Source organism: Pseudophryne corroboree, chromosome 9, assembly GCF_028390025.1.
Source record: "Pseudophryne corroboree isolate aPseCor3 chromosome 9, aPseCor3.hap2, whole genome shotgun sequence".
NCBI classification, from domain to species: Eukaryota; Metazoa; Chordata; class Amphibia; order Anura; family Myobatrachidae; genus Pseudophryne; species Pseudophryne corroboree.
Genome location: NC_086452.1, coordinates 197799056 through 197943234, shown reverse-complemented (window position 1 = coordinate 197943234; position 144179 = coordinate 197799056). Strand labels below are relative to the sequence as shown.

Genomic DNA, 144179 nt, shown 5'->3' with positions numbered 1-144179 from the left:
GCCCAGTGGGGCAGACCGAGTGCTGGCGATTGGTGTGGATAGATATATATATATATACACAGAAGGGAGTCTGGCACTCCAAATAACAAGCGTAGCTTCGGCCGGTGCCCTCACACATGCAGTGAGATATAATGGAAAGACGTGCGGCACTCAGCACAATGAAATCATCGAGGAGTCAGAAATGTGTAGCAACGTTTCAGTGCATCCGCACTGTCGTCAGGTAAACCTGACGACAGTGCGGATGCACTGAAACGTTGCTACACATTTCTGACTCCTCGATGATTTAATTGTGCTGAGTGCCACACGTCTTTCCATTATATATATATATATATATATACCCATCCACAGTATGCCGGCACTCAATGTAAAAGATCCCAACTGCTCATGTGCCCTTCCAAACAAATGAATAACCAGCAATAGAGATGGCACTCAGAGACTTGTAGCAGTAAAAAAAGACATCTGTATTGGATGTTGATACATCCAATACAGATGTCTTTTTTCACTGCTACAAGTCTCTGAGTGCCATCTCTATTGCTGGTTTTATATATATATAGTACCAGTCAAAAGTTTGGACACACCTTCTCATTTAACGGTTTTTATTTATTTTAATTATTTTCTATATTGTAGATTAATACTGAATACATCAAAACTATGAAAGAGCACATATGGATTTATGTTGTAAATGAAAAAGTGTTAAACAGATCAAAATATGTTTTATGTTTTAGATTTCACAAAGTAGCCCCTTTTTGCTTTGATGACAGCTTTGCACACTCTTGACATTCTTTCAATTTTTTTTTTCATTTAACTATGTGTGTTGTGGACAAGCTTACCGGAGTCTCAGTCTCAAGAGGTTTTAGCGGCTGGCGGCTTCCTCTTCTCCGGCGGCATCCAGCGGCTTCTCCATCCAGGGGGTCAGATGAATTACTGCTTCCGGCGCAGCAGCAGCAGAAGCGTTAACTCAGTTAAAAATAATAATCGCCGTTATTGTCTTATGGAGTTAACGCGTTAATAACGAGTTAACTTGCCCAGCACTAATATATATATATATATATATATATGTGTATATATATATATATATATATATATATAAAATGGGGAATAAGGGTCCAAACGACCAACGGTGTGTGATTAAATATATACATCTCATAGAAAACAATATCTTATGGTATAAATAAGGCTGGGATAATAGGTTTTAAAAAGTACTTACAATAAATGTATTAGTAAAGGATACAGACAAAATTCACATAAAAAAGTTGTTATAAAAAGTTTTTATTTAAAATATAGTTTAAAAAATCAAAAGTTAGAAAAAATAAGAATTTACTCACCGGTAATTCTATTTCTCGTAGTCCGTAGTGGATGCTGGGAACTCCGTAAGGACCATGGGGAATAGCGGGCTCCGAAGGAGGCTGGGCACTCTAGAAAGATTTATGACTACCTGGTGTGCACTGGCTCCTCCCACTATGACCCTCCTCCAAGCCTCAGTTAGGACACTGTGCCCGGACGAGCAGACATAATAAGGAAGGATTTAGAATCCCGGGTAAGACTCTTACCAGCCACACCAATCACATCGTACAACTCGTGATACTATATCCAGTTTGACAGTATGAAAACAACTGAGCCTCTCAACAGATGGCTCAACAATAACCCTTTAGTTAACAATAACTATTTACAAGTATTGCAGACAATCCGCACTTGGGATGGGCGCCCAGCATCCACTACGGACTACGAGAAATAGAATTACCGGTGAGTAAATTCTTATTTTCTCTAACGTCCTAGTGGATGCTGGGAACTCCGTAAGGACCATGGGGATTATACCAAAGCTCCCAAACGGGCGGGAGAGTGCGGATGACTCTGTAGCACCGAATGAGAGAACTCCAGGTCCTCCTCAGCCAGGGTATCAAATTTGTAGAATTTTGCAAACGTGTTTGCCCCTGACCAAGTAGCTGCTCGGCAAAGTTGTAAAGCCGAGACCCCTCGGGCAGCCGCCCAAGATGAGCCCACCTTCCTTGTGGAATGGGCATTTACAGATTTTGGCTGTGGTATGCCTGCCACAGAATGTGCAAGCTGAATTGTACTACAAATCCAGCGAGCAATAGACTGCTTAGAAGCAGGAGCACCCAGCTTGTTGGGTACATACAGGATAAACAGCGAGTCAGGGATTCTGACTCCAGCCGTCCTGGAAACATATATTTTCAGGGCCCTGACAACGTCTAGCAACTTGGAGTCCTCCAATTCACTAGTAGCCGCCGGCACCACAATAGGCTGGTTCAGGTGAAACGCTGACACCACCTTAGGAAGAAATTGGGGACGAGTCCTCAATTCTGCCCTATCCATATGGAAAATCAGATAAGGGCTTTTACATGATAAAACCGCCAATTCTGACACTCGCCTGGCTGAAGCCAAGGCCAATAACATGACCACTTTCCACGTGAGATATTTTAGATCCACGGTTTTTAGTGGCTCAAACCAATGTGATTTTAAGAAAACTCAACACCACGTTGAGATCCCAAGGTGCCACAGGGGGCACAAACGGGGGCTGAATATGCAGCACTCCTTTCACAATGTCTGAACTTCAGGTACTGAAGCTAATTCTTTTTGAAAGAAAATCGACAGAGCCGAGATCTGTACTTTAATGGAGCCTAGACTTAGGCCCATATTCACTCCTGCTTGCAGGAAATGTAGAAATCGACCTAGTGGAAATTCCTCTGTTGGGGCCTTTTTGGCCTCGCACCATGCAACATATTTCCGCCACATGCGGTGATAATGCTTTGCCGTAACATCTTTCCTGGCTTTAATAAGCGCAGGAATGACTTCTTCTGGAATACCCTTTTCCTTCAGGATCCGGCGCTCAATCGCCATGCCGTCAAACGCAGCCGCGGTAAGTCTTGGAACAGACAGGGCCCCTGCTGAAGCAGGTCCTGTCTGGGCGGCAGAGGCCATGGGTCCTCTGATATCATTTCCTGAAGTTCCGGGTACCAAGCCCTTCTTGGCCAATCCGGAACCACGAGTATCGTTCTTACTCCTCGCCATCTTATTATTCTCAGTACCTTTGGTATGAGAGGCAGAGTAGGGAACACATAAACCGACTGGTACACTCACGGTGTCACTAGAGCGTCCACAGCTATCGCCTGAGGGTCCCTTGACCTGGCGCAATATCTCTTTAGCTTTTTGTTGAGGCGGGACGCCATCATGTCCACCTGTGGCCTTTCCCAACGGTTTACCAACAGCAGGAAGACTTCTGGATGAAGTCCCCACTCTCCCGGGTGTAGGTCGTGTCTGCTGAGGAAGTCTGCTTCCCAGTTGTCCACTCCCGGAATGAACACTGCTGACAGTGCTAGTACGTGATTTTCCGCCCATCGGAGAATCCTTGTGGCTTCTGCCATTGCCATCCTGCTTCTTGTGCCGCCCTGTCGGGTCACATGGGCGACAGCCGTGATGTTGACTGACTGTATCAGTACCGGCTGGTTTTGAAGCAGGGGTCTTGCCTGACTTAGGGCATTGTAAATGGCCCTCAGTTCCAGAATTTATATGTAGGGAAGTCTCCTGACTTGACCATAGGCCCTGGAAGTTTCTTCCCTGTGTGACTGCTCCCCAGCCTTGAAGGCTGGCATCCGTGGTCACCAGGACCCAGTCCTGTATGCCGAAACTGCGGCCCTCTAGAAGATGAGCATCCTGCATCCACCACAGTAGAGACACCCTGGTCCTTGGAGACAGGGTTATCATTTGATGCATTTGAAGATGCGATCCCGACCACTTATCTAAGAGGTCTCACTGGAAGGTCCTCGCATGGAACCTGCCGAATGGAATTGCTTCGTATGAAGCCACCGTTTTTCCCAGGACTCGTGTGCAACGATGCACCGATACCCTTTTAGGTTTTAGGAGGTCTCTGACTAGAGATGACAGCTCCTTGGCTTTCTCCTGCGGGAGAAACACTTTTTTCTGTTCTGTGTCCAAAATCATCCCCAGGAACAGTAAGCGAGTGGAAGGAACCAGCTGTGACTTTGGAATGTTCAGAATCCAGCCATGCTGTTGTAGCACCTCCTGAGATAGTGCTACTCCGACCAGTAACTGCTCCCTGGACCTTGCCTTTATAAGGAGATCGTCCAAGTATGGGATAAATAAAAACTCCCTTTTTTTTTCTTTTTTTTTTTTGAAGGAGTATCATCATTTCTGCCATTACCTTGGTAAACACCCTCGGTGCCGTGGACAGTCCAAACGGTAGTGTCTGGAATTGGTAATGGCAATCCTGTACCACAATCTGAGGTACTCCTGGTGAGGAAGGTAAATAGGGACATGCAGGTAAGCATCCTTGCTGTCCAGGGATACCATGTAATCCCCCTCGTCCAGGCTTGCAATAACCGCCCTGAGCGATTCCATCTTGAACTTTGTTATGTAAGTGTTCAAGGATTTCCATTTTAAAATGGGTCTCACCGAACCGGCTGGTTTCGGTACCACAAACAGTGTGGAATAGTAACCCCGTCCTTGTTGAAGTAGGGGCACCTTGACTATCACCTGCTGGGAATACAGCTTGTGAATTGCCTCTAGCACAGCCTCCCTGCCTGAGGGAGTTGTCGGCAAGGCAGATTTGAGTAAACGGCGGGGGGGAGACGCCTCGACTTCCAGCTTGTACCCCTGAGATACTACTTGAAGGATCCAGGGATCCACCTGTGAGCGAGCCCACTGATCGCTGAAATTTTTGAGGCGGCCCCCCACCGTACCTGGCTACGCCTGTGGAGCCCCCGCGTCATGCGGTGGACTCAGAGGAAGCAGGGGAAGAATTTTGATTCTGGGAACTGGCTGCTGGTGCAGCTTTTTCCCTCTTCCCTCGTTTGACCCGCCTGCTTTTTTGAAGCCGAAAGGACTGTACCTGATAATACAGTGCGTTTCTTAGGCTGTGAGGAAACCTGAGGTAAAATATTTTCATCCCAGCTGTTGCTGTGGATACGAGGTCCCAGAGACCATCCCCAACCAATTCCTCACCCTTATAAGGCTCTATGTGCCTTTTAAAGTCAGCATCACCTGTCCAGTGTCGGGTCTCCAATACCCTCCTGACAGAATGGACATTGCAATAATTCAGGATGCCAGCCGGCAAAATATTCCTCTGTGCATCCCTCATATATAAGACGACGTCTTATGTTCGCAAAATAGTATCCCTGTTTGAAAGGGGTACAGACCACGCTGCAGCAGTCTGCAGGTCTCAGTCTAGTACCTGAGTGTGTAATTACAGACTTCAGGATAGCCTCCTGCTATTTATCAGCAGGTACCTTCAAAGTGGCCGTATCCTAAGACGGCAGTGCCACCTTGACAAACGTGTGAGCGCCTTATCCACCCTAGGGGATATCTCCCAGCGTAACTTATCCTCTGGCGGGAAAGGGTACGCCATCAGTAACTTGTTAGAAATTACCAGTTTCTTATCGGGGAAACCCACGCTTTTTCACACTTCATTCACTCATTTGATGGGGGAACAAAACACTGCCTGCTTTTTCTCCCCACACATAAAACCCTTTGTTTTTAGTGGTACTTGGGTTAATGTCAGAAATGTGTAACACATTTTATATTGCCGGGATCATGTAACGGATGTTCCTAGTGGATTGTGTATATGTCTCAACCTCGTCGACACTGGAGTCAGACTCCGTGTCGACATCTGTCTGCCATCTGAGGGAGCGTTGATGGCCTTTGAGACGTCTGGGCAGGCGCGGGCTGAGAAGCCGGCTGTCCCATAGCTGTTACGTCATCCAGCCTTTTATGTAAGGAGTTGACACTGTTGGTTAATACCTTCCACCTATCCATCCACTCTGGTGTCGGCCCACAGGGGCGACATCTCATTTATCGGCATCTGCTCCGCCTCCACATAAGTCTCCTCATCAAACATGTCGACACAGCCGTACCGACACACCGCACACACACAAGGAATGCTCCAATGAGGACAGGACCCACAAAAGCCCTTTGGGGAGACAGAGTGAGAGTATGCCAGCCCACACCAGAGCGCTATATAATGCAGGGACTAACTGAGTTATGTCCCCTATAGCTGCTTTTATATAATTTATACTGCGCCTAAATTTAGTGCCCCCCCTCTCTGTTTTAACCCTGTTCTGTAGCTGTAGACTGCAGGGGAGAGCCAGGGAGCTTCCCTCCAACGGAGCTGTGAGGAAAAAATGGCGCCAGTGTGCTGAGGAGATAGGCTCCGCCGCTTTTTCGCAGACTTTTCTCCCGCATTTTTATGGAATCTGGCAGGGGTTAATATACATCCATATAGCCCTGGGGGTTATATGTGATGTATTTTTGCCAGCCAAGGTGTTTATATTGCTGCTCAGGGCGCCCCCCCCCCCCCAGCGCCCTGCACCCTCAGTGACCGGAGTGTGTGGTGTGCATGAGGAGCAATGGCGCACAGCTGCAGTGCTGTGCGCTACCTTGGTGAAGACTGATGTCTTCTGCCCCCGTTTTTCCGGACCTCTTCTTGCTTCTGGCTCTGTAAGGGGGACGGCGGCGCGGCTCCGGGACCGAACACCAAGGACTGGGCCTGCGGTCGATCCCTCTGGAGCTAATGGTGTCCAGTAGCCTAAGAAGCCCAATCCGGCTGCAAGCAGGCGAGTTCGCTTCTTCTCCCCTTAGTCCCTCGCTGCAGTGAGCCTGTTGCCAGCAGGTCTCACTGAAAATAAAAAACCTAAATCTATACTTTCTTTCTAAGGGCTCAGGAGAGCCCCTAGTGTGCATCCAACCTCGGCCGGGCACAAGATCTAACTGAGGCTTGGAGGAGGGTCATAGTGGGAGGAGCCAGTGCACACCAGGTAGTCATAAATCTTTCTAGAGTGCCCAGCCTCCTTCGGAGCCCGCTATTCCCCATGGTCCTTACGGAGTTCCCAGCATCCACTAGGACGTTAGAGAAAAGACAAGAGGTTTTTCTTAAAAGATTAAAAATACAAAGACTTTTGCCAAGATTTTTAGCATAAGAAAATGAGCTTATCTTAGTATGGAGAGTCAATGAGGGAATACCTCATTGGGTATTCTGATTGCGTCCCCCTCTGAATTTGCCCCTAGCTGAGGGGTACGATAGCGATACATCCCCCCCCCCATCAATTTTTATAAGGGGGTGTGGTCACACCCTCTGCTATTAAGCCACGCCCACAAAAAAGTACCTGGGCTCACCACAGCTACACCCCTGGTCCCACGGCATCTTTTGCTGCAGACAAAAATCGCTGGGAAAATGTTGCAGCATCCATTTTCACAGAGATATCTCCTCAAACATGGAATGGACGTCATGTTCCCAGGGAAATGCGCATATGCAGTAGACTCTGGCAAAAAGCTAGCACCTACTGCGAGGCAAGAAAGGAGGGGACAAGCAGTCTCCTCTCTTAAAACACCTCTGACCATCAGTGGATCTGGACTGCAGCTTCACCTGCCAGCCAGAAGCAGTTAAAAAATATTTGACATATTATATTTTATAATAACATCACCCAGAGGCGTCACCGGGTGTGGTGACACCTGGTTCACACTCTGGATCCCCTGCACGCCAGAAGTGTGCTCGCAGGAAAAAGGGAGCTTGACCACACATCAAGGGGACATATCTGTATAAAGAGGGGGCATGGCATTGCGGGGAACTTGCAATCATCACTCTGGGGGCATGCCCAGCATCTACAGAGATTTTGGGCTGGAGATGCTTGGTTGCCCCTGGAGACAGTTTTCCTGTACTGTCGGCTCCTCATCTATGACAGAAGCCGAGTGCTGCAGGAGACTGTCACACTGCAGCACCCGGCTCCTGTCACTGCTGAGGAGCCATCATTTTGGTGTTACCCCTTCCAAGGGTGACAATCGTGTGCGGGCTGTATCCCCCGCAACCCCCTTATGACACCACTGACATCACCAGTATAATTTATACAATTTTATTGGTGGGGTCCCTCACAAATTAGTTGCCTTGGGGCCCTAAAAACTTTGGCCATACCGATAGAAGCCTTTCATAAAGTAATAAGCTTTTTCCCTGCTTTAGAAATATACCGCTTTAAGTGCATTGACATGGGATATCACTACAAATGATAATACTGTACATTAAATACTGCTGGTGTAAATCAGTGTTGTGGATTTATTCTGCCCACCTACTGCCCACCTACAGTACAGTAAGTTTCTATGACCCTAGGGAGACCTGTCTGCAAGCATAGGAAAGTACACAGTAGCTATGGGAACTCTTAAATTACCTTTAGCGGAATTTGGGAAACAATATGTTTAACAGTAATTCATATGTGTGTGGGGGAAGACTTCAAACTGGGCTTTGGAAATGTAACTAATACTGATTATTACAATTTTAGTATCCCATTTCTTATAAACTCCTCCATTTCTCCTATCAGCAATTGTTCATCTAATTAAATAGAGGGACTTCACCCCCAACCCAATTCCTCTGCAATGTTTATATTGGCAACTGCCCATTGCTTGGACTTCCCCTTATTAATCTGCAGAACACTACATTTCCTCTGTTGTTCTTTAGCCTGAGCCAGAGACTGAGTTTCTGTTTATAGCAAATGATTTAACATTAACTGAAAGCAAACTGACGGCTGATATAGAGTTAGTATAAACGCATTTTTATCTGGAGTAAAGTTATTTTTTTGTGCTGTGCATGTGACCAAATACTCTTACGCCTTTATGCCTAAATAGATTTGGATGCTTTTTGCGCTTAAGCCTCGTTATGATTGAGAGGTGGAAAGAACGATGGATGGCTGATGTAATCATTGGCCAAGTGCAGCCAGGGCATAGTCACACAAATGCATGTCATGGACACCACAAGACAGACACATATACACCTGTCAGGAAGCATGTCACTTAGGGTTATGCACTGAGGAGGGTGACAGTTGGAAGCTGCTTCTGATAACAGATTCACATTTGTTTTCTGTAAAGGGATAGATAATGAATATTTGTAATTACTTAAACTTTATTTTTACTGTAATGTTGTGTCCAAGTGATCACATATATCATTGGTCCCAGAAGCTCACCTTGGCCTTATCTCATCAACCCATCTCTTTTCAGATACAACACCTTTCATTTTATCATACTGTGTCACTTCAGAGCACTGATACTGTACATTTTGTTTAACTGCAATATTTGTTTAATAAATGTAAGATATGTGTTGTTTATAATTTCCTGTGATTCTGGATATGGGTGTCACTTCTCTTTAACACCTCTCCTCTGTCTCTCTTGCATAGTACAAATATAATGGGGTGCATATAATCACTAGGGATGTGATAGAACATACAGTATATCTGGGCTATTGAAGACAAGAGTCAGGTGCATTGAAAATCTGGTGGTATGCTTCTCTATGCCCTAATTCAGAGGTTCCCAAACTGTGTGCCATGGCTCCCTGGGGTGCCTTGGGACACTTGCAGGGGTGCCCTGGGTTGGTGGCCCAGGACCAATTCAAATTATCCATGGTCAATATAATAGGCAAAACCAGTGCTGGTGGCTGCCAGTCATAAAATATGTGACCAAACAGAAGCAAATCTTGTCCCTCACCACACAACTGACCCTAAGGATGACATATCAACGTGATCTACATAATGTAATATTTCTTTCTAAATTTCTCAATAAGAAATTTTTGGCCTAGGGGTGCCGTGAAAAAAATTCTGATATTCTAGGGCGCCGTGATTCAAAAAAGTTTGGAAACCACTGCCCTAATTAATTAAATGAAGATATTACTATTGCTGACATCCCAATCTTATCTGGGACCATAGTTCTGCAAATTCTGTAATGTAGAAAGTGGGTGGCATATTTATGCAAGACATTATAAATATCAGACATAGTGGCACCCAAGCACTGGGGAAGTTCCCTGGGAAAGTTCTCTCTAAAGAGAATAACAATCTAGCCTTACATGAAACAATTCTCACAAAAAGCGACATACAGTAATCCTCCAATCCAAAAGCATGTGTTTTGTAAATTTACCTTTGCTAGGGAATTCCCAAAATACTGCGTGCGGCATCAAATTATTAGATAGTTTTAAACAATAGAGAAGTTCAAATCTGTGTTTTTTGTAAAACTTGGTTAGTTCAGAAGCACTGATAAGAATATTCTTGTCTCTAATTACATCCAAACATAACAATGAGTCAGTGCTTAAGTCACAATATTCTAACTATAGATAAATATACTAAAAATATTACCACATCTTACAACAAAAAAGAAGGACATAGGGGGTAATTCCCAGCCCAAGGGCTATCCCGCCCCGCATGTCAGTAAGAACCCACCCCCCGCAGAAGTGCAAAAGCTTTAGCGTGCTGGCCGGGAGCTACTCGTCGCTCCCCGGCCCGTAGCGGCTGCATGTAACGTCACGCAGCTGCTGCCGCCCGCCCCCCACACGGTCCGGCCACGCCTGCGTTGGCCGGACCACACCCACCAAACGGCGGCCAAACACAGCCGTTCCGCACCCCCGCCCAGCGACCGGCTCTGCCTGTCAATCAGGCAGAGGCAATCGTAGCTCAGCGACGGCCTTCGGAAGTCTGGCATTCGCCGGCGCACTGTGGCATCGGTGCATGCGCAGTTCTGACCCGATAGCTGCGCTGCGATTAACTGCAGTGTGCGATCGGGTCAGAATGACCCCCATAATTCAAATAGATGAAAATTCACTAATGATAGTATTAAAATAAAATGTATCTTTTATTAATATTCACTAAAAATATAGTAAAATAAGCAGTAAAATAAGCTCTTTAAAGGTGTGTTCCCATACCATGAACAAATTGGTACCGGGAGAAAAGACATTTAAGGATAAATGTGTGGGGGGTGTCCCAAAACTGGATCAGGCAAAATATGTGCATCAGAAGATAAAGATGGGAAACACACAGTTTAAAAGCAACCACATTTTATTAGGTTTGATAATTGATAGGGCTAGTAATATTAGGCTACTGAGGCTATATATATAACTAGGTGATTCATCGCGCCCTACGGGCGCTCTTCATACCGTCGTAAGGGGCTATGCCCCCTTAACCCTTGCACACCCTTGTGGCGTGCAATATTTGTATTATATGGAGTATTACCTCCAATCATAATTGTGTGAGTGGTTAAATATTGCACGGACAAAGGGCGTGCGATGGTTAAGGGTCGTAGCCCCTTGCAATGGCATGAATACCGCACGCAGGGCCAGATGAATCACCTAGTAGGTGCTGTGGTTGGGGGAGTGGCGGGTGCCGGGGAGACGAGGATGGGGGAGGTGGTCTGGGGGTGCCACAGGTGGGGGAGGGGCTGGTGTGGTGGTGGGGGAGGGACTGGTGCCTTGTGTGGGGGTCCGGAGTCACCGCGGGTGGGGGAGTGGCAGGTGCGGTCGGTGGGGGCGGGGGTTCGGAGCCACAGTGGGTGGTGGAGGGGAGTGTGCAGGTGCCGCGGATGGGGCCCGGAGGTACTGCGAGTGGGGGAGGGGCGGGTAATGCTTCTCCTGCTTCTCCTGGAAGCAGCTAGGCTGCTGTCCTCCCTTTGGCAGTGGCTCTCCCAGACACTCACACAGTAGCTAAACTACAGCTCCCAGCAGGCCTTAGTACTGGAATGCTTCGGCGCTAAGGGCTGCTGGGAGCTGTAGTTTATTTAGTGCGTCTGCTTCCCTGTAATGCGGTGCGTTGAGACACCGGTGCTAACAATAGTGACTGGCTGGCAAAACTGATTGACTCGCTGAATCAGTATAAAAGGTGAGAGTGCTATGCAGTGTCAGTGACACTGTAGACCCACTGCACTGCACAGCACTGTCATCTTTTACATTGATTCAGCGTCCAGACATTACCCTCCGTGATATCACCCACTCTATCCGTTACATTAGCCATCTTGGGGCTTCCAGGCCGGCAGCCCAAGTGCTGTGTTGTGGAGTCAGGGACTCTGGGAATCTGTGAGCGGCTGTTGCGGTGAGGCACTTCTGTGACATCACGCGCAGAGGAGGCTCTGGGTCTACGAGAGTTTGCAGCGCAGGGAGTGCTATGAAAGCATTCTGCTGCGCCGCTTTCATACACATCTATGCCGGTGACCGAAACAGCTTTTGTTCCACCTGTGCCGCAGCTAGGGAGTGGGGATTGTTGATGCCGGAGGGGGCAGGCGGACTGGCAGCAGGACACAGAGGGTCATTCCAACCTGATCGTAGCTGTGCTAAATTTAGTACAGCTACGATCACTTACACTTACATGGGGGGATGCCCTGCACAGGGCTAGTCCGCCCCACATGTCAGGCCTCCCCCCCCCACACACACACAAGTACAAAAGCATCGCACAGCGGCAATGCTTTTGTACTTGAAGAGTAACGCCCAGCCAGCACAGCTCCTGCGGCTGGCCGGGAGTTACTCGTCGCTGCCATAGTCACAGCTGCTGCATGTGACATCACAGCCGCTGCGGGCCGTCCCCTCACGGTCTGGCCACGCCTGCGTTGGCTGGACCATGCTCACAAAATGGCGGCCAAATGCCGCCGTGCCGCCTCCTCCCGCCCAGCTTCTGTGCCCACAAAATGGCAGCCAAATGCCGCTGTGCCGCCCCCTGCCGCTCAGCGACCGCCTCTGCCTGTCAATCAGGCAGAGGCGATTGCTGGGCAATGATAGCCGTCGGCTGTCAGCCATGCGTCGGCGCACTGCAGTGCCAGTGCATGCGCAGTTCTGACCTAATCGCTGCACTGCGATTGAAGTGCAGCGAGCAATAAGGTCAGAATGACCCCCATAGTACGCTGCAGTAAAGGATTGTTTTTTCCCCCTATCTTCAGCACAGAGACTTGCTGCAGATGCAGTGGCATACCCTCCAGCTGCACCTTTTTGGAAGGTACAGGACCTTTTTTTTATGGTCTGTACTGATTTTTGGCTCCCCAAACTTCCATTGAAAGTATAGGGAAAGGGGCGTGGCCACGCTGCTGTACCTGTGGTCACGCCCCCTTTTTTTAATTTGAAGCAAATTTTTATGTGGAAATTGTTGGAGGGTATGCAGTGGGCCTATTTTGGGGTGTGGAGCTGGAGCTGCAGCTCCATCAGCCCCATTGTTAATCCTGCTCTGGGAATACACAGCAGCCATAGGGCAGAGCCTCCCACTGGGTGTAACCTGTGTGGGAGGGCGTTTCTCAGCCAATCAGCTGTGGACTGGGTGTGACAGATCTGCTGCTAACCCAATGAGAGCTCCTAGCCATTCCCAGCGTTATCCACACAGTCACAGAGTGACAGATCTGGGCAATTATATAGGAGATGTTTACACATAGGAAAACATGGTCTTCTGTAGGCAGATATAATTATATTTAAATACCTAATTATCCAACAATGTAGATTTTCAAATGAAACATATCAAATACATATGATTCTAAGCTACATGCCTTTAAATAAGATTTTACTTATCGGTAAATCTATTTCTCGTAGTCCGTAGTGGATGCTGGGGACTCCGTAAGGACCATGGGGATAGACGGGCTCCGCAGGAGACATGGGCACTTTAAGAAAGAATTTAGGTTCTGGTGTGCACTGGCTCCTCCCTCTATGTCCCTCCTCCAGACCTCAGTTAGAGAAACTGTGCCCAGAAGAGCTGACAGTACAAGGAAAGGATTTTGGTAATCCAGGGCAAGACTCATACCAGCCACACCAATCACACCGTATAACATGAGTTTATAACAACCAGTCAATAGTATGACAAACAACAGAGCATCAGGTCAAACCCTGATGCAACCATAACACAGTGCCGTAACTAGACATTTTAGCGTTGTGTGCAAGAAACGGCATCGGAGCCCCCCCTCTATAGAAAACAGAGGTGATGCGCGACGTAGTCGCGTGCAAAAAATATAGGGCCGTGGCTTCATGGGCAAGGGGTGTGGCCACAAAATAATACCAATTCATATAACGGTGCACAGTAGTCTCGATTATTCAAATTACGCCGCACAGATTCCCCTTTTTACACATTACGGCAGACAGCGTCCCCTTTTTACACATTACGGCAGACAGCGTCCCCTTTGTACACATTACGGCAGACAGCGTCCCATTTTTTACACATTACGGCAGACAGCGTCTCCCTTTTTTACACGTTACAGCAGACAGCGTCTCCCTTTTTTATACGTTATGGCAGACAGTGTCTCCCTTTTTTACACGTTACGGCAGACAGCGTCCATTTTTTACACGTTACGGCAGACAGCGTCTCCCTTTTTTACACGTTACGGCAGACAGCGTCCATTTTTTACACGTTACGGCAGACAGCGTCCATTTTTTACACGTTACGGCAGACAGCGTCCATTTTTTACACATTATGGCAGACAGCGTCCATTTTTTTACACATTATGGCAGACACTATACACACAAACATATACACTGTACATACATAGATCTACACTATACACACATACATATACACTGTACACACATTCATATAAAATGTACATACACAGACAATGTGCTTACATACACATAGATACAGTAGCACCATAGAGCTGCAGGCACTCAGATCATTTAACTACCTACTTTAGAGCACATATTTTCCTCAGGGCATGAACTCACTGTCTCCTCTCTGCCTCTTCCCCCGGAGCTCCGAGCAGTCCGACACCTAGCCCAGCAGGACAACAATAACCTTACCCTGGGCACCAATCAGAGGGGACTTCGGGAACTGCAGGCCAGTACAGGGACAACAATAACTATTCCTGAGAACACACAGGACCCGCAGCACAGCACATCACAGCACTCTCCCCAGCCACCTGATGCTGCCGGCTTGCAGACAACATAAAGACAGCTTACTGAAGCCGGGAGCAGTGCGCACCGCTTGGAACATTGATCTCAGCGGCGGGTGCTTGCAAAGAGATGGCAGCGGCTGCGCCCCCAGCGCATTTGCGCTGTGTGCGGCGCACACTTTGCCCATAGGTAGTTACGGCCCTGCCATAACATAACCCTTATTGAAGCAATAACTATATACAAGCATTGCAGAAGAAGTCCGCACTTGGGACGGGCGCCCAGCATCCACTACGGACTACGAGAAATAGATTTACCGGTAAGTAAGATCTTATTTTCTCTAACGTCCTAGTGGATGCTGGGGACTCCGTAAGGACCATGGGGATTATACCAAAGCTCCCAAACGGGCGGGAGAGTGCAGATGACTCTGCAGCACCGATTGAGCAAATAAGAGGTCCTCCTCAGCCAGGGTATCAAACTTGTAGAACTTTGCTAAAGTGTTTGAACCTGACCAAGTAGCCGCTCGGTAAAGTTGTAATGCCGAAACCCCTCGGGCAGCCGCCCAAGAAGAGCCCAGCATCCTAGTGGAATGGGCCTTAACTGATTTTGGCAGAGGCAATCCAGCCGCAGAATGAGCCTGCTGAATCGTGTTACAGATCCAGCAAGCAATAGTTTGCTTTGAAGCAGGAGCACCCAGCTTGTTGGATGCATACAGGATAAACAACGACTCTGTTTTCCTGACCCTAGCCGTTCTGGCTACATAAACCTTCAAAGCCCTGACCACATCAAGCATCTCGGAATCCTCCAAGTCACGAGTAGCCACAGGCACCACAATAGGTTGGTTTATATGAAAGGATGAAACCACTTTCGGCAGAAATTGTGGACGGTTCCGCAATTCTGCTCTATCCACATGGAAAACCAGATAGGGGCTTTTATGTGACAAAGCCGCCAACTCTGACACATGCCTAGCCGAAGCCAAGGCTAATAGCATGACCACCTTCCACGTGAGATATTTCAACTCCACCGGTTTGAGCGGTTCAAACCAGAGGGATTTCAGGAAACTCAACACCACGTTAAGATCCCAAGGTGCCCCTGGAGGCACAAAAGGGGGCTGAATATGCAGCACTCCCTTTACAAACGCCTGAACTCCAGGTAGAGAAGCCAACTCCTTTTGAAAGAAAATGGATAGGGACGAAATCTGGACCTTAATGGAACCCAATTTTAGGCCCAAATTCACTCCGGACTGTAGGAAGTGAAGGAAACGGCCCAGCTGGAATTCCTCCATAGGAGCATTCCTGGCCTCACACCAAGCAACATATTTTCGCCATATACGGTGATAATGTTGAGCTGTCACGTCCTTCCTAGCCTTTATCAGCGTAGGAATGACCTCATCCGGAATGCCTTTCTCTGCTAGGATCCGGCGTTCAACCGCCATGCCGTCAAACGCAGCCTCGGTAAGTCTTGGAATAGACAGGGCCCCTGTTGCAACAGGTCCTGTCTTAGAGGAAGAGGCCACGGGTCCTCTGTGAGCATTTCTTGCAGATTTGGATACCAAGTCCTTCGTGGCCAATCTGGAACAATGAGGATTGTTCTCACTCCTCTTTTTCTTATTATCCTCAGCACCTTGGGTATGAGAGGAAGAGGAGGAAATACATAGACCGACTGGAACACCCACTGTGTCACCAGGGCGCCCACAGCTACCGCCTGAGGGTCTCTTGACCTGGCGCAATACCTCTGTAGCTTTTTGTTTAGGTGGGATGCCATCATGTCCACCTGTGGCAGTTCCCACGACTTGTAATCTGTGCGAAGACTTCCTGATGAAGTCCCCACTCTCCCGGGTGGAGGTCGTGTCTGCTGAGGAAGTCTGCTTCCCAGTTGTCCACTCCCGAGACGAACACTGCTGACAGTGCGCTTACGTGATTCTCCGCCCAGCGAAGAAATCTGGTGGCTTCGCCATCGCCACCCTGCTCCTTGTGCCGCCTTGTCAGTTTACATGAGCCGATGCGGTGATGTTGTCTGACTGAATCAGAACCGGTTGGTCGCGAAGCAGGGTCTCCGCTTGACGTAGGGCGTTGTATATGGCCCTTAGTTCCAGGATGTTGATGTGAAGGCAAGTCTCCTGACTTGACCACAGACCTTGGAAATTTCTTCCCTGTGTGACTGCTCCCCAACCTCGGAGGCTTGCATCCATGGTCACCAGGACCCAGTCCTGAATGCCGAATCTGCGGCCCTCGAGAAGGTGAGCACTCTGCAGCCACCACAGGACTGACACCCTGGCCCTGGGGGATAGGGTGATTAACCGATGCATCTGAAGATGTGATCCGGATCACTTGTCCAGTAAGTTCCATTGAAAGGTCCTCGCATGGAACCTGCCGAAGGAAATGGCCTCGTATGATGCCACCATCTTTCCCAGGACTCGAGTGCAGTGATGCACTGACACCTGTTTTAGTTTTAGTAGGTTCCTGACCAGTGTCCTGAGTTCCTGAGCTTTCTCTATCGGGAGATAAACCCTTTTCTGGTCTGTGTCTAGAATCATGCCCAGGAAAGGCAGACGAGTCGTAGGAACCAACTGCGACTTTGGAATATTTAGAATCCAGCCCTGTTGCCGTTACACTTCCAGAGAAAGTGCTATGCTGATCAGCAACTGCTCTTTTGATCCCGCTTTTATGAGGAGATCGTCCAAGTATGGGATAATTGCGACCCCTTGCTTCCGCAGGAGTACCATCATTTCCGCCATTACCTTGGTAAATATTCTCGGTGCCGTGGAGAGACCAAACGGCAACGTCTGAAATTGGTAATGACAATCCTGTACCACAAATCTGAGGTACGCCTGATGAGGTGGATAAATGGGGACATGAAGGTATGCCTCCTTTATGTCCAGAGAGACCATAAAATCCCCCCCTTCCAGGCTTGCGACGACCGCTCTCAGCGATTCCATCTTGAACTTGAACCTTTTCAGGTATATGTTCAGGGATTTTAGATTCAATATGGGTCTGACCGAACCGTCCGGTTTCGGGACTACAACATGGTCGAATAATAACCCCCTCCTTGTTGAAGGAGGGGAACCTTGACCACCACCTGTTGAAGATACAATTTGTGAATTGCAGTTAACACTATTTCCCTCTTGTGGGAGGAAGCTGGCAGGGCCGATTTGAGGTATCGGTGAGGGGGCATCTCTTCGAATTCCAGCTTGTATCCCTGAGACACAATATCTATTGCCCAGGGATCCATCTGGGAGTGAACCCACTTGTGGCTGAAATTTCGAAGACGTGCCCCCACCGGGCCTAGCTCCGCCTGTGGAGCCCCAGCGTCATGCGGTGGATTTTGTAGAGGCCGGGGAGGACTTCTGTTCCTGGGAACTAGCTGTGTTGTGCAGCTTCTTTCCTCTGCCCCTGCCTCTGGCAAGAAAGGACGCACCTCGGACTTTCTTGTTTCTTTGTGATCGAAAGGACTGCATTTGATAATGTCGTGCTTTCTTAGGCTGTGCGGGAATATAAGGCAAAAGATCAGAATTACCAGCTATAGCTGTGGAGACCAGGTCCGAGATCCCTTCTCCACACAATTCCTCAGCCTTGCAAGGTAAACCTTCCATATGCCTCTTTAGTCGGCATCACCTGTCCATTGCATGTTCCACAGGACACGTCTAGCAGAAATCGACATAGCGTTGACTTTAGAACCCAGTAGACTAATGTCTCTTTGGGCATGTTTTATATATATATAAGACAGCATCTTTTATATATATATGTATATATATATATATATATATATATATATATATATATATATATATATACATACTAGGGTCTCAATCTCTGCTGAAAAGGTATCTGTCCACGCTGCTACAGCGCTATAAACCCATGCCGACACAATCGCCGGTCTGAGTAGTGTACCAGAATGTGTGTAAATGGACTTCAAAGTACTTTTACTGCATGCTATCTGCAGGATCCCTGAGGATAGCTGTTAAGTCAGCGCTACCTTTTGGGTAAACGTGACAAGCTTTGTCCACCCTAAGGGAAGATTCCCATCGTATCCTGGCCCTAGTAGGGAAAGGATACTCCCTGAGAATTCTTTGAGGGAAACTGCAGTCTCTTGTCTGGAGATTCCCGCTCTTTTTCTTCATGAGAGGAGGCAAATTTACCTCAGCTTTCTTCCCCTTAAACATGTGTACCCTCGTGTCAGGGACAGATGAGTCATCAGTGATATGCAAAACATCTTTTATTACAATAATCATATATTGAATACTTTCCTGCCATTTTGGCTGTAACTTTGCATTATCGTAGTCGACACTGGAGTCAGACTCCGTGTCGATATCAGTGTCTATTATTTTGGATGGTGAGCATTGTGAGACTCTGAAGGTCTCTGCGCCATAGGGACAGACATGGGTAGATTTCCTGTCTGTTCTCTAATCTTTTGTGCAATAAATTTACCTTAGCACTTAATTTCACATATCCAAACAGGTGTCGGCGTTGTCGACGGAGACACCACTCACACACACATTTGCTCCATCTCCTCCTTAGGGGAGCCTTTTACCTCAGACATGTCGACACACACGTACCGACACACCACACACTCAGGGAATGCTCATCTGAAGATAATTCCCCCACAAGGCCCTTTGGAGAGACAGAGAGAGAGTATGCCAGCACACACCCCAGCGCTATATGACCCAGGAAATAACACAGCAATTTAATGTTTACCCAGTAGCGCTGTTATTATCTGCGCCGAATTATGTCGTCCCCCCCCCTCTTCTTTAAAACCCTCTCGTCTACTGTGGTATAAGCAGGGGAGAGACCGGGGAGCTTCCTCTCAGCGGTGCTGTGGAGAAAAAACATGGCGCTGGTGAGTGCTGAGGGAGAAGCCCCGCCCCCTCGACGGCGGGCTTCTGTCCCGCTAAAAGTGTAAAATTGGCGGGGGCTCCTGCATATATACAGTGTCCAGCTGTATATATGATCCTTTTGCCAAATAAGAGGTTTATATTACTGCCCAGGGCGCCCCCCCTGCGCCCTGCACCCTTACAGTGACCGGAGTATGTGAGGTGTGTGGGAGCAATGGCGCACAGCTGCAGTGCTGTGCGTTACCTCAGTGAAGACCACGGAGTCTTGTGCCGCCTGTGAAGTCTTCTTTGCTTCTCATACTCACCCGGCTTCTGTCTTCCGGCTCTGCGAGGGGGACGGCGGCGCGGCTCTTGGATCGGACGGCGAGGGTGAGATCATGCGTACGATCCCTCTGGAGCTAATGGTGTCCAGTAGCCTAAGAAGCAGGACCTAGCTTCAGAGAGTAGGGCTGCTTCTCTCCCCTCAGTCCCACGATGCAGGGAGTCTGTTGCCAGCAGAGCTCCCTGAAAATAAAAAACCTAACAAAATACTTTCTCTCAGCAAACTCAGGAGAGCTCACTGAAAAGCACCCAGCTCGTCTGGGCACAGTATCAAACTGAGGTCTGGAGGAGGGGCATAGAGGGAGGAACCTAAATTCTTTCTTAAAGTGCCCATGTCTCCTGCAGAGCCCGTCTATCCCCATGGTCCTTACGGAGTCCCCAGCATCCACTAGGACGTTAGAGAAAAATAAAATACCATATGATGGAACAAATCTTCGGATTATGCCAAATTATACTGCTGTTTCCTAATTTCACTGATATTTTGATAGTTGTGTATTACCTTACAGTATTTATAATAAGCACTGGGGGATTTGCGCATCCTGAAGCATCTGCGTAGGGATGCGCAAGTACTGATTATCAGCAGTGCCAGATTAAGGCCCACATGGGCCTGGAGCTGAAATTCATGAAGGGCCTATCGTGTGCAGCTGCAGGGGGTGTGACTAGTGATGTAGGGGTGTGACCAGTGCTGTGTGGGTGTAGTCTGGACAGTGGGATGGCTTGTGCTGAGGGGTGTTTTTTGTTTTTTTTGGTGAACGTGTATGAACTTCAGTACTGTGCATAAGTTTTACACAGATGTGGAAAAAATACTGCAAAGTAAGAATGCTTTAAAAAATAGAAGTGTTGATAGTTTATCTTTATCAATTAGCAAAATGCAAAATGAATGAACCGAAGATACATCTAAATCAAATCAATATTTCTCTGACGTCCTAAGTGGATGCTGGGACTCCGTAAGGACCATGGGGATTAGCGGCTCCGCAGGAGACTGGGCACAACTAAAGAAAGCTTTAGGACTACCTGGTGTGCACTGGCTCCTCCCACTAAGACCCTCCTCCAGACCTCAGTTAGATTCTTGTGCCCGGCTGAGCTGGATGCACACTAGGGGCTCTCCTGAGCTCCTAGAAAGAAAGTATATTTAGGTTTTTTATTTTACAGTGAGATCTGCTGGCAACAGACTCACTGCAGCGAGGGACTAAGGGGAGAAGAAGCGAACCTACCTAACAGGTGGTAGTTTGGGCTTCTTAGGCTACTGGACACCATTAGCTCCAGACCGCAGGACCCCGACCTTGGTGTTCGTTCCCGGAGCCGCGCCGCCGTCCCCCTTACAGAGCCAGAAGCATGAAGAGTCCGGAAAATCGGCGGCAGAAGACTTCGGTCTTCACCAAGGTAGCGCACAGCACTGCAGCTGTGCGCCATTGCTCCTCATGTACACCTCACACTCCGGTCACTGATGGGTGCAGGGCGCTGGGGGGGGGCGCCCTGAGGGCAATATATGACACCTTGGCTGGCAAATCTACATCATATATAGTCCTAGAGGCTATATAGATGTAAAATTACCCCTGCCAGTATTCCAGAAAAAGCGGGAGAAAGTCAGCCGAAAAAGGGGCGGGGCTTCTCCCTCAGCACACTGGCGCCATTTTCTCTTCACAGTGCAGCTGGAAGACAGCTCCCCAGGCTCTCCCCTGTAGTTTTCAGGCTCAAGGGGTTAAAAAGAGAGGGGGGGCACTAAATTTAGGCGCAATATATGTATACAAGCAGCTATTTGGGGAAAAAATCACTCAGTTATAGTGTTAATCCCTGCATTATATAGCGCTCTGGTGTGTGCTGGCATACTCTCTCTCTGTCTCCCCAAAGGACTTTGTGGGGTCCTGTCCTCAGTCAGAGCATTCCCTGTGTGTGTGCGGTGTGTCGGTACGGCTGTGTCGACATGTTGGATGAGGAAGGTTACGTGGAGGCGGAGCAGAGGCCGATAAATGGGATGTCGCCCCCTGTGGGGCCGACACCAGAGTGGATGGATAGGTGGAAGGTATTAACCGACAGTGTCAACTCCTTACATAAAAGGCTGGATGACGTAACAGCTGTGGGACAGCCGGCTTCTCAGCCCGCGCCTGCCCAGGTGTCTCAAAGGCCATCAGGGGCTCAAAAAACGCCCGTTACCTCAGATGGCAGACACAGATGTCGACACGGAGTCTGACTCCAGTGTCGACGAGGTTGAGACATATACACAATCCACTAGGAACATCCGTTACATGATCTCGGCAATGAAAAATGTGTTACGCATTTTCTGACATGAACCCAAGTACCACATAAAAGGGGTTCTATTTTTGGGGAGAAAAAGCAGCCAGTGTTTTGTTCCCCCATCAGATGAATGAATGAAGTGTGTAAAGAAGCGTGGGTTCCCCCGATAAGAAACTGGTAATTTCTAAAAAGTTACTGATGGCGTACCCTTTCCCGCTAGAGGATAGGTCACGTTGGGAGATATCCCTTAGGGTGGATAAGGCGCTCACACGTTTGTCAAAAGGTGGCACTGCCGTCTTAGGATACGGCCACCTTGAAGGAACCTGCTGATAAAAAGCAGGAGGCGATCCTGAAGTCTGTATATACACACTCAGGTTATATACTGAGACCTGCAATTGCGTCAGCATAAATAGTGCTGCTGCAGCGTGGTCTGATATCCTGTCAGATAATATTAATACTCTAAGACAGGGATAATATTTTGCTAACATGGAGCATATTAAAGACGTTGTATTATATATAAAGGATGCACAGAGGGATATTTGCCGGCTGGCATCCAGAATTAATGCAATGTCCATTCTGCCAGGAGGGTATTAGATAGAAACCCAGCAGTGGACAGGTGATGCTGCCTGTAAAAGGCACATGGAGATTCTGCCTTATAAGGGTGAGGAATTGTTTGGGGATGGTCTCTGGGACCTCGTATCCACATCAACAGCTGGGAAGAAAAAATTTTACCTCAGGTTTCCTCACAGCCTAAGAAAGCACCGTATTTTCAGGTACAGTCCTTTCGGCTTCAGAAAAGCAAGCGGGTCAAAGGCGCTTCCTTTCTGCACAGAGACAAGGGAAGAAGGAAAAAGCTGCACCAGCAGCCAGTTCCCAGGATCAAAAATCTTCCCCCGCTTCCTCTGAGTCCATCGCATGACGCTGGGGCTCCACAGGTGGAGACAGGTGCGGTAGGGGCGCGTCTCAGGAACTTCAGGGACCAGTGGGCTTGCCCACAGGTGGATCTCTAGGTTCTGCAAATAGTATCACAGGGATACAGGCTGGAGTTCGAGGCGACTCCCCCTCGCCGTTACCTCACATCAGCCTTGCCTGCTGCCCTCGGAGAAAGGTAGTACGTATACAGGTGTCGGTGCATCAATGCGCGCGAGCCCTGGGAAAGATGGTAGCTTCTTACAAAGAAATTCCATTCGCCAGGTCCCATGCAAGGATTTTCCAGTGGGATCTGTTGGACAAGTGGTCCGGGTCGCATCTTCAGATGCATCGGCGGATAACCCTGTCTCCAAGGGTCAGGGTGTCGCTGTTGTGGTGGCTGCAGAGTGCTCATCTTCTAGGGGGCCGCAGATTCGGCATACAGGACTGGGTCCTGGTGACCACGGATGCCAGCCTTCGAGGCTGGGGGGCAGTCACACAGGGAAGGAACTTCCAAGGCTATGGAAAAGTCAGGAGACTTCCCTACACATAAATATTCTGGAACTGAGGGCCATTTACAATGCCCTAAGTCAGGCTAGACCCCTGCTTCACCACCGGCCGGTGCTGATCCAGTCAGACAACATCACGGCGGTCGCTCATGTAAACCGACAGGGCGGCACAAGAAGCAGGATGGCGATGGCAGAAGCCACAAGGATTCTCCGATGGGCGGAAAATCATGTGTTAGCACTGTCAGCAGTGTTCATTCCCGGAGTGGACAACTGAGAAGCAGACTTTTTCAGAAGACACGACCTCCACCCGGGAGAGTGGGACTTCATCCAGAAGTCTTCCAAATGATTGTACACCGTTGGGAAAGGCCACAGGTGGACATGATGGCGTCCCGCCTCAACTAAAAGTTACAAAGATATTGCGCCAGGTCAAGGACCCTCAGGCGATAGCTGTGGACGCTCTGGTAACACCGTGGGTGTACCAGTCGGTGTATGTGTTCCCTTCTCTGCCTCTCTTACCCAGGGTGGTGAGAATAATAAGAAGGAGAGGAGTAAGAACTATACTCATTGTTCCGGGTTGGCCAAGAAGAGCTTGGTAACCAGAACTCCAAGAAATGATCTCAGAGGACCCATGGCCTCTGCCGCTCAGACAGGACCTGCTGCAGCAGGGGGCCTGTCTGTTCCAAGACGTACCGCGGCTGCGTTGGCGGCATGGCGGTTGAACGCCGGATCCTGAAGGAAAAGGGAATTCCGGAGGAAGTTATCCCTACGCTATTTAAAGCTAGGAAAGAAGTGAACGCAAACCATTATCACTGCATATGGCGGAAATATGTTGCGTACTGTGAGGCCAGGAAGGCCCCAAAGGAGAAATTTCAGCTAGGTCGATTTCTGCACTTCCTGCAGTCAGAGGTGACTATGGGCCTAAAATTGGGTTCCATAAAGGTCCAGATTTCGGCTCTATCGATTTTCTTCCAAAATTGGACTGGCTTCACTGCCTGAAGTTCAGACTTTTGTTAAGGGAGTGCTGCATAGTCAGCCCCCGTTTGTGCCTCCAGTGGCACCGTGGGATCTCAACGTGGGTTGGATTTCCTGAAGTCGCATTGGGTTGAGCCACTTAAATCCGTGGAGCTATAATACCTCACGTGGAAAGTGGTCATTCTGTGGGCCTTGGCGTCGGCCAGGCGTGTATCAGAATTGGCGGCTTTGTCATACAAAAGCCATTATCTGTATTTTATATGGATAAGGCGGAATTGAGGACTCATTCCCAATTCCTTCCTACGGTGGTATCAGTTTGTCATGTGAACCAACCTATTGTGGTGCCTGCGGCTACTTGGGACTTGGAGGATTCCAAGTTGCTGGATGTAGTCAGGGCCCTGAAAAGTATGTTTCCAGGACAGCTGGAGTCAGGAAAACTGACTCGCTATTTCTCCTGTATGCACCCAACAAGCTGGGTGCTCCTGCTTCTAGGCAGACGATTGCTCGCTGGATCTGTAGCACGATTCAACTTGCACATTCTGCGGCTGGACGGCCGCACCCTAAATCTGTAAAAACCCATTCCACGAGGAAAGTGGGCTCTTCTTGGGCGGCTGCCCGAGGGGTCTCGGCTTTACAACTTTGCCGAGCTGTTACTTGGTCGGGTTAAAACATTTTTGTAAGAGTCTACAAGTTTGATACCCTGGCTGAGGAGGACCTAGAGTTTGCTCATTCGGTGCTGCAGAGTCATCCGCACTCTCCCGCCCGTTTGGGAGCTTTGGTATAATCCCCATGGTCCTTACGGAGTCCCAGCATCCACTTAGGACGTCAGAGAAAATAAGATTTTACTCACCGGTAAATCTATTTCTCGTAGTCCGTAGTGGATGCTTAGCGCCCATCCCAAGTGCGGATTGTCTGCAATACTTGTTTATAGTTATTGCCTAACTAAAGGGTTATTGTTGAGCCATCTGTTGAGAGGCTCAGTTATATTTCATACTGTTAACTGGGTATAGTATCACGAGTTATACGGTGTGATTGGTGTGGCTGGTATGAGTCTTACCCGGGATTCAAAATCCTTCCTTATTGTGTCAGCTCTTCCGGGCACAGTATCCTAACTGAGGTCTGGAGGAGGGTCTTAGTGGGAGGAGCCAGTGCACACCAGGTAGTCCTAAAGCTTTCTTTAGTTGTGCCCAGTCTCCTGCGGAGCCGCTAATCCCCATGGTCCTTACGGAGTCCCAGCATCCACTACGGACTACGAGAAATAGATTTACCGGTGAGTAAAATCTTATTTTCAATATGTAAATCAAATCAACCTTTGCCTTCAAAACAGCATCAATTCTTCTAGGTACCCTTGCACACAGTTTTTGAAGGATCTTGGCAGTGAGGTTGTTACAAACATCTTGGAGAACGTATCACAGATCTTCTGTGGATATAGACCTGCTCAAATCCTTCTGTATCTTCATGTAATCCCAGACAGACTTGATGATTTTAAGATCAGGGCTCTGTGGGGGCCATATCATCACTTCCAGGACTCCTTGTTCTTCTTTACGCAGAAGATAGTTCTTAATGACATTGGCTGCATGTTTGTGTAACCCTAATTAAGGGTTACAGAGCTATATGTGAGGTAAAAGTTGTCGTGATTGAGATCATGGCACTGTACTGAGAGAGACAGATGTGGAGTATATATTTGTAGGTGGTTAATTTAATGTATTTGTACCTCAGAGGATTATAAATGTCTGTCTATCTATCTATCTATCTATCTATCTATCTATCTATCTATCTATCTATCTATCCATCTTTATTAAACATGTCATTAATACTTTATTTACACTTAACTGATATGTACCATTAAAATGTTTGATATACACACTGGTGGCCAGTGACTGGGGGAACATTCTGGCAACTCCTCTCACTCCTAGCTGTCAATCACCTAGTGGAGTGATTGTCAGTGGGAGGGGCTTGAGATGGGGTGATTGCCAGTGGGAGGGGCCTAGCCCCAGGCCTATCACTCAGAGTGAGATGGGGTGATTGCCAGTGGGTGGGGCTTTACCTCACTGCAGGGTATAAAAGAGCTGTCAGTTACAGCTGCCAGCCAGACTGGTGTTCCCCCAGGGAAGTGCTTACCTCCAGCACCGCAGACTTACAAGGACTGAGCTGTAACTCACTGTGGCGGCAAGAGCTGGAGAGTTAACACCAACCCAGGGCAGGAGAAGGAGTCCATAGTGTGCAGCCATGGAGGCCGCTCTCTCTCCTGCGCTGCTGGAAAGAGCTGTGTTGTGAACATTGAGCGGACTGCAGGTGAGGGGAAGTGGCTGCTACTGCAGGCACACAGAGGACTGGACATTCTCTCCGCGGCTACTACAATAAGGAGCGCCAAGGCAGAGAAGCTGGCAGAGGACAAGGGAGCGGCCACCTCTGAAGTCCTGCCTTCAGAGCCGACTCCTCTCAGTACAGTACTGTATCCTTTTACCATAGCGCTGGGCACTCAGCTAGTTTACTGGCATCAGCTCACACTGTACTGAGGGGATATGTGGAGAAGGCCGGGTAGTTGTCAGTTCTCTCCAGCAGCAGCACACAGCAGAGAGAGGTGAATTCACTGACCACCAATGATAGTGAAGGTGGGAGTGGCATAAGCCGAACTAAAAGGGTGATTGTCCGGAGTCCATCACTAAAAACATCTGAGGTTGGTAATTAACACTTGCATGGCAACCATACAAAGAGACACCTCAGGGCACACTTAACTGTAAGTAAGACATAGACAGTTGCAGCGCTTTATAGTTAGATTATAACTATTAGAATCCCTGTCTATATCTACACCAAGAAAGGAGTGGTTAATATCACTATACTTTACATAAATCTCTGAAATGGTTAAGAGAGGTATCCATAGCTTACCATAACGGTGCTCATTGGAAGCTGCAATAATTGCTAACAAGGATAAAGGACCTAGAGTCAAAGGAGACATTAATAAGTATATTAAATAATCACTCTATTCTGCAGAATAGTATTACCTATACCACAAGTCAGTAGCATGCGGTGAGATCAGTGGTTGGTGAGGCATGCCCATTACAGCCACCGCCAGTTCCCGCTACTGTACTGCCACCCTAGCCAGCTGCCAATGCCTGCTAAAGTGTCCGCCAGCTACCTCCGCCACCACTAATTCCCAGTCTGATGCCAATGCCCGTGTAGAGTGGGGAGCAGCGGCAGCCAGGGTCTGGGCAGCAGAGGTGTCCAGGTTTAAGGAGAGCTGCAGAGAGTCTGCCTGGAGGCATGGAAGCAGAATTAGAGCTGCAGGCTGGTTGATCGAGACAGTGGCAGTAATTGCCCCCTCCCCTTATACCCCGTCACACACGCAGTAATAACTTCCCTCTCCTCCTCCTATACCCAGCACACATGCAATAACCCACCCCATACCCTGGCACACACGCAGTGATCAACCCCCCCTCCCCTTATACCCTGGCACACATACAGTAACCCGCCAATACCCTGACACACTCACAGTAATCACCACCACCCCACCCCCTTCCCTTATACTCCAGCACACACGCAGTAAAACCCCCACTCCCTCATACCCTGGTACACTCGCAGTAATCACCCCCCACCCCCTAGCACACACACAGTAATCAACCCCCCTCCCCTTATTCCCTAGCACACATGCAGTAACCCCCCCCAATACCCTGACACACTCACAGTAATCGCCACCACCCCACCCCCTCCCCTTATACTCCAGCACACACGCAGTAGCACCCCCCCATACCCCGGGACACAAGCAGCAATAAACCCCCCTCCCCTTATACCCTGGCAGACATGCAGTAATCAACCCCCCAACCCTTATACCCTGGCACACTTGCAGTAATCATCACCACCCCACCCCCACTCCCCATAGCCTGGCACGCACCCAGTAATCAACCCCCCCTCCCCTTATACCCTGGCACACATGCAGTAACCCCCCACCACCTATACCCTGGCATACTCACAGTAATTACCACCCTCCCTCCCCCCTCCCCTTATACTCCAGCACACATACGGTAATTGCCTCCTCCTCTTATACACTAGCACTGTGCGCACATCTTGCTGGCAGAGCCCATATGTCAGTCATGAAATACTGTACAGGGATCAGGGCAGCCCTTTGTCAGTACACAGCAGCGCTCAGCACAAACACCAGGATACGCTCTCTGCGCTGCTGACTACACTAGAGCGGCGGGGACCCTGACCTGGAGAGGCGGCGCACTTGATTCATGAGCCTGAGGACGCTGGAGAGAAGACACTGACAGTGCCGAGGCAGCTGGGAAACCAAGTGACTGCGGAAGTGTGATGCCTTATCTGAACGAATAGTAGGGCCAGCCGTGGGTGCAGCAGCCGAGGTGTAGTGCACGGGAAGAAGTGCAGGGCAGGACCTCTCTCGGGGTGGGCAATAAGGAAGGAGTCAGTCCCAGTGAAGGTGGACCCCAGGAATAGCTCCCAATCTAGTGCCCAATCATATCTGCCTCAGTGGCAGGGGCGTGCTTCATAAGGGATGAAAGCACGCCCCTGTCACTGAGGCACTTATACTAGTACCTCTTATACTGTTTTTTAATGGGCTTTTTACTGCCCATTGCTTGGCCCCGCCCCCCACATCGTGTCCTTTATTATTGGCCGCGGTGCCTCAGAAACTAATTGAAACTTTTTTTACAATGTAAAAATGATTACAATAATATAAAGCATATACTTATGACACACTTCTTGTCCTGTCTGCATCTATGTTCTTTCCTAGTGTGTTAACCCTTCCCTGGAGTTCCCATACTCAGCCTGCCAAAGGTTCCAACTGTGCTGTGCCTGCATGCCATCTGCACTGTGTATACCATCCACCACAAAGGGCCTGCATTCCATCTCACTGCACTTCTAATTGCACTGAGATCGTAGCCCATTCCCAACCCTCAGATATCCTACCCCATTCCCGACCCTCAATCATTTGTGCTCTCATTTTCCTGTACACTCCCAGTAAACTCCATCTTACATACCTGCAGTCTTCAGTTTATTGTGTGAGTCCCTACTGCTGGAGGTATAAGTTCAGGCGTCTGCCTAAGTACTGGTTTGCGTGTCGTGCACTAAGGGAACAAAGGGGGGCTGTTATTGGCAAAAGACCCTCTCACCGGCTCTAGGGGTCTCACACAAATAGTGCTGAAGTATCCTATGAGTAGTGCCGTATATATACACAATGCCCCCAGTATAGTGCCAGATTATGATACACAATGTTCCCAGTATAGTGCAAGATACACAATGCCCCTATTATAGTGGCAGATACACAATGCCCCCCAGAGTAGTCATGGCTGGAGAGGAGAGTGGCAGTAGGGACAAGGAGACAGGGACATAGAGATTGAGAGATAAAGCATGGAAAAAGAGATGGAGAGTGACAGCAGGGACAGAGAGAGTGACAGCAGGGACAGAGAGAGTGACAGCAGGGACAGAGAGAGTGACAGCCGGGACAGAGAGAGAGACAGCAGGTACAGAAAGAGGCAGCAGGGACAGAGAGAGATAGCAGGGACAGAGAGAGGCAGCAGGGACATAGAATGAGTGGCAGCAGGGAAAGAGAGAGACAGCAGGGACAGAGAGAGGCAGCAGGGACATACATAGAGTGATAGCAGGGACATAAAGAGACAGCAGGGACAGAGAAAGACAGCAGTCGGATAGAAACAGGCAGTAGGAACAATGTAAGATTACTGGTGTAGTGCTGCTCATTGAAAAAGCCCAGCATGGCAGACACCGTGGAGGAGGAGGGGGACCTGCAGAAACCTGCTTCCGCTGTACACTGTGAGGAGGAGCTAGCAGTGAGGAAGAAAGGGTTGTGCATTGTGGCCATACAGCCCCTGCTGCTGCTACTGCAATCACCCTATCGCCCAAGCTATGCAGGGACCCGGCAGTATGATCAGCTATGTGTGTCCAATGGACACACAAGCTGATCACTGTGCAGAAAAAAAATGATTGGTCCTCTGGTGCTTTCCTCCAGCACCGGTCTTCTAATCTCCAGCTACTGCACTGTGTCACCAATCATCTGCTGTACACCAGCATTTACGGCAATTTACAGCATCAGATGACCAGGTCACAGTGCAGGAGCCGGAGGTCACATGACCAGAGCCGGAGGAAAGCACTGGGGGACTGATCACCAGTAAGTATGCAGGGAAGGTAGGGGGGTGTAGAGGCACAGGGAAGTAATCGCAACAGGGCAGGGTGCTCAGCGGCTGTAGTGGCAGTGTCCGTGGCGCATACGCAGCCATTACGCACAAAAAAAACCCTGATAAGGCTACGGAGTGGCATCGCAGGGACAGAGCTTTCTCGTAAGTTCTGTCTCTGCTTGCAAAAATTGATACGTCCATGCGATGTAATCAATTATAGCATTGCAATATTATCACATCACATCCTCAGATATGGTTGGTGATAAATCTGCCCCTAAGACACAGATGATTGCCTACCAAGTTACCCTACCTGGTGCATTTAGTTCATGTGTTATTTTCTCTAACGTCCTAAGTGGATGCTGGGGACTCCGTAAGGACCATGGGGAATAGCGGCTCCGCAGGAGACTGGGCACATCTAAAGAAAGCTTTAGGACTATCTGGTGTGCACTGGCTCCTCCCCCTATGACCCTCCTCCAAGCCTCAGTTAGATCTCTGTGCCCGAACGAGAAGGGTGCACACTAGGGGCTCTCCTGAGCTTCTTAGTGAAAGTTTTAGATTAGGTTTTTTATTTTCAGTGAGACCTGCTGGCAACAGGCTCACTGCATCGAGGGACTAAGGGGAGAAGAAGCGAACTCACCTGCGTGCAGAGTGGATTGGGCTTCTTAGGCTACTGGACATTAGCTCCAGAGGGACGATCACAGGCCCAGCTTGGATGGGTCCCAGAGCCGCGCCGCCGGCCCCCTTACAGAGCCAGAAAGCAGAAGAGGTCCGGAAAATCGGCGGCAGAAGACGTCCTGTCTTCAACAAGGTAGCGCACAGTACTGCAGCTGTGCGCTATTGCTCTCAGCACACTTCACACTTCGGTCACTGAGGGTGCAGGGCGCTGGGGGGGGGGGCGCCCTGAGACGCAATAAAAACACCTTGGATGGCAAAAAAATGCATCACATATAGCTCCTGGGCTATATGGATGCATTTAACCCCTGCCAGAATCCATAAAAAAAGCAGGAGAAAAGTCCGCGAAAAAGGGGCGGAGCCTATCTCCTCAGCACACTGGCGCCATTTTCCCTCACAGCTCCGTTGGAGGGAAGCTCCCTGTCTCTCCCCTGCAGTCACTACACTACAGAAAGGGTTAAAAAAAGAGAGGGGGGCACTAATTGGGCGCAGTATTAACTATACAGCAGCTATAAGGGGAAAAACACTTATATAAGGTTATCCCTGTATATATATAGCGCTCTGGTGTGTGCTGGCAAACTCTCCCTCTGTCTCCCCAAAGGGCTAGTGGGGTCCTGTCCTCTATCAGAGCATTCCCTGTGTGTGTGCTGTATGTCGGTACTTTTGTGTCGACATGTATGAGGAAAAAAATGATGTGGAGACGGAGCAGATTGCCTGTAATAGTGATGTCACCCCCTAGGGGGTCGACACCTGAGTGGATGAACTGTTGGAAGGAATTACGTGACAGTGTCAGCTCTGTATAAAAGACAGTGGTTGACATGAGACAGCCGGCTACTCAGCTTGTGCCTGTCCAGACGTCTCATAGGCCGTCAGGGGCTCTAAAGCGCCCGTTATCTCAGATGGCAGATATAGACGCCGACACGGATACTGACTCCAGTGTCGACGGTGAAGAGACGAATGTGACTTCCAGTAGGGCCACACGTTACATGATTGAGGCAATGAAAAATGTTTTACACATTTCTGATAATACGAGTACCACCAAAAAAAGGAGTATTATGTTCGGTGAGGAAAAACTACCTGTAGTTTTCCTGAATCTGAGAAATTAAATGAGGTGTGTGATGATGCGTGGGTTTCCCCCGATAACAACGGATAATTTCTAAAATGTTATTGGCATTATATCCTTTCCCGCCAGAGGTTAGGGTGCGTTGGGAAACACCCCCTAGGGGGGATAAAGCGCTCACACGCTTGTAAGGGCTCTACCTTCGCCTGAGATGGCCGCCCCTAAGGATCCTGCTGATAGAAAGCAGGAGGGTATCCTAAAAGGTATTTACACACATACTGGTGTTATACTGCGACCAGCAATCGCCTCAGCCTGGATGTGCAGTGCTGGGTTGGCGTGGTCGGATTCCCTGACTGAAAATATTGATACCCTAGATAGAGACTATATTTTTGCCTATAGAGCATTTAAAAGATGCATTTTTATATATGCGTGATGCACAGCAGAATATTTGCCGACTGGCATCAAGTCTAAGCGAGTTGTCCATTTCTACCAGTAGAGGGTTATGGACACGTCAGTGGTCAGGTGATGCGTATTCCAAACGGCATTTGGAAGTATTGCTTTATTAAGGGAGGAGTTATTTGGGGTCGGTCTTTCAGACCTGGTGGCCACGGCAACAGCTGGGAATTCCACGTTTGTACCCCAGGTCGCCTCTCAACATGAGAAGACGCCGTATTATCAGGCGCAGTCTTTTCGTGGACAAGCGGGCAAAAGGTTCCTCATTTCTGCCCCGTGACAGAGGGAGAGGAAAAAGGCTGCAGAAATCAGCCAGTTCCCAGGAACAGAAACCCTCTCCCGCCTCTGCCAAGCCCTCAGTATACGCTGGGGCTTTACAAGCAGAATCAGGCACGGTGGGGGGCCCGTCTCAATGAATTTCAGCGCGCAGTGGGCTCACTCGCAAGTAGACCCCTGGATCCTTCAGGTGATATCTCAGGGGTACAAATTAGAATTCGAGACGTCTCCCCCTCGCCGTTTCCTAAAGTCGGCTTTACCGATGTCTCCTTCTGACAGGGAGACAGTTTTGGAAGCCATTCACAAGCTGTATTCCCAGCAGGTGATAATCAAGATACCCCTCCTGCAACAGGGAACGGGGTATTATTCCACACTGTGGTGGTACCGAAGCCGGACGGCTCGGTGAGACCGATTCTAAATCTTAAATCTTTGAACACTTACGTACAGAGGTTCAAATTCAAGATTGAGTCACTCAGAGCAGTGATTGCGAACCTGGAAGAAGGGGACTACATGATGTCTCGGGACATCAAGGATGCTTACCTTCATGTCAAAATTTACCCTTCTCACCAAGGGTACCTCAGGTTTATGGTACAGAACTGTCACTATCAGTTCAGACGCTGCCGTATGGATGGTACACGGCACCCCGGGTCTTTACCAACGTAATGGCCGAAATGATGATATTCCTTCGAAGGAAGTGAATTTTAGTTATCCCTTCCTTGGACAATTCCCTGATAAGGGTAAGATCCAGGGAACAGTTGGAGGTCGGTGTAGCACTATCTCAGGTAGTGTTGCGGCAGCACGATTGGATTCTCAATATTCCAAAATCGCACCTGGTTCCGACGACGTGTCTTCTGTTCCTAGGGATGATCCTGGACACAGTCCAGAAAAAGGTGTTTCTCCCGGAGGAGAAAGCCAGGGAGTTATCCGAGCTAGTCAGGAACCTCCTAAAACCGAGCCAAGTCTCAGTGCATCAATGCACAAGGGTTCTGGGTAAAATGGTGGCTTCCTACGAAGCAATCCCATTCGGCAGATTCCACGCAAGAACTTTCCAGTGGGACCTGCTGGACAAATGGTCCGGATCGCATCTTCAGATGCATCAGCGGATAACCCTGTCACCAAGGACAAGGGTGTCCCTCCTGTGGTGGTTGCAGAGTGCTCATCTTCTAGAGGGCCGCAGATTAGGCATTCAGGACTGGGTCCTGGTGACCACGGATGCCAGCCTGCGAGGCTGGGGAGCAGTCACACAGGGAAGGAATATCCAGGGCTTATGGTCAAGCCTGGAGACATCACTTCACATAAATATCCTGAAGCTAAGGGACATTTACAATGCTCTAAGCTTAGCAAGACCTCTGCTTCAAGGTCAGCCGGTGTTGATCCAGTCGGACAACATCACGGCAGTCACCCACGTAAACAGACAGGGTGGCACAAGAAGCAGGAGGGCAATGGCAGAAGCTGCAAGGATTCTTCGCTGGGCGGAAAATCATGTGATAGCACTGTCAGCAGTATTCATTCCGGGAGTGGACAACTGGGACGCAGACTTCCTCAGCACGACCTCCACCCGGGAGAGTGGGGACTTCACCCAGAAGTCTTCCACATGATTAAAAACTCGACAAGTATTGCGCCAGGTCCAGGGACCCTCAGGCAATAAGCTGTAGACGCTCTGGTAACACCGTGGGTGTACCAGTCAGGGTATGTGTTCCCTCCTCTGCCTCTCATACCCAAGGTACTGAGATTGATAAGATGGAGAGGAGTAAGCACTATATTCGTGGTTCCGGATTGGCCAAGAAGGACTTGGTAACCGGAACTTCAAGAGATGCTCACGGAGGATCCGTGGCCTCTACCTCTAAGAAGGGACCTGCTCCAGCAAGGACCCTGTCTGTTCCAAGACTTACCGCGGCTGCGTTTGACGGCATGGCGGTTGAACGCCGGATCCTGAAGGAAAAAAGGCATTCCGGATGAAGTCATCCCTATCCTGATCAAAGCCAGGAAGGATGTAACCGCAAAAACATTATCACCGCAATTGGCGAAAATAAGTTGCGTGGTGCGAGGCCATTAAGGCCCGACGGAGGAAATTCAACTGGGTCGATTCCTACATTTCCTGCAAACAGGAGTGTCTATGGGCCTGAAATTGGGGTCCATTAAGGTTCAAATTTCGGCCCTGTCAATTTTCTTCCAAAAAGAACTAGCTTCAGTCCCTGAAGTTCAGACGTTTGTAAAAGGGGTACTGCATATACAGCCTCCTTTTGTGCCTCCAGTGGCACTTTGGGATCTCAATGTAGTTTTGGGTTCCAAAAGTCACATTGGTTTGAACCACTTAAATCTGTGGAGTTAAAATATCTCACATGGAAAGTGGTCATGCTGTTGGCCCTGGCCTGGGCCAGGCGCGTGTCAGAATTGGCGGCTTTATCCTGAAAAAGCCCTTATCTGATTTTCCATTCGGACAGGGCGGAATTGAGGACTCGTCCTCAGTTTCTCCCCAAGGTGGTTTCAACGTCTCACCTGAACCAACCTATTGGTGGTGCCTGCGGCTACTAGGGACTTGGAGGCCTCCAAGTTGCTAGACGTTGTCAGTGCCCTGAAAATATATGTTTCCAGGACGGCTGGAGTCAGGAAATCTGACTCGCTGTTTATCCTGTGTGCACCCAACAAGCTGGGTGCTCCTGCTTCTAAGCAGACTATTGCTCGTTGGATTTGTAGTACAATTCAGCTTGCACATTCTGTGGCAGGCCTGCCACAGCCAAAAATCTGTAAATGCCCACTCCACAAGGAAGGTGGGCTCATCTTGGGCGGCTGCCCGAGGGGTCTCGGCTTTACAACTTTGCCGAGCAGCTACTTGGTCAGGAGCAAATACGTTTGTAAAATTCTACAAAATTGATATCCTGGCTGAGGAGGACCTTGAGTTCTCTCATTTGGTGCTGCAGAGTCATCCGCACTCTCCCGCCCGTTTGGGAGCTTTGGTATAATCCCCATGGTCCTTACGGAGTCCCCAGCATCCACTTAGGACGTTAGAGAAAATAAGAATTTACTTACCGATAATTCTATTTCTCATAGTCCGTAGTGGATGCTGGGCGCCCATCCCAAGTGCGGATTGTCTGCAATACTTGTACATAGTTATTGTTACAAAAATCGGGTTATTATTGTTGTGAGCCATCTTTCAGAGGCTCCTCTGTTATCATGCTGTTAACTGGGTTCAGATCACAGGTTATACGGTGTGATTGGTGTGGCTGGTATGAGTCTTACCCGGGATTCAAAATCCTTCCTTATTGTGTACGCTCGTCCGGGCACAGTATCCTAACTGAGGCTTGGAGGAGGGTCATAGGGGGAGGAGCCAGTGCACACCAGATAGTCCTAAAGCTTTCTTTAGATGTGCCCAGTCTCCTGCGGAGCCGCTATTCCCCATGGTCCTTACGGAGTCCCCAGCATCCACTACGGACTATGAGAAATAGAATTATCGGTAAGTAAATTCTTATTTTATACTCTAGGTGAAAGGATGTGTTCAAGGAAAAAGCACGGCCTCCAGGAAAGGTTGAAATGCCACTGGAGTTGGTCTGGGGAAGAGGAGACCATCTGTCACAGCTCAGGGATGCAGGTTCCGGGAGGTCCGGAACTTACCATCTTTATCACTGTGTCGGGGTCTCTCCAGCAGTGGGGCAGGCTGATGAGGAGTGCTGCAGCTGGGGGCAGGTCTGGGCTGGCTGCTGGAGATTAGGGGCACCGGCTTGTGGGTGCCGCCATCTTGGATATGACCATGTGACTGCAGGAGCCAAGCAGGCAGTACTGGAGCACTGTGCAGTATTGGGCCAATCAAGTCTGGCCAGCAGGCATTTAGCCTGAGTTTTTTAGTGTCCAGATTGTCTGTGCAACGTCTCACTTCATGCTGCAGCATTCTGGCTCATCTGTGCTCCGCAGTCTAGTCACTATAGCATTTTGAGTGCACTTAACAGCGTGACAGCAGGTGTCACTCTGCAGTTCCAGTCCACCTTGCTCATCCATTAGATCTAACATAGTAGTTACCATGACCCCCCGGAGGTGATTCATCTCAGTAGAGTCACGAAAGCGGTCTCCCAAGGATTACTTTTCCCCTTGTCCTCCTTCCTGGGCAATACCTGATGCACTGGTCTAATCTTGTGTGCTACGCATTAATACATTTATGAGAAAAACTTTAATCCATCCAGCCCAGCTCTTATCTAAGGAATCAGTCCCTCCAGTTTCACAAGAACCCGAACCGGATCCACAACAGATTTGACACCATCCCTAGAGAAAAGACCAACAAGGGAGTACCACTAACCTTCCACCTGGTCCAGTGATGTTGCAAAGATCCTTGTTCTTGGCATGTATGAATTTATGAAGATTCAAATTCAGTTAATGACAGGCTGCAATAATTAGCCTGTCAGAGCTCTCTGCAAGCTGGCCAATCTGATCTACACTGCTTTCTTGCTCTATCTTAAATTAGTCAGCATAAACAAAGATAAATAATTTTGACAGTATCAAAGAGGAGAGAACATCTCATGAAGAAAGATGATTACACCAAAGGGGGGAAAATGTGCCACTGGCAAGAGGAATATTGAAGATGTTGGGTAGAAGACAGAAGCTGACAAGTGAAAAAATTAAGTCACCAAATCCTGGTGTGCTGTAAATTAGTTGACCTTTGCCTCTCTTACTGTCCAGGCAAAGACAAGTGGAAGTAACAACCAAAATCTATTGAGATGCAAGATAAAGAAGAGAAGGAAGCCCTCTGCCATCTAGGTGAAGACACCAGGTACAAGTGGATTGGGACCTAGAGTGGAAGGGATAGCAGCCCAGCGTCAGGAACAGGACACAGTGTAGGACTTGTATTTTTTAAAGGCTCTGTTGGTTACTAATGAGCTGGTAACTCCAGCTGCCGTAATGTTCCCCCCACATTGGGCAGTAGGCTCCCCACCAGTACCCACATTATTGATCATTAAACCCATAACTCATTTCAGGCATTAGGCTTGTGCTTCCCCTAGTGCAGAGGTTCTCAAACTATTTTGCTCTGGGACCCCATAGACAATAACATTTATTACAGTACCCCAGCAAGTTACTGCAGAATGGCTGCCACACATTGCTCAGCTGACCACACATGCCCAGTAGTATTCGGAGTCCCTGCCCTGCATGCATTTTTTAATATATTCATGCAAAAGTTAAGTTTTCACCTGCTGTGAAGGCTTTGGGGGTGGCAGGGAGACAGTAGGTGACAGGGGAGGCAATGGGTGACGGGGAGGCAATGGGTGCCAGGGTGAGGCAACGGGAGACTGGTAAGGAACTGGGTGGAAGGGAGATAATAGGTGGCAGTGGCTGACAGGGAGATGCCGGGGGAGGTAGGTAGAGGCAGAGGGTGACTAGGGAGATGCAGTGGATGACACTGGAGGCAGACAGTGACAGGGATTGCAGAGGGTGACAAGGGGATGGCAGAGTGAGACAGAGGGTGACTAGTGGGTGATGGGGTGGGAGAGGGTGACAGGGGGATGACAGAATAAGACAGGGTGGCAGAGGGTGACTTGGGAAAGGCAGTGGGTGACTAGGAAGAGGCAAAGGGTAAAAGGGGATGGAAGAGGGAGGCAGTGGTCGACAGGGAAAAGCAGTGGGTGGCAGAAGTTGATGGGGAGTCAAAGGGTGTCAGGGAGAGGCAGTGTGAGAGAGGGAGAGGCAGTGGATGGCAGGGAGAGGCAGAGGGTGACAGAAGGTGACTAGGGAGATGTCATGGTGACTAGGGAGAGTAAGAGAGAGGCACAGGGTGATGGGGGAGGCAGAAGGTGGCAGTAGTAGGCAGGGGATGATGGTGGGTGACAGGGGATGGCAGAAGGAGGCAGTAGATGGCATAGAGTATCTAAGGAAAGGCAGTGGGTAACTAGGGAAAGGCAGAGGGAGGCATAGGGTAATGGGGAGGCAATGGATAGCAGGGGAAGGCAGAGGGTGATGAGGATGACAGCGGGACACAGGGGGTGGCAGAGGGTGACAGGGGGATGGCAGAAGGTGTTTAGAGAGAGGAAGTGTGTGTTTACAAGAGTTTTCCCCTGTTCCCCATCCACATCCTATACTACGTGCTCCCCTGTCCCATCCTCCTCATTCACAGAAACATCCCATAAAGTCTGTGCTTAGTGCTCCCCTCCTTCCATCTCATGCTCCCCTGCTGCTGCTTTCCAGAACCAACAATCCCTGGAGCTGGCTCCTCTGAGTCTGACAGCGGTCCGCTGCTGGCTGTCTGTTTCATCTGTAAATTTCCTACAGCTCAGAAGCCCAAGGGCCCGGGAGTACTCTTACTGCTATCCATGTGACCCCTGTGGATAGCTGCATGTAGATGAGGGAGTCAGGAGTGCAGGCTGCAGTGGCAGCAGCTGCTGGGTGGGACAAGCCAAGAGGGGCAGAGCCCTTGGGTGAGGCAGAGCTGACTGATGACTCATCAGATCTCTTAGCCTGTGATCTGAGGAGTTTGAAGTAAGAGACAATTCAATTGATTTTTCAGAACTCTCAGATTACTGACTGAGAGATCAGAAGAAACAAGAACATGGAGTTGCGACCCCATGCTGAGATGGTTAGAAAAAACGTTGGGGTTAGGACTCACAATTTGAGAACTAGGGCTGTCTCCAGGCACATTCCAATAGAGCGGCCGAACAGGGCGCCGCACTTTATGGGCGCCACTAGCTCTGGCCACCATATTGGAGCCTGAAGCTGTCCCTTCAGCAGCAGCACTGCAGTGTCCGCCTCCTAGCAGAGACGTGCACTGCATCCACAGCCCTGTGTAAACCCCCCTCCCCGCTAACCGTTGTCGGCCCATGAGCCAATCGGAGCTCGCGGTCCAGCAGCTGAGGCTCCTGATTGGCTGCCGGACCGCGAGTTTTGATTGGCTTGCAGACCGGTGCCTAGTTGGAGCTACACATTGCCACGGCCGCTGGAGACTGAGGGCCAAGAGAGGTGCACGCTGCCCTCTCCTCCCCGCCCTCAACTAAAGAGCAGCACCAACAGCAGCCTCAGTCTCAGCCTCCCCGTCCTTCAGAACAACAGACACACGGTGAGCAGCACGGGGAAAGGGGTGGGGGGGGTGGGGGGATATCTGGCACTGTGTAATGACATGTGTATCTGGCACTGGGGACATGTCTGGCACTGAGGGCAAATCTGGCACTATGGGGACATGTGTATCTGGCATTTGGGGCATATCTGGCACTGGGAGGACATGTATATCTGGCATTGGGGGCATATCTGGCACTATGGGGACATGTCTGGCACTAGGGGCATATCTGGCACTGGGGACATATCTGGCACTATGGGGACATGTCTGGCACTGGGGGCATATCTGGCACTATGGGGACATGTCTGGCACTGGGGGCATATCTGGCACTATGGGGACATGTGTATCTGGCATTGGGGGCATATCTGGCACTATCGGTACATGTGCATCCTGCACTGGGGGCATATCTGGCACTATGGGGACATGTGTATCTCGCACCTGGGGCATATCTGACACTTTGGGGACATGTGTATCTGGCACTGGGGGCATATCTGGCACTATGGGGGCATATCTGGCACTGAGGTGACATGTGTATCTGGCATTGGGGGCATATCTGTCACTATGGGGACATGTCTGGCACTGGGAGCATATCTGGCACTATGGGGACATGTCTGGCATTGGGGGCATATCTGGCACTGTGGGGACATGTGTATCTGGTATTGGGGTCACATCTGGCACTCTGGGGACATGTGTATCTTGCACTGGGGGCATATCTGGCACTATGGAGACATGTGTATCTGGCACTGGGGGCATATCTGGCACTATGGGTACATGTGTATCTCGCACTGGGGGCATATCTGGCACTAAGGGGACATGTGTATCTGGCATTGGGGGCATATCTGGCACTGGGGGGACATGTGTATGTGGCACTGTGTGGGGCATATATGTATCTGGCACTGTATGGGGTATATATGTATCTGACACTGTGGGGCATATATGTATCTGGCATTGTGGGGCATATATGTATCTGGCACTGTGGGGACATGTGTATCTGGGGGGCATATCATGTGTATCTGGGGGGCATATCATGTGTATTTGGCACTGCTGGGGGGCATATCATGTCTATCTAGCACTGCTGCGGGGCATATCATGTGTATCTGGCACTGCTGCAGGGCATATCATGTGTATCTGGCACTGCTGGGGGGCATATCATGTGTATCTGGCACTGCTGGGGGGCATATCATGTGTATCTGGCACTGCTGCCGGGCATATCTTGTGTATCTGGCACAGCTGGGGGGCATGTCATGTGTATCTGGCACTGCTGCGGGGCATATCATGTCTATCTGGCACTGCTGGGGGCATATGAGTATCTGGCACTGCTGTGGGGCATATCATGTCTATCTGGCAGTGCTGCGGGGCATATCATGTCTATTTGGCAGTGCTGGGGGGCATGTCGTGTCTATCTGGCAGTGCTGGGAGGCATGTTGTGTCTATCTGGCAGTGCTGGGGGGGCATGTCCTGTCTATCTGGCACTGCTGGGGGGCATGCCATGTCTATCTGGCACTGCACTCAGTGCAGTTTCTTGCGGCGGGCGAGCCGTGCAACCGCACGGGGCGCCCGCCGCGGCACTTTTCGTGTCCTTGTCTGCTCCTCCTTCCTCTTCCTGAGCACTCCTGCTCGGGGGGCGGAGTTTCGCGGAATGACGCGATTGCGTCATGACGTCACGACGCAATCGCGTAATTCCGCGAAACCACGCCCCCCAAGCAGGAGTACTCGGATGATGGAGGAGGAGCAGACTACCTGGAAGGAGGAGGCGGCGGGCGCGAGGGAGGTGAGGCGGCCCGACGTCGAAGAGCGGTATTGATCTATGGAATCATATTTATGAATATTAATATTTAATATATCATATATGGTATTTAATATATGGATATATTTCAATTAATATGCATTTATCATATATATCTGCAAATATATTATGTCAGGCTTACAAACTAATTGGCTGATACATATATGCAGTCCTTATACATATGACTTATGAAGTTATTAAGTTAAGATTCCTTAAAGAGAGTTCAAGCTTGAATATTACCGCTCTTTTTATATGATTCTTTATTTACAGGCAGATCAAATCGTACAGAATAAGATATACACAGTAGTGATATATATACTAATTATAATTATATTAAGCTATGCTATGTTTCCTTCGTTACATAACATAAAACAACATGACATAAGTTTCACAAACAGTTTCAATTATTATCATATTTATACTTGCAAGTTAAAGATTGCCATCCCAAGAATCATTCCTTCTGCATGTTCTCCGTGACTTCTCCTCCTGACTGACTTCCTTCCTTCTCCTTCTTCTTCTCCCTCTCCCTCTTCCTTCTAACTCCTAACTACAAGTCTGGTCCTTTTATCTCATATTTTACCAATTCAAACTATCATATTCTCATAGTTTCCAATGGAATAGGTAATTATAGGTTTGTCAGATTCCAAGGTGTAATAAAACAAACATTGAACTGGGCTGTCGTGTCCTGTTCACGGAGGCATGGTGTCATAAAAGTGTGGTGTCCACACTGCCTTAAGCAAGTATAGTATTGTAAAATCTGGAATGTCTTTTCATCCAAAGTTCTGTTGTATTGACAAGTTTTCCTGGGGTCGGTTACACAATGTTTTATCAATGGATGTGATCTCTTTTCATAGTAGTTAATTTATACTCCCTAGCTTTTAACCTTCACTGGACAATAGACAAACCAGTAGATTCTGATCTACTGTAAGCACACCTGTGAATTCCAATGACCAACAGAGCTCTGTCACATACCTATTATCATTTATGGCCTAATACCTTTTCTCTACAATGACTCTTGATCTTACTGTAACCTCTCTGGCCTTATTTATGACTAGAGCAGAATAAACCTGTTCCCTACACTATTTTTTACCATCTTGCTGTAAAACACAAATATACAGTATATCTATATAAACACATACACAAACCTAATTTCTTAAATCAGCTAAACATTACCTCATACATTCAAACTTATTTCATATCTATTCCTTACTATATATATCCACTATACTGTCCACTATGGTAACATCGCCTATTTATAATGAATTATATTTTGATTCAGACAACATCTATTGCCCTAATATTAGACGAAGTGCAGACAATTACCTATAAGGCAACAGCGGGAAGGTTCTGTATATGTAAGTAGTCTCTCTTTCTCCCCCCTTCCTCCCCCCCCCCCCCAAATTGACACCTGCCTGCCGCACTGTATTTAATGGGGACACCTGCCTGCCGCACTGTATTTAATGGGGACACCTGCCTGCCACACTGTATTTAATGGGGACACCTGCCTGCCGCACTGTATTTAATGGGGACACCTGCCTGCCGCACTGTATTTAATGGGGACACCTGCCTGCCGCACTGTATTTAATGGGGACATCTGCCTGCCGCACTGTATTTAATGGGGACATCTGCCTACCGCACTGTATTTAATGGGGACACCTGCCTGCCGCACTGTATTTAATGGGGACATCTGCTTGTGTACAGTGTAAAATGGGGACACCTGCCTTTCGTAGTGTATAAAATGGGGACACCTGCCTGCGTAGTGTAAAAAATGGGGACACCTGCCTGCCATACTGTGTAAAAAGGGGACACCTGCCTGCGTAATGTGTAAAATGGGGACACCTGCCTGCGTACTGTGTAAAAAGGGGACACTTGCCTGCCGTAATGTATAAAATGGGGACACCTGCCTGCGTAATGTGTAAAATGGGGACACCTGCCTGCCATACTGTGTAAAATGGGGACACTTGCCTGCCGTGATGTGTAAAATGGGGACACCTGCCTGCCGCACTGTATTTAATGGGGACACCTGCCTGCCGCACTGTATTTAATGAGGACATCTGCCTGCCGCACTGTATTTAATGGGGACATCTGCCTGCCGCACTGTATTTAATGGGGACATCTGCCTGCCGCACTGTATTTAATGGGGACACCTGCCTGCCGCACTGTATTTAATGGGGACATCTGCCTGCCGCACTGTATTTAATGGGGACACCTGCCTGCCGCACTGTATTTAATGGGGACATCTGCTTGTGTACTGTGTAAAATGGGGACACCTGCCTTTCGTAGTGTATAAAATGGGGACACCTGCCTGCGTAGTGTAAAAAATGGGGACACCTGCCTGCCATACTGTGTAAAAAGGGGACACCTGCCTGCGTAATGTGTAAAATGGGGACACTTGTCTGCGTACTGTGTAAAAAGGGGACACTTGCCTGCCGTAATGTATAAAATGGGGACACCTGCCTGCGTAATGTGTAAAATGGGGACACCTGCCTGCCATACTGTGTAAAATGGGGACACTTGCCTGCCGTGATGTGTAAAATGGGGACACCTGCCTGCCATACTGTGTAAAATGGGGACACCTGCCTGCCGTACTGTGAAAAATGGGGACTTTAGATTTTTTTATTTTTCCCTGTGGTGGCCGTGATGATATCAGATGAGGCCACGCCCACTTTAATAAGCCCACGCCCATTTTAATGAGGGGGGGGCGCATTTTGAAATCTCGCACTGGAGCCAAATTGGCTAGAAACAGCACTGACTGCACTAATGGGGTTATTATGTCTATCTGGCACTTTAATGGGGGGAATTCAAATGTTTGAAAAGTCAGTTGGGTGTCTGTTTTGGGTGTCGGTTGGGTGTCAGTTGGGTGTCGGTTGGATGCCTGTTTTTTCCTGTCTATTAGATAGGAAAAAACAGACACCCAACTGACTTTTCAAACATTTGAATTATCCCCCTATGTGTAAGGAACATTACTGTGGCTGTTATGTGTAAGGCTGCTAATTGTGAGTGTAGAGGGGGTGTGAAAAGATATTTATTTATAGTTTGATAATATGAAGTTGCGAGGCCACGTCTACTTTTCCAGGAGTGTGCGTTGATTGGGGGGGGGATTTGCTTTAAAATGTTCTTGCTCAAGGAGCTAGTAGGCCTGGAGCCGGCCCTGTTGTGTTGTGACTAGACAGTAAGTGTTACTTCAGCTGAGCTTACCAAAAGTCATTTATTCTGCATAAATTGTACTAAACACTAGGTTCCAGTGCACAACTAGCTACCAGTGAAATAGTTCCAGGCCAATAGAGGCTACGATTTCCTGCAAAAATACAGTAGGTGGCACAAAATAATCTCAGAAGATTTAAAGGGATAGCTAACATTTAGTGCTATATGTGATAGATTGGTCACTGAATCCTCCCTGTCACATTGCATGTAGACATCACCTGGTGAGGCCTCCACTGATGGTAGGCCAGGGTGATTGTATTGTATTGTTGGAGTATGTAGTCAGCATACCGATAGTCTGGATCCCGGATATCACAATACCGCCACTGGGATCCCGACAGGGCCACCACACCGCCGCCTGTATATCGACACCCATAGAGGGAGAATAGAACCTGTTCTCACCAACCTGCGCTCGCCTCCCTGCCGGCATTCCGTTCGGCATCTTGGCCAGCGTGCAGAGCTGGCCCTAGGCATAGGCATACAAGGCAAATGCCTAGGGGCACAAGCAGCATCTGTTGATCAAAATGATATGCAGCATGCCTAAATTCTGTGTGTGACTGCGGCTGTATCTGCATATGAAATGTTATGTTACAGTGTATTCCTGGAAATCACGGTTATGTAGCATTTCATATGCAGATACTGCCACAGTCACACACAGAATATAGGCATGCCGCATATCATTTTAATGAGCAGTAGCTGATTGTGCACCCTAGCCACATAGCAATGCAAATCAGATGCAATTTCTTTTAAAAAAAGTGACCGATGTTAGCAGATCTGCCAGCTGACTCTCTCCAGGCATCTCCTGCTGCATGGCATATTGAGGCTAGATGTATGAGAACACATCTGTATCCAAGCAGAGGCAGAGGTCACATTGGTAGCGGCCATGTGAGTGCTGTATGCGGGTGGGTTAGTTGTGCAGTAGTGTTCGGTATATGTGTAGGGGGCATTATGTGTGTCATGTGTATAAATACATTAATAATGTGCAGCAAATGTGTAAGGGGCACTATGTCATTATGTGTATAAGAGCATTACTAATGTGTGGCATATGTGTAAGGGGCACTATGCTTGTCATTATGTGTTTAAGTGCATTAATAATGTGCGGCATATGTGTAAGGGGCATTATGTGTATAAGGGCATTAACAAAGGTTGGCATAATATGTAAGGTGCATTATTGTTATAATAATAATGTGTGTCATTACTGTGTGATATTATGTGTATAAATGTATTACTCATGTGTGGCATTATGTGTATAAGGTGCTCTACTGTGTAACGTTTAGAAAGGGCACTACTGTGTGGTCTAATGTGAATAAAGAACAATATGGTGTGGTGTAATGTGAATAAGGAGCAATTCAATGTGATGTAATGTGAATAAGGAGCAATTCAGTGTGATGTAATGTGAACAAGGGGCACTACTGTAAGGAGTAACGTATATAAGGTAAAGTGGTACTACTGTGTAATGTAATGTGAATTAGGGATACCATTGCATGATAAAATGTGAATAAAGTTGCACTACTGTGTGGCCTAATTTGAATTGGGGGTACTATTGTGTGGGCTGTGCGCAGAATGTGCACACTGTTCCTATTTAAAATATAGGGAGTAGGAACACCAAAATGAGGACTGCTATGGGTGAGGGGTGATGGTGCTGGGAAAGGGGTGCAGGGAAGGAGGCGGAACTAGCGGCGGTGCTAGGGGGCAACAGCTAAAATCTTGCCTAGAGCATCATATTGGTTAGGGCTTATTGTTAGTGCCTGTCTTACTTATACCTTGACGGAGCTGTATTTTATTCCTGTGTTCAGTAGTTTATCTAGGGTAATGCATGACACCCATTGTGTGGATAAGCTGCAGCAGGTCACATACTTGTTAGTGCCAGTTTTGTTTGAATTATTGTTCCTGTAAATGTTGGACCTACAGTATGGGTTGGTACACACTAGACAATAGCTAACTAGGTAAATATGTAGGAGGACATGACTGTGTCCTTCAGGTGATCGTCCATCAAGAATGCAGACAGGAGGGTGCAACATGAAGACACTGTACAGGCTGGGGAGTACTGCCCTCCCACTTGTAGGTTTTGAGGTAAATTAGATGTGATACAATCCAATGCGTGTGGGCACTAGAGATAAATGAAAGTGACAGAGCACTTGCAGATAAAAAATAGTATCTTAGGCACTTGCACCTGTGTTGATGGTACACCCTCATGCTTTAGTTAGGAAAGGTGACATGTGCTTACAATGCCTCTTTTCTCCCACTGTCATCCCAAAGTGCATTCCAAGACATGCTTGTGTCCTACTTAAGCTGTGGTAATCATTTTCCACCCTTTTACATATGCACAGTGCATACCAACAATATGAATGCAGTCATTTTTATCAAGCTAAGTTTCTTTGTATACAGTAGATAAGTATTACAAAAAATATATTAAAGTATGTAATACATACATTTTGAGCATAACATCAAAACAGCCTGAAAGAAATCCCAGATTTGGAACAGAGCATGGATTGAGCCGGGAGAGGATCAGAGGAACTTGGTCCACCCCATTTTCTATGTATTTCAATGTGATTTGTTCAATGTTTCATTTGTTGTTGTTTTGTTCTACTCTCCAATGTATGCAACTGCAGACCTCTGCGGCACCTTATACATAAAACATAAGAAATAATAATAAAAATTGTTCACATCTTATGACCTCATTGCATTTTCCATTTGGTATTCCTATTCTGGTGTATAGCCTCCATAATTCTTTTTTTATCTTGATACATGCATTTTTGTTTCATTCTTATTTGTTGCTATTTTGCAGTACAAGTTGTTTGTGGTATTTTGGAATTAATATGTGTAATAACAAAGGCATATGCCGTTTAATAATAATTGAATTTCCCATTCATATTTCCACCGGGTGCAATTCAACATCCGTCTATTTATTTAACTTTATTAAATGTGTTTCTGTTTTGTTCCCAATGGTAGTAACAGGAATTTCACATCAAATATGATGCATTTAAAAGCTGAGCAAAAGTATAAAGAGTATCCAGGGAGTTAGCGCATTTAATAATAGCAGAAAGTTTATGTGGTTACAAACTGCTGAACCTTATCTGCTATGATCAGATTTTAGTATTGGTTATGATCAGTGATGCCAAGAGGGGGGAGGCTGTGGGTACTGTTTACCCATTGCTGAGGGGTACATTGTCCACCTTTCATAGGCGTGCGCACGGGGGGTGCCTGGTGCGCACAGGCACCCCCCAATGTCCGGCACCCCCCTCGCCTGTTGCAGCGATCGATAGTCATCCTGTGCCCCGGCCCTCCCGCCACAGCGCTCTGTCTGTACTATTGGCTGCCGGCCGCACTGGGTACATGGATGCTTCTTCCTGGCTCCGCCTCGCGATGTGACATTAAGATGTCACACCGCGTCCGCGCTCCTTTCCTCCCCACCTGCGCTCAGTCTTTTCTCTCACCGGCGCTCCAAACCTCAAGTGCCGCGGCCACCACGCCAGCACCACAGGCAGCATTCCTCTAATGAGGAGCGCGGCGGACACAGGAGAAGGTAAGAAGCGAGTCTCCGTATGCGGCGGGGGTCACTCAGTAAGCAACTCCGTAGAGCGCTATCTGAGATTCTCCCTTACCCTAGACAGGACTACTAGTTCGGCCCATCGGCTCTCAGGGGACGTCTGAGGCAGGGCGCACCACGAGTAGCTGAAGCCGGTTAGTAAGACCAGTCCGGAGCCTCCTTATCACACCCTGTGTTAATCTGCTAAACGCTCCACACCGTGCAGAAACAGAAGGACACATATATTTTGCCACTCTCAGACATTAAAGCGCTTAATGAGAGAAACCTATAGACTGTCTAGTGCACTGTAAATAGAGACTTTAAAACAATAAGTTGCGGGACGCTGCAACTCGTATTGATTTCCTAACCAAGAGAGACATTATTAATACCATTGTCATTCAACAACTCATTTATACCAGTGGCATTATCCTCAGTTAGTCTGATCTTAATAAATAGTGGTACATATAGTACCTGTTTACTCTACAATTGTCATTACTGTTCTGTTCAACAGAGAACCACACATTATTAGTTTGCTTTACCTATTGGTTAATGCGTTATCTACCACACCAATTAATTTGAATAAATTTAAGGGGTTATCATTTAAGATCACCAATTAATTAAGATACTAGCCCACTAGTCAGGATTGAGCGCAACACTATTTCCAATTATTCCTGTAGCTAAAATCAGGTTGGTCACCTGAAAGTGTAGCAGCTCGTCCGCACAAGAGATCCCGGTGCGCAGATAATTCCAATAATTCCTCTAATGAGGACTCGGAGCCGGAGGACACACATTTAGCAGAAGAAAACAGAGAGAGAGAAGGAGAGAGAGTTCACTGAGTTCTCGAAGTGTGTCACAAAGGCAGTAAGTGTGTGTGAAACGTTCAGTCCTGCAGCCTGCTCCTGCAGGGAAAAGAGAGGGGGCCAGGCCAGCCCAGCCAGGGGGAATAAAACAACATGTACTGTATAAATGGATGGTCTTCAGGTTGCCGACTGTCAGGATCCCGTCGCACAGTATACCGGCGCCGGAATCCCGACAGACGGCATACCGACAGTTTATCTCCCTCGTGGAGGTCCACGACCCCCCTGGAGGGAGAATAAATAGCGTGGCATGCGTAGCGAGTGCAGCGAGCCCGCAAGGGGCTCATTTGCGCTCGCCACGCTGTCGGTATGCCGGCGGTCGGGCTTCCGGCGCCGGTATGCTGGTCGCCGCGAGCCCGGCCGCCGGCATTCCATACCACACCCGTATAAATGTGGTGAAGTTACAATTAAAAAAAAAAAACTAAAAAAAACAAACATCTGTGGGTGCACTCTGGGAAAAAAATGAAAAGAAGAAAAGGGTTACATAAATATAGATCTCATTCTTTCCTTTTTTTGTAACTTATTGTATTTAGCCTGGCCAGCCAGAGGGAATAACAGCCTCATGCTTAGTGGTGTAATGTGAATATGGCTCATACTGTGTGACGTAATATGAATTCAACTCATACTATGTGGCGTAATGTGAATTCAGCTCATACTCTGTGGTGTAATGTAAATTTCGGCTCATACCGTGTGGCATAATGTGAATTTCGCCTCATACAATGTGGGGTAATGTGAATTTCACCTCATACTTTGTGGCATAATGTGATATTTGGCTCATTCTTTGTGCTATAATGTGAATTTTGGCTCATACTCTGTGGTATAATGTGAATTTCGGCTCAGACCATGTGATATAATGTGAATTTCAGCTCATACCATGTGGTATGTGTATTTCGGCTCATACTGTGTGGCGTAATGTGAATTTCGGTTCATACTGTGCGGCGTAATGTGAATAAGAGGCACTACTGTTAGTAGCTGGTGAGCATGGGTATATGTGTGACAAATACTCGTGTCCCGCATAGTTGAGGTCTGATGGCATAGAAAGAGGCAAATGTAACTCTGATGGCATTTGTGTAAATTTTAAACTTTACTTGTGTTATATCAAAACTTAAATGTTGGGCCCCCTAAATCTCCTGTACTTTTCAGAGTGGCCCACTCAAAATCAGGGTGTAGGTGTTGAGAGGTGCAAGTGGTGGGGTGTGTGAGTGGGGGAGAGGAATGTATATGCACTAGGCCCCCACTCTATAGTGCAGCTACTGGGTCAGGGTTAGGTTCGGGAAGTGTGAGCAGCAATAGGGTGCAGTGGCAGCTAGGACTCAGGGTTATGCCATAGCGGACAGTGGTCGCACCAATATGTTTAATTTTATTTCTCTGGTGTGTATTATATCTACTTTATTATTAGGAACTAGAAAGAAATTAGATTAAGCCATGTGATTTTACTGAGAGAATGTAAAATAGTGCTAGACATGTCCCTGGGCGGTGCTGGACACGCCCAAAAGGCGGTACTAGACACACCCCTCCGGCAGTGCACCCCCTAATAAAATTAGCTGCGCATGCCTATGCCACCTTTGTAGCACTACGGAGTCCTCCCCGCTGTGTGACAGTCGGCAGCCATCTGGATTAGTCATAGTCATAGAACTTTGGTAGAGCAGCGCTGTATAGTAATGCAGCAGGAGATGTCTATTGCCTTAATGAGAGGTAGAGCACATAACACCCAGCTATAGACAGACCTCTTTGGATATACTCACAGGCCCAGGGGCAAACGCAGGTTTTTCATGCGGGGGTTTCCGTACATGTGTGTATGTGTGTGTGCGATCAGTATGAGATCCCGGTGGTCAGGAGACCGACGCCGGGATCCCAGCAGCGATCGCAGCATGACCCCTTGAGCAGGCTTGGACTGGCCCACAGGGGTACAGGGGAAACCACCGGTGGGCCCCACTGTTCTAAGAATCAGGTTCCAGACTGTGCACTTGAATTATACATTATACATATGTTACCTTATGCTGGACTATGGTGTATTTTCTACAATGCATTGCTGTTATTAATCTGGTACATTATCATGCATGCAGAAGCTGAATTTACTGAATTTAATGAAGGGGCCCAGATGTTGCACTCCCTAATCGTTAGTCAAACCAATGTGGTGGCAGGCCACACCCCCTCTTCAGACTGGCCACACCCCTAAACATGGGCCCCTACCACTGCATTCCCCCGGTGGGCCCTACATGCCCCAGTCCGACACTGCCCTTGAGGGCTCGCTGCGCACGCCGCGCTTCGGACCCGGTGGCAACCTCTAGTCGCCACAGTGTTATATTGCCCCTCGGGTGGTCGATCACCACCCAAGTGGGGAAACCAGTCGGCGGTTGGGACTACAACTTCCGGTATTGCAGATGGTGTCGGGATTCCGGGATCAGTATATTGATCACAGGGATCACGTCCAGTGGTCAATTGACTGCTGTGTGTGTGTGTGTGTGTGTGTGTGTGTGTGTGTGTGTGTGTGTGTGTGTATTTATATTGTGATCTTACCGGAATTATTGAGAAAAAGATGCGGGCGCATGTGCAGCGACTGTCCTGTGCATGCGCCCGCATTTTCTGCAGGGGGACCACAGAAAATGCGATTGCCTCTGCCTGTCAATCAGGCAGAGGCGGTCGCGGTGCGGGGGGGCGGGAAACACTCCATTTCCAGGGAGGAGACGGAGTGTTTTGGGGGCGGAGCTGGACAAATGGGGGGGCAGGGCGGTGCAAACGGGGGCGTGCTGGTGGCGTGATCGCAGCAGCTGTGTGACATGACATGCAGCCACCGTGATCAGAAAGATGGCGGCGAGTATCCTGCGGGTGCAGCTTGGTGCAGGAGGCTTCCTCTATTTCTGCTAAAAGGCAGAAATGGCGATGCAATTTCAATTTTTGCTTGTTGAAGGGTGGGAGGTGGCTGGCAACATGCTGGGCGGTCTTGCCCTGTGATGGGCAGCCCCCAGCATACGATCCAGAGGATAGCAAATTCTGCTAATTAGCAGAATTTGCTATACTTACTGAAACAGGCCCTTAATCCTTCAAATTCTGCTCGGATCCCTCTTCGCATTCCCTGAACTCCTTACCACCTGAAGGAGGGGGACCCTGAGAACAAGAGCCATCTGAAGACGGAGTTTGTTTTCGCAGGCAAACTCCGCTATCAGGTGGTCCTAAATGACCTGTAATGATGAATGGACTGTTGCATAAACTATGCGGAAAATAGCGTTTTTGCATGTGTAACGGGCTATTTAGTGGTGATGAATAGGCTCCTAAATCTAAACTGAAGTCACCGTTCATTATAGACACTTAGAAAAACAAGAATGACTGCACCGATTAAATTGACTGTCTGTGTAAGTCTTTACATTCATAACTGGGCTGTAAGCATATTGGACCTGATTTAGATGTGGTTGGCGGATCCTAGCATCATCCCTCACCAAGAACAGCAGCAACACGCCTACATTTTGAGGCTGTTGTCGCCCCCTCCCCACCCGCATACGGCATCAGGCTGTCAATCAGTGACAGTCTGATGCTGTTCTGCGTCTGTAGTCATCAACTCATACTGCACATGTGCAGTACAGGTTCAGTGCATATGCAACGTACAGAATATTGTTACTTTGCTGCATGCAACGATACAGCATCAGGACCTGAATCAGACCCATTGGTCAAGGAACTCTACTTTATGATTTTATTTGTGCCTAAACTTCCTGTTACCAATTAATTTGTATTATGGGGGTAATTCCAAGTTGATCGCAGCAGGAATTTTGGTGGTCATTCCGAGTTGTTCGCTCGTTGCCGATTTTCGCAACGGAGCGATTAAGGCGAAAATGCGCATGCGCATGGTACGCAGTACGCATGCGCTAAGTATTTAAGCTCAAAACTTAGTAGATTTACTCACATCCGAACAAAGAATTTTCATCGTTGAAGTGATTGGAGTGTGATTGACAGGAAGTGGGTGTTTATGGGCGGAAACTGACCGTTTTCTGGGAGTGTGCGGAAAAACGCAGGCGTGCCAGGATAAAACGCGGGAGTGTCTGGAGAAACGGGGGAGTAAGTGGCCGAACGCAGGGCGTGTTTGTGACGTCAAACCAAGAATGAAACGGACTGAACTGATCGCAGTGTAGGAGTAAGTCTCGAGCTACTCAGAAACTGCTAAGAAATTTCTATTCGCAATTCTGCTAATCTTTCGTTCGCAATTCTGCTAAGTTAAGATACACTCCCAGAGGGCGGCGGCCTAGCGTGTGCAATGCTGCTAAAATCTGCTAGCGAGCGAACAACTCGGAATGACCCCCTATGTTAGCAGTTGGGCAAAACCATGTGCACTGCAGGGGGGCAGATATAACATGTGCAGAGAGAGATAGATTTGGGTGTGGTGAGTTAAATCTGCAATCTAAATTGCAGTGTAAAAATAAAGCAGCCAGTATTTACCCTGCACAGAAACAAAATAACCCACCCAAATCTAACTCTCTCTGCAAATGTTATATCTGCCCCCCTGCAGTGCACATGGTTTTGCCCAACTGCTAAAAAATGTCCTGCTGCGATCAACTTGGAACATACTTACCTACTCTCCCGGAAGCTGCGGGAGGCTCCCGTTTTTTGGGGTAGCCCCCCGCACCCCCTGAAGAGTGGGCAGGTCTCCCGCATCCTGCTCGCACCCTAGTGATGCGAGCAGGATGAGAGATAACCTCCAACATTCGCGGGTCCGTCGGGTGGAGAAGGAATTAAAATGACGCAAATCGCGTCATTTTAGCCCCGCCCCCTTCTTGCGGACCCGCGAATCGCGGCATTTCCCGATGCGGGGGCGGGGCTTAGTGATGTCACAGTCCGGCCCCGCCCCCCGAAGACACCTGCTGCGTCTCCTCTCCGGGCTTCTCCCGGAAAGGAGAATTAAAATGTAGGTAAGTATGACTTGGAATTACCCCCAATATGTCATAAGGTGCTGTGTTCATTACATGGAGCGTTATAAACCAAATGATTTATACATACATTCAAACCCTTGGTGATCTACTGCATGGTTGTATATTGTCACTGTTGTCAAGGAACAATTCTAAATAGTCCTTAGATAATTGTTCCCAGAATATCTCTGCCACTGTTGAAATCTCTAATTTTAAAATAAAAGAAAATACATCCCACTGAAGGGGAGTAGTCTTCTGTTTGAGGGAGTGTGATCATACACCAGGGGGGTAGAAGAAAAGAAGAATGACTCATTGGAGTGATTATTTTTTTCCTTCTGGCACAGTACTGCACAAGGGGCATCAGTATCATTTCTTATACGTCATAGAGGATGCTGGGGACGCTTCAAGAACCATGGGGTATAGACGGGATCCGCAGGAGACATAGGCACTTTAAGACTTTGAATGGGTGTGAACTGGCTCCTCCCTCTATGCCCCTCCTCCAGACTCCAGTTTAGATTCTGTGCCCAGTGAGACTGGTCACACACAGGGGAGCTTTACTGAGTTTCTCTGAAAAGACTTTATGTTAGGTTCAGAGGCGTATCTAGCACGGGGCGAGCAGGGCACGTGCCCTGGGCGCCATGGCAGCCCCAACAGAGGGGGGCGCCACCGGCACCTCCACGGCCCACTCGCCCCATGCGTCAGGGATTCCGCCGATGCTACCCGCGGCGCTTTCCCTGTCTCCCCGGCTGCTGTGCCTGTCACAATAGACAGGCAGCGGCAGCCAGGAGCCTCCCCCTACTCCCCCCCTGCAAAGTACGCGATTGCGCGTGCGCGATCGCGACCGCGGAGGTGCGCGCATGCGCGACCTCGGGGGGGTGCGCGGCCCCTGAACAGTGCAGCCTCAGGTGAGCGGGCCGGGGTAAACTTTATACTTTCTTGCAGTGTCGGGACAGGGGAGGGAAGGGGGTGCGGGACATTGTGTGTGTGTGTTAAGTGTGTGTATGTGGGACATTGTTCTTGTGGGACAGTGTGTGTGTGTGTGTTAATTGTGTGTGTGTGGGACAGTGTGCATGTGTGTTGTGTGTGGGACAGTGTGTGTGTGTTAATTGTGTGTGTGTGTGTGTGTGTGTGTGTGTGTGTGGGACAGTGTGAGTGTGTTAATTGTGTGTGTGGGACAGTTTAAGTGTGTGTTAATTGTGTGTGTGTGGGACAGTGTGCGTGTGTTAATTGTGTGAGTGTGTGACAGTGTGAGTGTGTTAATTGTGTGTGTGTGGGACAGTGTGAATGTGTGTTAATTGTGTGTGTGGGGGACAGTGTGAATGTGTGTTAATTGTGTGTGTGGGACAGTGTGAGTGTGTGTTAATTGTGTGTGTGGGACAGTGTGAGTGTGTTAATTGTGTGTGTGTGTGTGTGTGTGTGTGTGTGTGTGTGTGTGTGTGTGTGACAGTGTGAATGTGTGTTAATTGTGTGGGTGTGTTAATTGTGTGTGTGTGTGTGTGTGTGTGTGTGTGTGACAGTGTGAGTGTGTGTTAATTGTGTGTGTGTGTGTGTGTGTGTGTTATTTGTGTGTGTGGGACAGTGTGCGTGCGTGTGTGTTAATTGTGTGTGTGTGTGGGACAGTGTGCGTGTGTGTGTTAATTGTCCCGGAGGTTATTGGCGTCTGTAGTGTGCGCCCCGTCCTCCTCCGCTGCCGCTGACAGGAGCGGCGGTGTGCGGCTCTCCCCCTCCTCCGCCGGCTCCGTCCTCCCGTCGTGGCCCTGCAGTGTGTGCCGGTCTCCCCAGCAGCAGCAGCAGGTTAGTCTCTCTCTCCCCCCCCCCCTCCTCCTCCTCCCCCCCCCCCTCTCTCTCTCTCTCTCTCTCTCTCTCTCTCCTCCTGTGGATTGAATTTTGTAAGTATCATTTTCATTTTTACAGGTACCCCTATTGGATTCTACTGGACAAGTAGACGTGATCGGCGTGGGATGTAGGTAAGTAATCTGTCTCTCATTTTTACAGGTACCCCTATTGGATTCTACTGGACAAGTGGACGTGACCAGCGTGGGATGTAGGTAAGTAATCTGTCTCTCATTTTTACAGGTACCCCTATTGAATTCTACTGGACAAGTGGACGTGACCAGCGAGGGATGTAGGTAAGTAATCTGTCTCTCATTTTTACAGGTACCCCTATTGGATTCTACTGGACAAGTGGACGTGACCAGCGTGGGATGTAGGTAAGTAATCTGTCTCTCATTTTTACAGGTACCCCTACTGAATTCTACTGGACAAGTGGACGTGACCAGCGTGGGATGTAGGTAAGTAATCTGTCTCTCATTTTTACAGATTCCCCTACTGGATTCTACTGACAAGTGGACGTGATCGGCGTGGGATGTAGGTAAGTAATCTGTCTCTCATTTTTACAGCTACCCCTATTGAATTCTACTGGACAAGTGGACGTGATCGGCGTGGGATGTAGGTAAGTAATCTGTCTCTCATTTTTACAGATTCCCCTACTGGATTCTACTGACAAGTGGACGTGACCAGCGTGGGATGTAGGTAAGTAATCTGTCTCTCATTTTTACAGGTACCCCTATTGAATTCTACTGGACAAGTGGACGTGACCAGCGTGGGATGTAGGTAAGTAATCTGTCTCTCATTTTTACAGGTACCCCTATTGGATTCTACTGGACAAGTGGACGTGACCAGCGTGGGATGTAGGTAAGTAATCTGTCTCTCATTTTTACAGGTACCCCTATTGAATTCTACTGGACAAGTGGACGTGACCAGCGAGGGATGTAGGTAAGTAATCTGTCTCTCATTTTTACAGATTCCCCTACTGGATTCTACTGGACAAGTGGACGTGACCGGCGTGGGATGTAGGTAAGTAATCTGTCTCTCATTTTTACAGATTCCCCTACTGGATTCTACTGACAAGTGGACGTGATCGGCGTGGGATGTAGGTAAGTAATCTGTCTCTCATTTTTACAGCTACCCCTATTGAATTCTACTGGACAAGTGGACGTGATCGGCGTGGGATGTAGGTAAGTAATCTGTCTCTCATTTTTACAGATTCCCCTACTGGATTCTACTGGACAAGTGGACGTGACCAGCGTGGGATGTAGGTAAGTAATCTGTCTCTCATTTTTACAGGTACCCCTATTGAATTCTACTGGACAAGTGGACGTGACCAGCGTGGGATGTAGGTAAGTAATCTGTCTCTCATTTTTACAGATTCCCCTACTGGATTCTACTGACAAGTGGACGTGATCGGCGTGGGATGTAGGTAAGTAATCTGTCTCTCATTTTTACAGCTACCCCTATTGAATTCTACTGGACAAGTGGACGTGATCGGCGTGGGATGTAGGTAAGTAATCTGTCTCTCATTTTTACAGATTCCCCTACTGGATTCTACTGGACAAGTGGACGTGACCAGCGTGGGATGTAGGTAAGTAATCTGTCTCTCATTTTTACAGGTACCCCTATTGAATTCTACTGGACAAGTGGACGTGACCAGCGTGGGATGTAGGTAAGTAATCTGTCTCTCATTTTTACAGGTACCCCTATTGGATTCTACTGGACAAGTGGACGTGACCAGCGTGGGATGTAGGTAAGTAATCTGTCTCTCATTTTTACAGGTACCCCTATTGGATTCTACTGGACAAGTGGACGTGACCGGCGTGGGATGTAGGTAAGTAATCTGTCTCTCATTTTTACAGATTCCCCTACTGGATTCTACTGGACAAGTGGACGTGACTGGCGTGGGATGTAGGTAAGTAATCTGTCTCTCATTTTTACAGATTCCCCTACTGGATTCTACTGGACAAGTGGACGTGACCGGCGTGGGATATAGGTAAGTATGTGTGAGTGTGTCAGTGTGTTTTAATACATTTTTACTGTCACGGTGTGTGAGTTGTGTTTTTATTTGGGTATTTTTTCTGTTGTAGAACTACAGGTACCGGCGGGCCCGTTATTTCCCTGCATGTTGGTACTTGAGGTTCTCCAAGTACCAGCAAGCGGGGGAGGCTTTCTGGGCCTTGTAGTTCCAGAACAAAAAACAATATTCTTTTTTTACTTACATGGCTATCAGCCTCCCATCCACAGCCCACGGATGGGGGGGACAGCCTCGGGCTTCACCCCTGGCCCTTGGGTGCCTGGAGGGGGGGTGACCCCTTGATTTAAGTGGTCCCCACCCCTCCAGGGAACCCCGGCCAGTGGTGACTAGTTGGGGGGGTAATGCCACGGCCGCAGGGACCTACATAAATGTGTCCCCCGGCTGTGGCATTATGTCCCTGGCTAGTGGAGCCTGGTGCTGGTTTTAAAAATACGGGGGGGACCCCTACATCTTTTGTCCCCCGTATTTTTGGAACCAGGACCGGACTAAGAGCCCGATGCTGGTTGTCTAAATACGGGGAACCCCTGTCCAATTTTTCCCCAGTATTTAAACAACCAGGACCGGCTCAAAGAGCCCGAGGCTGGTTATACTTAGGAGGGGGGACCTCACTCAGTTTTTTTTTAAAATTTTTAACCCATTCAGACCCTTCTCCATTAAGTTAATGGAAGCCCTGGACAACAAAATTGCATTCATGTCCTCCTCCCACTCCCTTCCCAGTCCCAAACACAAATTATTATTTTTTTCTATAAAAATGTACAATATATCACAAGTATGATGAGCAGGCATGCAGCGGGCATTGGCGGCTTTGGACTGAGTTGCAAATTAGTGGCGGAGGGCTGGGTCAGTTGATGGTGGGCGAGTTTGTAAGCCATTGGTGGTGGCAGCGGGCATCGGCTCAGAGGCAGTGGCGGGCATTGGCTCGGTGGCGGTAGGGGTCATCGGCAGGATTCGGCAGACATTATGGCTGTAGTGCCTCACCGCACGCCACTGACCTCACCGCACGCCACTGGTGTGTGGGACAGTGTGCGTGTGTGTTAATTGTGTGTGTGGGACAGTGTGAGTGTGTGTTAATTGTGTGTGTGTGGAACAGTGTCAGTGTGTGTAAATTTTTACAGTCCAGTGTGTGTGTGGGGGAGAGGAAAGTAAGAGAATGTGTGTGTGTAGTCTGAGTGGGTGTGTGTAGGATTTGGGGGCGGCCAGTCTGTGTGTGTGTAATCAGTGTGTGTGGGATGTACTAATGGCCATTTACCGAAGAGAGATATGTATTAAACCACGGGCACTGAGATGCCCTTCTCACTCACCATCCAGCTGGGTGGGCGAGCCGGGCGGGTGGAAAGCCAGCAGCAGGGGCAGCATGCCGGATATCAGCAGCCGAGGGTAGGGGCTGTAATGCACGTGCGGAGCCCAAAGCCGCAGATCAGCAGCATGTTGCCTGGCAATAAGCAGCTTCTGCTTCCGCGTTCAACATGCTGCTGATCTCCGGCTTTGGGCTACGCAGGGTTCGGGGGATGGGTGTTCTCTGCCGGTGTACTGCAGCTCCGGGGGTGCGGGCTCCGGAGGCTTTCAGCACTGTTGAATATCCAGCTGCCTCAAGTATGTACAGCCCGCACCCTCTGCTGCTGATATCCGGCATGCTGCTGCTGGCTGTCCCCCCGCCCAGCTCGGCCACACAGCTGTATGGTGAGAAGGGCATCTCAGTTCCTGAGGTTTAACACATATGCCTCAGAAAATGGCCTCTGCGGTAAACGATACTAATGCTTACCGTGATAGTAACAGCGGGGAGGAAGGCGCACATCGGGATCCTGCAGCAGGAAACAAGAACCCCTTCGGAGCGCAGCAGACCACACTGAAAAGGGTGCATACCCGGTGCGGTGCTCTGCATCCTGGGTGGTGCCGAAGATGTGGAGTGTCGGAGGTGGCAGAAGCGCCGCAGCTTGGGGTGAGAAACCGCTGCAGCCCTTCCGCTGCTAAACTCTGCAATTAGTCTATTAAGGGGGTGGGCTCCCCTCATCATAGTGCCCCACAGGCCATGTTAATTCTGGGGGTAGGATCCCCTAACTCTATAATGGGAATTTTGGCTCATATCATGTGCTGTAACGTAAATTTTGGCTCATACCGTGTGCTATAATGTGAATTTCGGCTCATACTATGTGGGGTAATGTGAATTTTAGCTCATTCCGTGTGCTGTAATGTGAATTTCGGCTCATACCGTGTGCTGTAATGTGAATTTCGGCTCATACCATGTGGGGTAATGTGAATTTTGGCTCATACCATGTGGAGTAATGTGAATTTTGGCTCATACCGTGTGCTATAATGTGAATTTCGGCTCATACCGTGTGCTATAATGTGAATTTCGGCTCATGCCGTGTGGGGCAATGTGAATTTCGGCTCATACTGTGTGCTATAATGTGAATTTCGGCTCATACCGTGTGCTATAATGTGAAAGGGGCACCAGTACTAGATAGTATAAGGGGTCCTACTACACTGAAGGACACGCCCCTTTTGAGTGACCACGCCCCTTTTCCGGAGCGCGCGCGCATAATTGCTGTCTGCACTCTTTCATTCCACCTTCAAAAATTCAACTTCGACCACTGCACCTACATACACATACATACACACCCTGACATCTTTATATGCAGTGACACCGGTGGCGTCTGCACATACTTTCCTTTTGTATTTTTTTTTTTATTATTATCATTTTATTAATTTATTATTTTTATAATTTTTTTTTTTTTTTTTTTTTTTTTGGGGGGGGGGGGGGGAGGGGGGGGGCGCCATTATTGATCTTGCCCTGGGCTCCAAAAACCCTAGTTACGCCTCTGGTTAGGTTTATTATTTTCAGGGAGACCTGCTGGCAGCAGGCTCCCTGCATCGTGGGAGTGAGGGGAGAGAAGCAGACATACTTCTGTGAGTTTCAGGGCTCTGCTTCTTTGGCTACTGGACACCATTAGCTCCAGAGGGTCTGATCGCTAGGTACGCCAAGATGCTCGTTCCCAGAGCCCGCCGTCACACCCCTTGCAGAGCCAGAAGTCAGAAGACGGGTGAGTAGAAGAAGATCAGAAGACTTCAGTGACGGCTTTGAGGTACCGCACAGTGGCTGCGCTGTGCACCATGCTCCCACACACACAGGCACTGTAGGGTGCAGGGCGTGGGGGGGCGCCCTGAGCAGCATATAAATCCTCAACAGAGACTGGCAAACGAATGTATAAGTGCCCAGGCATTAGATTTAACCCCCGCCAGTATAAATATATGTAAGAAATAGCGGGCTGAAGCGCGCCATTAAGGGGGCAGGGCTTACCCCTCACAGCTCATTTCAGCGCAATTTTCTCCTCACAGAGACGCTGGTCCTTCCAAAACACTGCTGTACAGATCACAGTAAAAAACGAGGGGGGGGGGCACAGTTGTTTGGTGCATTATGAGTTAAAAATAAAAAAGCACATTATATAATGAGCGCTGTGGAAATGAGCTGGTAAACTCCTTCTGTGTTTCCCTGACAAGAGTGTACTGGGGTCTATCCCTTATAGCCAGTGCAATGTGTTTGGTACACGTGTGTCGGCATATCTGAAGCTGAGTGCTCTGCCACAAACGGCTGTGGGAATGACTCTGTCGGCACCGCCGACTCCTAATGGTACTTGGTACATGTGAATAAGTGTCAATATGTCAGTAGATGTATGTTCTTCCCAAGAGAAAACTATATGGGAGACACAGACGTGTGGTGGTGACCCTGTCGGCACCAACAATATCTGACTGGGTAAAAATGGGCATGATAATGTGATGCATATCAGAAAGGGCTATACCTATATGTACAGTATATATATGTATAGTAAGGTTGCATAGGTCTGTGGCACGAACACAGACTTAGTAATATTTATGGGGGGTGTCATATTCATAGAATAGATTTCCCTCAGACCCCTCGGGATCGCATAAATGTTATTTTGCCCAGTTACTACTCCCGGATATCGACACGAATACTGTTTCTTATGTCGACCATAATGTTTCCTGACTAGATCCACAAAATAGGCATTCAGTACATGTTTCATACTCATTAAGAACGTATTAACGTCACTAGGGACCCTGCTGTTCCTGCCAAAAGTATTTATATATGAGTTATATATATATAGATATTTGTGTGTATAGGTGTATTTAAAGGTATATATATATGTATATATAATTTTTTTTATAATGAATGCTGAGGTAAAGTTATTCCTTCTCATGTGCTGAGCGGCCGTGACAAGATGTTTTCAAATCCACAAGAGGATTCCGAGTGTTTATTCTTTTCCCGCCGTGGATAGAATAAAGTGAGAGTCACCCCCTGTTCTGCACGGGGCCCTGTCACAAAGGATAGTATGCAGGAAGATATGTGATACTCTAATTATGTGTCCGCGTGTACGTTGATTATACTTGCATTACGTGCTCATGGGGGAGTAGTTGTATGCAGGATACTCCTTAAGTTGGGTCATATCTATAACATTTGCAGCAGACTGCCGTGCGACCACAAGGGATATAGGACTCTTGGGTTCGCGGGCCAATTCCATGGCGGTCTCGACTAGGAGGGCGTTGTGGATTCACCAATGGAATGCTGAGGCTGACTCCGAGAAGAACTGGAGTCTCTTCCCTATGAAGGTGAAACCTGTTTTGGGGATGGCCTTGTTAAGTTGATCTCGGCAGATACCACCGGTAAGTCTACCTTCTTGCCCTATGTTCCCTCACAACGGTTGGTGACGCATTATTGTAGGATGCAGTCATTTTGACCGAATAGATACGGATTTCCCTTTCTTTGCAGGTAGAGGAAGGTGAAAAAGTAAGAGGTCAGCAGTCTTTTCAAGTTCGCAGACGCAGAAATCATCCTCTGTTTCTGCCACATCCACCACATGACGCGGGGGTCTATCTTGCGGGAGCCCACACCGGTGGGACCACGTATAATACTCTTCAGTCAGTCCTGGAACGGACATGGACCAGTGAGTTTAAGAATAGAGTCCCAAGGAGGACATACTGCAGTTTCCAGACATTTCCCCGGACCGATTTTTTCAAATAGACCTTACGGATTCTCCTCTGGACGGGGAGGAAGTATGCGACGCCATACAAGAGTTGTGTCAGGATCAGGTCATTGTCCTGCTGTCCAAGTCACACACAAAAAAAAAAAAGAAGAAGCTGTTATTCAAGCTTTTTCGTGCTCCCGAGGCCGGACGGCTCGGTCAGAAAAACACTATCTCTAAAATCCCCAAAATTTCTACTTAAGAAGTTGAAATGCAAGCTGGAATCTCTCAGCGCAGGGATCTCTAATCTGAAAAAGGAGAAAGGGGGTCTAATTACGGTTTCTTCCGCATTAGGCTTACCTGGGTTTGCTATTCAGGATTGTCATTACCAATTCAGTGATGGCGGTATGATGGTTTTCCTTCGATAGTAAAAGAGCCATTATTATTCTGTACTGGGACGCTCTCCTGATTACGGCGAGGTCAAGAAACCAAGTGGTGCAAAACGTTGCATTCTCCCTGACAGTTCTTCAACAAAGTGGCTGGCTCCTGAACTTGCCAGAATCACTGTTGATCCCAACGACGCGGTTGTCGGCGTTGGAAATACTGTTAGATACAGAACTGTTGAGAGTTTGTTTCTTCCAGTGGAAAAAGCTCTGAGGATCCAGAGTCGGGTCAGATCTACAACAGGGTCAATCCATCATTACATTCCGTTGATGAAAAAGATGGTTGCGGCCTACGAGGCCATTCAGAGAGCAGGTTAAATGCCAGAGTGTTTTTAGTGGGACCAGTTGGACAATTGGTCAGGTTCCACCTGGGATAATCCTGTTTTTTCAAGACCAGAGTTTCACTCCTGTGGTAGCGGCGCAGTTCTCAAAAGCGCAGGTTCGGGTTCCAGGACTGGATCCTAGGGACCACAGATGCATGCCTTACAGGCGGGGGAGCTGTCACACAGGAGGAATACTTCCAAGGAAGAGGGTCAAGTAAGGACACTAGTCACCACATTAACGGTCTAGAGTTAAGGGCCATTTATAACGGTTTTCTACAAACAAAAACCGAAGCAGCAATGGCAGGAGCCACAAAGATTTACCGCTGGGCGATGAAATCATATGCGCGCTCTGTCAGCGGTGTTCATTCCAGGGGTGGACAACTGGGAAGAAGGCTTCCTCGGCAGACACGTTCTTCATCGAGGAGAGTGGTGTCTTCATTCAGAGGTTTTCACAGATGTGACAAGTCATTGAGGGATTCCTATAATAGACAAGATGACGTCTTGCCTGAATAAGAAGCTTCAGAGATATTGTTACAGGTCAAGGAACCCTCAAGCAATAGCAGTGGACGCTCTACCGACTCCGTGGGTGTTTCAGTCGGTCTATGCGTCCCCTCCGCTTCCATTTTTTTCCAATAATGCTAAAGATCATAAGAAGAACAAAGATTCAGGTGATCCTCATTGTTCCAGACTGGCCTAAGAGGACCTGGTATCCGGATCTTCAGATGAACGCCGGATCCTAGCCGAGAGGATATAGTCATCCCTACTTTTCTTCAGACCAGTAGAGGAGTAACGTAAAAACATTACCACCGTATTTGGAGAAAGTATGTGTTTTGGTGCGAATCCAAGAAGGCTTCTACGGAAGATTCCAGTGGGATTTTTTCACAAGATGGTGTGGCTGCGGGTCTTAAGTTGGGCTCGATTAAGGTTCAGATTCAGCCTTATCGGTTTTATTCCAAAAACAATTGGCCTCCTTTACAAAAATTCAAACTTTTGTAAAAGGAGTGTTACACATCCAACCTCCCTTTGTACCCCCCTGGAGCTCCATGGGGTCTTAACGTGGTGTTGCAGTTCCGGCAATCTCATTGTTTTGAACCTTTACGTAAGGTAGAGTTGTAATTCGTCACTTGGAAAGTGGTCCGGCTGTTGGCCTTGGCATCCGCAAGGCGGGTGTCTGAATCGACGGCTTTGTCCCACAAGTGTCCCTATTTAATCTTCCATATGGATGGAGCGGAGTTGAGAACTCGTCAGCAATTTCTGCCAAAAGTGGTTTCATCGTTTCTCATGAACCAACCTATTGTGGTGCCAGTGGCTACTGCAGTCTTGACGGAATAGACGTCTCTCGATGTGGTCAGAGCATTGAAAATTAATGTCGCCAGAACGGCTCAGATTAGGACAACGGAGGCTCTGTTTGTCCTGTATGCTCCCAACAAGATTTGGGCTCCTGCTTCCAAGCAGACTATTGCATGCTGGATCTGTAATACAATTCAGCAGGCTCATTTTGCGGCTGAATTGCCGTTACCGAAATCGGTGAAGACCCATTCTACCAGAAAGGTGGGCGCATCCTGGGCGGCTGCCCGAGGAGTCTCGGCATTATGGCTTTGCTGAGCAGCTGTTTGGTCGGGTTCAAACACCTTTGCGAAGTTTTACAAGTTTGATATCCCTGGCTGGTGAGGACCTCTTGTTTGGTCAATCGGTGCTGCAGGGTCATCCGCACTCTCCCGCCCGTTCTAGAGCTTTGGTATAAACCCCATGGTTCTTGAAGTGTCCCCAGCATCCTCTAGGACGTATGAGAAAATAGGATTTTAATACCTACCGGTAAATCCTTTTCTCTTAGTCCGTAGAGGATGCTGGGTGCCCGTCCCAGTGCGTACTGTATCTGCAGTTATTGGGTATGGTTACACACATGGTGTGTTGCGTTTAAGTCAGCCTGTTGCTGACGTTATTCATGCCGTGGCATGCGTTATGCTGTTATTGGTTGTGTTTACACAAAGGTTGTGTTATACTTTATGTCAGCATATTGCTGCATATTCTTCATGCCGTCGGCTGGTGTTCTATTGGATGCCATATTCTGCGGCATACTGGAGGTGTGAGCTGGTAAAATGCTCACCGTGGTTTAACAATAAATTCTTTCCTCGAAATGTCCGTCTCCCTGGGCACAGTTACTTAAACTGGAGTCTGGAGGAGGGGCATAGAGGGAGGAGCCAGTTCACACCCATTCAAAGTCTTAAAGTGCCCATGTCTCCTGCGGATCCCGTCTATACCCCATGGTTCTTGAAGTGTCCCCAGCATCCTCTACGGACTAAGAGAAAAGGATTTACCGGTAGGTATTAAAATCCTATTTTTAGCCCTTCAACAGTTTTTCACCCCCTTCATCTGCCCTGTTATGCGCATACAGCTTTCCTTTTAGAGACAGAGCAGTGGCAAGTGGAACATACCGTGCCCCACTAGAATCAACACAAATGGCAGGCTGTCCTTGTCTTCTCTACCTATCCTTGCAGCTTTCACTACCTAATGCTGCTTGTCTGGAATCTTGAATGTTAAGGTCCTTTTTGAAATAAAGGGCATGTATATAAATGAAATACGGAAATTCTAGCAATGAGTGAATTAACCCTGTAGGCCAGCCTCCCGAAATCTATTAAATCATCAACACCCATATTTCTTAAATAGGCCTCCATACGTACAGTACAGTACTTACAACCAGCTCAAACACTAAATTATAGGTTGAGTCTCCCATGTCCAAAATGATTGGGCCCAGAAACATTTCGGATATGGAAGTTTTACAGATTTTAAAATATTTGTATAGAGATCCTTTTTAGATGCAGTGCTAGAAGGCAGAGCTGGATCCCGTTACCTGTCGGGAGGAGAGTCCCAGATAACTCACCTGGTGGTGGCGCCGTACAAGCAGGGGCCAGCCTGGAACAAGCACCAGACAACCTGGAGGGATCACTGAACAGCCTCGAGGGAGCTTGTCAGGGTCAGCAAGCATATTGTGAATGCTATCTAAACAGTCACCTGACGTTAGTGTTATTTGACATGTTGGGTCAAATGTAATAGGATACAAGTTTATTGTGTGGGACAAACTTGCATCTTCTGAATGTGCAAGTTTGTCCCACAACTCTGTAAATGTAATAGGATCTCCGTTTTCAGGTACAAACATAACTTGCATGCGACCTCTCACAAGAATTACATAGTTACATAGTTAGTGAGGTTGAAAAAAGGCAAAATGCACATCGACTTCAACCTGTAACCGTATTAAGCAGTGCACATTATAATGCACCAACCAAAATAATGGTTTTGTACCTATTGACAACTATAGTTTCGAATGAGAGTTGCAGTTTACTAGAAAGTCAACCGTTGCCACTCAAAAGTCTCCTGATTTATACCTCACACACCCTATATGATCCTCCATTTTATCCTTGATGGGTTTGAGTAAGTATTTTTGGGAGAAGAGAGTTATTGAGAGTGAGAGAGAGAGAGATTTGTGGCTTGTACTTTATGCTGACATGTCTTTCTGACTCATAACCAGTGGTGAGAAGAGCAAGAAGGAGTAAGAGGAGGTGATCTTCACCCAGGGTGACACTGAGGAAGAGGAGAAGAGTGAGGACAGCCAGGAGGAGTCAAGTCAGGAGGAGGAGTAAGAGGAGCCAGCTAGACATGCAATAGGGAAGACATGGACTGGGCTTAATGTTCGATTCACTTATGATGAGATCTGTGCCCTGGTCTATGCCATGGTGGCAGTTTAGCCATGTCTCCTCTGTGCCCAGGCACACAAGACACCAGCATCCTGCAAGAAGGCGATGTGTCAGTCGGTGTTGGATGCAGGGGCAGTGGAGGCTCAGAGTCTGGCCGTGCTGGCTGTAGGAGAGGAGGGGTGGGCCGCAGGCAGGAAAGTGCAGATGGTGCTCACTAGGCCTATTGTCCATGCACTAACAGAAAAGCAGGAGCTCAGCCTCAGCTCCTTGAAGGCTGCCTGATCGGGTGACTGAAATGCTACACTTATGTGGGTTAGCTGGATGTGAGTACAGCTCCGAATGTTATTAATAAGTTAATGTGTGTTATTTAACTTTGAATCTCTTCATGTACCAGTGATGATTGCTGCAATTTCTATAACTGTGTTGTTTCATTGTAAAGTCTAAATGATGAGTTCTGATGTCATAAATCAGTGTTTGTTAACAGGGGCAGATTGGCCCAGTGGGACACTGATATAGGTTGCTCGTAGGCCGGTCACCGTCCTCTCCTTAGTGGCCATGCTCTCGATTCATATATGGTAACTCAGCCGACTTGGAGATTCCCCAATCCTCCCTCCAGCCGGCGGGCACTAGAACCCATCAGTGGCCGGTGGGTACTAGGTGCACCAGTCCTCCCTCTCTGCATTGCCTCCATAAGGAAAGGAAACTAGTGCCGCAGCAGCCGGCGTGTATTAGGAAACAGCAGCAGCCTGACATGTCTTCTCTCCATCCCGGCATGAACAGGCTGTGACTTGCACTGTGTCCCTCTCCCATCTGGTGGCAGTGGGCCAGTGGCTTACAGCCTTACACTGTGCCCACCCTCGCTCTCGCACCCAGTAGCTGTGGCTTGCACTTTGCCCCATGCTCTCCTATCTGATGGCTGCATGCAGGGAGACAAGTGATACACATCATGGGAAGGTGAATCTGTCAGCGCCTGTGTGTCAGCGCCTGTCAATGTGTCAGTGTCTGTGAGTGTGTCAGCATCTGTGTGTCAGCGGCTGTCTGTCAGCTTCAGTGTGCCAGCGGCTGTCTGTGTCAGCGTCAGTGTGTCATAATTTTTCAGGAGCTAATGGTGTCCTGTCAGCAAGAAGCCTCCATGAAAATAAAAAACTTAACATAAAGTCTTTTCATGAAACTCAGTAGAGCTCCACTAGAGTGCGACCAGTCTGCCTGGGCACATTTTCTAAACTGAGGTCTGGAGGAGGGGCATAGAGGGAGAAGCCAGTTCACACTCTGAAAAAGTCTTAAAGTGCCCATGGCTCCTGCGGAACCGTCTATACCCCATGGTACTGAAGTGGACCCCAGCATCCTCTAGGACATATGAGAAAAGGGTTTTAGAATAACAGTAACCAATGACGATTACGGGTCATCTTTGCTGCATAAGATTTATGATGTCCCTACCATAAGGGGAAATATATATCTCAATTGTATGTATGTAAATGCTAGAAGCCTTACAGGTAAAAAGGGGGAACTAGAAATCCTCACAGCAAGCAAGGAATATGATATTATAGGCATTACTGAAACGTGGTGGGACAAATCTCACGATTGGACAGTCAATCTAGAGGGTTACACGCTGTACACCAGAGACAGACTAAATAAATGGGGTGGAGGGGTATGTCTTTACGTAAAGCCATTTCTCTATCGTCCTAGTGGATGCTGGGGTTCCTGAAAGGACCATGGGGAATAGCGGCTCCGCAGGAGACAGGGCACAAAAAGTAAAGCTTTTCCAGATCAGGTGGTGTGCACTGGCTCCTCCCCCTATGACCCTCCTCCAGACTCCAGTTAGATTTTTGTGCCCGGCCGAGAAGGGTGCAATCTAGGTGGCTCTCCTAAAGAGCTGCTTAGAAAAAGTTTAGCTAGGTTTTTTATTTTACAGTGATTCCTGCTGGCAACAGGATCACTGCAGCGAGGGACTGAGGGGAGAAGGAGTCAACTCACCTGCGTGCAGGATGGATTGGCTTCTTGGCTACTGGACATCAAGCTCCAGAGGGACGATCACAGGTACAGCCTGGATGGTCACCGGAGCCGCGCCGCCGGCCCCCTTGCAGATGCTGAAGTCAGAAGAGGTCCAGAATCGGCGGCTGAAGACTCCTGCAGTCTTCTAAAGGTAGCGCACAGCACTGCAGCTGTGCGCCATTTTCCTCTCAGCACACTTCACACGGCAGTCACTGAGGGTGCAGGGCGCTGGGAGGGGGGCGCCCTGGGAGGCAAATGTAACCTATATAAAGGCTAAAAATACCTCACATATAGCCCCCAGAGGCTATATGGAGATATTTAACCCCTGCCTGATTTCTCTAAATAGCGGGAGACGAGCCCGCCAGAAAAGGGGCGGGGTCTATCTCCTCAGCACACGGCGCCATTTCCTCTCACAGCTCCGCTGGTCAGGACGGCTCCCAAGTCTCTCCCCTGCACTGCACTACAGAAACAGGGTAAAACAGAGAGGGGGGGCAAATTTATGGCGATATTTTGATATAACAAAGCAGCTATAAGGGAGCACTTATTATAAGGCTATCCCTGATATATATATATAGCGCTTTTGGTGTGTGCTGGCAAACTCTCCCTCTGTCTCCCCAAAGGGCTAGTGGGTCCTGTCTTCGTTAGGAGCATTCCCTGTGTGTCTGCTGTGTGTCGGTACGTGTGTGTCGACATGTATGAGGACGATATTGGCGTGGAGGCAGAGCAATTGCCAAATATGAGGATGTCACCCCCTAGGGAGTCGACACCAGAATGGATGCCTTTATTTATGGAACTACGGGATAGTGTCAACACGCTAAAGCAGTCGTTTGACGACATGAGACGGCCGGACAATCAATTAGTGCCTGTCCAGGCGACTCAAACACCGTCAGGGGCTGTGAAACGCCCTTTGCCTCAGTCGGTCGACACAGACCCAGACACAGGCGATGACTCCAGTGGTGACGGTGACGAATCAACCGTATTTTCCAGTAGGGCCACACGTTATATGATTTTGGCAATGAAGGAGGCGTTACATTTAGCTGATACTACAGGTACCACTAAACAGGGTATTATGTGGGGTGTGAAAAAACTACCTATAGTTTTTCCTGAATCAGAAGAATTAAATGACGTGTGTAATGAAGCGTGGGTTGCCCCTGATAAAAAGCTGATAATTTCAAAGAAATTACTGGCATTATACCCTTTCCCGCCAGAGGTTAGGGAGCGCTGGGAAACACCTCCTAGGGTGGACAAGGCGCTAACACGCTTATCTGAACAAGTGGCGTTACCCTCTCCTGAGACGGCCGCACTTAAAGATCCATCAGATAGGAGGATGGAAAATATCCAAAAAAGTATATACACACATGCAGGTGTTATACTACGACCAGCTATAGCGACTGCCTGGATGTGCAGTGCTGGGGTAGTTTGGTCAGAGTCCCTGATTGAAAATATTGATACCCTGGACAGGGACAATATTTTACTGTCGTTAGAACAAATAAAGGATGCATTTCTTTATATGCGTGATGCACAGAGGGATATCTGCACACTGGCATCACGGGTAAGTGCTATGTCCATTTCGGCCAGAAGAGCTTTATGGACGCGACAGTGGACAGGCGATGCGGATTCAAAACGGCATATGGAAGTTTTGCAGTATAAAGGGGAGGAGTTATTTGGAGTCGGTCTATCAGATTTGGTGGCCACGGCTACAGCCGGGAAATCCACCTTTCTACCTCAAGTCACTCCCCAACAGAAAAAGGCACCGACCTTTCAACCGCAGCCCTTTCGTTCCTTTAAAAATAAGAGAGCAAAGGGCTATTCATATCTGCCACGAGGCAGAGGTCGAAGGAAGAGACAGCAACAGGCAGCTCCTTCCCAGGATCAGAAGCCCTCCCCGGCTTCTACAAAAGCCTCAGCATGACGCTGGGGCTTCTCAAGCGGACTCGGGGACGGTGGGGGGTCGTCTCAAAAATTACAGCGCGCAGTGGGCTCACTCGCAAGTAGATCCCTGGATCCTGCAGATAATATCTCAGGGGTACAGGTTGGAATTAGAGACAGATCCACCTCGCCGTTTCCTGAAGTCTGCTTTACCAACGTCCCCCTCCGAAAGGGAGACGGTTTTGGAAGCCATTCACAAGCTGTACTCTCAGCAGGTGATAGTCAAGGTACCTCTTCTGCAACAAGGGAAGGGGTATTATTCCACTCTATTTGTGGTACCGAAGCCGGATGGCTCGGTAAGACCTATTCTAAATCTGAAATCCTTGAACCTGTACATAAAGAAGTTCAAGTTCAAGATGGAGTCACTCAGAGCAGTGATAGCGAACCTGGAAGAAGGGGACTTTATGGTATCCTTGGACATCAAGGATGCGTATCTCCACGTTCCAATTTACCCCTCACACCAGGGGTACCTCAGGTTCGTTGTACAAAACTGTCACTATCAGTTTCAGACGCTGCCGTTCGGATTGTCCACGGCACCTCGGGTCTTTACAAAGGTAATGGCCGAGATGATGATTCTTCTTCGAAGAAAAGGCGTATTAATTATCCCATACTTGGACGATCTCCTAATAAGGGCAAGGTCCAGAGAACAGCTAGAGATGGGATTAGCACTGTCTCAAGAAGTGCTAAAACAGCACGGGTGGATTCTGAATATTCCAAAATCCCAGTTAATGCCGACAACTCGTCTGCTGTTCCTAGGGATGATTCTGGACACGGTTCAGAAAAAGGTTTTTCTCCCGGAGGAAAAAGCCAAGGAGTTATCCGAGCTTGTCAGGAACCTCCTAAAACCAGGAAAGGTGTCTGTACATCAATGCACAAGAGTCCTGGGAAAAATGGTGGCTTCTTACGAAGCAATTCCATTCGGCAGATTCCACGCAAGAATTTTCCAAAGGGATCTGTTGGACAAATGGTCAGGGTCGCATCTTCAGATGCACCTACGGATAACCCTGTCTCCAAGGACAAGGGTGTCTCTTCTGTGGTGGTTGCAGAGTCCTCATCTATTGGAGGGCCGCAGATTCGGCATACAGGATTGGATCCTGGTGACCACGGACGCCAGCCTGAGAGGCTGGGGAGCAGTCACACAAGGAAGAAACTTCCAGGGAGTATGGACGAGCCTGGAAACGTCTCTTCACATAAACATTCTGGAACTAAGAGCAATATACAATGCTCTACACCAGGCAGAACCTCTGCTTCAAGGAAAACCGGTGTTGATCCAGTCGGACAACATCACGGCAGTCGCCCATGTGAACAGACAGGGCGGCACAAGAAGCAGGAGTGCAATGGCAGAAGCTGCAAGGATTCTTCGCTGGGCAGAGAATCATGTGATAGCACTGTCAGCAGTGTTCATCCCGGGAGTGGACAACTGGGAAGCAGACTTCCTCGGCAGACACGATCTTCACCCGGGAGAGTGGGGACTTCATCCAGAAGTTTTCCACATGCTGGTAACCCGTTGGGAAAGACCAATGGTGGACATGATGGCGTCTCGCCTCAACAAAAAACTGGACAGGTATTGCGCCAGGTCAAGAGATCCGCAGGCAATAGCTGTGGACGCGCTGGTAACGCCTTGGGTGTACCAGTCGGTGTATGTGTTTCCTCCTCTGCCTCTCATACCAAAAGTATTGAGAATTATACGGCAAAGAGGCGTGAGAACGATACTAGTGGTTCCGGATTGGCCAAGAAGGACTTGGTACCCGGAACTTCAAGAGATGATCACGGAAGATCCGTGGCCTCTACCTCTAAGGAGGGACTTGTTGCAGCAGGGTCCCTGTCTGTTTCAAGACTTACCGCGGCTGCGTTTGACGGCATGGCGGTTGAACGCCGGATCCTAAAGGAAAAAGGCATGCCGGAAGAAGTCATTCCTACTTTGATTAAAGCAAGGAAGGAAGTAACCGTGCAACATTATCACCGAATTTGGCGAAAATATGTTGCGTGGTGCGAAGATCGGAGTGCTCCGGCGGAGGAATTTCAACTGGGTCGATTCCTACATTTCCTGCAATCAGGATTGTCTATGGGTCTCAAATTGGGATCTATTAAGGTTCAAATTTCGGCCCTGTCGATTTTCTTTCAAAAAGAATTGGCTTCAGTCCCTGAAGTCCAGACCTTTGTTAAGGGAGTGCTGCATATACAGCCTCCTGTGGTGCCTCCAGTGGCACCGTGGGATCTCAATGTGGTTTTGGACTTTCTAAAATCTCATTGGTTTGAACCACTAAAAAAGGTGGATTTGAAATATCTCACATGGAAAGTGACCATGCTTCTAGCCCTGGCTTCGGCCAGGAGAGTGTCAGAACTGGCAGCTTTATCTTACAAAAGCCCATATCTGATTTTCCATTCGGACAGGGCAGAACTGCGGACTCGTCCGCATTTTCTCCCTAAGGTGGTGTCAGCATTTCATCTGAACCAGCCTATTGTAGTGCCTGCGGCTACAAGTGACTTGGAGGACTCCAAGTTACTGGACGTTGTCAGAGCATTAAAAATATATATTGCAAGGACAGCTGGAGTCAGAAAATCTGACTCGTTGTTTATATTGTATGCACCCAACAAGATGGGTGCTCCTGCGTCTAAGCAGACGATTGCTCGTTGGATCTGTAGCACAATCCAACTTGCACATTCTGTGGCAGGCCTGCCACAGCCTAAATCTGTAAAGGCCCACTCCACAAGGAAGGTGGGCTCATCTTGGGCGGCTGCCCGAGGGGTCTCGGCATTACAACTCTGCCGAGCAGCTACGTGGTCAGGGGAGAACACGTTTGTAAAATTTTACAAATTTGATACTCTGGCTAAGGAGGACCTGGAGTTCTCTCATTCGGTGCTGCAGAGTCATCCGCACTCTCCCGCCCGTTTGGGAGCTTTGGTATAATCCCCATGGTCCTTTCAGGAACCCCAGCATCCACTAGGACGATAGAGAAAATAAGATTTTACTTACCGATAAATCTATTTCTCGGAGTCCGTAGTGGATGCTGGGCGCCCATCCCAAGTGCGGATTATCTGCAATAATTGTACATAGTTATTGTTAACTAATTCGGGTTATTGTTGAAGGAAGCCATCTTTCAGAGGCTCCGCTGTTATCATACTGTTAACTGGGTTTAGATCACAAGTTCTACGGTGTGATTGGTGTGGCTGGTATGAGTCTTACCCGGGATTCAAAATCCTCCCTTATTGTGTACGCTCGTCCGGGCACAGTACCTAACTGGAGTCTGGAGGAGGGTCATAGGGGGAGGAGCCAGTGCACACCACCTGATCTGGAAAAGCTTTACTTTTTGTGCCCTGTCTCCTGCGGAGCCGCTATTCCCCATGGTCCTTTCAGGAACCCCAGCATCCACTACGCACTCCGAGAAATAGATTTATCGGTAAGTAAAATCTTATTTTCTAAAACCTGTTATACGGGATGATATTCAAGAAGGGACTGTAAATACTATTGAGACGTTATGGGTAGAAATTGCATGCGGGGGTAAAGGAATAAAGTAGTTATTATTGGATTATGCTACAGGCCGCTTGGTATTAATGTGTCTGACGAGAAATTGTTACTGAATCAAATTGAAAGAGCAGCAGGAGTAGGAGACATGGGGGTATATGCAATTGCCGGCGAATCGCGGCAATTTTTCGCCCGTTTTTTAATTCGACACAATTCGACCGTCGAATTCCGGCAGGTGGGTGCCGGAATTCAACATATTCAATAAAAAACGGATTCGACAGTCCCGCTGTCGAAAAACGGCCGATTTGACGGATTTTGATTCGATTTTAAAAAATGTTAAAAAAACGGGAGAAACGGGAAAAAACCCGGAAAAAAATTGCGTGGGGTCCCTCCTCCTAAGCATAACCAGCCTCGGGCTCTTCGAGCCGGTCCTGGTTCTAAAAATCCGGGGGAAAAACTGACAGGGGATCCCCCGTATTTTTAAAACCAGCACCGGGCTCTGCGCCTGGTGCTGGTGCAAAAAATACGGGGGACAAAAAGAGTAGGGGTCCCCCGTATTTTTTACACCAGCATTGGGCTCCACTAGCTGGGTAGATAATGCCACAGCCTGGGGTCACTTTTATACAGCGCCCTGCGGCCGTAGCATTAAATACGCAACTAGTCACCCCTGGCCGGGGTACCCTTGAGGAGTGGGGACCCCTTCTATCAAGGGGTCCCCCCCTCCAGCCACCCAAGGGCCAGGGGTGAAGCCCGAGGCTGTCCCCCCCATCCAAGGGCTGCGGATGGGGGGCTGATAGCCTTTTCAAAAATGAAAGAATATTGTTTTTTCCAGTAGTACTACAAGTCCCAGCAAGCCTCCCCCGCAAGCTGGTACTTGGAGAACCACAAGTACCATCATGCGGGAGAAAAATGGGCCTGCTGGTACCTGTAGTTCTACTGGAAAAAAAATACCCAAATAAAAACAGGACACAGACACCGTGAAAGTAAAAGTTTATTTCATACATGCCGACACATACATACTTACCTATGTTGACCCGCCGACTGCCACGTCTCCAATGTCGCCGACGATCCGGGGTACCTGTGAATAAAATTATACTCACCTGATCCAGTGTCCTGGTCTTTTATTATAATCCACGTACTTGGCAAAAAAAAAAAACGAACACACGGACCAGGCGGACTGAAAGGGGTCCCATGTTTACACATGGGACCCCTTTCCCCGAATGCAGAGACCCCCCGTGACTCCTGTCACAGAAAGGTCCCTTCAGCCAATCAGGAAGCGCCACTTCGTGGCACTCACCTGATTGGCTCTGCGCGTCTGAGCTCAGACGCGCATTGCACAGCCCCCTCCATTACTTTCAATGGTGGGAACTTTGCGGTCAGCGGTGAGGTCACCCGCGGTCAGCGGCTGACCGCGGGTAACCCCACCGCTGACCGCAAAGTTCCCACCATTGAAACTAATGGAGGGAGCTGTGCGATGCGCTGTCTGCCAGCTCAGATGTGCATACAGCCAATCAGGAGAGTGCCACGAAGTGGCGCTTCCTGATTGGCTGAAGGGACCTTTCTGTGACAGGAGTCACGGGGGGTCTCTGCATTCGGGGAAAGGGGTCCCATGTGTAAACATGGGACCCCTTTCAGGCAGCCTGGTCCGGGTGTTCGTTTTTGTTTTTTTTTTGCCAAGTACGTGGATTATAATAAAAGACCAGGACACTGGATCAGGTGAGTATAATTTTATTCACAGGTACACCGTGGATTCTACTTGGACAAGAGGACAGAGGTCGGCGTGTGAACATAGGTAAGTATGTGTGTGTCGACATGTGTGAAATAAAGTTTTACTCTCACGGTGTGCGTGTCCTGTTTTTATTTGGGTATTTTTTTTCCAGTAGAACTACAGGTACCAGCGGGCCCGTTTTTCTCCCGCATGATGGTACTTGTGGTTCTCCAAGTACCGGCTTGTGGGGGAGGCTTGCTGGGACTTGTAGTACTACTGGAAAAAACAATATTCTTTCACTTTTCAAAAGGCTACCAGCCCCCCATCCGCAGCCCTTGGATGGGGGGGACAGCCTCGGGCTTCACCCCTGGCCCTTGGGTGGCTGGGGGGGACCCCTTGATTGAAGGGGTCCCCACTCCTCCAGGGTACCCCGGCCAGGGGTGACTAGTTGGGTATTTAATGCCACGGCCGCAGGGCGCTGTGTAAAAGTGACCCCAGGCTGTGGCATTATCTGTCCAGCTAGTGGAGCCCGGTGCTGGTGTAAAAAATACGGGGGACCCCTACGCTTTTTGTCCCCCGTATTTTTTGCACCAGCACCAGGCGCAGAGCCCGGTGCTGGTTTTAAAAATACGGGGGATCCCCTGTCAGTTTTTCCCCCCGGATTTTTAGAACTAGGACCGGCTCGAAGAGCCCGAGGCTGGTTATGCTTAGGAGGAAGAACCCCACGCATTTTTTTTTCAGATTTTTACCATTCCATAAAAAAAAAAATAATAATAATAATAATAATATTTTTCAAAATATATAAATAATACTTGTGCCTCCAAAATAGACAAACCAAGTACCTAATCCCTTCTAATATAAATAGATATGCTATTAGCAATAAAAAAAACACAAAAAAAAACATGTTTTTAAAAATTTTTATTAGATTCCGCCAGCAAAGTGTGGCGGATTGAAAATGATGAATTTACTGTCTAAAAGCACTGTTGTCGAATTTACAATCTTCAATTGAATATACTTTTGTCGAATTGCCGCCTTTGTACCATTGCAGAAATGTCGAATTTGACAAATGTCGAATTTCAAAAAGTCGAATTTGGAAAGTCCGTTTTTTTGACGAAAAGTACTGAATTGCATTGTCGGAAAAAAAAAATTGTCGAAAATGTCCAGTTTTTCGACATTTTCGGGAATTCGACCGCAATTGCATATACCCCATAGTAGTGATGGGAGACTTTAAATATCCCGAGATAAACTGGAAAATCAATTCATGTGATACTGCTAGGGGCAATATGTTTTTAAACACGCTAAATGATAATTACTTAGTTCAATTAATCGAGGAACCAACTAGGTACAATGCAATCTTAGACCTGGTATTAACTAACAATGGGGAATTGGTATCAAATATTGAAGTAGGAGAGCCCATAGGTAACAGCGACCACAATATGGTCACATTCAATATCAGTTTTCATAAGCAGTCCTATACTGGCTAAACTAGGAATCTAAATTTTAGCAAAGCCAACTTTGACATGATGAAGGAAGCGGTAAGGGACATTGAATGGGAAATTCTGTTTCATGGAAAAAATACTACAGAGAAATGGGATGTATTAAAATCACTGCTAATTAATAATACTCGTAAATGTATTCCCACCAGCAGCAAAAAAATCAGGATTTTGGTACTTACCGATAAATCCCTTTCTCCGATTCCACAGGGGCCACTGGAGCGTAGTTACAATGGGGAAATAGTAGGCAGTAATTGGGAACTGGCACTTTAAAATTCTCACACTGTGGCTAGCTCCTCCCCTACTATCTCCCCTCCAAGCCAGTCTACGTAAAACTGTGCCCGAGGAGAGCTGTAATAAACAAACCGTAAGGTAGAGGAGGTTAATGAAGCCCTGTAAACCAGGATAACACAAACCCAACCTGGAACAGAACCTAACAAACAACCTGCTAGCCTGAACTCAACAAGCAGTCATATGGTGATCTGCAAACCGTTAAGCAAAAAAACAAGGAGGAACAGCGCTGGGCGGGCGTCCAGTGGCCCCTGTGGAATCGGAGAAAGGGATTTATCGGAAAGTACCAAAATCCTGATTTCTCCTTCATCCACTAGGGGCCACTGGAGCGTAGTTACAATGGGGACGTCCCAGAGCTCCCAAAACGGGTGGGAGAGCGCTGAGAGTCCTGTAAAACCACTCGGGCAAACTGTGATGCCGAGGCCGCAAAAGTGTTAAACTTGTAGAATTTGACAAAACGAATGTCGGTCCGACAAAGTAGCCGCCCGACCTAAAGTATTCATGGAGACCCCACGGGCAGCTGCCCACGAAAGTCCCACCACGCGCGTAAAGTGCGCTGAAATGGAAAACGGAGGCTCCCGAGCAACCGCCAAGAAGACTATCTGATGGTCAGATGTATCCAACAGCCCAGCATATGCTGGGACCCCGGCTATTTAGTACGGGAGCATCGTACAGAATAAAGAAGAAAAAACCCTTCGTCGAATAGCCTAAGACCTCTGTAGAGAGAGTCGGCGAGCCCTGACAACAGTCAAAGAGGACTGAAAAACACTAGTGTCAGATTTATATGAAAAACGGACATCCCCTTTGGAAGAAACGACCGCTGAGGCCGAAGCTCAGCCGGGGGAGTTGCTAATAGAGTACTCCCTGAAAGAGAGCCCGAACTTACGGCCGCCAGGCTAATTTCTTTTGGAAGAAAACCGAAAAAGGCAGGGACCGAAAATTCAGGTCAATGTGGTTTGAAGCGCATCGGAGCAAAACCTCCCAGAGAAACCAAAGATGAATGGTAACTGAAAGAAGGGGAAAACCCCGTTCATCCTTATTATGTCCCATAAAGTCTTCCAAAAGTGGCAAAGGCGAGAAGAGATAACAGACTTCTGAAATCGGGGCCTAGTAGGCCTAACCGAACTAGGGAACTCCTCCCTTCTGAGGTCTCGTGAACAGTCACACGGTTAAATGAAACCAGTGTAAGATTGAACAAAGAAAAGGACCCTGTTGAAGTAGACAGTCCAGACGAGGTAGGAGCCAAGGCTCCTCAACTGACAACAGGTGTAGCCGTATCTTCAAGTCATGGGTGGCCCAACCAGAGCCACCGAGAGGACTAGCACGCATATTCCCCTCCTGTGTTACCGAAAATGAGGTAGAAATAGAAAAGGAGGCAGGATAGAATAACCAGAAACTCCCAGGAGCCCTGAGGGCATCCTCGGCTACTGCCACCAGAGCTCACGTCCCTGAGTAGTAAAGGGCTAAAGAGTCAGTCAGAACGCCCTGAGGTCGATTCGAAATCTCCGCCCACAGCAGACCAGCTGACAAAACTCCGGGGAATGTTCCCTCACCCAGGAGTCTGACCTGGTGGCCTGACCTGGAAAGAAGATTGTTGTCCCCCGCTCAGAGGGGAATGTAGACGACCACTCATTGCGTCGCAACTTGACTGAAGAAATATAGTACCTGGTGCCGAGGAAGGAAAAATCCTCTGACGGACCGTGTTGAAAAAACGTCTACGAGGAGCATAAATTGGATCTGTGTCGAACCAGAAGCTCCTGGATCCTCCGAATCTTCAGAAGCCACGTAATGTACAGAGTGGGATAGTAGCAGTAGATTGTCCCATTAGGGAACCAACGTCAACCCCTTGAAAAAGAGTTATTCTGTGATCTTCCTGAACCCTGTGGGAGCGGAAGAGAGACCGAAAGGAAAGGACTTACAGTGAAAATGAGAATCCTGTAATGCGACTCTGAGTAAAGCCCGATGAGGAAACCCAACGGAAATCAGTAAACAGGCACCCCTGAAGACAAGGGATGCGTAAAACTCCCTTTCTTGTTCAACTAGCAATCACAGACTGAAAGGATTCTAAGGCCAGAATAGGCCTGGCCGAGCCAACTGGCTTCGGAACGTGAAAAGAAAACAAAGGCCTGAGAACTGTCCCGATTCAAATGATATGTGAAAACAGGGATCAACACCCTTTGCGGTTAGAAGCATATGGAGCGCCGCCTGCAGTATGACTCTCTTGTCATCGTAAATCGTCCGACCCCTGCCGAGGGACTCCCGAGACGGTTGTACTCCCAAATCTAGTCTGTAACCGCCCAAGTCTTCTCCCACCGACCTGCGCCCACCCTGGGACCCTCCAGGTGGTAGGAAAGTCTGACGTTTAGTGTGTGTGTATAGGATGATGTAAAATCAGACTGGACCGAGGATGTTGAACCTCTGCTTCAGCTTTTTTTTTTTTTCTTCTGAGATCCCCTGGCGATAGAGATATCGCCCGTGTGGAGTCGAAAGCCTGAAAGGGCACGGTAAAAATCTAAAGGAAAGACCGGTAAAGGTCTGTCTTGGAGCTGGGGTAGAAGTAGGAGAAAGCAAAGTGGACTTACCTCCAATGGTTCAAGAAATCCTGCAGAAAGGTCCTTCCCCTGAACCAACTGCCCCGTAGGATCTCATGTTCACCTGTCACTGTCGCAGCCCCAGAGGTCGTCGGGTTAAGACAGCCCAAGCGAAAATGCAGGTTCCGAGGCTGCAGACGTGGAGACCTCCAAAGAACATAAAGCAGAATCGTGATTCTGACCCGTACCACCGTAAGTATAAATTGATCCGGATGCAAAACATCCTGTAACCTAGAGGACAATTGTTCCACAACCTACCTGCTCCGGACAAGGTAGAACCCTGCTGCCGTATATGTCTTCGATGGATCCCTGAGCAAGGTTGCCTCAGGAAAACGGCAGCTTGTTGGACCGGCGATACATCGAGGGGTATACCCTGGAGAGGTTCTGATACCATTTCCTGCCATCTGCGGGGAAAGGATAGGAAAACAAACATTGTTTGATACCTGAAAATGTGTATTCGGGCGTCTGCCGGCCGTCTACCGGAGCCTGGCCAGCTCATCCGAAACTGGACCAGTCGCTGTCATTTCGTCATCGGCGTCGAACCCTGATGGACTTGACGTGTCCGCCTCCTTTACCTGCAGTCTCAGACAAACTGCTGTATAATGCACCTGGATATTCTTAGACACTGGTTCAGACTCCACAGAAAACAGACATCATCAGTATTGTAACATGGAAGGTTAGCAAGGTTCCTTTAGAAACCTGGAGAGGTGAAATGACGTACAAGGTCTCTGGTTAACAGTGACATTACCTGCATAATCTGAGCTGTTCAAACAGGAGTGTCCTGCAGGTGCGTGGAGGGCTAAGCAGATTGCTCCACCGCATACTTCACACCTAAGAGGGAATTCTTTGACTATCCCAGGTGAGACAAACGAAAGGAGAAAAGGAGGGTTAAATAAACACAGCCCTATGTAAGGTCTGCACTATAATGTGTGACCGACACGATTCAACTAAACTTTCTGGAGCAGCGGAGACCTGAACCAGTAGCGCTGCGCTGTGGGACAGGAGTCTTAGCCCTAGGCTATAGGAGCTCTCCTTAAAGTTTTGTTTGGATTCAAACCCCTGTTCAGATACCCGCTACTAGCGTACTGAGCCACAGCGCTATTTGTCTGATGCCTTACACACATTCCCCAATTACAAATAGCATTAGTAACTAGTGACACCAAGGAATAATAAAGGGAAGGCAACACCCCGCCCTGTATGTAGTGTACCGCTAATTAAGGTGCACCAGATGTTTCTCGGAGGTTCCGCTGGCTTTTCAAAATGGTGACCAGCCTGTGAGAAAAGATGGGGGGAAATGTTATGTGGCAAGGTGGGGTATTCTGTTATTAGAAAACATTGCGGAAGTGTTTGTTTTATCCCCTATATATGGTATTGTATGGATATATCTATATACATACCCACACACACTTAAATATATATATATATATATATATATACACAAACATATCTATATATATCTATATACACACACCACAGTGAACCCATGCACCTAATAGGGTAGATAAATACTGTGCACCTAATAGGGTAGATAAATACAGTGTATTTGTAGGGTAAAGAAATACTGCACAGTAGATTTTTAATTATTAATGAGCCGAGTCCCAGCTCCTGTAATAGAGCAGATTCCCTGATCTAAATGTCTGAAATGGGGCAGAGGACTCTACTGCAGGGAGGAATGTAGCCAAAGCAAGATGTAACAATATTTCTGCAGCACACTGCACAGAAAAGCTACAAACTCCAGAGACAGGTGTGTTGCCTAGAGACCATGAGAGCTGGGAGCCGCCCGGGGGGAATAAGCTTCACCCCCCCCCCCCCCCCTCATACCTTATACATGTAAAGAATCCTCCCTGCACAGCCAGGAGAGGAAAGGAGCTTTCAGTGGCCCGGGGAACGGGGGACTGTGGAGCGGCGTCTCGTCATGCTGCAGCGGCCGGGGAGCGGAGAAAGCCCGCCGTACAGAGCGGGAGTTAGCTCCGCCCCCTCCGCTTCGGCGCCAAATTCAAATCCGCTGTATAGTAAGCGGAAAGTGCCCATGCATCCCCCGGCCACCTGTATGCTGCGGCAGGGGAGCGGTGTGCGGCCAGGGAGCGGAGAGCCTGAGCCCGCCGAACAGAGTGGAAGTTAGCTCCGCCCCCCTGCTTACCACTCTGCCATGACAGCTATGTAGACAGAAAAACACTGTGGATGCTAATTATTACACAGATATATGATATATGTAAATATATACCCCTCGGCTGCCTGTATGCTGCAGCCGGGGAGTGAAGAACGCTGAGCCCGCTTACAGAGCGGGCTGAAGCTCCGCCCCCCACATAATGGCGCCAATTTCAAATTAGTAAGCCTTTTATGCACTCCAGCCTGTCTATGACTGGAGAGTATAGGGGAGCCTGTCCATCCATGTATTAAAACACTGAAACTGAAAAATGTAAAAACATACATCAGTCTGGAGAGGGGGAGAATGTACTCACCGCTTCCTTCCGTCAGGCGTTTCGACCCAGCGGCCCCGACACGCGCCGCACGCAGCGGTGTCCGGCCATTTTTGATACTCACCGCTGCCATGCTGCCGGAATCTTCTGCTGGATGGAGTGGCCCGGACACACGCCACACGCAGCGGTGTCCGGCCAACTGAGGAGAGTTCAGTGTCTCCCTCAGCCGGGGCCCATCCCGAGCCGCACGCAGCTGCGATGGGACCCCGCCGGCAGCTCCCGCGGTGCAGACTGGCAGTGGCAGAGCTGCCAGTCTGTGTGTGTGTGAAAGAAAAATAAAATAATAAAGAAAAAATTCTTCAGCTAAACCCAAGTGAACCAGCTCTCTCGGGCACTAAACTAAGACTGGCTTGGAGGGGAGATAGTAGGGGAGGAGCTAGCCACAGTGTGAGAATTTTAAAGTGCCAGCTTCCAATTACTGCCTACTATTTCCCCATTGTAACTACGCTCCAGTGGCCCCTAGTGGATGAAGGAGAAAGGGAATAAAAATACCAAACCAATGTGGTTTAACAAAAATATAAAGGAATTAATGGACAAAAAAAGATGAGCCTTTAAAAAATACAAATCTGAGGGGGATGCGGAGTCATTTCAGCACTACAAGGACTGTAACAAAATACGCAAAAAAGGAATAACAGCAGCTAAAGTAGAAACTGAAAAACTAGTAGCAAAGGAAAACAAAGCGAATCCCAAAAAAATTACATCAACAGCAAGAGACTAAAGAAGGAGAGTATAGGTCCTTTAAAGGACAAGAGGGTAGTCTTAATCAAAAATGATAATGACATAGCAAACAAACTAAACAATTTTTTTCCAATGGTATTTACCAGAGAGGACCAAATGCTGGGTCTAACACAAAATCTCAACAAAGATAATGTCCCACTGCTAAATGCTTATTTATGTGAGGAGGTAGTCTGTGACCGATTAAAAAAGTTAAAGATTAATAAGTCACCTGATCCCGATAGAATTCACCTGAGGGTTCTTATGGAGCTGCACGCTGAACTAGCAAGACCTCTATTTTTGATCTTCATGGATTTAGTTAAATCGGGTATGGTTCCCAAAGACTGGCGTATAGCGGAGGTAGCGCCGATATTCACAAAGGGGAGCAAAGCTGAACCAGGTAATTATAGACCAGTTAGTCTTACATCTATAGTGGGGGAAGTATTGGAAGGTATTCTAAGGGACAGTATTCAAAAGTTCCTAGAAGCAAATAAGGTCATTAAAAGGAACCAACATGGATTTGTGAAGGACAGATCATGTCAGACCAACTTACTTGGCTTTTATGAAACAGTAAGTGCGAACCTTGATCAAGGTAAGGAGGTGGATGTAATCTTTTTAGACTTTGCCAAAGCTTTCGACACTGTACCACACATGCGTCTTATCTATAAGCTACAAGAAATAGGGCTAGGGAGCACACTATGCACTTGGGTCAGTAATTGGTTAGATAATAGGGAGCAGTGCGTTGTGGTCAATGGATCATTTTCAAATTGGACTAAAGTGGTGTGCCAAAAGGGTCTGTACTCGGACCACTTTTGTTCAACATTTTCATCAACGACCTAACAGTAGGTCTAGAGAGCATAGTGTCAATTTTCGCAGACGATACCAAATTGTGTAAGGTTATAAATACGGAGCGGGATGCTGAGTCTCTTCAGAACGACTTAACTAAACTGGAAGCATGGGCAGCAAAACGGAGAATGAGGTTCAACACAGACAAGTGTAAGGTAATGCACTGTGGGGGCAAGACCAAAAATAACACCTACATACTAAATGGGGTAATATTAAGGGATTCTGTACTGGAAAAAGACCTAGGGGTTCACATAGATAATAAATTAAGCAGCAGTACCCAAAGTATGAGTGCAGCAAAGAAAGCTAATAAGATATTAGCATGCATAAAACGGGGAATTGATGCAAGGGATGAGAGTATTATACTCCCATTATATAAATCACTAGTGAGGCCACATCTTGAATACTGTGTGCAATTTTGGGCACCATATTACAAAAAGGATATCCTGGAGCTAAAAAAGGTTCAGAGGCGGGCAACCAAACTAATCAAGGGCATGGAGATGCTGGAATGCGAGGAAAGGCTTGGAAGGCTTGGCATGTTTACATTGGAAAAGAGGTGACTAAGAGGGGACATGATCAACATCTACAAATATATAAAGGGCCAATACACAGAGCTTGGGAGGGACCTGTTTTCTATAAGATCAGCACAGAGCACACGTGGTCACTCGCTTAGGTTAGAGGAGAGGAGTTTCTGCAAATTGAGGCAAAAAGGTTTTTCACAGTAAGGACAATACATGTTTGGAATTCCCTGCCTGAGAGAGTAGTAATGGCGGACTCAGTCAACACCTTTAAGAATGGGTTACATAAATTACTATTGGATAAAAATATTCAGGGTTATGGTGCGTAGGCACGCATTATAGTTAATATAACTAGTCCTAACATAAAAATAACTAGTCCTATAATAAGACTGCATAGGAGACCACAAATAGGTTGTGTCACAACTGAGGGCCTGAGCTGACGGGAGGCAGCCTCAGTTGTAGGGGCTGAGATGTACCGGAACCTGGGAGGTTGTATCAGACCCCTGGACATGTAAGTAACATGAATAATAACTGCCCGAAGGCGTGACCACGACAACTTGGATAAAAGTCAATGATGTTTATTATGATAACTCCGCAACACAGCAGCAGTAAAAGAAAACGTAAAAGTCAGCAAAGAATAAATACAGTTCCTGGGTACTACAGGATGGCAGGAGCCACAGGGCACTGGTAGTGTGAGATAGTTCTTATAATCTTCTAGATGGAAAGTCCTTACCAGGCCCGACTGTAGCAATGGAGATAACCCAGGATTGTGCCAGCTGGTGTTCAGGGAAAAGCTGGGTTGCTGAAGATAAAACGGCTGCTGTGGATACTGGCTGGAACCAGACTGTTGTTAGCACGGAGTGGATACTGGCTGGAACCAGTTAAATAATAAATGAACTTGGGAGCGATGAAATATGAACTGAAATGTAGAACTTGAGAGCGGAGAAATAATAATACCGGTGGAGAGTGGTAAAGTGTAGAAAGGACACCGGCCCTTTAAGAGAAGCTGTACTCTGCTGGAAGCTGAGCTGGAAGCAGGTAATGTTGTAGCTGGAAACAGATGAATCCACAATGGATTGGAGAGTCAGGCTACACCGCAGGTGGAATGCTGGTGCGGGTCTCTATGGTGGAAGTCTTGAGACAGGAGCTGGAACCTGGAAGACAATCACAGGAGAGAGACAAACAGGAACTAGGTTTGACAACCAAAGCACTGACGCCTTCCTTGCTCAGGCACAGTGTATTTATACCTGCAGCAAGGAAGGGATTGGCTAGGCAATTATGCAGATTATCAATACTGAGAACAGATTGGTGGAAATGATCAGCTGACAGAATCCAAGATGGCTGCGCCCATGCAGACACTTGGAGGGAAGTTTGGTTTGTAATCCATGTGGTAATGAAAACAGTAATGGCGGCGCCGGCCACCGGAGACAGGAGGCGCCAGGCTGACAGATGCACATCCAACCACGCGGACACAGCGGAGGCCGCGGCTGACGTAATCGCCACTCAGACACTCTGCATGCAGAAGTTCAGGGACGGCGGCGGAGGCCGCGGGAGACGCCATGCCAGGTGTAATATGGCGTTTACTGTGACAGCGTCCCAGAGTGACAGGAGAGGATACAGGAATGTACACATCAGGATAACAGATGGGATCCGGTCCTGGAGCGCTGAGCCAGCCTTAGGAGGCATCTGATGGGTAAGAAATGGCGTCCAGATACCCGGATCGTGACAGGTTGAACTCAAAAGACAATTGTCTTTTTTCAACCTTAGTTACTATGTTACTATGGATTCCATATAAGGAGCCGCGCATTGCGGACATTTTCACTCCAGTCTCGGAGAGTGTAGTGAGAGGACGTGTCTCCGTCCTCAGTGACTGTGTGGGGGCAGGAAAGTGGGGTGGCGAGTCTTGTGCTGTTTTGTGCTGCTCAGTCAAGTCCAGTGTAGTCAGTGTATTGTGCTGCATCAGTCCACCCAGTCACAGTGTTGGTGTCCTCTGCTGCTATATGTCACCAGTGCTGCTGGCTGCTGTATAGGTCCCTTGCATTTTTGATGTGTTGTCCTGCATTAGACCAGGGGAAATGTCTTGTGCAGCATCAGTCCGGTGACCAGTCACAGTGATGGTGTCCTCTGCTGCCATATATCCAGTGTAGCTGTATAAGTCCCTTTTAGTGGTGCTGTGTTGTCCTGCATTAAACCAGGGGAAGTGTCTTGTGCAGCATCAGTCCAGTGACCAGTCACAGTGGTGGTGTCCTCTGCTGCAATATATCCAGTGTTACTGGCGTATAATACCAGTGATATTGCTGTATGATTCCCGTAATATTGCCGTATAATTCCCGTGATACTGGCGTATAATTCCAGTGATATTGCCGTATAATTCTCGGGATACTGGCATATAATTCCTGTGATATTGCCGTATAATTCCAGTGATATTGCCATATAATTGCCGTGATACTGGCTTATAATGACAGTGATATTGTCGTATAATTCTCGGGATACTGGAGTATAATTCCTGTGATATTGCTGTATAATTCCTATGATATTGCCGTATAATTCCAGTGATATTGCTGTATAATTCCTGTGATACGGCAGTATAATTCCTGTAATACTGCCGTATAATTCCAGTGATACTGCCGTATAATTACAGTGATATTGACATATAATTCCCGTGATACTGGTGTATAATTACAGTGATATTGACATATAATTCTTGGGATACTGGCGTATAATTCCTGTGATATTGCCGTATAATTACAGTGATATTGCCGTATAATTCCCGTGATACTGGCGTATAATTACAGTGATATTGCCGTATAATTCTCGGGATACTGGCGTATAATTACAGTGATATTGCCATATAATTCCAGTGATACTGGCATATAATTACAGTGATATTGCCGTATAATTCCTCTGATACTGGCGTATAATTACAGTGATACTGGCGTATATATATATATATATATACCCTGTTGCAAAGCGGATTACTGAGGCCATAACAACTATGCTGGTGTTAGACGTGCGTCCAGTATCCACCATTAGTGCAGTGGGACTGCAGTGCCAACCCTAAATGGGCCAGGTGTTTGTGCCGCACACTTGTGTCCCTTAGCTTAGTCATACAGCTACCTCATTGCACCTCTTTTTCATCTTTGCATGATGTGCTGTTTGGGGCCTTTTTTTATATCTACCCTCCTGTCTGACACTGCATTGAAACTCCTAGATGGGCCAATTGTTTGTGTCGCTTAGCTTAGTCATACAGCTACCTCATTGCACCTCTTTGACATCTTTGCATGATGTGCTGTTTGGGGCCTTTTTTTATATCTGCCCTCCTTTCTGACACTGCAGTGACACTCCTAGATGGGCCAGGTGTTTGTGCCGCACACTTGTGTCGCTTAGCTTAGTCATACAGCAACCTTGGTGCACCTCTTTTTCATCTTTGCATCATGTGCTGTTTGGTGCATGGTTTTTAAAGTGCCATCCTGTCTGACACTGCCGTATAAGTCCAGGAGTACTGTTGTATTTGTCCAGGGGTACTGCCGTATAAGTCCACCAATTGCAGAATTTTTGAAAAATGACAGGGGCGTGCAGGAGATGCTGTCAGTGGACTGAAAAATTGCGGGCCACTTTCGACATTCAGCCACTACATGCCACTACTAGATGGGCCAGGTGGTTGTGTCGCTTAGCTTAGTCATACAGCAACCTCGGTGCACTTCTTTTTCTTCTTTGCATTATGTGCTGTTTGGGGACTAGTTTTTTAAAGTGCCATCCTATCTGCAACTGCAGTGCCACTCCTAGATAGGCCAGGTGTTTGTGCCGCACACTTGTGTCGCTTAGCTTAGTCACACAGCTACCTCATTACACCTCTTTTTCTTCTTTGCATCATGTGCTGTTTGGGGACTATTTTTTAAATCTGCCATCCTGTCTGCCACTGCAGTGCCACTCCTAGATGGGCCAGGTGTTTGTGTGGAAATGAATGTTATTGAGATTAATAATACCGTAGGATCAAAATTACCCCCACATTCTGTGATTTTAGCTGTTTTTATGGGGTTTTTTTTTCAAAAATCCAGATCCAAGACCAAAACCAAAACCAAAACACGAAAAGGTGGTTTTGGCAAAACCAAGCCAAAACCAAAACACGAGCAGGGAATTAGATCCAAAACCAAAACACAAAACACGAAAAGTGCCCGCCGCACATCTCTAATTTAAATTGTAAAAAATTTTTTTTACTTGAGACGTGCATATAAGTGTATACTACAGTAAGTATAACCCATACTTACAGTATCAACATATTAATCTTCATTATGATTATTGCAAGAAAAGATCTTGCATGTTATTCTCAATGTGTATCCCAGTATTTTTATTTTAATATTAGCAGTATGCAATTTTTTCCAAACTGGTTGTTGCAGTTTTGACAAAGAATGTGCACGTTAATTCCATAATGAGCATGTAAATTGTTAATAATACATTATATTTTATGCTGGAAAGAAATACATACTGTAGAGAGAGCATACCTAGCATCAAATCAATCTTAATTACTTGTTAATACTGTATATTTTGTTTTAGATTATAGGTTTATCTTCCATTTTCCTTATAATATTGCTTTAGAGAACAGCTATTATCTATTATCCTGTTAAATGTAATAATATAGAACCAGTGGTGGCTAAAGTATGGTAAATTAAAATCACTCATCCTAATTCACTAAATGATGGCTATCTTACTGTATTTAGGGCCTAATTCAGCACAGAACGCAGGTACGATTGTGTTTGCATGTTGATGCCCTGTGAAGTGTGTGGACGCGCAGAAGCCACACTGCGTCCGCACACTGTGAGATGCAACAGCCTAATTTATAGGCAGAGGCGTTCGCAGGGTGGGTGGGGGCATCACGGCGGGGTTTAAAGGGCGTTCGAGGAGCACGGTCCGGAACAACACAGGCGTGTCCAGACCGTTTCTGGGGCAGGGGGTGGTGGCTTTGTGACGTCATACGCAGGCTGCTGTAACCCAAAACATGGCGGGTAGCCGTTTGCCTTAGTAGTTAGAAGGCAGAGGGCTACACTAAGCATGCAAAAGCATCGCCGTATGTGTGCGGGGGAGAAGGGGGGCTGGATCAAGCATGCGGGGCAGACTTGCCCTGTGCTGGGCATCCCCCCGCATGTTTTTGCAATGCTGAATTGGGTCTTAGTTCTCTTCATTTATTTTTAAGGTAAAATCTAAAATTCTTCATACATTCTAAGGGGTAAATTTATTAACATTATTTTTACTTAAAAAATGTGAAAAAGGGTGTTTTCACACCCTTTTAACATTATTTTAGTATCACTCAAATGTATTAAAGGGCTTTTGAAGCAGTTTTCATGAAAAACTGCTCAAAACCCTTAAATTCACTTTTTTAAGTAATTAGATCGCATTTCCCATACTTATAATGCGATCTGGGCAAATTTACAAAAAAACAAAAACATTTTTACAAAACACTGCAGTAAGCCCAATGATAAACGCGCCAGCTTCAGCGGGACATAATGCTGCGGAGTGGCATCGTAGGGCAAGAGCTTGCTCCTTCTGTGCTCTGGGAGACTCGGGCATGTCCAGGTGGGTGGGCACCACAAATGATGTCATCATGGCCCCCCAACCACCAGAGATGTAATGCACCACAAGGGACAGGCCATGATGATGCGATGCATACAGAATTGTGTCACCATGCCCCCACACTGTCCTCTGTACTGGAGTAGAGGGAAGGATACAGGAGGGCTGTCTGCTCTGCTAGGAAACCCGGAGAACTCCACCAAAGTCTTGAGTCTGCCAAAAGTTCTGGTAGTGTAGCACACCTCAAACCGGGGGGATACAAGGGAAAGAAAAATTGCACAGGAGATAATGAATCAAAAGCACAGATAATCAATAAAAGTTATCACAGAAACACTCAAAATTAAGCCACTCCGACAAGTAGAATTGTAGGTGCATCCATGAGCATTTAATATTACAAACAAGGGGAAGAAACAGCAGGGGCACACTCCAATCTTAGACAAGAGTAATAATATATCAATTTTATTATACCGTACGTTACATTAAAACATACATAGATCAACACAATCTGAAATAAGGAGAGCTGGTTTAAAATGTTTTGAAATTAGATGACAACATAGTTGTACCAATCCACAGCAATATATAAGCTACCTGTGATCTCTAAAGATAATGACTCCTATTTAGAATGTATTGTAGATGTGAGTGTGTGCTAAATTGGCATATATCTATAATAAATTGGAACGTATAATGAAATGAGTGATGTGTAAAGATCCACACAAGTATAGTGAGTGATTATTGATGATGATAATGTGTGTGGGGTTATATATAAAGGTGCTAAAAATAATAAAGATTAAGAAAATTGTAAAGTTTAAAAATGCATCACGACTCTCAGTGATAAAGCAGTGTTAAGTGCAAGGTGATAATGAACCAGCCAATCAGCTCCTAACTGTTAATTTACATATGAGAGTTGATTGGCTGGTGTGTTTGTCACCTTGCATTTATCACTGGTTTATCACTCCCTTATGCCTTCTCCAGGTTAATACATCTGCCCCTCAATGAATAACAATGAATTTAATTGGCAGTATTCCTGAGCATAGTATCTTAATACAAATAAGATACAATTGTATTACAAATGTCCTGTGCACCCCCCCAAAAAAAAATTATTATTATTATTATTATTATTTTAAATATATAAATAAATGTTGGGATGTTTAGACTAGACAAGTATGTGTGAGAAGTCCAGTTGCTCTGTCGCATACCGGTCTATCATAGCAGCATGCAGTACTATGATGCTTAATGCCATGTGAACAATACATGTTCCCCAAAGTGCATCACAATACTGGAAAACATTGCTCTCCTGATAACAGAGTGTCTGCTTGTCTTGGAACAGATCATTTTGTTGATGTGTTGTTTCTATCATAACAATGTTTTACTGTAGTGATGAATAAAAATGAAATGGATAGTTACATGTAAATAGAACTGTGACCACAAACATTTCCTCCTACCTGTAGAGTTATGGGAAGAGAATGTGCTGAATTAGCAGCTGATTAGCAGTAAAAGCATGTAGACTTTGGCAACTGATATTTCCAAGCTTACTAGAACCAGATGAGTGAGAGCAGCACTTCCAGAGGAATGCCACCACAAGATGTTGGGGGCTATTTGGTGAGAGCTAATCAAGATGGGGTCTGCTTATCTATACAGGTAGTTCATCATTTGTAAAAGAAATGGGAGATACTGGCAGCACTAGGAACTGTATGCTAAACCTTGAATATATTTGCATATATATATAAACAACCATACCCTATATATGGGATGTAGTCATGTGACCGGCGCTTGGAATCCCAAATTCTCAAAATGCCGCAAGCCGGAATGCCGACCCACAGGGTCTATTCCCACTTGTGGGTGTCCACGACACCCTTAAAGTAGGAATAGAACCTGTGGCGAGCGCAGTGAGCCTGCAAGGGGCTTGGTTGCACTCAATTTGACAGCTGGGATCCCGTCAGCCGGCAAACCACACCCAACCCATATATATATATAACATTTTGTCACACTGGTCTTGTGGAGCTGTGACCAGACCTTCCTTTGTTGAATTTCTAACACTTGCTTACCGCTATTCTATATATTTTATAAATTGACATGTTTGTTTCTTTATATATAAATATATATATATACACACACACACACACACACACACACACACACACACACACATGCAGTATTTTTCCCCCAAACATTTGTATTTATTTATAGTGCAGTTTTTAGTGCTGCCAATATATTGAAGTATCTCTCTGGTCAGTAGCTATTACTACTCACCGAAATATTAAGCATGTATAAGCATATTTATATTTGCATCTATACTCTATGAAGCATTATGTTTTATTTTTTTTCCCTGTACCTAAATCTAATTTATTAATTGCACACTTAGTAAAGTTGAATAAATTCATCTACATGTGCTAAGCATAGTTTTATCCTAAATGGAGTTATTATTTTGCTTAAAAAGAAAGGACTTTTCACTCTGGTCTACTTGGTCAGGTGGCCTCTTTATGCCTCACAAATGTTATAACATCACATTTGTTCACATGAAACAGTTTCCTGACAGTAGCTATGCCCCACCAGCCCTAGCTATCATCCGGTTGCTAGTCAGCATTGAAAGCCCCACCCACTGTATCCCACAATCCTTTATACCTTCACACATACCAAATCAGTTACACCAGTGGTTCTCAACCGCGGTCCTCAAGTACCCCCAACAGTTCATGTTTTCCAGGTCTCCTCACAGGATTGCAAGTGAAATAATTTGCTCCACCGGTGGGTCTTTTAAAATGTGTCAGTGAGTAATGAAAACACCTGTTCAACTGCTAGGTGACCTGGAAAACATGAACTGTTGGGGGTACCTGAGGACCGAGGTTGAGAACCCCTGAGTTACACCTAAGTAGTGCAGCTGTGTGTAAGACCTAAGTTGCTATAGTAATCAGCAGGATTCTTAACCCTATCTGGCCTTTGTACTAGGGAGCGAGTCTTGTTCTAAACCCCAAAATGTGGCAAAGTACCCTTTTTGCATCCGTGGGTAATAAGAACAGCTAAGTCATGGTATTAAATTATACTTACTATGGGGCCCATTTAGCAAAGATCTCAGTGAAAATGGCACAGCAGGCATTTTCCCAGTGATTTCTCACTGCGTCATTTTCACTGAGTTTTAAAAGCGCTGCTGATGTCGACGCAGGACTCTGGAGGGGTAAGTATTCGAAAAATGGGTGCAGCATGTGCGGTGTGTGCTCCCGCACTACACACACTGCACCCATTATAATTACACCAGTGACTGGTATGTATCTAGAAATGCTTCTGAAATCGCAAATAACAGGTCTGATAAGATTGATCCCTTGCAATAGAAAGACTTCTTGGTTTATAATCCAGGAATCATCCTGCACATGCGCAGAATGGCACGTGCACCAAAGGGACACTGGGAGGGATCTGACTGGATCCCTCTCAGAAAGAATGCTAAAAGAAGCCCATAGGCTTCTATTGGGCAATGCCATCTAAAGATGGTGTTGCCCACTGGGTCCAACATGTTAATGCAGTCAAAACTCATTTTCTGAGTTTTGGCAGCCTAGGCTCGTTTAGTTCATCCCGCCAAGGGACAGGAGCACTGAAAGGAGCCCATTCCTGCAATGTGTTAGAAGTAAAGCAAAAGCTAATGTAATCACTTCACTTCTCCTTCGGGACCTGTAGCAAAAGCATATATGGCAGCCATTGTTAGGGAGTGTTCCCTTGGAACCGTCTCTCAGTAGTTTTTGCGAAGTGTAGCTCATAGTCTATAGTGGCTAACATTATCTGAAGATGGTGTTAGCTGCCAGGACCAAGCTACCGAATCCTTTGCATTCGAATGCAGGACATTAAAGACCCGCTGGTACCTATAGCCCCCTGTAAAAGAAATATAGAAAAAATAGAGCATGCACACCTTGAAAATAAAACTTTAATAAACACCCTTGCACACTCACACATACCTACTCACCATGTAGCCATTCACATCCTCCTATCCAAGGGGTTAAAAAAATATATACACTTCCACTACATAAATGAGCGGGACCCAGATGACTTCTGTCATTAAAAAATCCGCCAGCTAATCAGAAGGCTCCATTGTAAAAGCTGCCCTGTGATTGGCTGTTTTACTGTGTTGTTAATGTTACTGTGAAGGGTCCAATATATGTGTGTACCCTGGTTGTGGCATTACCTCCCTGGTTAGTGGAGGCCAATGCTAGTTTCAAAAACTACAGGGACACCTATGTCTTTTCTCCCCACATTTTTGGAACCAGGACCGGTCCAAGAGCCCAGTGCTGGCCCTTAAAATACAGGTGAATCCTCCACATTTTTCCTTTGTATTTTTTAAACCAGGAATGGCTCAAAGTGCCCAGGGGTGTTTATGCTTTTAAAGGGGGGAGATGGATTTTTTTTGTTATATTTTATTACTCTTTTTACACTTTTTAACAAAGAAGCACTGCACAGATCTCACTGATCTGTGCAGGCATCATGTTTGGGAGTGTTTGGCAGCTGGCAAACATGGCAGCCAAACACGAACACATACACCATTGGAAAACACAAATAACTAAAACACGGGAACATAGTCAATTCCCATGTTTTAGTTATAAAAAAGCACCCTTGACTGATCAATCTCACCCATGTTTAATTTCAGACAACACAGGTGAGATACGATTCTTAGTAAATTTACCTCAGAGACTCATTGGCACACAGACATACAAGTGCCATATATCCAATTAATTAGCACAGTTTCCTTGTGCATCCTAATTGCATTGAAGCATTTTCAGCAAAAAAAGAAACAAAAAAAGATGCCATTTGCTAGAAGATTCTCACGCGACCTGATGTGCCAAGAGGGGTTGTTTGGCATGCCTGCAGCAAAGATTTGAGGGCATATCTGTAAAATGGTGCATGGCCTACACTCAGTGGTGCAAGTAGAATTTTTTTTCTTAGTGGTACTGATAATAAAAATGGGCGTAGTCACACGAAACTAGGGTGAAGGCTACATGACAATAGGGGCATGGCCACATTAAGCCACACACCGTAATGCCCCTTACACATTATGCCAAACACCGTAATGCCCATTACACATTATGCCCCACACTGTAATTCTTATTACACATTATGCCACACACTGTAATGCCCAGTACACATTATGCCACACACCGTAATGCCCATTACACATTATGCCACACACTGTAATGCCTTACATATTATACCACACACCGTAATGCCTATTACATATTATGCCACACACCATTATGCCACATACAGCATGTCCCACACACAAAAATGCCCCTTATACAGTAAATTATGCCCCAGTGGTGGGCTGGTAGTACTGAGTACCACCACCATATTTCATAATGGTACTCGGTACCACCCCGTACCACCCTACATTCAGCACTGCCTACACCTAAAAACTTACCAGGAAAGACTACTGTGCCTATTTATCATGCATCCAGGATGCGGATGACAGGTAATAAAATTGCCCAAACTCACACTGTGATAATTGATTACATCGCAGGGATGTATCAATTATCGCATGCAGGGACAGAGCTTGCTGTCAAGCTCTGTCTCTGCGATGACACTCCGCAGCATCATTAGGGTATTTTTCATAAAAAATACCCCGCTGTCCTGCTGCACATGCACCGCCCCCGCCGACATCGCCGCTACCACCATCGCCTGGTTGACCCCTCATCGCGACTACCCCTGCGCGCAGCGGACCCCCGCCCCCAGCAGATCAATATACTCACCTGTCCAGGGAGCCGGTCCGCACTGCTTCTGCTGGGCTGCCGCGCGCCGGATCCTGTGTGCTGCGGTGGCCCCCAGTGCTGTAAAGTGCGCTGCCGCTTTGCAGCGTCACTTTACACCACCGGGGTCACATTGCTAGGGGCAGAGAAAGCTGGGCAAAAGGGTGCAGATTGCAGTGCTGCCATGTAATCTCGCCAGCCTGAGCTGGCGAGATTATCAGAGGGTACACTGCGGTATTTTTTCACATATTTTTTTTTTTGTAAACTTGGCCACATCGCATTTCCCATTATAAGTATGGGGAATGCGATGTGGGTTACTAAAAAAAAAAGTGAATTAAAGGGTTTGGAGCAGTTTTTCATGAAAACTGCTCCATATGCCCTATAATACATTCAGGTGATACTAAAATAATGTGAAAAGGTGTGAAAACACCCTTTTTCACATTATTTTAGTAAAAATAATGTTAATAAATAGACCTCTAAGAGATCTTAATATGTAAAGTCTGGAGCAGAGAAGAGGAAGGGGGACATGACAGAAACTTTCAAATATAGCAAGAGTTTTAACAAGGTACAGGAGGACACATGCTGAAACTGGAAGAAGGTAGATTCAAAGGAAATTTGAGTAAAAATAACTTTACAGAAAGAGTAGTGGATAGGTTCAGTGACATGCGGTGGGGTGAGGCAGGTGAGGCAGATCCTTTCCTGTAATACTACCGTTTGTGTCAGAGTTTTGACTATATAAAGTATATGAAAAATACAAAAAATATTTTAGAAATATCTTCTTTGCATGATTCTAATTATTTTTATAGCCAAAATTCTGGAGTAAAAGTCGATGTTGCTGACCTGCTTATCTTTTCTGCACATCTCTGATCAAAACTCACCAAATTTCCAGGAGTTTATACTGCTGCACCTATGTATAATGCCCAGATGTACCCTTTGCAGGGCCGAAACTAGGGGGGGGGCTAGGGGGGCAGGCGACCTGGGCGCCGGATTGGAGGGGGCGCCGAGACCCCCTAACACCCGCCGCGGCAATTTTATAACTTTGAAACCCCCTTCTCCCGAGTGCCCAGCTCGGGGGGCGGGGCTTCGCGGAATGACGCGATTGCGTCGTGACGTCACGGCGCAAACGCGTCATTCTACGAAACCCCGCCGGAGGAGGGAGAAGGGGGAGCCGCGCAGACCGGACGAGGAGGGAGAGGCGGCTGAAGAGCGGCGAGAACCGCTTCAAATGTAAGTCAGCCCCTCTCCCTTCCTCTCTCTCTCTCTCTCTCTCTCTCCCTCCACCACCTGCCGCAATGTGTAAAATGGGGACCTGTGCCTGCCGCAATGTGTAAAATGGGGACCTGTGCCCAGAGCCGGCGCTACCCGCTCAGCAAGGGTATGCAATGCAGGGAGGCGCTGAGGTGAAGAGGCGCTCTCCCTGCTCTGCTACCCTGCTGCTGTGCCTGTCAGTGTGGATGACAGGTAGCAGCGCTGGCAGCGGGTAGCGCGGCTCTCTCCCCTCCTCCTCCCCAGTGAGACTGCAGGCAGTGGCACTGTGCAGACTCACCCCTCACACAGCTCCGCTGCCGCCCGCCGCCGTCCCAAACTGTATTGGGGGCGTGGCCTAATCGCGGGCGGCGTGGCCACGCCCCCTCATGGAAAACTTTTTTTTTTTTAATCTTAATGGCGCCTGATGATCCCTGAGCCCCCGGCCTGCCCCTCAGGCAGGGTGAATTCAGTGTAGGAACATTATCAGTGTGATCACCCTCCGCCCCCCTCCCCACCTATACAGGAACAGGCAGAGGCTCAGCATTAGCAGCATATGCTGTGCTCCCAGGATGAAAGCCTTATGCTGCCGCCCAGTAAAGAGGGAAGGTGGTGGGAGTGCAGCAGACCAGGGTCCATGCTGGGCCACTCCATAAGTCCCAGGTAATTAGTACCCGCTCCCCCCTCGTCATCACTTCTGACATCCTACAGCCGCTGAAGTAACGGAGCCTGCAAGAAACCGGAGGCGGAGAAGGGAGAGAAGGAGCAGCATCTGAGCCGGGACCTCCTGCAGGTACTTGGGCCGCATTGTGGTGGGAATGACGGCTGTACCTGACATAGGGGGTCATTCAGAGATGAACGCAGATGGTGTATATGCAGCCAGATCTGCATTCATCTCTGCACATGCTGAGGGCCGCCCAGCACAAGGCAAGGCCGGCGATGCATCCGCAATTTGATTGAGGACACATCTGATCTAAGGTTGACCCCTGGCAGTGCAGCTTGGTCAGCAGCCATTTTTTATGGGAGCGGCTGTGTGTGACGTCCTGGCCTGCCCCCTTTTTTACCGGCGTCACCCCCGCAACACCTTAACTCCGCTACGCTGTCGCCTATCAATCACATTGTGGTTGCATCCATTGGGGAAGCGACCGCAATGTGTGTGGCCTCATCCCACTGCGCATGCAGTTTGCTGCCACTGGCAAACTGCGGTGAGGGCCGCTATTGCAGCGGGGTCTCAATGACCTTCATAATGTGTATAATGGGCTGTACCTGGCATAATGTGTATAATGGGCTCTACTCTGGCGTAACGTGTAATAGCGGCTCTCCTGTATGGCGTAAGGTGTATAAGGGTACTACTGTGCGGTGTAATGTGACTAACGGACACTGCTGTGCGGTGTAATGTGACTAACGGACACTGCTGTGCGGTGTAGTGTGAATGACGGACACTACTGTACAGGATAATGTGACTAACGGACACTACTGTGCGGTGTAATGTGACTAACGGGCACCGCTGTGCAGTGTAACGTGACTAACGGACACTGCTGTGTGGTATAATGTGACTAACGGACACTACTGTGTGGGGTTATGTGAACTGGTACTATTCTGTGGCCCTATATTTTTGGCACGCGCCTTCGGCGCGCACTGTCCCTGTTCTGAGCATGGCCAGAGGAAACTATTGCCCTGAGCTCTTCGAGATCTAGAACTGGCCCTGTCATTGATTTTAAATGTGAATAAGGGGCACTATTATGTGGCATAATATGAATCAGGGACACTACGTTTGGGTTAATGTGCATAAGATTGTAATACTGTGTTGCGTAATTTGAATTGTGGGTACCATTGTGGTCACGCCCTTCCTTTTGTGAGCACACCCCTTTTTGCAGTGCGCGCTATCCCTTTTTTATGGATGGGAGGGCGCAAATTTATTATTTGCAGGAGGGCGCCAAACACTCTAGCACCGGCCCTGCCTGTGCCTGCCGCAATGTGTAAAATGGGGACACTTTTTCCTGCCGCAATGTGTAAAATGGGGACACTTGCCAGCGTACTGTGTAAAATGGGGACCTGTGCCTGCCGCAATGTGTAAAATGGGGACACTTGCCAGCGTACTGTGTAAAATGGGGACCTGTGCCTGCCGCAATGTGTAAAATGGGGACACTTTTTCCTGCCGCAATGTGTAAAATGGGGACACTTGCCAGCGTACTGTGTAAAATGGGGACCTGTGCCTGCCGCAATGTGTAAAATGGGGACACTTGCCAGCGTACTGTGTAAAATGGGGACCTGTGCCTGCCGCAATGTGGAAAATGGGGACACTTGCCAGCGTACTGTGTAAAATGGGGACCTGTGCCTGCCGCAATGTGTAAAATGGGGACACTTGCCAGCGTACTGTGTAAAATGGGGACCTGTGCCTGCCGCAATGTGTAAAATGGGGACACTTGCCAGCGTACTGTGTAAAATGGGGACCTGTGCCTGCCGCAATGTGTAAAATGGGGACACTTTTTCCTGCCGCAATGTGTAAAATGGGGACCTGTGCCTGCCGCAATGTGTAAAATGGGGACACTTTTTCCTGCCGCAATGTGTAAAATGGGGACACTTGCCAGTGTACTGTGTAAAATGGGGACACGTGCCTGCCGCAATGTGTAAAATGGGGACACTTTTTCCTGCCGCAATGTGTAAAATGGGGACACTTGCCAGCGTACTGTGTAAAATGGGGACACGTGCCTGCCGCAATGTGTAAAATGGGGACACTTTTTCCTGCCGCAATGTGTAAAATGGGGACACCTGTCTGCCGCAATGTGTAAAATGGGGTCACCTGTCTGCCGCAATGTGTAAAATGGGGACACTTTTTCCTGCCGCAATGTGTAAAATGGGGACACCTGTCTGCCGCAATGTGTAAAATGGGGTCACCTGTCTGCCGCAATGTGTAAAATGGGGAATGGGGACACTAGCCTGTCGTACTGTGTAAAATGGGGACACTTTTTCCTGGATATGAAATTTATGTTAGAAAAGGCAATTTTTCAGGTAAAAAAGTTCTGAAAGAGAGAGAGATATATATATATATATATATATATATATATATATAATATTTTTATTCATGTATTTATTTATTTTTATTTTTTATTTTTATTTATTTATTGTAAAATATTTTTATTTTATTTTTGCGGGGGGGGGGGGGGGTCAAATGACTACCTTGCCCCGGGTGACAAAAATCCTAGTTTCGGCCCTGCCCTTTGGCTTATATATTGTATGCAAATCTGGCTCTGGTGCTAGCCAGTGCCTCCTGAGGCATTTACCTCACTGCACGTCCTTGGATAGGTGGAATAGCCTCCTATCAGAGGTGGTAGAGGCTAAGATAGTAGACCAATTTAAACATGCTTGGGATAGACATAAGAATATCCTTACAAAGAACTGGGACATGTACTAAGCAGTGATAAAAGTGGAGAAGTGAGCCAGTGGAGAAGAGGCCCATGGCAACCAATCAGCTGCTGTGTATACTTTTATAGTATGCAAATTATAAATGTTACGTCAATGCTGATTGGTTGCCATGGGATCACTTCTCCACTGGCTTACTTCTCCACTTTTAGCACTGCTTACTACATGTCCCCCTAAGGATCAAATAGGGTTGAGGTTACCAAAAGGTAAAAAGAGGCAGACTAGATGGGCCAAGTGGTTCTTATCTGCTGTCAAATTCTCTGTTTCTCTGTGTGTGAGAGGGAAGTGGATGGGACAGGGGTGGGTATATATGTGTGATGGGTAGGTGGCTCAGGTACAGTATATGTGTATGAAAGAGAGGTGTCTAAGGCAGGGTATATATGTATGAGAGGTAGGTGGCTGGGGCAAGGCTGGCTATATGTGGATGAGAGGGAGGTGTATGGGATATATATGTGTGGGTGAGTGAGGTGGAGCTGCCATGAAGGTATTTATGTATCATTCTGAGATGGCTGAGGAAGGACTAGACTATCTATATGTGTGAGAGGGAGGTGGCTGGGTCAGGAGCATATATGTGTGAGAGGTGGGTGATGTGTGTGAGAGGGAGGAGAATGGGGAAGGGCTGTGTATATATGCATAAGAGGTAGGTTGCTGGGGTATATATGTGTGAGAAGAAGGTGGCTAGGATAGGAGCATATATGTGGGAGAGGTGGGTGGCTGGAGTATATGTGTGTGAGAGAGAGGAGAATTCGAAGGGCTGGGTATATATGTGTAAGAGGTATGTGACTGGGGTATATATGTGTGAGAGGGAGGTGGCTGGGGCAGGGCTGGGTATATGTGTGTGAGAGGGAGGTGGTTGGGGTATATGTGTGTGTGAGTGAGGTGGAGCTGCCATGAGGGTATTTATGTATCATACAGAGTTGGCCGAGGCAGGGCTAGGGTTTCTATGCTAGAGAGGTGGCTGCGACAGGAGCAGTGAGAAGTCGGTGGCTGGGGCAGGGCTTGGTATATATGTGTAAGAGGTAGGTAACTGGTGTATATATGTGGGGGAGAGAAGTGTATCATACTAAGGTGGCTGAGGAAGGACTTGGGTATCATATAACTTATATGATAGATTGACAAGTTTTAATAACAACCACCCCCCACAACGCAATTTTTTTGGTTTATGCACCAATTAAAGCTCCAACCCCACTGTAGCTCCACCAACATTATTCACAGCTCCACCCCCAGGGGGCACTTCCTATGTATTCTGGCTCCAAAATTTCTGATGGCAGCCTGGCTTTTATGTAATTTTATCCTAGTTACTTTTGTTGTTTGTGAGTAGTCACCTCTTTAAGGGGCTGAATCAGAGACACAAATGTGGCTGTGTTGTGTGCTCAGTAATTAATGCACATCTTTGCCTGTATGTAGAGGTGTCTGCATCTATGCAAACACTCCATTACAATACATCTGCTTGTGAAAGTGGCATTCTGAAATGAAAAGGATCTCTGTGTACGCTCCCCTCTGAATAGCCCACAAGTCCGTCTGCATGCCCATGGAACAGTTATTCCACACTATGGTGACAAAAGTGATTGGGCACTGACAGCAAATAGATCACCAAGATTTTATTGACGTCAGTACTTTGTAGGTCCACCATGTGCAGTGATTACTGCAGACACCCTTCTTGGCAAACTGTCCACAAGTTCCTGGACAACAGTAGGCGGTATATTTTGCCATTCTGCCTTAAGTACGTGACCAACTGCGACAATGAAGAATGTCAAGTCAGTGTAGAACACACCCGGTTCTCAATGGGGTTAAGATCTGGACACTGAGCAGGCCAGTCCATCTGGGTTATGATGAACCCCTTTTCGAACAATGTATTAAGCCTGGAGAAGGGATAAAGAAGTGATAAAGCAGTTATAAGTGCAAGGTGATAACGCACCAGCCAATCAACTCCTAACTGTCATTTTTCAAATCTGTAATGATTGGCTGGTGCGATTGGCTGGTGCGTTATCACCTTGCACTTATCACTGCTTTATCACTTCTTTATCCCTTCTCCAGGCTTAATACATCTGGCTCTCAGTTCCTTTCGGCAAGCCATTTTGTTAGCAACTAATCTAAACAGTGCCCCTCAACCTGTTTGATACATTCACAGATGTGTCTGCCGCAGGAGCACACCATTTTTACCAGAAGATGATAATGACCAAACACACACAGTGGTGTAAAAATTATGTGTTGTGTGTCCTAATTTGTGCAGTTTTGTGAGCAGAGCCAGATTAAGGGGGGGGGGGGGCAGGGGGGGATGTGGCGGGGGGTAAGTAACACGGGCCCCCCTTCCTAAAAGGACCCCCCACCACAGATCGAAGCTCTTACCGATCTCTGCGCTTCTGTCTCCCCTTTGGTTGCACTGGCAACCTAACAGCCGCAATGCCGGCCCCACGGCCGCCTAACAGTACAGGACAGCTGAACGACGGCTCAGCTGTCCAATACCATGTGAAGTAGCCGCCTGCGGCTCTGTCATTGGCTAAGCGCGCAGGCTGTAGGACAGTGGCAGCGTGTGGATCAGCGTGCGTCTTGGAGGAGACAGAGAGGAGTGCGCTCTCACTCTCCTGTCTCCTGTGTCAAAGCAACCTGCCAGCAAAAAGAAAGGCTGGTTGTATTATTATGGCTCTGGGTAGTGTGTGTTTATGTGTGTGTGTGTGTGTGTGTGTGTGTGTGTGTGTGTGTGTGTGTGTGTGTGTGTGTGTGTGTGTGTGTATCAGAGACGTGCAGTCAGGGGAGGCAGTGCCTCCCCTGTCATTAATTATTAAAATAATACAAATAAGATACATAAGACACATATTCTGTGTCATATGTATCCTCTTTATATTATTCTAATCATTTAAATCCATTTAATTACTTTGGGAGGCAATGATAGCTAGTGACTCCCGTAGACAGTAGAAATGGGGACAACGTGGGGGGCGGGACCAAGCGCTGGGATGTAAAAGCTCATTAGAATAAGAGGGGAAGGGCGGCACTTATACAAGTGTCTCGCTGGCAGGTAAAGAACACCAAATCACTGGAATTATACGTCCAAATCACTGGAATTAAATGGCAAACTCACTGGAATTATACGTCCAAATCGCTGGAATTAAAAGGCAGTACCACTGGACATATACGGAAGTGTCAGACAAGATGGCACTTTAGAAAAATAGTCCCCAAACAGCACGCAGGCTGTAGGACAGTGGCAGCGTGTGGATCAGCGTGCGTCTTGGAGGAGACAGAGAGGAGTGCGCTCTCACTCTCCTGTCTCCTGTGTCAAAGCAACCTGCCAGCAAAAAGAAAGGCTGGTTGTATTATTATGGCTCTGGGTAGTGTGTGTGTGTGTGTGTGTGTGTGTGTGTGTGTGTGTGTGTGTGTGTGTGTGTGTGTGTGTGTGTGTGTGTGTGTGTGTGTGTGTGTGTGTGTGTGTGTGTATCAGAGACGTGCAGTCAGGGGAGGCAGTGCCTCCCCTGTCATTAATTATTAAAATAATACAAATAAGATACATAAGACACATATTCTGTGTCATATGTATCCTCTTTATATTATTCTAATCATTTAAATCCATTTAATTACTTTGGGAGGCAATGATAGCTAGTGACTCCCGTAGACAGTAGAAATGGGGACAACGTGGGGGGCGGGACCAAGCGCTGGGATGTAAAAGCCCATTAGAATAAGAGGGGAAGGGCGGCACTTATACAAGTGTCTCGCTGGCAGGTAAAGAACACCAAATCACTGGAATTATACGTCCAAATCACTGGAATTAAACGGCAAACTCACTGGAATTATACGTCCAAATCGCTGGAATTAAAAGGCAGTACCACTGGACATATACGGAAGTGTCAGACAAGATGGCACTTTAGCAAAATAGTCCCCAAACAGCACCTGATGAGAAGAAGAAAAAAAGGTGCAAGATGGAATTGTCCTTGGGCCCTCCCTCCCACCCTTATGTTATATAAACAGGACATGCACACTTTAACAAACCAATCATTTCAGCGACAGGGTCTGCCACACGACTGTGGCTGAAATGACTGGTTTGTTTGGGCTCCCACCAAAAAAAGAAGCAATCAATCTCTCCTTGCACAAACTGGCTCTACAGAGGCAAGATGTCGACCTCATCCTCATCCACCGATTCCACACAGTGCCCGCCGTGGCACTTCTTGAGGACTTTGAAACCCTCCTCCCCTCTCCTCCCGAGTGCCCAGCTCGGGGGGCGAGGTCTCGCGGAATGACGCGTTTGCGTCGTGACGTCACGACGCAATCGCGTCATTCCGCGAAACCCCGCCCCCCGTGCTGGGCACTCGGGAGGAGGGAGAAGGGGGAGCCAAGCCGGCGGCGGCGCCGCGCAGACGTAGGAGAGGCGGCCGAAGAGCGGGAAGAACCGCTTCAAATGTAAGTCAGCCCCTCTCCCTCTCTCTCTCTCCCTCCCTCCCTCCCCCCCCACTACCACCTGCCGTACTTTGTAAAATGGGGACACCTGTCTGCCGGAATGTGTAAAATGGGGACTCTTGCCTGCCGGAATGTGTAAAATGGGGACGCAGTCTGCCGTAATGTGTAAAATGGGGGCACGTGCCTGCCGCAATGTGTAAAATGGGGACACTTTCCTGCCGCAATGTGTAAAATGGGGGCACGTGCCTGCCGCAATGTGTAAAATGGGGGCACTTTCCTGCCGTACTGTGTAAAATGGGGGCACGTGCCTGCCGCAATGTGTAAAATGGGGACACTTTCCTGCTGCAATGTGTAAAATGGGGGCACGTGCCTGCCGCAATGTGTAAAATGGGGGCACATGCCTGCCACAATGTGTAAAATGGGGACACTTGCCTGTTGTACTGTGTAAAATGGGGGCACGTGCCTGCCGCAATGTGTAAAATGGGGACACTTTCCTGCCGCAATGTGTAAAATGGGGGCACGTGCCTGCCGCAATGTGTAAAATGGGGGCACTTTCCTGCCGCAATGTGTAAAATGGGGGCACGTGCCTGCCGCAATGTGTAAAATGGGGACACTTTCCTGCTGCGATGTGTAAAATGGGGGCACGTGCCTGCCGCAATGTGTGAAATGGGGACGCCTGCCGTGCTGTGTAAAATGGGGTCGCGTGCCTGCTGTAATGTGTAAAATGAGGACTTTTTTTTTTATCCTGTGGTGGCCGTGATGATGAGATCAGATGAGGTCACACCCATCTTAACAAAGCCACGCCCATTTTAACGAGGCCACGCGCGCATGCTTTCACTCTTTATATCTATGGGGGCCCCCCCATAGATAAAAAAAGAGTGAAAGCATGCGTGCACATTTTTAAATCTCGCACTGGGAGCCAAATTGGCTAGAAACGGCCCTGATTCCACACCCCTTTCGCTGTGTACATCCTTCTCCTCCTCACAAAGAATTAATTCGTCCCCACTGGAATCCACCATCACAGGTCCCTGTGTACTCTCTGGAGGCAATTACTGGTAAAGGTCTTCTCAGAGGAATTTATAATTCATTTTGATAAACATCTTCTCCACATTTTGTGGAAGGAACCTCCTACGCCGATCGCTGACAAGGTTACCAGCTGCACTAAACACTCTTTCAGAGTACACACTGGAGGGGGGGCAACTTAGATAACGTTTGTGTAAGGGCATCCAAATTGCCTCTTTTTCCTGCCAGTATACATACAGTGCCTACTTGGATGCTGTCACTCATATAATCCTCCACCATTCTTTCAATGGTGACAGAATCATATGCAGTGACAGTAGATGACATGTCAGTAATCATTGGCAGGTGCTTCAGTCCGGACCAGATGTCAGCTTTCGCTCCTGACTGCCCTGCGTCACCGCCAGCGGGTAGGCTAGGAAATCTTATCCTTTTCCTTGCAGCCCCAGTGGCAGGAGAAATTGAAGGAGGAGCTGTTGACGGGTCACGTTCTGCTTGAGTTGACAATTTACTCTCCAGCAGGTCTTTGCACCTCTACAGACTTGTGTCTGCCGGAAAGAGAGATACAACGTAGGCTTTAAACCTAGGATCGAGCACGGTGGCCAAAATGTAGTGCTCTGATTTCAACAGATTGACCACCCTTGAATCCTGGCAAAGCGAATGAAGGGCTCCATCCACAAGTCCCACATGCCTAGCGGAATCGCTCCATCTTAGTTCCTCCTTCAATTTCTCCAGCTGCTTCTGCAAAAACCTGATGAGGAGAATGACCTGACTCAAGCTGGCAGTGTCTGAACTGACTTCACGTGTGGCAAGTTCGAAGGGTTGGAGAACCTTGCACAAGACAGAAATCATTCTCCACTGCGCTTGAGTCAGGTGCATTACCCCTCCTTAGCCTATATCGTAGGTGGATGTATAGGCTTGAATGGCCTTTTGCTGCTCCTCCATCCTCTGAAGCATATAGAGTGCTGAATTCCACCTCGTTACCACCCTTTTGCTTCAGTTGATGGCAGGCCAGGTTCAGGAGTGTTTGCTGTCGCTCCAGTCTTCGGCACGCGGTGGCAGAATGTCGAAAGTGGCCCGCAATTTTTCGGGTCACCGACAGCATCTCCTGTACACCCCTGTTATATTTTAAAAAATTCTGCACCACCAAATTAATTGTACAAGTATGTGCAAAACATGGGATGTACTGGAATTTGCAAAGATGTTATGCACACACAATATTGATGGAATTGTCCGATATCACAAATCCCCAGGAGAGTCCAATTTGGGTAAGCCATTCTGTGATGATGTCCCTCAGTTTCCGTAATAGGTTGTCAGCTGTGTGCCTCTTACGGAAAGCTGTGATACATAGCGTAGCCTGCCTAGGAACGAGTTGGCATTTGCGAGATGCTGCTACTGTTGCCGCTGCTGTTGTTGCTACGGGAGGCCATACATCTACCCAGTGGGCTGTCACAGTCATATAGTCCTTAGTCTGTCCTGTTCCACTTGTCCACATGTCCGTGGTTAAGTGGACACTGGATACAACCGCATTTTGTAGGACACTGGTGACTCTTTTTCTGACGTCTTTGTACATTCCCGGTATCGCCTGCCTAAAGAAGTGGAACCTAGATGGAATTTGATACCAGGGACACACTATCTCCATCAATTCTCTAAGTCACACTGAACTAATGGCGGATACCGGACGCACGTCTAACACCAACATAAGTGTCAAGGCCTCAGTTTTCCGCTTTCCAACAGGATGACTGCTGTCATATTTCATCTTCCTCACAAAGGACTGTTGGACAGTCAATTGCTTACTGGAAGTAGCACAAATGGTCTTCCAACTTCCCCTCTGGGATGATGATCGACTCCTAGCAGCAACAACAGCAGCGGCAGCAACAGCAGGCATACCACTCAAGGATCCTCCGGAGGAATCCCAGTTAGGAGAGGACTCCTCAGTCTTGACAGTGACATGGCCTGCAGTACTACTGACGTTCTTGACTGAGGAGGAAGTTGACGTTGAGGGAGTTGGTGGTGTGGCTTGCAGGAGCTTGGGTGCAAGAGGAAGAAGGGATTTAGGTGTCAGTGGACTGCTTATGCTCTTACCCAAAGTTTCACAACTTGACACTGACTTCTGATGAATGCGCAGCAGGTGACGAATAAGGGAGGATGTTCCTAGGTGGTTAATATCCTTACCCCTACTTATTACAGATTGACAGAGGCAACAGATGGCTTGACACCTGTTGTTTGGATTTGTGGAGAAATAATTCCACCCCTGCAGAGCACACAGACAACAGGTGTCTACCACGGTGCCTGACTTAAACAAACCACATCACCATCAGAATCCTCAGCACCAGCAACACCCATATCCTCATCCTGGTGTACTTCAACAGTGACATCTTCAATTTGAATATCAGGAATTGGGCTGTGGGTGCTCCTTCCAGCACTTGCAGTAGGCGTGCAAATGGAGGAAGGAGCCACCTCTTCCCATCCAGTGTTGGGAAGGTCAGGCATCGCAACCGCCAACACACTTGTACTCTCCTTGGGGATTTGTGATACCATCTCAGAACGCACAGTTCTTTTCTGTGCTCTTTCCAGCTTAACTCTTTTAATTTTTCTAGCGGGAGGATGAGGGCTTCCATAGTCAATTGAAGTTGAACCACTAGTCATGAACATAGGCCAGGGCCTCAGCCACTCCGTGTCGTAAATGGCATATTGGCAAGTTTATGTTTCTCCTCAGACCATTTCAATTTCTTTTTTTTGGGTCTTTTTACTGAACTTTTGCTTTTTGGATTTTACATGCCCTCTACTATCACAATGGGCATCGGCCTTGGCAGACGACGTTGATGGCATTTCATCGTCTATGTCATGGCTAGTGGAAGCAGCTTCAGCACTAGGAGGAAGTGGTTCTTGATCTTTCCCTATTTTATCCTCCAAATGTTTGTTCTCCGTTATTTTTCTGGAGTTATATAACACAATATGCGGCACAACAGAGCGTACCCCTACACCTCACAGGGCAAACTCTGTAAAAATTCTTTGGATTAAATATTAATAACCCCTTCATTTGGAGTAAATAATATACAGCACAGGACAGCACCACTGAATTTATATGGCAGCACCACTGGACTGGATTTATATGGAAATATATGGATTTATATGGAATTACACGGCAGGATAACTGGAATTATACAGCCGTATTCCAAGAATTATATGGCAATGTCATAGGAATTATACGCCAGTATTCCAAGAATTATACGGCATCGTCACAGGAATTATACAGCAATATCATAGGAATTATACGCCAGTATTCCGAGAATTATATGGCAATATCACAGTAATTATACGCCAGTATCACGGGAATTATATGGCAGTTTCACAGGAATTATACGCCAGTATTCCGAGAATTATATGGCAATATCACAGGAATTATACGGCAATGTCAGAGGAATTATACGCCAGTACCAAGGGAATTATATGGCAGTATCACATTAATTATACACCAGAATTTCGAGAATTATATGGCAATATCACAGGAATTATACGCAATGTCACAGCAATTATATGCCAGTATTCCGGGAATTATATGGCAGTATCACAGGAATTATACGCCAGTATTCCGAGAATTATATGGCAATGTCACAGGAATTATACGCCAGTATTCCGAGAATTATATGGCAATATCACAGGAATTATACGGCAATGTCACAGGAATTATACGCCAGTATCACGTGAATTATATGGCAGTATCACAGGAATTATACGTCAGTATTACGAGAATTATACGGAAATGTCACAGGAATTATACGCCATTATTCCGAGAATTATATGGCAATATCACAGGAATTATACAGCAATGTCACAGGAATTATATGCCAGTATTCCAAGAACTATATGGCAATATCATATATATCATCACGGAGCCAGCTGCTGAAGTGCTAGCCGCACACACCATCCAAAACCCGAGGAGGCTCTGGTTAACCATCTCCTCATACCGCAAACGGATCCTGGACAATAGGGGTTAGAGTGAGTAAGCAGGCTTAGCAACGGGACAAACTATTCATTTGAATCATATGTGCATCAATTTACTTTTCTAATTTCTAATTTAAATCCTTTCTGGAGAAGTTTTATTCCCATTAACAGTGGCCTATATGTACCTCAACACTCAGTGATTTAAATATCACCTTGAACTTCATATGACTATTTCGAGTATGACAGCTATTTAACAGGGGTGATACAAAGTTTACATTGAACTTGAATCACAACTTATTTGGTTACATAGAAATTATGACTGCTGCTATTTTTATATGTATCTAATATCCTGTTAGAATTATTGTCTAGTATCAGCAATCTGTGATATATATATATATTTTTAAGTGGAAAATAAATCTGTTTTAATTAGAAATACCGGCATCTTTTGATCTTTCAATTTTATTGATTCTTTAGCGCGGCCCTTCTCCATAATCCTATAGGCAATATCATAGGAATTATACGCCAGTATTCTGAGAATTATACAGCAATATCATAGGAATTATACGGCAATGTCACAGGAATTATATGCCAGTATTCCAAGAACTATATGGCAATATCATATATATCATCACGGAGCCAGCTGCTGAAGTGCTAGCCGCACACACCATCCAAAACCCGAGGACGCTCTGGTTAACCATCTCCTCATACCGCAAACGGATCCTGGACAATAGGGGTTAGAGTGAGTAAGCAGGCTCAGCAACGGGACAAACTATTCATTTGAATCATATGTGCATCAATTTACTTTTCTAATTTCTAATTTAAATCCTTTCTGGAGAAGTTTTATTCCCATTAACAGTGGCCTATATGTACCTCAACACTCAGTGATTTAAATATCACCTTGAACTTCATATGACTATTTCGAGTATGACAGCTATTTAACAGGGGTGTTACAAAGTTTACATTGAACTTGAATCACAATTTATTTGGTTACATAGAAATTATGACTGCTGCTATTTTTATATGTATCTAATATCCTGTTAGAATTATTGTCTAGTATCAGCAATCTGTGATATATATATTTTTTTAAGTGGAAAATAAATCTGTTTTAATTAGAAATACCGGCATCTTTTGATCTTTCAATTTTATTGATTCTTTAGCGCGGCCCTTCTCCATAATCTTATAGGCAATATCATAGGAATTATACGCCAGTATTCTGAGAATTATACAGCAGTATCATAGGAATTATACGCCAGTATTACGAGAATTATACGGCAATGTCACAGGAATTATACGCCAGTATTCCGAGAATTATACGGCAATATCACAGAAATTATACGGCAATATCATAAGAAATATATGCCAGTATTCCGAGAATTATACAGCAATATCATAGGAATTATACACCAGTATTACGAGAATTATACAGCAATGTCAGAGGAATTATATGCCAGTATTCCGAGAATTATACGGCAATGTCACAGGAATTATATGCCAGTATTCTGAGAATTATACAGAAATGTCACAGGAATTATACGCCAGTATTCCGAGAATTATATGGCAATATCACATGAATTATACGGCAATATCATAGGAAATATATGCCAGTATTCCGAGAATTATACGGCAATGTCACAGAAATTATACACCAGTATCACGGGAATTATATGGCAGTATCACAGGAATTATACGACAGTATTCCAAGAATTATATGGCAATATCACAGGAATTATACAGCAATGTCACAGGAATTATACGACAGTATCACAGGAATTATATGCCAGTATTCCGAGAATTATACGGCAATATCACAGGAATTATATGCCAGTATTCAGAGAATTATATGGCAATATCACAGGAATTATACGGCAATATCATAGGAATTATATGCCAGTATTCCAAGAATTATACGGCAATGTCACAGAAATTATACGTCAGTATCACGGGAATTATATGGCAGTATCACAGGAATTATACGCCAGTATTCCGAGAATTATATGGCAATATCACAGGAATTATACAGCAATGTCACAGGAATTATACGACAGTATCACAGGAATTATATGGCAGTATCACAGGAATTATACGCCAGTATCACGGGAATTATATGGCAGTATCACAGGAATTATACGGCAATGTCACAGGAATTATATGCCAGTATTCCGAGAATTATATGGCAATATCACAGGAATTAAACTGCAATGTCACAGGAATTATACGCCAGCATCACGAAAAATTATATGGCAGTATCACAGGAATTATACGCCAGTATTCTGAGAATTATACGACAATGTCACAGGAATTATACGCCAGTATTCTGAGAATTATATGGCAATATCACAGGAATTATATGGCAATGTCACAGGAATTATACGCCAGTATCACAGGAATTATATGGCAGTATCACAGGAATTATACGCCAGAATTCCGAGAATTATATGGCATTGTCACAGGAATTATATGCCAGTATTCCGAGAATTATATGGCAATATCACAGGAATTAAACGGCAATGTCACAGGAATTATACGCCAGTATTCCGAGAATTATACGGCAATATCATAGGAATTATATGACAGTATTCCGAGAATTATACGGCAAAATCATAGGAATTATATGCAGTATTCCGATAATTATACAGCAATGTCACAGGTATTATACGCCAGTATTCCGAGAATTATATGGCAATGTCACAGGAATTATACGCCAGCATCACGAAAAATTATATGGCAGTATCACAGGAATTATACGCCAGTATTCCGAGAATTATACGGCAATGTCACAGGAATTATACGCCAGTATTCCGAGAATTATATGGCAATGTCACAGGAATTATACGCCAGTATCACAGGAATTATACGCCAGAATTCCGAGAATTATACGGCATTGTCACAGGAATTATATGCCAGTATTCCGAGAATTATATGGCAATATCACAGGAATTAAACTTCAATGTCACAGGAATTATACGCCAGTATTCCGAGAATTATACGGCAATATAATAGGAATTATACGCCAGTATTCCGAGAATTATACGGCAAAATCATAGGAATTATATGCAGTATTCCGAGAATTATACAGCAATGTCACAGGAATTATACGCCAGTATTCCGAGAATTATATGGCAATGTCACAGGAATTATACGTCAGTATTCCGAGAATTATATGGCAATGTCACAGGAATTATACGTCAGTATTCCGAGAATTATATTGCAGTATCACAGGAATTATACGGCAAAATCATAGGAATTATATGCAGTATTCCGAGAATTATACAGCAATGTCACAGGAATTATACGCCAGTATTCCGAGAATTATATGGCATTGTCACAGGAATTATACGTCAGTATTCCGAGAATTATATGGCAATGTCACAGGAATTATACGTCAGTATTCCGAGAATTATATTGCAATATCACAGGAATTATACGGCAATATCATAGGAATTATATGACAGTATTCCGAAAATTATACGTCAATGTCACAGGAATTATACGTCAGTATCATGGGAATTATATGGCAATATCACAGGAATTATACGGCAATGTCACAGGAATTATACAACAGTATCACAGGAATTATATGGCAGTATCACAGGAATTATATGACAGTATTCCGAGAATTATACGGCAATGTCACAGGAATTATACGGCAGTATTCCGAGAATGATATGGCAATATCACAGGAATTATATGGCAATGTCACAGGAATTATACGCAGTATCACGGGAATTATATGGCAGTATCCCAGGAATTATAAGACAGTATTCCGAGAATTATATAGCAATATCACAGGAATTATACAGCAATATCATAGGAATTTTATGCCAGTATTCCGAGAATTCTACGGCAATGTCACAGGAATTATACGCCAGTATCACGGGAATTATATTGCAATATCACGGGAATTATACACCAGTAACACTGGATATATGGCAGCAGAGGACACCACCACTGTGACTGGTCACTGGACTGATGCTGCACAAGACACTACCCCTGGTCTAATGCAGGACAACACAGCACCACTGAAAGGGACTTTTACAGCTACACTGGATATATGGCAGCAGAGGACACCACCACTGTGATTGGTCACTGGACTGATGCTGCATAAGACACTTCCCCTGGTTTAATGCAGGACAACACGACACCACTTAAAGGGACTTATACAGCTACACTGGATATATGGCAGCAGAGGACACCACCACTGTGACTGGTCACTGGACTGATGCTGCACAAGACACTACCCCTGGTCTGATGCAAGACAACACAGCAAAAATGCAAGGGACCTATAGAGCAGCCAGCAGCACTGGTGACATATAGCAGCAGAGGACACCAACACTGTGACTGGCTGAAAAGGTTATTTGAAGGATTGCCGCGCCCTAGAGAGCCGCAGTGGTGATATCTACAGGGAGTCACTCAACACCCTAGGACATGAATACACACAAAAAATAGAGAGATCACGTCTGCGCTCGTCAGAATAAACTACTTAGGGGGATGAAGTTGGGTATGCACAATATTTGAAAGATAATTGGTAAAGTAATAAAATGTGTTACGTGGTATTGTTGCAACATGTGCGGCCGTTTCTTTCTGTCTGTGTCTTGATTTCTAGTTCTCCGAGTTAATACTGGAATAGGCAAATGTTCTTGATCACGTCCACTGTGGAGTAAAATTCTCCTAAGGGGTGTCCCAAGAAGTGGTTCTCCGAGTTTTCTCCTGTGTTCGCGTCCGGGGTATCGGGATAATTCTTATCCTCAATAATAGGAGACACAAAGACAGGGAAAAAGGCCGCTGATAGTGTAGTAGACGTGTAAGAAGTGATGGAAAATGTCTTTAAGTGAAGTTTTAACGAGATGGTAGCTGCTGAGTGCGTACCAGTACTCACGTGGAAACGTGATGTCTCCCTCGCGTAAAGGTATCTTTTAGTGTTCTGATGGTTTTCTCCTCCTTCTCTAGACAGGATCCCTTATGGTACTTGTCCTCGGGAGTGAGAGAGGAACAGTTGATAGTGTAGTATGTTTAGTTTAAAGTGGAGTGTATGAAAGCTGCAAGGCAATTCACTCCTAAAAATTCACGATTTACAGTAGGGGGTGCGTACCGTACTCACATCCATAAAGGGGTGTGGAAAACATATAAAGGTATCTTTCGTTTGATATGTTGTCGTACACGGTCACACTCATGCAAGTCAGGTGTGGAGAAGGGACTTCAGTCGAAACGCGTTCGTGTGAGGGCCAGGACCACCAGGGACTGTTTTGGGACGGTACTTACTAAGAGAGGAACGGGCCTTAGAATAAGGAGCACCTAGAATCTGTGGGACCACCTTAAAGATACCTCTACACACAAGTTCCTCCATTGTGCAGTGTGAGTTGGGTACGCCCATTCTTTCCCTTCTCCACACCTGACTTGCATGAGTGTGACCGTGTACGACAACATATCAAACGAAAGATACCTTTATATGTTTTCCACACCCCTTTATGGATGTGAGTACGGTACGCACCCCCTACTGTAAATCGTGAATTTTTAGGAGTGAATTGCCTTGCAGCTTTCATACACTCCACTTTAAACTAAACATACTACACTATCAACTGTTCCTCTCTCACTCCCGAGGACAAGTACCATAAGGGATCCTGTCTAGAGAAGGAGGAGAAAACCATCAGAACACTAAAAGATACCTTTACGCGAGGGAGACATCACGTTTCCACGTGAGTACTGGTACGCACTCAGCAGCTACCATCTCGTTAAAACTTCACTTAAAGACATTTTCCATCACTTCTTACACGTCTACTACACTATCAGCGGCCTTTTTCCCTGTCTTTGTGTCTCCTATTATTGAGGATAAGAATTATCCCGATACCCCGGACGCGAACACAGGAGAAAACTCGGAGAACCACTTCTTGGGACACCCCTTAGGAGAATTTTACTCCACAGTGGACGTGATCAAGAACATTTGCCTATTCCAGTATTAACTCGGAGAACTAGAAATCAAGACACAGACAGAAAGAAACGGCCGCACATGTTGTAACAATACCACGTAACACATTTTATTACTGTGACTGGCTGGACTGATGCAGCATAATACACTGACTACACTGGACTGGACTGAGCAACACAACACAGCACAAGACTCGCCACCCCACTTTCCCACCCCCACACAGAGACTGAGGATGGAGACACGTCCTCTCACTACACTCTCCGAGACTGCAGTGCAAATGGCTGCGACGCGCGGCTCCTTATATGGAATCCAAATCCCGCGAGAATCCGACAGCGGGATGATGACGTTTTGCCTCGTTCGGGTTTCCGAATCAGGCGGGAAAACCCAAGCCGGGCTCGGAACCGGACTCGAATGGTGAAGTACGGTTCGGTTCTCTGAGAGCCGAACCCGCTCATCTCTAATATATACACATTCATATACATATCTATATTGATAAATAAGTAACCCTTTGTGAAACCTAAATGATTCCTGGATGAGACATTAGTCAGCAGTAGGACCCCTCGGGTCTGAGTCGCCTGACTGGCGGTCTGTAGATGACTGGAGAGGGGGGGGAGGGGGACAGGCGGAATAAAGCCCCTTGGGGCCTCGGACACCCACAAGTGGGAATAGTCCATGTTGGTCGGCATGCCGACCGTCGGGATTGGGAGGGGGTGGGATGTAGGTGCCGGGATTGTGACCAACAGTCTCCTGACCACTGGTCGCATAACTACATCAAACATTTGCACAGTCCCAGTTTAAATAGGGTTTAGTATGATATAACCACAATCAAAATACCAACAGTCAAAATACCAACAACAATTGACCGAAGGTCAAAATACCGACAAGGTCAAAATAACGATGAGGTCACAATCCTGACATTTAATATACTGACATTTAAAATGTCAACAGGTCAAAAAGTTGACACAAGTTTTTCATTTTTATTTTGTGTGTAGTTCGACATGGACACAGTATAAGGGTACCGCGTAGTGCGCTCTGCACACTATTATATTCCCCCTCCAGGTCCACTGGGATGGTAAAGTATGAACAAGTCGGTTTCAATTAAAAAATCAAGAAAAACTCATGTCAACTTTTTGACCCGACAACATTTTGTCGGTATTTTGACCTTGTCTGTATTTTGACCATGTTGGGATTTTGACCTTGTCTGTATTTTCACCATTGGGCAATGGATGTCTGTATTTTCACTGTTGGGATTTTGATTGTAGGTACTGTAAATTGACCGCATCCCATTTAAATGATCTGGCTAAATTCTATGTCTAATGAGTAGCCATATATCTGAGCTGTAATAAAACTGTTGTTATACTAAACGTAGTGTTCAGAATTATTTTGGTAGAAATATTGTTTTATTTTCTGTTTTTCCCTTGTTGCGCTGTAGATTTTTTCGCTATGGGTATTATTTCTACATTGGTATATTTTTAGTCCTTGAACTTTCCTTTACTCTGAATGAAGATGGTATTTCCCAACACGTCATAACTTATTGTTTGAGAATTGCAAGAATGCTTTCACTTTTCTAATGACTACATACAATATACCAGGCTTTGTTATTCAGGATGTTGAGCTAATCTCCAAAGAAACACTATCAAACTTTTTAATAAGAAAAAATATATATATATTTCAGTATGTAAACCTAATTAAAAATGATGCACAGGTATCGGCACAACTTAATGGCTTATTGTAGGCATATGCCCAGACACTTTAGGCTCTGCCCTTGCTGCACCCCATCTCACCCTCCAATCCGTCTGGTCCTGCCTCCACTCCACTGTTCTGAACCCCCACCCGTTACTCTGTCTCTCCACTTCCAAACGCGCACACACACTCCTCCGCCTCATCTTCCTGGCTCCCATTATACGTACTGTATACCACATTTCCAGCAGGCAATCCTCTTCTGCTATGTCCTTCCTGTATCCTTCACAGTGTTAGCCATTGTGGCATGAATGCAGGCTTCCACTGCGCACACATTGAGTGAATGGGACAGATCATGCACAATAATTTTTTTAATACGCAAAATGTTAAACCAGTTTCTTGAACAATTTTATCTTTTATAATTAATAAAGGTGAGGAAAAGGCCTGAACTGATCTGTACACATTATAGCAGGAAAATACCAAAATTAGCAGCAGTTTTTGATGCCTCTTCAATACATTGTGTGCCAGCAACAGGGGTGCACTGTATTGAAGGGGTTTTATTAGTAAGAAAGAGCGATGGACAGCCAACATCTTCAAAAGAGCTGGACACCCCCTGGGGGAAGTAACATGACCAATATAACCTGGTACACCCCTTTCACATATGTTTGCTGCCACAATGCGGCAGTGCCGGTACTCTGGCCTGATAACAAAGTCATATATGTTAAAAAATAGTGAGGAATCTATTAGCCCTTTCTATGTGGCTGTTTTGTGACACTTTAGCGCTTAGTATGCTGGATATTGAGTCCGTTGCTACTTTATATAAAAAAAATCAACAATATTTATATATTTTTAATTTTTTATTATTTGTAAGGTAAAGATGGTCTTGCCTAAATGGGTCACAATTGATACAAAATAGCAGGATAACAGTTGCATCTGGTTGGGGGAAGTCTAACTTAAATCTAAATTTTACGTAAGTAAATGTATCTTTCTTTCATTATTAATGACATAGTATCTCCCATAAAGTTAATATGTGCTCAATTAATAGGCCTCTGTTAGTGATCTATTTGTCAACTAGGCCCAAAAAGACCAAATTAATCTTTTTTCAAAACACACCAAAAATAAAATTACTAAAGTAACTTAGCGGTGCTCTTTTCCCAGGTTACTGTAAGCATAGACGTATTAATCACCGGCAAGTAAGGGTCTCTTCTATACAGGTGCTTGCACTTAAAATTACTGATTTAGTGAGAAATAATATTGCATTTGTAAATAATTGACAAATTACAGTTTAAATATATATAATTGTAAGGATTTACAAGTGTTTTGGTATTCTGTGTTGTCACAAAACCGTAGTGGGGTACTGGTATTACCAAGGATTTTGGACTTAGCTGCAGTATTCCCAAAAGTCATGGTTGCCATGGGTGAAACAAGCAGATGACAGCTCGGAGGATGACACAATGCACAAGCCACTAATAATTAAGTGAGCAGGAAAAAACAATGGAGGCAATGAGAAAGAGAATTCCCAGAGGACTTCTAAAACCAGTGCAGTAAACCCTGGAAGCACATGATGGCAGGTACCACTGGAGGGCAGGAGAATATAAAGCAGATTATCTTCAAGAGACATTGGAAAGCAGGAGACTATCCAGCAAAGTATTCTCAAGAAACGCTGGAAGCAGGATAATATCCAGCAGAGTATTCTCAGGAGACAATGAAAAGCAGGAGAATATCCAGCAGAGTATCCACAATAGACACAGGAAAGCAGAATATCCAACAGAGTTTCCTCAAGAGACAGTGGAAAGAAGGAAAATATCCAGTAGCATATCCCCAGAAGACAGTGAAAAGAAGGAATAGGCTGCAGAGTATCCTCAAGTGCCATTGAGAAGTCAGGAGAATATCCAGCAGAGTATCCTCAAGAGACACTGAAAAGCAGGAGAATTCCAGCAGAGTATCATCAGGAGACACTGAAAAGCAGGAGAATATCCAGCACAGTATCCTCAACAGACAGTGAGAAGGCAGGACAATATGCAGCATGGTATCCTCATGAGACATGGGAAAGCAGGAGAATATCCAGCAGAGTATCCTCAAGAAACATGGGAAAGCTGGAGAATATCCAGCAGAGTATCCTTAATGAGACACTGGAAAGCAGGAGAATCCAGCAGAGTATCCTCAAGACACACTGAAAAAAAGGAGAATATCCAGTAGAGTATCCACAAGAGACACTGGAAAGCAGGACAGTATCCAGCAGAGTATCCTCAAGAGACAGTGAGAAGGCTGGACAATATGCAGAGAATATCCATCAGAGCATCCATATGTGACAATGGAAAGCAGTAGAATATCCAGCAGAGTATCGATAAGAGCCCTTGAGAAGGAAGGAAAATATCCAGCAAGTATCCTCAAGAGACACTGAAAAAAGGGAGACTATCCAATAGAGTATGCATCAGAGACACTGGAAAGCAGGAGAATATCCAGGAGAGTATCCTCAAGAGACAGTGAGAAGGCAGGACAATATCCAGCACAGTATCCTCAGGAGACACCAGAAAAAAGGAGAATATCCAGCAGAGCATCCTCAAGAGACACTGAAAAGCAGGAGAACATCCAGCAGAACATACTCAGAAGATACTGGAAAGCAGGAGAATATCAAGCAGAGTATCGTCAGTAGAGACTGGAAGCAGGAGAATAATCAACTGAGTATCCTTAAGAAAGCTTGAGAATATGCAGCAGGGTATCATCAGTAGACACTGCAAAGCAGGAGAGATTCCAGCAGAGTATCCTCAAGAGACAGTGAGAAGGCTGGACAATATGCAGCAAAGGTTCCACAGGAGACACTGAAAAGCAGGAGAATATCCATCAGAGAGTACTCAAGGGACACTGAAAAGCCAGAGAATATCCAGCAGAGCATTCTTATGAGACACTGGAAAGCAGGATAATATCCAGCAGAGTATCGATAAGAGCCATTGAGAAGGCAGAAACATATCCATCAGAGCATCCTCAAAATACACTGGAAAGCAGGAGAATATCAAGCAGAGTATCCTCTGGAGAGACTGGAAGCAGGAGAATAATCAACAGAGTATCCTTAAGAAAGATTAAGAATATGCAGCAGGATATCTTCAGTAGACACTGGAAAGCAGGAGAGATTCCAGCAGAGTATCATTAGTTGACACCAGATAGCAGGAGAGATTGCAGCATAGTATCCTTAGGAGACACTGGAAAGCAGGAGAATATCCAGCAGAGCATCCTCAAGAGAGAGTGAGAAGGCAGGAAAATATCCAGCAGAGTATCCTCAAGAGACCGCAAGAAGGCAGAAGAATATCCATTAGCGAATCTTCAAGAGACAGTGAGAAGGCAGGAGAATAGCTAGCAGAGGATCATCAAGAGACACTGGAAAGCAGGAGAATATCCAACAGAGTATCCTCATGAGACACTTAAAAGGTGGAGAATATCTATCAGAGAATCCTCAAGAAACACTTAAAAGTCAGAGAATATCCAGCAGCGTATCCTCAAGAGACACTGGAAAGCAGGAAAATATCCAGCACAGTATACACAAAAGACAGTGAGAAGGCAGGACAGTATGTGGCACAGTATCCTCAGGAGACACTGTAAAGCAGGAGAATATCCATCAGAGAGTCCTCAAGAGACACTGGAAAGCCAGATAATATCTTGCAGATTATCCTTATGAGACACTGGAAAGCTGGATAATATCCAGCAGAGTAATCTCAAATAACACTGAAAAAAGGGAGAATATCCAATAGAGTATCCTCAAGAGACACTGGAAAGCAGGAGAATATCCAGCAGAGTATCCTCAAGAGACACTGAATAGAAGGAGACTATCCAGCAGAGATTCTCATGAGACACTGGAAAGTAGGAGAATATCCAACAGAGAATCCTCAAGAGACAATGTGAATGCAGGACAATTTCCAGCAGTATCCTCAGGAGACACTGAAAAGCAGGAGAATATCTAGCAGAGTATCCTCAGAAATACTGGAAAGCAGGAGAATATCCAAAAGAGAATTCTCATAAGACACTGGAAAGCCAGAGTATATCCAGCAGAGTATACTTATGAGACACTGGAAAGCAAGAGAATATCCAGCAGACTATCCTCAGGAGCCATTGACAAGGCAGGAGAATATCAAGCAAAGTATACTCAAGAGACACTAGAAAGCAGGAGACAATCCAGCAGAGTACCTCAAGAGACACTGGAAAGCAGGAGAATATCCAGCACAGCATCCTCAAGAGAAAGTAAGAAGGCAGGAGAATATACAGAAGACATCCTCAGGAGACACTGGAAAGCAGGAGAATATGCGGCAGAATATCCTCAAGAACCACTGGAAAGCAGGAAAATATCTAGCAGAGTATCCTCAAGAGACACTGGAAAACTGCAGACTATCCAACAGAATATCCTCAGGAGACACTGGAAAGCAGTAGAATATCCAGCAGAGCATCCTCAAGAGAAAGTTGTAAGGCAGGAGAATATCCAGAAGACAATCCTCAGGAGCCACTGGAAAGCAGGAGAATATACAGCAGAGTATCCTCAAGAAACACTGGAAAGCAGGAGAATATCCAGCAGAGTATCCTCGAGACACTGGAAAGCAGGAGAATATCCCACAGAGTATCCTCAAGAGACAGTGAGAAAGCAGGAGAATATCAAGCAGAGCATCCTCAAGAGAAAGTTGGAAGGCAGGAGAATATCCAGAAGACAATCCTCAGGAGCCACTGGAAAGCAGGAGAATATACAGCAGAGTATCCTCAAGAAACGCTGGAAAGCAGGAGAATATCCAGCAGAGTATCCTCGAGACACTGGAAAGCAGGAGAATATCCCACAGAGTATCCTCAAGAGACAGTGAGAAAGCAGGAGAATATCTAGCAGAGTATCCTCAAGAGACACTGGAAAACAGCAGACTATCCAACAGAATATCCTCAGGAGACACTGGAAAGCAGTAGAATATCCAGCAGAGCATCCTCAAGAGAAAGTTGGAAGGCAGGAGAATATCCAGAAGACAATCCTCAGGAGCCACTGGAAAGCAGGAGAATATACAGCAGAGTATCCTCAAGAAACACTGGAAAGCAGGAGAATATCCAGCAGAGTATCCTCAAGAGACAGTGAGAAAGCAGGAGAATATCAAGCAGAGCATCCTCAGGAGAGACTGGAAGCAGGAGAATAAACAGCAGAGTATCCTCAAGAGAGCTGGAGAATTTGCAGCAGAGTATCTACAGGAGACACTGGAAAGCGCAATAGAATCCAGCAGTATCCACATGAGGTGGTACAGAAATGATACAAGAGCGATTTCATATACCTGTCATACCATAAACCCCATGATGGGGTTTGGGCCTATTACAATTAACATCAACATCAAACAGTATTTTAACTGTAATACAAGTGGATTAATTTACTGTCTGACATGCACATGTGGGCGTAAGTATGTCGGTATGACAACACGTGCTTTCAAGCGCAGAATCCTTGAACACACTGGGAACATCCGTAATGCAACCTCTGATCTTATTAAAATGAAAAAAACTCACCCCAGTTGCTCGTCATTTTCATACATACCATCAGGATTCCACAGAGGATATGAAAATTTTCGGTGTAGAACAGGTAAATCTGGGTATTAGAATAGGTGACTTAACACACAAATCACTCAAAAAAGAAAGTAACTGGACTTTTTGACTTGGGGGACTAAGACCAACAGGTCTCAATGAGTTGATCAATTTCAATGTTTTTATTTTAACATATAACACGCCAGTGGCGCACCCAGGGGGGGTTTCCGAGCACCCAGAACCCCCCCTCCACCAAAAAAAAATATATATTATTTTTTTTTGCTGCATGAGTATTATTAATGGCTGTCTAGCATCCTCTGCAGCCTGCTGTCTTCCTGGTGGCACTTGTAAGTGCTCAATAAAATTTTACTTTCTTTTAATTATAGTACATATATATCCATGTGCATGCATATATACACATGTATATACATACATATACACACACACACACACACACACACACACACACACACACACACGTGGTATATATACATGTGTGTGTGTATATATATATATATATATATATATATACATATATGTATGCATGTTTAATATGCTAGGTATATATATGTGTAGATATGTATATACATATATATGGTGAAGAATAAGGGTGGCACTCACGCAGACTGGTGCAGGTGTAGAAAAGGTCAGTTTATTGTTCCGACATGTTTCGGGGACTAGCCCCGTCCTCAGGGCCTTAACGTTAAGGCCCTGAGGACGGGGCTAGTCCCCGAAACATGTCGGAACAATAAACTGACCTTTTCTACACCTGCACCAGTCTGCGTGAGTGCCACCCTTATTCTTCACCATATTCATTGAGGAGCAATACCTCTGGGAGGGCACCGCAGCATCTTTTACACCTTTATAAGAAGAGTGCCGGGATTATCTGCATGTATATACATATATATATATATATATATATATATATACACACACACACACACACACACAGACACACTAGTTTTACGTACCCAGCATATACTGGGTCACCTCAGTCCCCACCCCCGTGATTGGCTCCATCCAGTTCTGGAAAAAAAACCATGCAAATCCTGCGTTTGCCACTGCACGCTTCGCAAATATCCTTTAGACATAAAAATATTTTACAGCAGTCACTTTACCTTTCACTTCCACTTTTTATCTTTTTTCATTTATTATTTTTCCCATGAGATCCCCATTTACAACACCCACTTGTCTTACACATACGATTCACTGTCCATATATAGATATTTTGCTATTATTCTGTACAATAGGTTACATGCTTTTTCACTTTACACACTAGATATGTGATCACAATCCCTTTTTCTTCACCTTCACAGATTGCAGTGATATTTTGTGACACTTGTTTTTCTCCTCTACTTTTTTTCGTTCACCATACAAAGCCTGCTCTATTTGAGACCTCTAACCCCAACACCCATTATATCATGCCACCATCTCATAGTATCGTTCTGGTGAGCAAATAACCATTAGATTTCCCCCAGTGTTATCATTCACAAACATTTTATACCAGTATATAATTATGGGGTTTTCATACTATCGCCCACAAAATGTGTGCCTATGTAGACATTGACTTCCAGTCCATGGTTCATGGGAGTATCTTCGATTTTTTTCATTCATTTATTTGGGCAACGAGTATAAGAGGGGTGATTTCACACCCCTCTGTTTGCCCTCAGCATAGAATCTAATTGCTTGTTCCTTCCCTTCCCAAAAAAATCATATATATATATATATATATATATATATATATACACAGTATATATATATATATATATATATATATAATAAGATTTTAAACCTACCGGTAAATCTGTTTCTCCTAGTCCGTAGAGGATGCTGGGGACTCCGTAAGGACCATGGGGTATAGACGGGCTCCGCAGGAGATAGGGCACCTAAAAAGAACTTTGACTATGGGTGTGCACTGGCTCCTCCCTCTATGCCCCTCCTCCAGACCTCAGTTAGAGAACTGTGCCCAGAGGAGATGGACAATACAAGGCAGGATTTAGCAATCCAAGGGCAAGATTCATACCAGCCCACACCAATCATTCCATGTAACCTGGAACATACATAACCAGTTAACAGTATGAACAAACTACAGTAACTGTCCAAGACCAATGTCAACTGTAACATAACCCTTATGTAAGCAACAACTATATACAAGTCTTGCAGAGTTTCCGCACTGGGACAGGCCCGCCCAGCATCCTCTACGGACTAGGAGAAATAGATTTACCGGTAGGTTTAAAATCTTATTTTCTCTTATGTCCTAGAGGATGCTGGGGACTCCGTAAGGACCATGGGGTTTATACCAAAGCATCCAATCGGGCGGGAGAGTGCGTATGACTCTGCAGCACCGACTGAGCAAACGCTAGGTCCTCATCAGCCAGGGTATCAAACTTGTAGAATTTAGCAAAAGTGTTTGACCCCGACCAAGTCGCCGCTTGGCAAAGTTGTAAAGCCGAGACGCCTCGGGCAGCCGCCCAAGAAGAGCCCACCTTCCTAGTGGAATGGGCCTTAACCGAATTTGGTACCGGCAATCCAGCCGTAGAGTGAGCCTGCTGAATCGTATTACAGATCCAGCGAGCAATAGTCTGCTTCGAAGCAGGAGCGCCAATCTTATTGGCCGCATACAGGATAAACAGAGCCTCTGTTTTCCTAATTCTAGCCGTCCTGGCTACATAAATTTTTAAGGCCCTGACTACGTCCAGGGATCTGGAATCCTCCAGGTCACTTGTAGCCACAGGCACCACAATAGGTTGATTCATATGGAACGAAGAAACCACTTTAGGCAAAAATTGCGGACGTGTCCTCAATTCAGCACGATCCACATGAAAAATCAAGTAGGGGCTCTTGTGTGACAAAGCTGGCAATTCTGACACTCGCCTTGCTGATGCTAAGGCCAACAACATGACCACCTTCCAGGTAAGAAATTTCAACTCAACCTTGTTAAGCGGTTCAAACCAGTGTGATTTTAGGAACTGCAACACCACGTTCAGGTCCCATGGTGCCACTGGAGGCACAAAAGGGGGCTGGATGTGCAGCACTCCCTTTACAAACGTCTGGACTTCTGGAAGAGAAGCCAATTCCTTCTGAAAGAAAATCGAGAGGGCCGAAATCTGTACCTTAACAGAGCCTAATTTCAGGCCCATATCCACTCCTGTCTGTAGGAAGTGGAGAAGACGACCCAGATGAAAATCTTCCGTAGGTGCATTCTTGGTCTCACACCAAGACACATACTTTCGCCAGATACGGTGATAATGTTTTATCTTCACCTCCTTCCTAGCCTTTATTAACGTAGGGATGACCTCTTCCGGAATCCCCTTTTTCGCTAGGATTCGGCGTTCAACCGCCATGCCGTCAAACGTAACCGCGGTAAGTCTTGAAATACACAGGGCCCCTGCTGCAACAGGTCTTCCCTCAGAGGAAGAGGCCAGGGATCTCCTGTGAGCATCTCTTGTAGATCCGAGTACCAGGCCCTTCGAGGCCAGTCTGGGACAACAAGTATCGTTCGTACTCTTCTTCGTCTTATGATCCTCAACACTTTTGTGATGAGAGGAAGAGGAGGAAACACGTAGACCGATTTGAACACCCACGGTGTTACCAGAGCGTCCACTGCTATTGCCTGAGGGTCCCGAGACCTGGCGCAGTACCTCTGAAGATTTTTGTTAAGGCGTGACGCCATCATGTCTATTTGAGTAGTTCCCCAAAGGCGTGTTACGTCTGCAAAGACTTCTTGATGAAGTCCCCACTCTCCTGGATGGAGATCGTGTCTGCTGAGGAAGTCTGCTTCCCAGTTGTCCACTCCAGGAATGAAGACAGCTGACAGAGCGCTTACATGATTTTCCGCCCAGCGAAGGATCCTTGTGGCTTCCGCCATCGCGACTCTGCTTTTTGTCCCGCCTTGGCGGTTCACATGAGCCACTGCTGTGACATTGTCTGATTAAATCAGAACCGGTAGGTTTCGAAGAAAACTCTCCGCTTGTCGAAGGCCGTTGTAAATGGCCCTGAGTTCCAACACATTGATGTGTAGACAGGACTCCTGGTCTGACCAAAGACCCTGAAAATGTTTTCCCTGTGCGACCGCTCCCCATCCTCGGAGGCTCGCGTCCGTGGTAACCAGGATCCAATCCTGAATTCCGAACCTGCGAGCCTCCAGGAGGTGAGCACTTTGCAACCACCACAGGAGGGACACTCTGGTCCCTGGGGACAGAGTTATTTTCCGATGTAAGTGCAGATGGGCCCCGGACCACTTGTCCAGAAGGTCCCATTGAAAAGTCCGTGCATGGAACCTGCCGAAGGGAATGGCCTCGTAGGCCGCCACCATTTTCCCCAGAACTCGAGTGCATTGGTGAACTGACACCCTTTTCGGTTTTAGCAGGTCTCTGACCATGTTCTGTATGTCTTGGGCTTTCTCTATTGGGAGGAAGACCTTCATTTGTTCCCTATCCAGTATCATACCTAGGAACGGTAGTCGAGTTGTCGGAATCAACTGTGACTTCGGTAGATTTAGAATCCAACCGTGTTGCTGGAGCACTCTCAACGAGAGCGCCACACTGTTCAGCAATTTCTCCCTTGATCTCGCTTTTATCAGGAGATCGTCCAAGTATGGGATAATTGTGACTCCATGCTTGCGCAGGACCACCATAATTTCCGCCATTATCTTGGTGAAAATCCTCGGGGCCGTGGAGAGTCCAAACGGCAACGTCTGAAATTGGTAATGACAATCCTGTACAGCGAATCTCAGGTATTCCTGATGGGGGGGCATATATGGGGACATGAAGGTACGCATCCTTTATGTCCAGAGACACCATAAACTCCCCCTCCTCCATGTTGGCTATTATCGCTCTGAGAGATTCCATTTTGAATTTGAATCTTCTTATGTACAGGTTTAGGGATTTCAGATTCAAAATAGGTCTGAATGAACCGTCCGGTTTCGGGACCACAAATAGGGTTGAATAGTAACCTCTTCCCTGCTGGTGCAGGGGAACCTTGATTATCACTTGCTGTATACACAGCGCTTGAATTGCAGCTAACACTACATCCCTTTCCGATGTGGAAGCTGGTGGGGCTGATTTGAAAAATCGGCGCGGGGGCACCTCCTCGAATTCCAATTTGTAACCCTGGGAAACTATTTCCAACACCCAGGGATTCATGTCCGAACTGACCCAGGCCTGACTGAAAAGTCGAAGACGTGCCCCCACCGGTGCGGACTCCCTCATGGGAGCCCCAGCGTCATGTTGTGGGTTTTGGAGCAGCCGGGGAGGACTTTGGTTCCTGGGCACCTGCCGAAGCAGGTGCTCTCTTGCCTTACCTCTGGCAAGGAAAGAGGATCCCCGACCACTTTTGGACTTGTGCGACCGAAAGGACTGCATCTGATAGGGTGTTACTTTCTTTTGCTGTTGGGGAATATATGGTAAAAAATTTGATTTACCTGCTGTGGCTGTGGAAACCAGGTCCATCAGCCCATCCCCAAATATTACATCACCCTTGTAGGGTAGTACTTCCATATGTTTCTTGGAATCCGCATCACCCGTCCATTGGCGAGTCCATAAGGATCTTCTCGCTGAGACAGACATGGCATTGGCCCTAGAAGCTAGCAATCCAATGTCCCTTTGAGCATCCCTCATAAATAAGACTGCGTCTTTAATATGGGCTAGAGTTAGGAATATAGTATCCTTATCCATATTATCAAATTGATCTGTCAGCTCATCTGTCCAAGCTGCAATTGCGCTACACACCCATGCCGACGCAATTGTCGGTCTTAGCACAGCACCCGTATGAGAATAAATACACTTTAAGGTAGTTTCTTGCCTGCGATCTGCAGGGTCCTTAAGGGCTGCTGTGTCAGGAGACGGTAGCGCCACTTTCTTGGACAAGCGCGTCAGGGCTTTGTCCACAGTGGGGGGTGATTCCCAAATCTCCCTGTTCTGCTTAGGGAAAAGGTATGCCATATAAATTCTTTTGGGGATCTGCGGTCTCTTATCCGGAGTCTCCCAAGCTTTTCCAAAGAATTCATTTAATTCATGAGATGTGGGAAAGTTAATAATCTGTTTCTTTTCCTTAAACATGTATACCCTTGTGTCGGGGACAGAGGGTTCATCCACAATATGCAACACATCCCTTATTGCCACAATCATACACTGAAAGGTTTTAGTCACCCTATGGTGCAATTTTATTTCGTCATAGTCGACACTGGAATCAGAATCCGTGTCGGTAGTAGTGTCTTGTGTTAAGGGACGCTTTTGAGACCCCGACGGGCCCTGTGAGTCGGTCCAATCTGAGGATTGACCCCCTGATGTCCCCCCTAAATCAGCCTTATCAAGCTTTTTATGTAAAGATGCCACACTTGCATTCAACATATGCCACATGTCCATCCAATCTGGAGTCGGCACAACCGACGGGGACACACCACTCATTTGCTCCACCTCCTCCTTGGAAAAGCCTTCCGCTTCAGACATGTCGACACCACGTACCGACACCCCACGCACACAGGGATTAACCTATAATGGGACAAAACCCCAACCAGGCCCTTAGGAGAGACAGAGAGAGAGTATGCCAGCACACACCCAGCGCTTAATAACACTGGAAAAATATGACCAGATAGCGCTTTTATATATATATAAAATGACCAGATTCCCACTCACTGCGCTCAAAATGCCCCCCTCCTCTTTTTTCAAGCCTGAATGTTCAGCAGGGGAGAGACCAGGGAGCCAGCGTTTCCCTCATGCAGCTTCTGTGGAGAAAATGGCGCTGGTTAGTGCTGAGGATCAAGCCCCGCCCACCCGACGGCGGGCTTCGGTCCCGGTGATTTTTTTTATAGAAAATGGCGGGGATCGTAGAATTACTGCCCAGCAGCCTAATCTACCTTGTCAGTGCCCAAATGTGAGGTTTATTGCTGCCCAGGGCGCCCCCCCTGCGCCCTGCACCCTTCAGTGCTGCTCTGTGTGTGTGAATGGGAGCAATGGCGCGCAGCCAGGGCCGTCTTTTCGTATGGGCTCAATGGGCTCTTGCCCAAGGGCCCCAGGAGTAAAAGGGCCCTAGGCCAATAGCTGAGGGTCCCCTCTTTCCAGGGGTACCAGATTTTTGAAAATTGGCCCTGGGGAACCGGAGATATCCGACTTCAAAGCAGTGGTCCCCATCCAAGACTGTTAATTGTTCTTCCCAGCCAGGTATCTTGGGTTCTGTCTGACTTAGAGTTTTTCTGAAGGTATGCTCCAAAAGCTGGGACTCTCCCCTTTGGGTGAACACTGGCAGCTTGTCTCTACTATGCCCAAAACCAGAGATATCAGCCTTCCAGCAGCTGGTCCCTGCTCCAGCTCCACACGCCTGATATGCAGTTTTATATTATCATCGGTGGATTACTCTGGTCCCAGAACGCTGACACCCTAGTCCCCAGTACCTCCTGAAAGGTGGAACTCTCTAGTTTGTTTTATCCCATTAAAGCTAAGAAATCTATTTCCAGGAACTGGAGATATCTGCAGTAAAGCAAGCTGCCCTCCCACCAGAAAATTATGAATATTAAGCCCACTCCACTATCGACCCCTCCCCTAAGTATTAAACACCCCCTACCACCCTGGAAGTCATGTACCGTTCCCCTTCATTCAGCCCAATGTCCCCTTCTACAGTTTACTGTTCTCCTTTCTGCCCCATCTGTGCAGTAAAGGAGTATTTAGCAGAAATTATTTCTCCAGGTCCTACATGCTGAGCGAAAGACAGAACCCCCCTACTGACCGCGGAACATCAAACTGCCGGTGACAGCACCCCCCACCCCTACCGCTGGAGGATGGGTAGGGGCCCCAGTGCATTGCTGTGCCCAGGGGCCTACACTGCTGTTAAGACAGCTCTGCGCGCAGCTTACCGCTGCGCGCCTTACCTCATGAAGATCTGATGTCTTCTGCCGCCTATGATGTCTTCTGCATTCTCATAGTCACCCGGCTTCTATCTTCGGCATCTGTGAGGAGGACGGCGGCACGGCTCCGTGACGAACCCCAGGTGAGACCTGTGTTCCGACTCCCTCTGGAGCTAATGGTGTCCAGTAGCCTTAGAAACAGAGCCCAACTTGACAAGCCAGCTCTGCTTCTCTCTCCTCAGTCCCACGATGCAGGGAGCCTGTTGCCAACAGGACTCCCTGAAAATAAAAAACCTAACAAAATTATTTTTCCACAGAAAACTCTGGAGAGTTCTCTGCAGTGCACCCATTCTCCTCTGGGCACAAGATCCAACTGAGGTCTGGAGGAGGGGCATAGAGGGAGGAGCCAGTGCACACCCATAGTCAAAGTTCTTTTTAGGTGCCCTATCTCCTGCGGAGCCCGTCTATACCCCATGGTCCTTACGGAGTCCCCAGCATCCTCTAGGACGTAAGAGAAATATATATATATATATATATATATATATACAGTATATATGTATGTGTGTGTATATATATATATATATATATATATATATATACATATATATACACATATGGGAAGCATGAACACTTATATATAAAAGCTTCGTGAATTTATAACCTACACTCTCCATTTAGCAATATCAGTAACCCATTTAGGTCATCATAACAATCCTGTTTAGATCTCCTTTTTTTCTTTCCAAGGGTTATATTTATTGCATCTTTATTATATCTTGACTAGTTCGAGTATTTATCCTACAAACAAGTACAATTTATTATGCGGATCAATTTTAATTTAGCACTCACTGCTTATCTATAGTCCATCTTAATTTGCGCCTAGTACATGCCTAATAATAATATCAGTAATAAAATTATCTGGTTGACAATCACCACGTTTTAAGAAATCATAGAATAATCCATTTATAGCATTTCTCCTTCGGTGCCCCTCCTTTTTCTCCATATAGTTTAATTTACAAATACAGATGTGTCCTCAAACATTGTTGCTCATAGCGCACTATTTAGGGTCCTGAGTCGCGAGTTGTAAATAACGTTATGGCATGCATTGTGTCCCACGCCATGTAATACACAGTTTAACTGCTGGGTGGCGAATGCTCCATGTTAAGACTACATGGCTGAATACAATGCTGCGGCAGTAGGCAGTGATCTGTGAGAGGCTGGCCAATCACATTCTTCCCTTTATAAAAAAAAAAGTCCCCTTCTACAAAATACAATGCCATGCTGCCGCCCTGTTCACAAATTCATTTTGTTGTTACATTAGTTGCTATCAAACGGCGAGAAATATGTAATGCCCTGTGCCACTGGGTCCGTATCTCATTAATATGACTTCCAGATGGTCTCCATTGCTGTGCCGCCACGCTTGGCGGGTTCAATCCAACATTTTTTTTTTATGCAAATCAGACAAAACACATCACATATACACCAGGGGTGCTTACTCTAACCATGGTTGGCTGTGGCCTAACGAATACAGTGTCCGCACACAATGTGTGCACCCCTGGGTTTGATATCCAGCGGTGCACGCAATTATTATTATTATTTTTTTATGTATTTATTATTTTTAAAATTCAATAAAGTTATTTGGTGTGTTGCTACTTCCCTTTACATCTGAAATAAACAAAATTCTCTTCTACAGTATTCTATGCCATGGTATGATGAGGCGCTATTTACACTGTGTTGTTCACAGTCTAGGCAGCTCCCTACACTACAGTATGCAACTCAATGCAGGCTTCTGCTCCTTCCCCATTGATCACTCATTAGTATTAATTCCCGCTGACGTCACTGTATGCCTGTACCAAAGCACCGCCCCCAGCCATGCTGCCACTCATTCACACTAGCTATTCATTTTGTCATTACATTGTGTACTAAATCCTGGATTTTACCCTGGATTTTTACCCAGCGTGCGCAATTATTATTATTATTTTTAATGTATTTATTTATTATTTTTTAATGCAATAAAGTTATTTGGTGTGTCACTTCTTCCCTTTACATCTGAAATAAACAAAATTCTCTTCTACAGTATTCTATGCCACGGTATGATGAGGCGCTATTTACACTGTATTGTTCACAGTCTAGGCAGCTCCCTACACTACAGTATGCAACTCAATGCAGGCTTCTACACCTACCCCCAATTGATCACTCATTAGTATTCATTCCCGCTGTGATCATTGTATGCCTGTACCAAAGTACCTCCCCCAGCCACGCTGCCACCCGTTCATGCTAGCTCTTCATTTTGTCGATACATTGTGTACTAAATCCTGGATTTCATTAGCATAAACAGCATTATTATCTCAGAAAGATTTTCTGGTTTCTTTGCTATCAAATGGACAGAAATATGTAATGCACTGTGAAATGTTGTGACACTTGTGTTTTTTTAAAGACCAATGTTGCATACTGTTTTACCTTTTAAGCAAACCTTTTTCTTTTCCACAGGTTTCTCCTGGATGGTCTTCTGAACCCAGAACCCCATTGTAAAGTGGTGCTGACACTCCCCTTTTCTACCATGACTGCCTACTTGCTATGCGGAGTACCCTTCAGGTGAGACGCTGCAGCCCAAACTTGAAATGTTGTGACACTTGTGGGTTTTTTTTAAAGACCAATGTTGCGTACTGTTTCACCATTAAATCAAGCCTTCTCCTTTTCTGCAGGTTTCCCCTGGATGGTCTTCTGAACCCGGAACCCCATTGAGAAGTGGCAATGACACCCCCCTTTTCTACCATGCTGGCCTACTTGCTATGTGGACCCCCCTGCGGTGTGACCAGGACAACCTTTCAGGTGAGATGCTGCACCCCGAGTGTGAAATGTTGTGACACTTGAGTTTTTTTTTTTAACAAATGTCATGTACCTGAGGCCCCACTTTTGCTGTTGGATGGAAAACACACTGCAATACCTTTTTATTAAATACACTTTTCTCTTCCACAGGTTTCTCTGGAATGTTCTTGAAGACCTGAACACATCTCCAGCTGAATGTTGCGCTGATTGTGTCCCCCCCCCTTCTAACCTGATGGCACACTGAAGATGTAGCCCCCCCTCACTGCGGTGTGACCAGGAGTACCCTTCAGGTGAGATGCTGCACCTTAACCCACCATTGTTGTGACACTTGTGTTTTTTAAATTTACCAATGCTGCATTCCTGGTCCCCTCTTTGGAAAGTGGAATGAAACACACTGTTATATCTTGTCATTAAACATTTTTCTCTTCCGTAGGTTTCCCCTGGACGTTCTTAAAGACCCTGAACCCCTCTACAGTGGAAAGTGGCGCTGACACCCCCCTTCTACCATGACGGCTTACTAGCAATGTGCCCCCTCCCCCGTGTAGTGCTGTGTTGCCCACTATTGTGTCCTAACCCTACTTGTAACACTGTCCACCCCAAAATCAATTTAGTTTTACAATAAAGAACACACCATTTAAAAAAAAAAAATCAAGTTTATTATTGATTATAGAAAGTTTAACAATCTATTTTGAATTTAAGAATAAAACTTGAATCTGTTGGTACGGTGGAAGTGAAACTTACTGCGTTTGCAGATGATGTTTTAATATATATATCCAATCCCAAACAATCCCTTGAACCGTTGCTGGAACTACTTGATAGGGTGGGATCTCTATCTGGCTTTTTTATAAATTTTGAAAAATCTAGTGCACTCTATTTAAAACACGGATTTTATAGACCCTTATGGGCGGCGCAATTACCTCTGAACTGGGCAAAAAAGAAACTCCCGTATTTGGGTGTTCTTCTCCCCAAATATATTGCAAACCTCTATGACATTAATATCAAGAAAACGCTTACTAAACTTATGTGGGACCTTGGGGAGATGGCCCATTTACAACTTTCCTTCTTAGGTAGGATAAATATAATCAAAATAATATATTCTCCGAAACTCCTTTATCCATTGCAAGTTCTCCCTCTTTTGCTTTCTAGACAAGATCTCTTACAGATTACATCAGCCTTTAGGAAATTTATTTGGAATAATAAACGCGTGAGAATTGTCCTATTTAAATTATGTCAGCCTAAAACTAATGGGGGTGTTAACTTTCCAGATATTTTGACATATAGCTATGCTTCCCACATCCGATACATCAAGGACTGGTTGTCTTGTACACACACTTACACTGACTCACTTCTTGAACAAAATTAAATTCCTCATATATCCCTGACAGCCTTTCTACACTTAAATGATGCAGAGGTCCCTACGGACTTAACTAATAATCCCCTCTTAATGACCACAAGGAAAGTTTGGCTGTCCCTGAGACATAAATACAAATTGCACAAACACTTGTCTATCCACTTGCCTTTCTTACAGAATCCAGGTTTTCAAAACGGTGGGGCAGCCTTTCCCTTTATTGAATGGAAATCACTAGGACTTTGCAGTATAGGACAGCTAATTAATTTTGACTCCCATAAACCCTTATCCTATGCGGAGGCCCTATCTAAATACCCATATATTGGCCCCCAGAACTTTGCTTTCTTCCAAGCCCAACATTATGTTAATACGGTTTCTAGATTATTGACCACGACTGATTGGGATAACAATCTGGATCGCATGCTATTAAGACCGGAACAATCCAAAGGCGCTATTTCCTTTTACTATAAACAACTTCATACTATAATAGAACATTCAACATTTGGAACTGGGATAGCCCAATGGCTAGAACATTTTCCTAACTTGGATGTTGATGGGTTACTACGCATGCTGCATCTCTCAATGGCTATGTTCCCTGCGGCTAAGTACACTGAAATGTATCTTAATATTTTTCATAGATCTTATATTTCTCCTCATAGAGGATTTTTAATAGGTCTTCTAAATGACCCTTGTTGTCCTAAATGCGGTCACCAAAGGGCAGACCTCTACCATTGCCTATGGGCTTGCCCACTTTTAAGAAGGTTCTGGTTAGCAGTGTGGCGCTTTGCCTCCCAACATTTAGTAAACTATGTCCCCTTCACACCGGAATGGGCATTATTTAGTATGATACCTCCTGGCACTAGAGCTCCCAAGGCCGTTCAAAAATTACTCTTAGCAATCTCATCTGCGGCTAGAAAAGCTCTTTTGCACATGTGGATCAATAGTTCTGCTCCAACTCTAGAAATGTTTAAGGACAAATTATTTTTTCTTTGCCATATGGATTGGCTGGAGGCCTCTCTTCAAAAAGAGTCTCGTACCGAATCCTTTTTCGCAACATGGGAAAGTTTTATTGAAACGCTACCCATTCATACTAGAGAGGCCATTAGCCAATGCTTTTGCAACACACTTTGGTATGAAACCAGGAATTTTCTTAGAGACCCACCCATTGCCCTTGATAACGCTGATTCGCGGGCATAGCGTGTCCCTGTCTCTCCGATGGTCGAGGATCACCTTGTGAATGTTATTTGTTATCTCACAATGTTATGTGAATTACCGGTTTTATAATCTTCCCTACACTTTGCACTATGTCATATATAAATTGTACTATGTTTTCTTTGTTATTTTTCACAATGATTCTATGAATATTGTCACTTTCTCTATGGAAATGCTTCAATAAAGAAAGAAATGTTAAATAAAAAAGAATAAAACTTGAAAACTTAATTATTTTGGTGTGTACTTGATAGGCAATTGTTTGTAATTTTGTAGAATACCTGAAACAAATAGAAAAAATAACATAAGTTCCTTGAATGTTAAGGTCACGGTTCACAAAACATTTTACTCTAGCTGTTGTGGAACTACACAGCCCAGCACTCCCTAACACCTGATGCCAGAGAATGCTAGAAAGTGAAGTCCTACAAGAGCCTCGAGCAGGGATGGGGATCCTAAGGCCCTCTAGCTGTTATGGAACTACACAGCCCAGCACTCCCTGGCACCTGGTGGCAGAGAATGCTGGAAGGTGAAGTCCTACAAGAGCCTCAAGCAGGGATGGGAAACCTAAGGCCCTCTAGCTGTTATGGAACTACACAGCCCTCATGCCTTTGCAACGGTTTTGCCTCCTGAACGTGGTAAAACTGTTGCTGGGATTGCTGGTATGTGTAATTCCACAACAGCTAGCGGGCTGAGGGTTCCCCTTTCCTAAACTATGCCATGGGACTGTTACCTGCGTCTCTCCTGCTGCTATGGAACTGCACATCCCAGCATGCCCTGCCAGTTTTGATATTAAGACACGCTAAAACTGAGGAAGGGCGTGCTAGGATGTGTAGTTCCACAGCAGCAGGAGAGCCACAGGTAGCAGTCCCATGGCCTAGTGCAGTGGTTCCTCACCTCGGTCCACAAGTACCCCCAACAGTTCATGTTTTCTAGGTCTCCTCACAAGTTTGCAAGTAATATAATTTGTTCTACTCTTGGGTGTTTTCCAATGCAGCAGTGCTTAAAGTTCAGACCTGTCCAACTGTTGGGAACCACTGGCCTAATGGGACTAGGTTTGTGTGGTTGGGTGTTGTATGAGACACGTTACACACCATTGTTACCTCTCCACGGTTGTTGATTTCCTGAAGCTGAATTTTGGACCATCCCTACTGGAAAACACAACAGGTGAATAATCCTCTAACACATCATGGGACAAACTCTAATCATTTTTTTTTTAAAAAGAAAAAGAAATGTGGGATCAGAATTTGCTCTCTTTGGCTCATTTGAATAAACCGTAGCCAAAATATAAATGAGCTGTCATTCTTTCACCACATTTATACACGCACACGCATGTATAACTAGGATCGTACACCCAACTCCTTTGTAATTTAAAACCTACTCAGGTGAAAATTACAAGTTAAAACATTGCAAAGAAAAAAATAAACTAATGGGAGGGAGAAAAGGGGGACACAAAAATATACATACTGTATAAAAGAATGAAATTATACAACCATGTTTTTAGTCTCCAGTATCCTCTTCTTCATCCGGATCCAGAATTGGTGATGTATTTGGTGGTGGTGGCCATCTTATTGGAGGCCTTGTTGGTGCAGCTGCTCGCGTCTGCCTGTAGACGGGGTACATCCCTTGATACCCTTGGTATTGTTGGGATTGTCCATACCAGGGTGCTGGTGAAGCAAGGGCATACGATGGGGGTCTCTGTGCAGCTGGTGGTGGTTGTAGTGGTCTTGGCATTGGTTGCGGTGTTCCAGGAAGTTTTTCTGAGATGAGCTGCAACGAAGTTGCGATGAGGCTGAGACTTGCTGCAGATTGCTGGTAGCTGGCTGCCATGCTGTCTGATGCTGCGCTTTGACATGCCGAGTTTTCCACCAATTTGCAGACAGCTGTTGTGAGAATCCGGTGACTGTCCATGATGGTGTGTCGATCCTGTTGCTGTGTCTTCTGAATTTCATAGAGAGTGTTGACCATACTCTCCATTGTCCTCCTCATGCCCTCCATTTGGGTGCTGACTGTGTCTCTGAAGGAGTCCGGATGCTAATGCATCTCCGCAGCCAGGGTGTTGACTCTCCACTTGTGAAGGTGGTTTTCATCGTTGAAGATCCACCACCAATGGAATAGCTGAATCTGAAATTTAAAAACAAAAAATTAGTTACAGCGCATATTAGACGTGTAAGGGATTTAGCACAACTTTTTAATGCTAAAAACATTATACATATCTACAGTATATACTAATTACTCACCAACAGGCGTGGAAACAGGTGGCTGTGGATCCACATCCTCCTCTTCTGATTCTTCCTGTAGTAAGTCCGGCCTGAAGTATGGTCCAATTCCTGAGGCCAATCTGGAGCTGGTTTGTGGCATGTCTTCTGTTCGAAAAATAGACAAGAAAAATATACCAAAAATTAAAGTACCTTCAAGTTCAGCATTACCCAAAGCAAACTCATTTCTACCTTCTTGGATCCGAGGTCCCTCCAGTCCTGGGACATCCCTGACTCGACCCATGTCTTCTCTTAACTCTTCTGCTTGAGACTGAAGAAGGTTCCTAGTGGCTGCCTTCGAATCCGGCAAAAGTGTCCTCCGAAACTCCTGTGGACTCAAACACGCTGGGGATTGTTGGCGTGTCGAGTGGCACAGATTCGTCCAGTTCTGTGGCAGGAGGTTCTTCGGAAACATGCTGTTCCCTATTGGTGTCCGTGGTTTGTGGAGCTTTCCTCCGTTCTCCTGCTGTCTTCTTAGATCTGCTTTGCGGTTGTTCCTCCTCCTCAGCATGAACTCGGCTGCTTCGTGAGGAATCCACATTTCCAGATGTACCTTGAACCATGATGGGGTTAATTCGTCATCGGGTGGTATTCTCCGAGGATGTCCATTGGAGGTTCAATTCGGGTCCACCTCCGGTTCCCATCTCATGGCGTCACTGCATTCCCATCTTCTTCTTCGCTTGTCTTCTGCAGTCGCTGTATCTCTTCATGCAGTTCCTGAAGTCCCAACGGATTCCTGAAACTGCAGTGACTTTGTCGGCAATGTTGTTCCAAATCTTCCTTTTAAGTTTTTGTGCCGTGCTCTGTGCCCTTGGTCCGTACAGCATGTCATAGGATCTGTCCACAGCTTCGACCAAGACACTTCTCTCTAATTTGCTGTAATGTGGGTTCTTCTGAGTCTTCCTTCCAGGTTCCTCTGGTGGGATGTTGTCATCGCAAGGCTCTTCTTGCCGACTTGTAGTCTTCTAGGACAAGAAAAATAAAATAAAATTGTATTTCACAACTGACGTTTGGGTGTGCCTACCGGTATGCAAGTCTACCTGGCAGTTCTCAAACTGACCTGTGGGCAGTGGCGGATCCAGGGGGGGGCACTCGGGCCCGTCCCCATCCCCCCCCGCTTGTGTCACTGAGACTCGCTGCCGTTCAGTGCAGCGGCAGCGTCTCAGCTGTCAGGAGGAGAGCGCGGCTATCTGGCGACGTGTTGCGGACTTCAAACCAGCCGCCGGTTCGTGAGCCAATCAGAGCTCACGGACCCACAGCCAATCAGGAGCCGCCGGTCCGCGAGCTCTGATTGGCTCACAAACTGGCGGCTAGTTTGAAGTCCTACACGCCGCCAGACATAGCCGCGCTCTCCTCCTGACGCCCTCAGAGCCGGCAGAGAAACAGCAGCCGCAGCAGCAGTGGTAAGCAGCTGCAGAACTGCTGTGGGGGCATTTGTATAGTATACCTGCTGTGGGGGCATTTGTATACCTGGCACTGTGAGGGCAATTGTATACCTGGCACTGTGGGGGCAATTGTTTACCTGGCACTGTGAGGGCAATTGTTTACCTGGCACTGTGGGGGCATTTGTATACCTGACACTGTGGGGGCATTTTTGGATCTGGCACTGTAGGGGCATTTTTGGATCTGGCAATGTAGGGGCATTTGTGGATCTGGCACTGTGGGGGCATTTGTGGATCTGGCACTGTGGGGGCATTTGTGGATCTGGCACTGTGGGGGCAATTGTGGCTCTGGCACTGTGGGGGCAATTGTGGCTCTGGCACTGTGGGGGCAATTGTGGCTCTGGCACTGTGGGTGCAATTGTGGATTTGGCACTGCACTATTGGGGGCATATGTCTGTGTATCACGTCTCATTTTAATTGGCCACACTCACTAAATGACTGCGGGCATTACTACAGGCAACATTACTACTGGGGGCAATACGGGCATTGCATAAGGGGCACCACTACTATGGGGTCTATATAATGGGCACCAGCAGTACAGTGGACATTGCATAATGAGCGCTACAACTGTGGGCATTGTATAAGAAGCGCCACCTCACATGCACCGAAGCCGCACGCAAATGTACTTCCCCTTCCATGGTGCCCCCCCTATCATTTTCTTCTGGATCCGCCCCTGCCTGTGGGTGTGCCTACCGGTATGCAAGTGTACCTGACAGTGCACAAACTGAACTGAGGGTGTGCCTACCAGTATGTGAGTCTACCTGGCAGTGTGCAAACTGACCTGTGGGTGTTGCAAAGTGAAAGTTAGTGTAGCTGGCTGCAAGTGTGGATTGTGACTTTTTTAGTACCTGGCTTGGCCTTGTCCTTGCTTGTTTAGGACGTGGTCGACGTTCTTTGGTTGGTCACTGTTGAGTCTCCGTATCTTCTTCCTGGGTTGGGTCCCACTCCTCTCTGCTGGTCAGGGATTCTTCTGAGGTGTGGGGGGAAGGGGGAGCATGTGGTCATTTGTCTCTGGATATTTCTGTTACAAAAAAATAAATAAATAAATAAAAACTTTATAAAATATTTTTAAAAAACACATACAAAAATTACAACACAAACACCAATCTCACATTAATCAACACTGCATCCATTTTGTATGAAAACCCCGCCCCAAATTTCAAAGTACCCCAAGGACATCCATACACCCCACCATTGCATGATGCAATAAGGCAAACAGCATAAAATTTAAAATAAAAAACATCCAAAAGCCCTTCAGCTCTTATGGCACTACACAGCCCAGCATGCACAAACAAACACTTTAAACATGTTACAACCAGCAGAAAATCCATTTAAAAAAACAACACATCAGCAGCCATTATAAATTAACACAAATGACCCCGCCCAAACAGTATCAAGGTACCCCAAAATCCACCAAACACCCCAACTTTACATGAAGCAAGACACCAAACCTGGAAAATAAAATAAAAATAAAAAAAACACTTTATGTGCTGTGGTACTACACAGCCCAGCATGCACAAACAGTTTAAACATGTTACAAGCAGGAGAGAATGCATTTAAAAAAAACGACACATCAGCAGCCATTATAAATTAACACAAATGACCCTGCCCAAACAGTATCAAAGTACCCCAAAATTCACCAAACACCCCAACTTTACATGAAGCAAGACACCAAACCAGGAGAAAAAAAAACACTTTATGTGCTGTGGCACTACACAGCCCAGCATGCACAAACACTAGAAACATGCTACAACCAGCAGAGAATCCATTTAAAGAAACATCAGCAGTAATTTTAAATCAACACAAATGACCCTGCGCAAACAGCATCAAAGTACCCCAAAATCCACCAAACACTCCAAAATTTCATGATGCAATCCCCCCAAACAACATAAAACATTTTAAAAGCAGCATTGCACACATTTTAAACATAACCAAACCCCACCCAAACAGTCCCAATGTACCCCATATACAGCTCTACAGCCCAACATTACATTACACCCCAACATTACATTACACCAAACACTCCAAAATTTCATGATGGAATCCCCCCAAACAACATAAAACATTTTAAAAGCAGCCCTGCACACATTTTAAACATAACCAAACCCCACCCATACAGTCCCAAAGTACCCATATACAGCCCTACACCCATACTTACCAACATTGTATTTCTCCTCTCCGGGAGAAGCCCGGAGAGGAGACGCCGCAGGTGTCTTCGGGGGGCGGGGCCAGACTGTGACATCACTAAGCCCCACCCCCACACTGGGAAATGCTGCAATTCGCGGGTCCGCGGGAAGGGGCCGGGGCTAAAATTATGCGATTTGCGTCATTTTAACCACTTCTCCACCCGACGGACCCGCAAATGCCTCCCGCAGCTTCCGGGAGAGTAGGTAAGTATGCCTACACCCCAACATTACATGATGCAATACTTCCAAACCGCATAATACCCTCCATTTGTCTTCATCCCTCAGCAACATGTTCACAGACTGTTAGATAATATTGAGGATAATTCCTCGGAGAAGGAAATTGTATTTAAAAGAAAAAAATGTTTTGTCCCTGTCAGCTCTGAAGAGAACAGGGACAACTCAGAGACTGAGAGAGCGCCCCCCAGTGACCAGTTGCACTCTCCTTCTGCATTTCCTTACAATAAGGTAAGGAAAAATACAACCAAAAAGATAAATTTGAACAATGTTTCTCTTATAGGCCCTACACACTGGCCGACATCACTCCAAGATATGAACGATCTCGTTCATTAATGAACGAGATACCGTTCATATCTTTGAGTGTGGAGGCACCAGCGCTGAACAATGTGCGGCCCCGCGCTCATTCATCTCTGGTGCCCCGTCAGCTGTGCATGCAGGCCAATGTGGACGATCTCGTCCATATTTGCCTGCACTGCTACGGAGCTCCTGTAACTTCACTCCCCCGTCACTGCCCCCGCCGCCGGGTCGCCCGTCGGCCGTATCCGCCGTCGGGCAGCTCGGCGGCGGATCGCTTAATGTGTAGGGCCCTTTAGAGATGCTGCCTGCTCGGAGAAAAAACATCAAATTTCTTGGTATTGCCTGTAGCCGAATACCTCCATGGTGCATAGCAAACCACCATCTCCTGCCCATGGCCTACACAAATATTCTGCCTCTGACCGGCAGCACTCACCGACCTACTCCCACAGCATACAATGTACTATATCTCACTCACAAGTACAG

The 144179-nt window shown here is 46.7% G+C and overlaps 1 long non-coding RNA gene across 1 annotated transcript; it reads left to right on the top strand.

Moving 5' to 3' along the window:
* Window positions 1-26482: 26482 nt before the first annotated feature.
* Window positions 26483-137462, top strand: LOC134957858 (uncharacterized). Its single transcript, XR_010186767.1, has 5 exons — window positions 26483-27074; window positions 134384-134488; window positions 134599-134725; window positions 134873-135012; window positions 135156-137462. It is a non-coding gene; the product is annotated as an uncharacterized LOC134957858 (long non-coding RNA).
* The last annotated feature ends 6717 nt before the right edge of the window (window positions 137463-144179 follow it).